The sequence below is a fragment of the Sturnus vulgaris genome, chromosome 3 (genome assembly GCF_052056855.1).
Source record: "Sturnus vulgaris isolate bStuVul1 chromosome 3, bStuVul1.hap1, whole genome shotgun sequence".
NCBI lineage: Eukaryota > Metazoa > Chordata > Aves > Passeriformes > Sturnidae > Sturnus > Sturnus vulgaris.
The window spans coordinates 5,099,384-5,243,562 of NC_142245.1; the positions used below are offsets into that span (position 1 = coordinate 5,099,384).

The following is a 144,179-nucleotide window of genomic DNA, read 5'->3' on the forward strand; positions in this document are numbered from 1 at the left end:
TTTCATTCTATTACATACTGGGGAAACAGATTCAGCATCATTTGAGAGGTCTCTTCTTCTCTCAATACCCGAATGAACTCTCATTAATCAAAAACCTACAAACACTCTCCATGAGAGAGCCAGCCCCAGTAATGCTCTCCTCAGCCTGAGACATGATGATATCCATAACACCAGCATTGTTTTATCATTTCGGTGTGACTGTTGTGGTCAAACAGCCAAAACAGAGCATTGATTTTACAGTTACTAGAAAACACAACCTAACTTCACAATAAATGAATGAAATTGTTTCTAGGGATGGAATTTCTCTGGCACTGCCACTGTTGCACACACTGCACAGACTTCAAGACAGATAATGCACCCTTCTCCAAACTTCCAGTCAGTCTGGGAGCACACACTGAAGTGCAAGCTCTGCTTACACTGAGTACACTGACAGTTGCAGTTTGATAAACAGGAGATCCTGCAGAACTCTGTTAACCACCTACCCATCGACTCATCATTGTTTTGCTCAGCTTTAGATGTTTTTCTCCTCTAAACATATCCCTACTACAGAAACACAAACAAATTTATTTCAATGCTATGTCTCAGGGTAGCCTTTTTTTTGTTTCTTTATTTTAGCAGACATAAAATTGAGATTTTTGTATAAGCAGTTTTAAGTGGAATACCTTGCTCAACAAAATTCTTAAATCTAAGGCAATGTCAGTTTGCATTAAGAAGAGAAATATTACCTTGGTCTTCAATAGCACAGTAGAAAGCAACAGCAGTTTAGAGATCAGAGCAGATCACCAGTGTAGTCCCCAGACCAGAACAGCAGGTTTGACATGATACTCAAGCAAATAGCCAGAACAGAACTGCAATTAACAGCTAACAGGCCACTTAAATTAAGAGCTTTCCTTGAGAAAACAGCCTCAGACCTTCAGAGATTCTAGGAAGTAAAATGGCAAAAGATCGAAGTGCATGGGGAATTTCCTCAATAGGCCTTTTATCTGCAGAATGTACAAACCCAGAGAAGTCTGGCCGAAATCTCGATGTAGGGGAATGTAGCTGCACAGAGGAGGGAATAACGAGAGGAAAGGAAACAAGAAATTTTGAGTAATGACCTTCTAAGCAATGGAAACATGAGTTTCTTTGCTGATGTCTCTAGAGTCAAAATTTGGCATGGTTTGACATTTGGTGCTAACCTGTGTTTTGTACCTTTGTCATGCAACGTGTCACCACAACATCTGGTAATGGAAGACAGACATGAAGGGTTTGTAGCCAGGCACAGCCCTTGGCCAGGCCATTGCCCCTCCCTTGGTGCCCCCAGACTCAGCAAAGGGATGGATACACACACTGAGAACCAAAGCCATAGCCCCTAGATAAAAACACCCAGCCGTGGCACCTACAAGCACCTCCACCCATTTCTGTTTCACTCACTGTTTCAGTGCACCACCACCACTGTGCTGATATGAGCACAGGCTTCTCACCTTCGCACAACACACGACAGTAAAACCCACTCCCACAGATGAGTGGGAAAAGTGAATGTCTCAAACTCCCTGCCCCAAGCCCTCTAACGCTGCTTCATAACTCTACAATATAAAGCATTTTTCTTTCATTCATGAATTTGACACCCACAAACTTTTTAAGTCAAACAGTTCAGAGTTAATAAAGACGTATCTTTGCTACTTTTCTCAATCTCACGTAGCTCAAAGCACTCTGAATTTGGGATATGTAGGAGCACAGCCTCAGAAATATTTGTAGGTTCTGCACTGCGACAGAAAAAGCCTGGAACCAGCCATGTGTCTTCCCCAGCCCCTACGTCCTGCTACCTCAGTAGTCATTTTGCCGGTCCTTCTGCTGCCAAGCACTGGAAGCAATTCATGCATTTCCCAAACATTCCGATACGGGGATAAGTGCGGAGCAGCAGGACTCATAGCCAGTGTATTCGGGTCACAAAACCGGGGGGGGCCACTGCCCCTTAGCCATATCCAGGAGGGCAGAGGTGCCAAATTAGTTTTACAGCTTTCCAGCACTGAGATGTGTCTGGGGCCGGGAGACTTTTTGATAGACGCATGGGAGCAACACTTGCAGCCTGCTTGAAAGGGTCATTTCCACATTTCACAGCAGTGGCCTTTGGCGGGGGGGCAGTGTCAGATCAGCAGTCTGGGGGCTGGTGTTGGCAAGGGGAGGGACCCAGGCGCCTTTCTGGCTGTTTCGGGGGGTGGGGGGCAGGACGTGCAACACAGTTCTGAGCAGCACCAAAAGCTAAACCCGTTCCTTCATTGAGGGAGGCTGGGAGCAAGAGGATTTTGGGGGATAAAATGTTAGGAGTGCAGATGTTTTAGGGCAAGATCGGGGTTGGTGCTGTTTGGGGGTGAAGCTGTTTGCAGACAAGGACGTTTGGGAGCGAGGGAGACTGAAACAAAAGCGTTGGGGAAAAGGATGTTTGGAAGCAAGGGCAAGGACCATTGAAGGTGAGGGTGTTGGAGGCTGATGGCACTTGGGAGATAAGAGCATTTGCAGAGTAAAAGCATTTCGGGGAGAGGGCATTTGGGTCAAGGGTATTTGGCAGCTGGCGCGTTCGGGCGTGAGGGTGTTTTGGGGAAAGGGGTTCTGCGCTGCTGCCAGCTCCCAGCCGCCTCCGCCGGTGCCCACGCTCGCTCTGCGCTGCGGCTCTCGGACACCGGGAGAAGGAGCCTCATCGAGCCGCCCCCGCCACCGTCCGCGCGTCTCCCCCCGCTGCCCATTTCGGGGCCTCTCGCTCCCCAGGAGCGGAGCCCCGCGATGGTGCGGGCGCGGCGCGGAGCCCCCCCGCACCCCGTGCCCGGGCGGGCAGTTCTCTGCGCCCGGCGGGGCACGGCGGCGGCGGCGGGCGGGGGGCGCGGGGGGCGGCCGCGGGGGCGGAGCCGCCAGTCAGCGCCGGGCGCCGTGACCCCGGGGCGGGGACGGGCACGGGGACAGAGACGGGCACGGGGACAGGCGGCCTCTGGCCGGCGCGGCGGCGAGCGCAGCCCGTGTCCCCCCCGCGACACAGACACGCACAGACACACACACACACACACGCATCGGGCGGGGGGAGCCGCTCGCCCCCGCCCCAGCGCCCGCCCGGGTCCGGCCGCCGCAAGCTCCGCACTTACCCGGGCCGCGGCGAGGTGTCGGCGGGCGGGCTCCGGCGAGCCGCGACTGCGGGGGGCCGGGGGGGGCCGCTTGGGTTTGGGGGGGGTTCCGTAATCCAAGAGGCTTTGGGCTGCCAAATGTAAACACTCCGCCATGATTTCTTTGTTTAGATAATTGAACCTGCCTCCCTCTCCCTCGCCGACTCTCGCTCGCTTTTATTTATTTATTTCCCCCCCTCCCGTCATCATCATCATCATCATTATGGCTTGTGTGGGGTGATTTTCTTTTCTTTTTCTTTTTTTTTTTTTTTTTTAAGGGTGGTTATTTACTAGCTGCATTTATCAACTACTGGTTTTACAAATATTTATATACATCAATATATATATAATTATCTTTAAATATATCCCAATGGGGGGGGCGGTGGGAGGCATGAAGGACAGGAAGTTGTTCCCGCAGGTTTGAGGGTTGAGGTTTTTCCTCCTCTCTTGGCTGCAGGGGCCGGCAGAGCCGGGGGCAGCGGCCGCATCACCTCCCGCAGAGCCCGGCGCTCCCAGGGAAAAGGCGGCGGTTCCAAAGGCATCGCCCGCTCCAGCGGGAAGGATGCTGTGTGCAGGGGGGACACGGGTGAAAACTTCCAGCCTTAAGTTTCCTCACTGCATTTACTCAAAATTCAAGCTCGACAGGAAAACATGCATATTGTTATTATCTATTCTTATTATTATTATGCGGGAATTCCCTGCCGGGAAATAGGGTTTTATTATAGGAGCTGTACAGGAAGTGTTAGCATGGCATGTTCCACCTGCAGCCCAACTTTGGCAGCAAGTTTCTCTATTTGGAAATACCAGTGTATTTCCTGTCAGTACTACTTGAAAAAAACCTCAATGCACTTCGTCAATGTCCATAAATCCCTTTCCATAGACCTGATCCTATCAGATCCCAGTTTCCCAAGGCTCTGGTGGAAGTGCCTAGGGATGCAGGAGGCTGCCTTGCAATGCACCAAGCCTGTCAGCTACCCAGGAAAGACCTGGTGCCCCACAATTCCCGTGGGGTATTTAAGGAATTTTAGGCACCACATCTCTCAGGAATTGTGCCAAAAACTCCAGAAATTGTCCATGGCTTGTATTTCGTTCCTTTTTGTATTAAGAAAGAGCACCACCTCCTGATGTCTCCCTACTCAATAATTTCTAGGAGGTCCTCAAATGTCACAGAATGTACAGCGTTACCTTTGCTGTTCATGTGTAGAAAGAGCAATACAGCAAGGAAAATCTGAAGTTTTGCTGTATAGGAAAACAAGGTTATTTACTTACTCTGTTACACATTAAAGAGAAAATGTACTTTGACAGCTAGCAATCATCAGATAGGTTCCCAATCCCTTTTGCCCTGAGCCTGTTGGCCATTCCCACAGCCCCATCTTTGGAAATAACGCTGACCATTTGTGCCTTATTGTACTTTAAATATTGTTCTGCCATGGGCAGAGATCCTTGTACCTTAAATATTGTGTCTGCCACAGGCAAAGGTCCCTTTTCCTTAAATATTGGGTCTGCTATGGGCAGAGGTCCTCTCTCTGCAAAGGCATCACCAGTGTGAGTATCCCCAAACCTCCTCTAAGTCTCACTAATCCCTCATAAAGCCATTGTTAGTTGTTGGGGTAAGGAGCTCTGTATGAACAGAGAGCACAGAAAAAAGATAAAAGAGTATACATATGTATTAGATTGCCAGTCTATAGGAATACAGAGTTGCATTACATTTTAGAACTGCACAGGTATTTGTAAACTATTTTACAGTAAAATACTGAGAAGTTGATTGGGTCATGGCCAGAGTGGAGCAATTGTCATGCAGGCCTTGGAGTTGCTCTCAATAGATTGGCAACCGTCAGGTCACCCCCCACAGTCTGATCTCACTTCTGTATTTCAAATACCAAAACAAATACCAAAACAAACAGTATCACTTGGTTTTCCACAGTGACCCCAGCTCTGCTGTCCTACTTTTTTCTAGTTCTTTTTTACAGAAGTTCAAGAATATTTCCCAGTTTCTGCTTTCTCTGCTTCCCTTTTTAAGGTTACACTATTTGCTTACGATGCTATTTTTATTTCCCTGCCAGGATTTCATTGCAATCTCCCCTTTGTGGATTTTTTTACTTGTGGCCATTTAAATTCATTTCAGGCTAGAACTTGGCATAAAAGTTCGCAGCTTCTCAGCCAGATTTGAATTACTATATTTAATCCATACTCAGCTCTTAGGCTTTTTTTTTTTTTTTTTTAAATGAGTGAAGATAGAAATAATTTTGTTGTGGTTCCAAATGGTGCTATCATTCTGTACTGCTTTCAGATCTTGTCTTCATTCCACTAGCTTTTCAAAAGGACATGCCAGAGCATTTGAGACGTGACTTTAGAAACATATTGCTTTACAATCCTTTAAAAATGGGTTATATCAGCATAAAACTTCGTGAAAATTAAACATTGTGGATGCACAAGGGTATTTTTATTGCACTCCTAGGTATGGCTTGCTGAACAGCAAAGCCAGTTTTCATGTGGGCTAAAAGAGGGCAAAAGTTTTTGTTACTATTTGAAAAACAGTTTTGCACAATTGTGTTTGTGTTATTAATTTTTGGGAATATTCAGGCAGTGCTGTGTTGGCTCTGCAGATATGAAGAAGAGGTAATGACGTGCAGATTTTTATGAAACAAGATTACATTGGATAGCTTAAATTTCCTTTCTCTATTTATCCATTTAAAAAACAAATGCAGTACTTAATCCAAGATACATTCCATTGTGTAAGTCCAGCTGAGTAGTTGCTTGAGAAATATTTCTACCAAGTCAAACTCTTGTTTGCTCCAGGGTTTAGTATTATTACTATTATTAAACTTTTTAATCACAGTAACCAGAAAATGGCAGAGCTACTGCCATTTTGGTAGTATTAAATAAATGTAATTAAGACAGTGGTTTTTATCACAGCACATGCACAGGTGATAGAGAGATCCTGTGATAGATCCTGCAGTCTTTCACTAACTGCTGGTTGGAGACAGTTTCACCAGTCAAACTGGACAGAATTTTCCAACCTTTTGCTTCCAGCTGTGGGAAGTTATGGAAAATCACACCAGACCTGCATGATAGTATTTCCTTTGACTTTACAGAGCTGCTAATGATTGATTTTATAATTAGCTATTGTATCACACCCCGAGGTGATGAGCAGGAGCAGAGAGGACCCTGCAGTGCTGGTGACAAATGGGATAAGTGTCAGCCCCTGTCTCGAGAGCAAGCAGGCCCAGATCCAGCAGATCCATGGCCGAGTCCATCCTGACTGCCCTGCTCACCTGTGCAGGGAGCAGGCTGCTTTGGAAAAGGCTGGCAGAGGGGCACTGGTTACTGGTCTCAGTGGGGATGGGAGTAGAAGGATCGTAGGAGAATGGGTGCAAAGAACTGCAATAACGTGATCCGTACTCAAGGATGTTTATGATGTCTATGATGGGGTATCTCGTGCTGGAAATGGGCACTGTAAAAGGCTCTTTTGCAGATAGTGTTTGAAATAATGTCACAGATTTTTAAAACCATGGAAAAAAGCTGAAAGGGAATATGCACATTTTCTTCCATTCTTCTCGTTTGGGGGTAAGTATGGTAAAGTAACTAGATTCTTTGCAAAGCTGTTTTCTGGATTAGTTTACCTTCCCTGAGATTGCATTCGAAATGTGTGTATAAAAAAGCAATGATGTGTAGACTGGGAGTGTTTTAATCAATGCAATATGACAATGTATCCCCTGGTCATAAAATGGTTACAATGTGAGAGCTCTGTAATAAGCTGCACTGTTGTACAAGGGAGTAGAGAAAAGATCTTAAAAACAGCAGTAAAAGTCTTGCCTAAAAAGATAATATCCAGATTCTAAAGATTAAATCTGTCAGTGTAAGAGCTAGCATCTACTGGACCAAAAAGAAAAGACTCAGATGCTGAGTTTCTCTTTTGCAAGCAGATCTTTCTGTTGTAAATACGGGTAAAAGCAATTACCAAAGAAAATATGAAAAATAAAGTTCTCTTTGAGTGCTTTGCATGGAGTTAACAAATTGCTATTGCACAATAGTAACACTGCATTAATTATGTCACCATTTTTCCTTCGTGATAGATTATTGTTAGTAATTCATCACTGTAACATATTAATAGTGGTATTAGTTTTTAAACAGAACAATCATATTAGTAGCATACTTGTCATATTAGTGAAAATTAACAAAATGATGAAAAATTGCTACCAAGGTTTGGGGCTCTAACACTGTAAGGAAATCACTTTTTTCCCAATCCAGCAGTTTTTCAATGAGCATAGATTTTCTTGCAAAGATAAAGAGACTGTTTTACAGTGTTCTCTGTCCAAGCCCCAGGAGCCATTTCAAAATATTTATGCCATCCTTTTAATGCCAAATGTGTATATTCTTTTATGAGTCTAATACTGTTATGTTTTGCCTTTTAAAAGCCTGAGTGCTGTCATTCACAACCCCTGGCATGAGGTTTGAGGCCATTAACTCCTTTTTTGTTGGGGATTGGGAGTCTGTACTGTCTGGTGAACTTCTGGATCACAATCCAGCTGCCTTTCTAAAGGATTAAGGAACATTGCTTTCAGGGCCACTTACTGTGAACTTGCCCATGTGCCTCCAACCAGTCCCTTTAGGGTCATTTTTGAGGGCTATTCTGTGTGTTTAGAAAGGAAGTAGCTTCAGGCCCCTCTGAGCATCCTCCTTCCCACTTATTCATCCAGACCTTGTGCATTTCTAGCATCTTTATCTCTGCCATGGGATCTCTTGCTAATATACAAAGATGATGTATAGGTTTCTCTCTAAGAGTAACAACTTGAACTGGGGAATGGGGTTAGAGAGTGGATTTCCTGCTCCTTCCCCCATGAACATCTGGTGCCTCAGAATCAAGTAAAGAGAAAACATTGACTGAATCCTGAGAATCCTGTGTGGAACTGGAGTCACTGGTTTTGCCTACTGCTTTGTGAAACCGAGAGGAAAATCTTCAACCTCTTGGGTATTTAGAAGCCAGCAAAACACAACAAACATTTTCCCCATTTATGCATCTACTTTGGGTTAGCTGTTTTATACTAAGCGGTTTCTTTGGCTTAAGTCAGCTAATTTAATGGAAGGCATTAATATATTTCATTTGATTAACAACAGAATGTCACACTGGGAAAATAAGTATTTATGGACAAGCAATAGGCCACAACAGGCCACCTTTTATTCAATAATCACTTCAGCCCAGTCAGTCAAATGCAGATGAAATGATACATTTCTTGAATTTTCAGAATGACCACAAAGCTGGCTTTATATTTTTGTCTCTCTGCAATATTACTTTCTTTGACCACTGATTCATCAGTGAAAGTATTTTGGAGATTTAGAAGCACAATCAAAACAAGAATCCCAATATCTGTCCAACAATCCTTGGTCTGTTTTTTGCTAAAGTGTCTCTAGACAAAATCCATATTGCCACAAGCTGGAACCATCCTAGGGGAGTCAGACCACTGAACAGGCCTGCACCAACCACAGAATGTGACCCACACATACAACAGGGTTAATAACAATGCCCTCATTGCAAGATTAATTAATGCTTATAAACAGCTTTTATTCTCTAAACTGCTGTTGGATTAGCCAGGCCACAGCATCTGCGTGAGCAAAAGTACGTGCAGCTGTTACACCTGGGCTGTGCTTGGCAGAAAAAAGTTCCTGAGGAAACATCTCCAGTGACACTGGGACCAGCTTTACAGTGACCCCAAGTCCATACCCAGTGACTATCTGCCCTGAAAGCCTCCCAGCTTCTCCCATGGCAGCAAGTCTGTGTAGGGTTGGAGATGCTGCTGAGCTCCCAGCTCTCAGCTGGGACTGGCTCCTGTCCCCACCTCTCCCACCTTTCCCACTCCTGTGTGTAGAACTCAGGTAGGCACAGCACAGCTCACACAGGGGCCACAGTGTCAGCCTGGGCCAGCCCAGCACTCCCTGCTCTGCAGTTCCCTTCACTGGAAACTCAGCTTTTCTCTGTGTTTTTCCTAGCAGCAGATAAACCATGGGGAGAAGAAAGTGGCATAGGTGACCTCTTCTTGGTCTGTGAGTTACAACAGAGAAGTAAAGTTGGTATTTTAGTGTCCCTCTTCTGAAATTTAATTTCCCAAGTATTTCTAAGGTCTTAAGGTGACGTGCAGATGATGGCTGCAAGCAGCTGTACACTTCCAAATGAACATTTCCCAGTGATGTTTATAAAGTTGTGCATGTTTTGTGGCACTGATTTTAATACAAAACATTAGAGTGACATCCAATCTACACGTAACATGCATTTGACTGACATGGGCATTTTTTATACATTGATGTGACATATGCCAAGCATAACAACAGCTCTGACTGACAACACAGCAAAAAAGGACTTGTGTTATCCATGCTCAAGTCAGAATATTTCCAATCCTTCCCTGTTTAGTGGTAGTAATTGTGCTACACATAAGAGAAGATATTTTTGGAGTAATACAGCATTGGAAATTGGCCCGAGTGGCAGTAAGTCCATGGCAGAAAGAGCAAGAGGTCTTTTTAGTCTCTAAGCATTTAGAAAAGATAACATAACTAGGGCTCCAGTGAATTGGAGTTGTCAAAATTCACACCTAAGAGAAAGGGGGTGTTGGGCCTGTTGCCAGGAAACAGCATCTGGTATCACATTTCTAACAGGATGCATGCATATGAATGCAAGTGGGAGCTGCAGCATGATAAATCTATCCCAGAAATTGCACCTCGTCACGTCTGCGTTGTGGCACCCGCCCATACAGACTTCCTTGCCCTCATTCCCTAACAATACAATTCAGCAGCCACAGTTACTCAGACAGGTCATCTGCAGGGCCAGTTAAAGGTTCATCTTCCATGTGGCTGGTGCCACAGACTGTATGCTGAGCCTGAAAGCAAGCCTGGCTGCTCTTTGTGTGGGTATTATATTAATTATATTATATTAATTATATTATCTTCTTGCACATTATCTAACTTGCTCCCTGGCTCGGTTCTGAGACCACATTTGGACACGATTTGTGTGGACAGGACTGCATTAAGCTTGCCTCCCACCATTTTCTAGTCCTCCAGCACCATCCCACCTTTAATGTTCTCAATGCCCCAGTGCCACTCTCCATGGTACAGCAACAAACTCTCACAGTGTTTTAGTTCCTGAGAGCACATTCACACTCACACAAGAATAATTCTGTTGTGTGGACATGGGGACGAGACACAGAGCTCAGAGGAGATCCAAGGTCAGTGTGATATTGGCCAGCTGATCCACCCTGCCCTGAGGGCAGAAGATGTATCTGGGCCTTGCTTTGTTCCAGGAAGAGAGATACAGACCTAGGAGACAGAAGACAGCAGAGGGGGGTAATACTGACAGTATTACCTGTGATCAGTTTGGTAGTAGAGGTTAGAAATATTCACTCTAACTTCTCCAAGATTGTGGAGTTTCTTTGGAGGACAGAAATCTCTGGAATATATTGAGGTAAAGACAGGCAAAATTTTCATTGGAAATTCCAGTCCCTGGGCAGTGTCCCAGTGATGGTCTGAGTATCTTGAGACATGCAAGGTCTCCGGGAATATCTAGTGTCCTCACAAAGTTGCCAGGACAGTTTTATGATGTGATACTGGAATTATAATATTCAATAATGAATGGACACTACGTTACTGAGTTTTCATAAGTTTTAGACTCACAAATATTTTGTAGCTCATCAAATTATGGAACACACTTACTCAAAAAATAAAAGCTGGATAAATAACAGGATCTTATTCTGGGGCACCCAGTCTATATCATCTCAGCACAGTTTCTACAGACGTCTTTTTTTAAACAGCATTTCTGTTCACTCAAGAATGGGTCATAATGCAGGAAATTAAGATTTGTTTTTTATTAGGTTTTTCCCATTACTTCTCAGCAATATTTGTCTTTGTTCTAAAGTTTAGGTGATTTCATACTTCTTAGATATGGAAATTTGTTAAAACTTAAACAACCTGACAACATTTAAATTGAAGCAGACAAGGAGATTTAGGAGCTGGTATTGTAAACGCCCTTTCCTGAAAAAGGAAGAATTTTCTTTTCTAAAAGACAGTGTTAGGAAAATTCTCCAGTTAGGAGAATGTCTGCTGAACAGTAAAATCTGGTCATGTAAAGTTTTAGTTGTCTAGGCAGCTGTTGGTCCAGGGTAACAGAGAGGAAAAGTTGGATAAGGGAGATACACAGTAAGTTAATATTCTCAAAAATTATTTCTCCCCTTGTGTTTAAAATGCCTTTCATTTCAGATGGCCTTTGGCACGATAACTGTTCTGTGGCTAAGTAGCTAATTTCTTTTGTAGTATGTCATTCCTGTGTCTCTGTATGACTGTTATATTTATTTTTAAGCAAGGCCTTGGCAGACCCATTAGTTTTATTTATGGTTTTATTACTAATTTTAATCACATTAACCTTGTATATTTGTAATCTCTTAAACTGTGCTTTGTAATAAAGCACTCAGCTGCTCTTGGGCAGCAGGTTTTACAGGTACATTTTCTGAAGAGACAATTCATCAGATACTATGATTATTCCCATCACATCTGAAATCAGGTTATCTGGCTTTTTCTTTAATGGGTTTATTTACATGACTGTTAGCAGAAAAGTTCTTTTCAAACTGAAGGATTTTTGAGTAGAGAATCATTGATTTGTGTTAGAATCTGTAGCTGAGTAGGACTGCTCACTGGGTTTAGGATTCAGTCCTGTAAGGACTGATTTATTTGAATGTTGTTTCTGGGTTGGTCAGTACATTCTAGGATCAGCTCTCTTACTGGAAGATTCCTAACACTGATTTGAGAATGCACTTCATATAAAAACCTGAGAGGAAATTTTAGTGTAGAATTTATCTCTTCAGTGCCATTCACAAAGCTGTTGTCACCTGCCAGTTAATTGTAAATGCTAAATATTCTCTTTATTCTTCATGTTTACTCACAAGAGACTTCTGCAGATACAGATATCAAAGATCTCATATGAGCTGAAGAAATTTTCTAAGTTTTCAATTGTAAGTGTGCAAAATAACAGGTGTATTGCATTTAGGAAAAAAAGTCCAGTGTTCAGTTTTCATAATGCATTTAATAAAATATTTAGAAGAAATTAGTAATTGATAGGTTTTTAAAACACTGCTTTCTTGGCAATTGTCAGCAACAATCCATATCACTTACTAGGAAGAAGTATGGCAACTAATTTTTAGTGCACATGACAATTGCAAATGAGACCAGAGAGTATATACAGAAGTTCTGTGTTTTTATGGTGAGTAAATAAATTTCTTTGTAGGCATGTTAAATGAAAACTATAGCAGAGTCAAGTTCATGTATCTTATTCCACATAGATGTTTTTATATGCTGTTGTGACTTTTTAAAATTGTGTCCACAACAATATTAGTTATCAAGAGCCTTTTAATTAATTAGAATTATTTAAATTAATCTTGATCATTTTCTTCTTTAAATCAGCTTTGCATGTCTGTTGCTCTAAATTTTCTGAGGTACAAGTTCTGGATGGACAAGCCATCGTTCCAGATTTTTTTTCCCAGATTTTCCCTCTGTTTTTTGTTATTTTGGCTGGTTTTGTCTGCCAGAGGGTACAGAAGAGCTTTACATTTCAGAGGGATAGAGATGCTAAGAAGCAAGACGTCCCAAAGTGGGTACGGCTGTGTGCTACGTCCCACAGTCTCCCTCAGCTCTCATATCAGTATAACTAAAAGTGTATGGGCCTGCTAAGATTTTATATCAATGTGGTGTTCATGAAAATGAGAGATGAACAAAAACATGGCATAGTGACCCCTCAAATCAACATCGTGTTTGAGGAAGTTTTATTGTGCTTTGTGTGGCTTCTCTAAAAATGTAAATTAGCTGGAGATGTGTGAAAACAGAAAAACCTGCTGGGGAGTGGGTTGCAAGAGGCCACAAATAAAAGTAAGCTTTACCATTGCAATTACCTTGATTTCTTTTGGAAAAGCAGTACATGTGAAAAAAAAAATGAGTTCTCCAAAGAAACTTCTTACACTTTGTAAACAAATATTGCCTTTGGATAATGCTCCATTTGAATTGTCAGTACGAGTTTGGGATTGAGAACTTAAGTCTCTGGTTTACTTGCAGAAACTTCTTTTTGTTTTAAATTTGTCCAATCCTTAAGTTCAGGTCACTCTTAAAGCTCGAATGTGATCTTATTTATGAAGATTAATTAATACTAAAAAAAAAAAAAAGTGCATACAAAGAGAAACTTTTTGAGTCTCTGCTGCAGAAGAGAAATACAAGAGCTAAAGACCTAGAATCTCCTGCTGAGCTGTGGCTGCCTTGATCTACCACCAGGGAAGGACCATGTACTACCAATGGAAAATACAAACTGGGAAGGGACAATCTACAACTTTGGCTTTTGCAGTCTGAATTGCAGAGTATTATTTAAAGTCTCACACACAGCTCTCAGCAAACTTCTGTCTCTTTGCACAAGATGTTATTAGATAGTTATGCCTGCACAAAAAATTGCACATCGTATGAAAATTCACTGTGGTTGTGATGCATGCCCAAATGGGCACTCACTAGACAATCAGAGTTAATTCTGTGTATAACTCCAGGTAGGGTTTGGCTTTTATGTTTGGAAAATCTAGTTACTCTAACCCCTGTGTCCTATCAGACACTTAATCAAAAGTAGTCTCATTTCCAGCCACAGACTACACGTAGTGCACCACAAACAGTCTTATGGTTGATTCTGACAAATAAATTCAGTCACTTGGAAAAAAGCATTTGGGAGGGTGAAAAACTTTCTGGATGGCAAAGAATTATTTAGGTTAGTCAGCACTACAGAGCACTGCAGAGATGTTCAATGAGACCTAATAAGCTGCACAATGGCAGCCAAATTCAGCATTGACAAATATGAAAATACGCATATTGGAAGGAACAGATTGAATTGCTCATGCACATTGCTGGCTTCTAAATTAACTGTAACAACTTGGGAAAAGGACCTGAGGGTCACTGCGGGCAGCTCAATTAAACATCTGATCAATGAGCAGTGGAGGTTAAAAAAGCAAACAAAATGTGAGAATGTAGAAAGAATGGGATGGAAAACAATGATAATATTGTAATTCTGCAATTATGCACATTGTTGGCACACTCTTCCCAAATACAATATTCATTTCATAGTCATGCTATCCTAAAATATCTAGAGGAAATAGAAGAAGCCCAAAGGTAGGCAACAGAAGGGAACAGAAACAAGGAGAAACCTCCATATTAAGAGAGATTTAAAAGATGAGAAGTGTTCAGTTGGAAGAGGAAATTAATAAGTGGGGACACGATAGAGAGATATAAAATAATTAATGGTATGGAGAAGGTCAATTGAATGCTCCTATTTACTCTTCCCCATAATATAAGAACAAAGTGACATCCATTAAATTGAAAAGAAACAAATTTAAAACTGATAAAAAGAAATACTTTTTTATACAATGCATAATTAGCCTGTTGAACTCACTGCAACAAGCTATCATTATGCCCAAGAGCTTAGTAGGATTCAAAAAGGATTATACACTTATTTGGATAATGAGAGAGCCCAGGGGTACCTTAGATAGGATAAAAATGGTTGGGGGTGGAGATGTATGAACCCTCATGCTTCAGGGCATAAACCAATCATTAGCTGTCTGGGATTAGGGAGAAACTTCCTCTATGAGCAAATTATTCAATAATTGTCCATTGTGGGTTTTCTTGCAAATTCCACTGAAGCATCTGGTCCTGGCCACTCACTGCAGAGACAGAGCACTGGACTGCTGATATGATCCAGTGTGGAATTTCCATTTCCCAAATTGCCATGTGTATTTGCCATGAGGCTGGGAAAGCCATCTCTGCACCAAAAGGGATGGTTGCCTCTGTTCTGTGACCTCCCTGTTGCCTGGCAATTACTGTGCAGTTACTTATGTATTTATTTGTGACACAGACAGGCCAGGATCAAGTTCCATCACTGGGAGAGGACAGCTTTTCCATTTGAAATGCATCACGCCCGGCTTGCACGGAGCTGTCTGACGCCAACATGTGAGAGCGTTTTATCCTTCAAAGTTCTGCAAAGCCTTTTGTGAGATTCACTGATAGTCAAAAGAGCATGTGATTCTACTGAAGTGTTATTATCTCTATTTTGTTTTTTATTTTGTTCCTTTTGATAGTTCCCTTGACAGATTTTTCTCCTTTTCGCACTAGCTCCACAAGTGGGAAATACACCCTGAAACAATGTCTTAAGGAAGCAGTGTTCCAGTCTTCTATTGTACTAGTCCTATAACAATCCAGGTTAGATTATCCAGGGAAGGAACCTAAATTTACCCATCCTGGAAAATGAGGCAGATACTCAAAGTTACTTCCTGGGAGCGCTTTGCCCCTAGCAAAGACAAGTCAACCTGCCAATTTTTCCTACTGTGTAATATATTAAAAATGAGATGCCATTGAGATACTTTTGCATCTATTATCACTTTATGGTTTGTTCTCTGCCATTTACCCTGTTTTTAATTCATTCACTGCATCTTATGATCAAGTTTTACTATTACTATCTAATTTTACTATTTTACTATTACCATCTAGGGTTTTTTTACTATCACTTTTTTTTTCTACTATTACAATCTACTATTTTACTATTACTATAGAGTTTTACTATTACTGTTATTTACTATCAGGTTTTACTGTACCATTTTACTACATAAAATGCTGCAACAAAGAGAGTGTCAGATGAAGATGGAATTTCTGCATTAAACCATGTGTGTACATGATGCAGAACCAGTGTCATCATTCTAGAATATCCCTTTCTCACATTTGGGACTTACCCACCAACCTCTGGAAATCTCATCTGCACACCTATTTCCCTATGAGTAGTGCTGATAAAATCCAATGGGGTCAAATGATCACTAAATACAATCTAAATTCCCTTGTTTAATTGTCAGGATTCATTGTAAGTTTTCATGGTACTGTGACCTGACAGTATTGAAAACAAAAGGATAAAAATGCCTCAAAGACAAACTGTGGAGCAAGGAGTCAACAGTGGAGAAAGTAAAGCAAGGTGGATTAATCTGAGAGAGTAAATTCTTAAAGTCAACAGAAAAACAACTTTAAAATACGTAATTGTTTCATTATGCTGCACAAAAATCATCCTTAAACCACACAATTATAGAACTATGTTCCACACAAGAATGATGCAAATATATTTAAATCCAGTTTATGGAAAACAGACAGAAAGAGTACTTGTAATGGTCAAATAGCTTTTATGTTTTAAACCCAACAGAGTGGTTTAAAGATTTGTAAGCTTGCTCAGAGTTTGGAAAATTTGGAACAAGGTTTTCATACAGCAAAAAAATGTTTTCCTCATATGTAATATATTAGTCTGCACTATTTGTATATGTGTTTTAATGATACATTTGCCTTAAATAATAATAGCAACCAATCTGATTTTGAAACTGTAGGAGCCCTTAGGAGATATATCCAGTGTTTATCAATTTACAAGTAGCAGATGCAATTTCAGATGGAATATAATGGAGAAAATGAATGATGAAGCTAAGTGCAAGGATCAGCACTTCCAGAAAGCCTCATGAATAATGACAAGTAAGTTGGAAGCATAGCTTTAGAAAAGTATATCCAGGGAGGCCAGCTGGACTGAGTTAGCAAATACTTTACAAGAAACTTTCTAAGTGTTTGGGTTGAATTCAGCTGTAGTTAGCAGTGACCAAGAGGAGTTGCTATCCAACAACTCTGTCTGTGGCCCAGATTAGGTGAATTTTCTGGGTTTGATCCAATTCCTGTCTCCTCAGTGTTCACACTGCAGGAATTACCATTGGAGTGATCTCGGTTAGCATCCTTGCTGGAAGTCTCACACAGATATGGACTGACTGGGCACAGGGAATGAACACTACTGGCAACCCCACATGGGCTCCTCTGGGTTGTGCGGAGCAGAGTTCCTGCCTATGCTCTATCACTTACAGATAAATGGAGGTCATCAGCCTCCAGGGATGCCACTCAGGGCCTTTTCTCAGCCTAGATTTCCCATTTACACCTGGGATTCCTGGCTCCTAAAAGCCATGGACTGTTGGAAGGCTTCGGGTATTCACAGGATCCAAGTATCAGAGAAATACAGGCAATATAAGAATAAGAAAATATTTCCTATCTGTTTCCTTGGAAAAGGCTTTGTGACACTGTTGAACAGCCTTTGTTGCAATTGCTGAAGTCAATACAGCCCTCAAAGGGGTTTCTGCTGGGAAAGCCTCAAGTCTGTGCTTGTCATGGGGCACAGATGACTCTGATATTGCAACCACCTTTACAGCAAGGATGTAAAGTAAGTGAAGGTCACTACGGTGTAGTTTCAGAACAGTTGTTTTTATAACTTCATACTTCAGATGAGTCCTCAGAGAAGTTCAGGCCCTTCTTTAATTTGCAGTTGCACCAGCCCAAGCTACCGATTCTGTGCAGTAGGAAAAATGTCTCTTGGAAGATGTTCCACCCCCTGATCACCACTCATGCAGGCCTGAGAGCTCTCGTTCGACAGCTGAGGATCAGGGCCATTGTGGTGCTGGATTTTAGATTCTTCCCTAAAAAGTACAATTAAATGTATTCAAATAGATATAGAAAGAAAATCTCATATAAGGGACCTGAAAATGCACTGTATAAGACTCTATTAAGAAAGTAGTCACATAAAGACTCATTGCTACAGCATATTTTCTTCATTATTTCTGCCTCATTGTATGTGAAACTATATTAGTATAATGAAGTGAGAAATAGTAGGATATTGGATATTATATTTCCTGCCTAGCAGTTTTAGAGAATTTAGCTCAAGGCAAGAGAAAATGCAGCCTTTTTGCCCTGAAGAATAAACAAAAACCTGTTACAGAAATTAAAAAAAAAAAAAAAAAAAGAGAAATCAGGTGGTCTCTCCACATGCATCAGCACAGTTCTTACCGTGGCTTTAGAGAGACCTGCTTAGGGTTGGGTTTGCTTTGCTTTGCTTCAGTTTAGACACGCTCAGGTTTGTTACACATTTATGTGTATCTTTCTCTTTATATAGAATGGGGACGTTTGAGATGTGGAATAACCGAGCTGCCATTTATCAAATTTGAATATCAGAGGAATGGTCCAAAGCTCCCTGCTTTAGGACTTCAGGTCCCCTAGATCCCAACTAAGAAAAAAATCTTTTCCTCTCTTTTCAACCCCCATGCTTTATTTTTCTTATTCTTTATGTAAGATAACAGATATTTCAAAAATTGCTGTTTCTTTTCCTTCTTATCTATGTTCTCTTTGGTGTGCCATTAGTCAGTCTTCAAACACAGAATTCTTCCTCCACATAAATAGTAAATTCTTCACAGTTTTGTTTGTCAGCTATTTCACTTGCTTAAGTATATAAAAAAATCTGCTATCAGGGAGAGGAGGATCCCAAAGTCACAGATACCAACATTTGCATTTAACAGTAGAAAAATACAGGTCTCCAAAATACAGCAACCAAATCACCAAATTACTGATAATTGCATAATTCAAGAAAATTACATTAAAAAAAAAAATCAAGTTACAAAATAGCAGAGGATCAATGCTGCTGGATGAATATCAGTGGACAGCAGTCCTGCATCTAGCAAAGATATCTTGCACTCTTTTACATAAGCTATTTTTAATGCATAGCCCTAGCAGACACTCTCTTCAGCAGACTTATTCACTTAATAGGTTTAGGTCAGAGAATTTCAACAGCTGGTGTTGAGAGATTTCATAACTTAGGAAGCTTAATAGCTTACCAGGTATTTGTTTAAAATGTCTCTTTTCCCTTTACCAGGCCTTAACAATTAAGCAAAAAAGTATTCTCAGAACAGTGGATCTTCTACATTCCACTTCTACAGTGGAACTTTCTACATTATTAGGAAAAAGTAAAATGTCCATAAAATGATACTCCTAAATTCTGCTGTTCTTAAATGTTAAATGCACTGACTTTCAGCTGAATCTTGGGCTTGTCCAAGTGAAGGCAGTGCACCTAGAAAAGCACACAGACCTAGGTAGCCCTTTATATAAGTAAGTATATATAATAAATGTATAGTATTCAGAAATCAGCAAGACTAGTAGCCCATGTCAGAGGTTGAAGTGAGGTGATTTTATTCCACTTCCTCTGTTATGTCTCTGGACCATGATGTCCATCCAAGCTGCTTTCCGGACCTGGACTCCTTTGAAATTGCCTGCTAATCTTTGGAAGTTTATCCTCTTTCCTTTCAAGAGGAAAGAGCCCTTTTTGCCCTTCAAAGAGAGATCCAAGAGTTGCTGGAACTCCATCTCCTCTACTTCACTTTCCTACTGCTGGATATTTTCCCCCCTTACTCTAGTTCAGACTGTTTCAGTAAGACAAGGCCAACAAGAGCTCCCATTGCATGAAACTGCAATCACTGTCATAGCTTTGGGCAACTGAAAATATATTAAAAAGGCTGATCCTGCAGCTGGAAACCACAAAGAATAAGGAGTGCTCCTATGACATTGATTTTCCACTGCCATTTATTGTAGTGAAGCAACACCAAGATACTCTCATCCAAGGACTTCCCACTTATTGCTGCATGAGGATGTGTTTGGAGAAAAGAAAATTACCCTAATGAAAAGCAGCTTCCAGCCCTGCACATCAAACTCCATTAACTGACATTTAAACAGTTGCCTATCTTTCCTACAAACTGTTACAGTTTGCTCTGTGTTACAGCACAGTTAGCAGTTACTTCACTGTTTGGATCTGTCACTTGCAGTTCCTTGGTGAATTCACAGCATGCTGTACCAAAATCCCTTTGTCTTACCCTTATAGCCCAAACTAAACTGCTTTTAACAAAATTTCCCACTACAGATGCTGGTCTATTCAATTTTTCACTTGTCACCAAAGAATAGTACTTCAGCAGTTGCCTCCAAACTCCATGCTTTGCATATATCTCAGAAAGCAAACTTATCCTAGGAATCAGGTGATCAGTTTTGCTGGAAAAAGTGTTTCAGCCTTCAGCTAAGGCTTTGTTTTCTATCAAGAGCTCTCCTGTGAACTGAGTTTTCTTTCTGATAACTTTTCAAATTGTTCTTTATGACATTTCTGTATTTTCCTCCTAACTCAATCATCCTATCTTTGTTGCAAGGATAAGGGCTGTTATATATTCTCATGTTTGCCACAGAGCAAGCACAGATTCATCTAAGATGTGACAACCAGCAGGCTTTCTTATCTACAGAGAGGGGTCATCTATTGTGCTTAAGAATGGTGCAAATGATTGTACCAGTATACTGCGAACGCTTAAATCTACATTTCTGTGTAAAATTAATTTTCTCTTTTGTCTGTAGTTGCAACTTGGAACGCCTTCCTTATATGCACTATAAAATGTTAATAGCAAAATTTAGTGTGACTTTATGACTGTGGTGTCATTTTTCTCAGCTTGATCAGCTCTTTCAAATGGCATCATTATGATCAAAGTTGTTTACAGTAATAAAGCAAGAATAGTTCCAATAAAATAGTAGGTGCCTTTACAGTTAAAGAGTAGCTGACATTTAAGAACACAGCAGCTCCTCATTCTGTAGGTGCAGAATCATACAAGTTCACAGTATAATAGAGTTAATGCATGTAATTTCAAGATTGCCCCCCTCAGGATTTGAGGCCATGGAAAGAGACAACAGGAAATACATTATGAATCTGACAGGGGGAAAAGTAGCAAAATTACATATATATTGCCTGTGGAAGGAGAAACAACTGCATTGAAGCTTTGAAGTCTCCAAAATTGTGGATGACTCTAATGCACCATTATTGTTCACCAGTAATTTATTGCCAGTTACTGACTTCTTAGAATAAAGTGGTGACATTTAAAGGTGCATTTATAAATATTTTACTAATGTTACAAGATTAATAGAAATTACGTCAAAACCAAGTTATTGTAGCTATGTTTTAATGTGTGGGAACACATGTGGGTGATGTTTCAAAAGATGTTTGAGAAATGGTAGTCTAACTACCAGCTGTAAACTTTAAAGCTCTGGCACATAGAAAATAATTTATAAAGCATGGGACTCTATAAAATCCTAAAGGAAACTTTGTAGCATTAAGAAAATAATCAGTAATGGTGCTTTAAACCACTTTTCTCCTTGTCCAGAGTCAGCTTGGATATGGTGCAGCTCTATAATCTGCTGGGAAAACAGATCAGCTGGGAGAAAAAGCTACAAGACACCTCACAGGGGGTTGAAAGCTGCTCAGGACAGTAATAGTGATACTTGCTTGGTTAACAGTGATAAGTGGCAAAGCTGGGATCAAGGTTAAACAAGTGAAACCTCACTTGGAATGTTCATACCCTTGGCAGTAATTTATTGGCAAAGGTTTTACCTGGGACAGTAACAAGTAAATCCCAGACTGATGGTTGCTCTCCTACAACAAAATGTGGTAGCAGTACTGATTCCATTTGAAGGCTGTACTTCAAGATTGCAGTTCCCTGACAGAGAACTGAGGATGTGATTGATTTACATGACAGTGTTTTAACTGAGAACACCATAAAATAATTCAAAACCAGTTTGACATCTTGGAAGACAACCTTATATTAAGAAACGTCAAGATTGTAGAGCACAGAAAGAGAAGCCCATGATATATTTTTTCAATGAATACCAGAAGTGGTAGGGATGCCTACCTATAAAACTCCTGAACAATGTGTTGCAGCACATTGTATCCTTGGAAAGGCCAATCAAGTAGCACATTATATGGTACTTGTGAAATGTTGCAAGTCTTGGAATGAGGAACAGAAATTTGAAACAGGCATATAAATCTGAGTCAGGCTGTTAGGGTTGAAGAATTTTCTTTTATCTGGATTACCCTGCTGCTCTTATTTGATGTTGAAAGGTGTTTATAACTGTTAAACTGGGAATGAAAAATATAAGCCAAGATAATGTGGTGTCACATTCACCAGGAAGAAGGCTCATTGAGGAAATCAAAGTTGTCTTTGACTCACGGAATAAGAGAAGGAGATGTGTGCCTGGACAGGAGCAGATTTCCATGTTTTAACAGGAAAAACAGCCTTGCTAAAATGATTGCCTCATGTTTTCTGGTGGTAAACTACATCCTTATTACATAATTGATTTTTTAAAATGTACAGTGCTGCCTTCTCCACTTTTAATCTTACTGATGTTGAATGACTTTCCCTGCCTCTTAAAGCAGGGAAATCACTAGAGACTCATGTCTACAGTGTACATAACATTGTGGTTACAACATACAGAGCCAGACAAACAGAATTATTTTGACCTCATCCTTCCTATGCAGAGAGGAAACGAATGCACTTCTGAACCTTTAGATGCTCATTATCAGACAGACTTAAATTATTGTCTGTAACATGGTTGGCAGTTCCACCAAAATCAAGAGAGTTGCAATGCAGGGAGGCAAATATTTGCAAAAATCTTTGCAAGATTCGGGTCATAATAGCAACCTCATAGTTAAGTTTTGTTTTAAACAAAACCAAAACCCCCATTAAATATAGAATTTTCTCTACTGAAGAAAGCATCCAGTACGATGGATTTCTCAGGCAGGACCTGATGTAGTTACACAGAGCAGTGAGAAACACACAGCTCCAAGATCCTGTTTTCCTTTCCCTTTGCCCTGCTGTGTTCTCTCTTTTTTTTTCTTCCTCCCCCTTCCCCTTCTTTTGGCTTGCACAAGGGGGAAACAAAAGAGCATAAACGGATTAATCCTTTTTGGACTGGAAGATTTTGCATTTTTATTACAGGACAAAATTCTTATGAACAACTCAAATTGGAAATATTCTTTCATAGGGAGAAAGATATTTAAAAGTTTGCCTGCCATGCCTGGTAAGGCCAGAGCTGGACTATTTGAATAAACCCTTTGAATCTTGCAGCTGCCTGAGTTCATTGTCATCCAGAGCTACAAGATGACTTGAGCTGCTCGAGGCTTTGCAAACTTATTACAAGCATAGGTGAGTTGCTGTCATCAAATTGGAGTCTCCATTAAAACTTCAAAGGAGAAGCTTGATCTAAGTTTTCCTTCCCATAACGTGTAATACTTGTTACAGAGAGATTTATTAAGCTGCTCTCGTTTTATATGTTGAATCTAGTGTAGGGTCATGGAACATATTAAGGTTTCGACCAACAGCAAAGAGATGAAATTTTCATATTTTGCTGTTCATGACCTTGGGACTACCTCAAATGGCAGCCAACTTTAATTCAATGCAATTGTGCCTAATCACATCTGTACTTTCCCTCTATTCATGTTTCAAGAGACAAAAAAAACCATGAAAAGATGACTGTGGAGTGGTTTTAGGAGGCATTTTAAAAGCCAGGCACGATGCTAGGCCAAAAATGAGAGACCCTACCATGTAAAATAGTCTTACACTCAGCTGGTAATGCTATAAATTGAGGAGAAAAAAATTCATAATTCAGTAAATTAAGTTTGAGTGCTCAGTCCTACCCTGAACTAAGTCTGTCTCAGTGCTGCACATTAAAGACCTGTAGTGTGTGCCTGAGAAATCAATGTTAAAACAGTGAGCTTTTGCACATCCCTTAGCGCTGCATTGGTATCTGCTCTAACATTACCAACCAGCTCAGCACAGCAAATCAGCTCCTTTTTCCTGATGGCACTGACCAGAACGCAGGGCACAGGAGAGAAGTGCTTACATTGCTCGCAGTGCTGTAATCTATAAAAACTAACCAACCAAGACAGAACTAACTGGATTTCTTCCCTTCTTTGGTTCTTCATGGCACCTAACGAACACTCAACAACAAAGTTATTTCTGTTTAAAGAAACTAAAACATTTGCAAGGCTTGCAAATGCCATCTAATTTACGGGGTAACCAGTTTATTTGTCTTGAGCTGCTCCATCCAGAGAAGTTCTTACTTATGGTCGCAGACGATCCTACCCTCACCTCACATGACATAGGATAATTCTCTTTTAAACTAAGGAGTTATTCTGGATTTACAATAATGTAACTATAAGCAGAGAATGAGCATGGATTTGTGTCTTACTCCAGTTTTACACGCAGTTTTCAAAGGTTTGTTTTCACATGATTTGCCAGACTGGGGGGACCAATGGTATAAATGTGGCAGGCAACAGGGAAATATTCATCCTCCTGATATTTGATAATAGCTGAGAACATTGTCCCAGTGAGGAGGTCAGTCTCCCAAAGCTTCCTGTAAAATCCATGTGGAAAGATAGGCTCCTCTGGAGAGTGTCAGAGAGCAACTGAATTAGGCTTCTGCTCTGAACTGCTCAGTGAAGCATCCTTTCACTCTGCTCATATATAGGAAGATTGCCTTCCCTCAGTACACATCAGGTGCCTAAATTTGCATGGAGGGGAGCAATCTCCCTAGAAAATCTATTTTGTGGCTGGATTTTTGTGCATAGGCTTCATGAGTAGTGGAAAAAGCTTTTTATTTGGTGAGTTTAATTTGGATTGCTGTACAACTGTATTTAAATCTTTTTGCAAAGAACAACCTTTTGCCTACTGTCCTAAAGAATTTATTTGTTTTCATGAGTTTGTCTCAACCTTCAAGTTATTGTAACAGTTTTGTGTATTTAATATACAGTGTGTGTTAATATCACGGACAGTTTTATAACAGCATTATAAGTTACACCATTCCCTCCAGCTTTTTATGGACATCTACGCTTCTGCATTAAACTACTGTAGCTTGTGGAATTTACAGTAGAAATCAAGAATGAAGCCTGATGAAAAGCCTTTTAAATTGTGGTGCAGACATCCACTGCATCCACCTTGCAAAAGGACTAAAATGAAGAGAACTCCTATGTGATAATTTCTAGCAAGAGTACAGGATTACCATCCTGCTAGACAAACCGTAAAGGAAAAATGTTTGTGGTACAGTAGGAAGGCTAACTTCATTCTTTTATTTGAAGTCGAGTTTAATTATTTATGTTTTCTGAGGAAAATAAAAGCAGAATGGTAACTATGCATTCTTAGTTTAATGGAGGGCTCATTTTAGATTCTGCAGCATTAAAATATAACCAGTATATCCTATCTAGAAAAACAAAATCAGAAGAGACCAAATAGATAGGCAGAAACACAGACAGATAGACAAATACCCTACTTCTCCAAAAATGGAGTTAAGCAGTGAGGAATTTTTTAATAACAGAGTAATCTAATTACTTATTGTACTTTGAAGATATATTAATTCTCAATTTGAGAAGTGCTATATAAATTTGAGTGTAAGCTATATGCAAGTGAAGGAAGTTCTTATTATAGTGCCAAGCAGAAAGAAAAGATACACAAAAAAAGCTAGGATGTTCTTTTTTTCGTTAGAATGCTCTGAATTCCTACTGAAAAATATAATGGATGACACAAGTTATACTTCACATTATCAGTAAATACTACCATAACCTCACCATGAGGCAGCACAGGTTGTCATATCCAGTTACTATTTTGTTAGGAAATAAATGACTTCTGGTTATCATGGGCCGATGTGACATGACAGTGTAAAATCATATCCCAGTCTATGGTGAGCAAGATGATAACATATGTCACCACTCCACTAAACCTGTGAAAATCCCTTGGAATTTCTATTTATTAAACCTCATGTTCACCACTCTGTATAGTGGCTTCTTCTATATAGGGCTTCTTCCCTGGTTACAGTGCAGCACTGCTGACTCTTAATTGCTTCTGTGGATTCTATTTCAATAGCAATCAACCTTAAACAGACCAGTGAAAACTCTCCTTAAAGAAATGCTTTGAATATTCTTCAGAAGGGCTGGTGTGCTGCTGAATTACCTCAAGGACAGCTCTTTAGCCATCTGTGTCACTGCTTGCAGGCTAGGAATTCAGTTATATTTAGCTCACAATTAAAGCACAACTGACCCATACTAAAAGTCCATTACCTGCATTTAGGCTCTATTTACCTAACAGTTCTTCTCCTCTCTATCACTCACTCTCGGTTTAGTCTTCTCTATCTTACTACAGATGTTCTTAATCATGAATTCCTTAATCAGGAATTATCATCCTAAGGAAACACTGAGTAAAATTATGATTAAAGAGTCTCAATGTACTGGGTAAAAGCAATTCCTGCAGAACTGTCTTTGCAAAGCAAAAAAAGCAAACTGAAAAATTTATCTCCAGTGTTTAAGACCTCTGAGTTCATATAAATGTCCAATCCCTTTTTTTTTTACTTTTGCCAAACTAACATCCCACAGCAACAAACTCCACACTGTTTGAGGAGTATGTCTTCTGCTTTAAATTTCCCTGAGTGTTCTTATCATATGAAAAGATCCCAACTATCCTTATCAAGGTATTATTTCATGGCTTTTTATCATATCTACCATGGAGCCCTTTGGTGAAGTTGGTGATGCCAATTTTTCCAGTCTTTCCTCCTTATCCTTTGCATTCTTGCCAGAGAGAACTGAGCTGCTTCTATTTCTGCAAACCTTCTGTTTGCAGCTGGTGACCAGGATTGCACATGGTGTTTGAAATGCAGAGGACAACCAATTTAATGACATTAAAGAGCTTTTCATATTACTCTTCTTTCCTGTACCAAAATTTTCTACTATAGCTGCATGCAAGTGGAGGAGTTTATTGCACTCTTGACAATGCTCTCTAGGTCCTTTTCCTTTGATACAATTAATTTAGAACTCACTAAGGTGTAAAAATAGATTTTAAAATCCTCAACCTTGTAAATTACATTAATTTGTATATATCAACCTGGAACTTAATCTGCCATCAGATTGATCATTCACCTAACTTGTTTATTTTCTTCTGAAGTTTCTTATTACCCTCTCCAGATTTGATTAACCTGAATAATTTTGTGTCACCTGCAAATTTTATCACCTCAATGCTCATCCCTTTTTCCAGTTCATTAAAAAAATATATTAAACTATGCCACTCTTGCTGCGGAATATCATGGACTTGATGTCAAATTTTACCATGGTGGAAACTGAGAATTCATTCCTTCCTCTTTTTTATAGCTCCTACTTGGATTGATCCATGACAAAAATTAACTGAAATCTTTTTTGACTGATACAGGAAGTTTGTTGGACATGAAATTTCTGGTTTGTTTCCAGCTTTACAACTGCTTAATATCCTCGTGTTTCCTGAAGGTTTGAAAGTTTGGACTTACATGAAGAGACAGTTTACCTTTATCCATATTTTTATGACATATTCAGTGAGTTCTAATAGATAAATGGGTACAAGGATGCCCTGATATACATGGAAAGCCAGAAAGACAATTCTTATTTACCAGTTCAGGTTCATATAGAAGTAGAGCTCTTTGAGCTCAATATGAAGAGTGGAAAAGGACAAAGGAGCCCTTTTACAAGGAGTCTCTACTTCTTTGCTGGATTATCTGCTGCATACAAAATATTGAGAGAAAAATTCTTGTGAAAGAGTGGCACACACCATTTTTTTGGTTCTAAATTCCTTGAAAATGTATATTGCATTGCCCAACGGTATCAAGATATGTGCACTGATTTTCTTTTTGGTGGTCTGATGATTTAAAATCATCTGTTCATATGAGAGGAGGGTGAGAGAGCTGGGGCTGCAGCCAGGAGAAGAGAAGGCTGATGGGGAAATCTCAATGTGCATCAATATCTGAGGAGAGGGAGTAAAGAATTAAGCAGCCAGACTTCTCTTGGTAGCACCACTGACAGCACAAAAGACAATGGAAACTAATTTTCTGTTGAAAAGTAAAATGTAAAAAAAAAGTAAGCATAAAATAGAGTGTGAACACAAGAAAACTCTTCCTGAGAGGATGGTGAAACACTAAGAATGGGCTGTCCAGAGAGGCTTTGGAGGCCCTCTGTGGAGATGAATTTAATGGGAGCAGTCCTGGGCAAGCAGCTCCTGCTGATGGTGCTGGAGCCAGGGGGTTGGACTAGATGGTTCAAGAGGTTCCTTCCAACCTGAACAATTCTGTGTATGCATATGGAATATTTAATTACCATCATTTGAAATTATTTAATAGACAGTCTAAACACAGGAATTAATTAACAAGTCAAACAGAATCCAAAATCAGACAAACCAAACAACAGATGGAACTGGTTGAATATTTGGTGAAGCTTTGAATTTCCAAACCACTAAACTAACTCAACTTGAAGACAGTCCTTTGAAACCTCTGAGATGCTTTGATAGATTTATAAAATGTATGCTGAATGCCTCTTCTTTGTGCATAGATTTAGTCCAGTCATATATGTCCAGTGATAAATGTAAACTGTCAGAATTTGAAAACATTGTCCACTGGATGCGCTTCATGAAGAAGTGAGAGAAGTGGTAAATCCAGCCTTAACTGATTTGACCTGTAACAATTCAGTTCTTTGTCTCAGTGTAGTTAAATCCCCAAGACATGATTTTGCAGACGAGAATGTGAGAAACGCCTTAATAGGAACTAATGCCTCATTATTTTTCCCAGTAAATTCATAGAATGAAGTACTAATTAAATCATTAAACCCTTGTGCTCTTTTGTACAGCCTACCTTTTTTCATAATACAAATGATGAAAATGTTTCAACAATGGGACTTGAAATACATTTTAAGGAATCTTTCTCCCGTTGTTGCACATTAGACATGTTTTGTGGTCTGTTAGTGTATAGAGTATGAAGAAGAGACTTCCCACTACTTCCAAAGCAACAGAAGGGACATCTTGAAATAGAACACAACAGAGACGGGAAATGTTTATGACTTAGAGGAGCATGTGCCACCAGCACCAACTTTAAGAGGTGTCAGATATTTCTGGTGATGAAAATCTTTGTCTAAGGTGAAATGGGCTGCATTCTGTTTCTTTTATTCCAAAGATGAGATGGATTTGAAAAACCGACCTGGCTCCTTGATGCAAGGACTCGCCACATGAGATAATCTCCAGCACATTACTATTGGCACGCAGATCTTTCACCCTTTTTTCTCCATGCATTACAGAAAATATTAAATCAGTTTGGTGTCCATAAAAACTTTTGATCCTAGGAACAGCCTAGGGTACTATCATTATCTTCAGGAGAACCATTTGTAGATCTTCAGTAGGTAGCACTAATTTAATTTCTTTGCTAGAGAAAAAGTGGCTGATTTTCTAGATCAATATTTGATTGAATATGTTTGAAATGTCAGCAGATAAAGGCCCCTTTTTCTGGCCCAAAGAGTTTTTGAACCACAGAGGTATACTGTTCTAGCTCCCCTGGGATCTGACTGCAAGGAGGTCTCAAAGATCTGTTAGAAACCTTCCCGCTGTTCCTTGTGTTCTTCCAGCAAGACTTTCTAAAGGTTGAGATGAGAAGAAAGAAGATCAAGAACCAGAATGTCTTTATATCCATTTTTTAATCTTTCCTGGTGCTCCTCTTAACTAAAAATAATCGTTTATAACACCAGTTTACAAAAAAACTCCTGTAATAGGATCATGTGAAAGAAAGAAAAAAATATTGAGGGCCAGGCCTTCAGATTTGCTTTAAGAAGATGCTCCAACAACTTTTGCAAGCCATTGACATTTGAAGGGCTTTTTCTCTTTCATGACACTAATTAAAGCCGAATATCAATGTATCATCATCTTGAAAGTGATCTATTAAAGAGATTTGCTCAAGGCTGGAAAACCAGGGCAATGGACACATGTTTTAGAACTTCAGAAGAAAAGTTGCCCAGTTATGTTAAATAACTAGAGAAAAGCATGAAAGTGAAAAGATATTCTTAAACAATGATAAGAGATGCTGTTGGAAAAGTGGCATGATGTGAGAGCCTGCGTCCATATATTCCATATGCCAAATACATGCACACACAGAATTCCCCCCCTCAGCCCCACACAGAACAGAGCTCGTGTTCGTGCTGTGCAAATGAGGAGAATTCTTTAAATCTTCAGGGCCTGGAGGTACATTTCTTAGAAAGAGACAATGAAATATTGTGGATGGAACCTTTTCATACACTGAGATAAGAAATGCATCCAAAGAGTAAACCATATTGCCTATCTTGACTGCATGTATAGCTTGATGTTACATGATTAACAGCGTATGTGCTTCTGCATAATAAAATCCATTCATCTGAACATTAAAACATGATTTTTCCTACATAATATATTACTTAGAGGTTTGATTTTATTTTAAAAAGAAGTATGTTTAACTTGCTAATAATGTACATGCACTTTGTTAATATACAAATTAGGAAGAAAGCTGTTTTGAAGATTGTGAAAGCATGTGGTAACCGATCAGTCCTGATGATAGCAGTTCTTACTCATCTGCTGCAGAGTCTAATATCAGTTTTCTGCCAGCTTTATAAATATTATATCATTTGTAGGGATTCAAAGTCTCTGCTTTAAAAATGGCTTTTCAATTACTCACTGTTTGAACAACATTGCATTCTACTTTATTTCACTGTGAAGTAAAACATATCCCTGTAAGTCAAAACTGTGTAAGATACAGCAGTAGTTGGTTTGTTTGTCATTTCAGTGACCCTGGCAAAGACTTTCAGTCTTTTAATTTCTTTTAGAAGCCACAAAAATGTACCAACATATCTGTTAATCTCTTGGGAAATAAAGGAAAAAAAATCACTGCCACTCTTGTATCTACCCCATAATTTAGAAAGGTCCCCTAGTAACTGCAGTGCCTTGCATGTAAATAAATTGTTGGTCGCTCATTACTTCATTAAAAAAAAAAAAAATTAGCAGCTTTGCCACCCACTATTTTTGCATCACACCTAAATGAATAGATTATATCAAAAACACCTCATCCAGTTGCTGTACCAGGTTCTGCTAACCGAAACCATAAGCCTCCAACAGCGAAGTCAGATACCCAATAGTCTCTGCACGGATCAAAGTAAGCCAAACAAAATCTATGTTTTGTACCTGCTCCCAATACGTCTGGGAAGCACTGTTAATGAAAAATGAGGTTGATGTACCTATTGCACACTTTTGGATTATTGTTCACTACCATCAATCTGAAACCTAATGAAACAGAGACCACCTACAGTGGAGGGATATTGTGTCCATCTGACAAACTGCATCCAATTTACGAACTGATGGGATGGCATAAGCTGCCACTGGTCATATGATTTTCAGCTTCTGATTGGTCATACATTAAGCATTAGTAATGGGGCAATGCCATTTCCACTATCATTCTCTGGCAAGAATAAAAGTATTACATAGTGCACCATAATTCTGTGATAATGATAGCATGCAGTGTGCTGGTTTCTCCCCACTGCAGACACAAAAATTGTGGGAGACTTGGCTTCTCCAGACTGTCTTTATGGAATTAACAAAGAAATATGCTTGCCATGACATATATTGAACCTTTTCAGTGCCTTTCTGGGTAACTTTATGGGCACATGTGTTATGTATGTCACAACCAAACTCTGCAGGAAGAGATAAAATAGTGCACACATCACACAATGGGTATAAGCAATGGGCAACCCAGGCTCCAACCTGCACAGTGCACAGAGGTTTTTTCAAAGAAAAATGCTGACTCTCTAAATGGAAGACGCTTTAGTTTCTGCACCTGTTTTGCTCAGTATCTTGTTAGGCTGCATCTACTTCTACTATATGTCATACTAATAGGGAGAAGCAAAACAGGGAGAAATTATGATGGATATTAGTTGATCCTCTTGTTATTGCTAGATGTGATTATTGCTTTTTCCTGCTTGGGCTCCCTCAGTGTACTCCTAACAGAGTGCGGCTTATAAAAAAGCTCTGCTGTTTAAGTTTTACTGGCATAATAACCAGCTCTCTCTTTATGGTTGTTCTGAAGTCGATTCAGTAGCCACCTGTCAGTTTGTGAAACAAATGTTAGATTTTCCTAATGACTATTAAGATTTTCTTTCCATGGATTTTTCTCCCATCGTATCTCTCTGAACTTGTCCAGCGCTGTGTTTGTGCTCGTGATTTATGCTTAGCAGGTGTTTGTTTGCTATGGGTTTCTAAATGTTGGCTTCCTACCGTAAGGGAAGAATGGGAAGGTGGGAATGGGTTTATTATATTCTGTATATTGTTCTACAACGACAAAATGGATTTCCAGCTGACACCCTATGTGCTGCCACGAATTAAGCTGCAAAACCCTATCCGTATCAGCAATATACCAAGTAATGCAAGGGAATTCACAGTTAACACAGAAACTCCATTATTAACTCACTATATCGTGCCTGGATATTGCTGTACATATTGTTTGGTACATACCAGGATCACTGCAATAGGTAAACAAAAGCAGGTGAACTTGCAATACAGTTCAGTCTTCCCTGTTAGATTTTGTGCCTCATTGTTTTAACCAGACCTTTTGTCTTTTGCTCAGTTTTGGGAACCTGAATTGTATCTTTTGCTGTTTCAGTTTTTCACTATTAAAATGTCTGTAGAGGCTATGTGACCCACTACAAAATATCCTTAGTGATCTCTTCTGCGAATGCATTAAATATTTTAAAAATGTTTTAAATTACATTATTCACATAATTATTTAGATTGGCAATGCTAAAAACAGCATTGCAATTAGCTAGATTAGTGAAACCCAATTTTTAAATTGCTTACGCCTTACTTGATACACCATACAAGCTCTTACCAGAAGCATTGCAACGTTTTTTGTAAACAGCTTTTACCCCTAATTCTCACATCCATTATTCACTTTAGAGAGGATAACTACTGCTGTGAAGTTGTGGGCTGTTCAGTGTGATTACCAGCATTGAGATTTTCAATCCTGTACATGTACAAATGCAAGAATCTTATAGAAATCTTACCTTTCCTGGTCCTGAACCTGTGCCAGCGGTGGAATCCTGGAGAAAACTTACCTTTCCTTAATCCACAAAAGCTTCTGAGGCTGCTCCTGTCACCCGTGGGATCGTTACCCAAAGCCTCCCAAATTGGCAGAAAAAAAAACTTATAGCCTTCACTGGGCATTGGATTATTCTACATTTGAATGCACCTTTTCCAGCTGGGTTCACATGTGCACAGTTCCTTTTGTCCCCAAAGACAGGTCCTACTCAGCATGTGAGTCATCTTTTAATTGTGTTGCATTTTGGTCATCTTTTCCCCCCAGGTTAGGTCTTGTTTTTATCCAGTGCTACTGTCTGAAGATGATTTGGAGTTTTCTTTTATTGTTACATTCTCATGTCCCTCGTGTTTACCTAAGTAGTCACTGGCATGAGCTCTAGTTGACTCTTAGTGTTGTGTAAAATTTTGACCTTTTCCTGGTGACTCATGATGGTATTGCTATGCCATAAAGGTGAAGGAAGTTATTGCTCAGCTTTCTGGAAAAAAAATTGAACCAGCCCAACAAAAAATACTGCAAAAATCTGCAAGTATTTTAGTACTGTGGGCTGGTTTTGATTCACCTTAAAATCATGAATCTAAAAACGTTTAAATCAGCATTTCACTTGAAAATAGAATCTTCTAAAAAGAATGACATTTTAACAACAAACTTCTTGGTGTTTGCAAGATTCTACCCAAAATTTACTTTTAAACTATAAAAACCTTTTATCTGTTCTTTGCATGAATGTAGCTACTGGTCTTTATTCTTCAGCTCTTCAGTGTGTTTGGAAATTACAATGCACACAACTTTATTTATCATATAGCTCTCCTTCGGATCAATGAGATATACACTTGAGACAAGATTGGCTGTCATTTACCAACAAAAGGTTGTTATTTTTGTTGTTAAGGGCCTGTGTGCTGTTTTGACAATAATTCTTCTGTTTCCTTTTCTCCTCTTCTTAAACTTTGTAGCACTTATGAGATAATTCAGAAAATCTTCTGAAGACTGCTGCCTATCAATATTTGTTAGCTCCATTTTGTAACTCTCATTTGAGGAAGGTGTAATTTGATTTATTTCTTTATTTGGATATTTACTACTCTATAAGAAGAGTACCCAGTGGATGGTACTGATGACCTTTTAAATATGCACATAAATAAATAGAATTTCCAGTTGTCATAAGATCCATCAGAGCCCAACAACAAAATGGATATAACAAAAATAATTTCTCCCTACAAAGTGACTGATAGTTCCAGTGACCTCACTGGAACAGGAGCTGTACAGCATTACCATGGAACCACCATGACATCACCAAACCCTTCCACCTGTATCCTTATAGGATAGGGACAGGAAATGGGCTGAAGATCATAAAACATGATTTCATAATGTGAGGGAAGGCACCTTGTAACAGTTATAAGAGAGATGCTTCAAATATCTGTTAGACAGCCTGAGAGAAAAAAATCTAGATGTAAGAAATCCCGATTACATCACTTTAATCATTAGTCTTAATTTGGTGCATCAATTTCTATGGATTTTTCCATAATTCTATTGGTTTTAAAAGGACACAGCCAAAGATATAATAAGCCTAGTTAGCATTTAAAGAATACTGACACAAACTACCTGCCAGACAGAATCATACCCGCGTGGGGCTGTAAAATCTGAGTTCTGATATTGTACCAATGGAATCCTTTTTATTTCACAAAGTCTGCAACAATTCTCTGTAGCTCTTGAGAGAGAGACTTTTTTATATAGTGTTTGAATCACCTTCCTTTTAAATGCTGCTAACTGTGAAATTAGTGTTGTCCCTCAAAGTGCATGAGAATAATTGTCAGTAATTGAACATAGTTTGGGGGCTAATTATATAGAAATTGATATTAAAAGAATACTACAGGATTGATTGAGTTTTGCAGTTCATATTTAGTTTTCAAATTACTAGAGTTGAAAGGCTGTGGTAAGAAACAATAAAAATCCATTCAAAGCTGCTAAAGCAAATTAAGGTTTACTAGTCCTTTGAAAGACAAATGATCCAAGTGATGTAATGTAGAGAGAATAGAAAATGTTCTTGAAATTTGCCATCAGTTTAAAATATCAGGTGTTTTAGGATGATGTGTGTTGAGCACATGTAATTTTTCCAACTAATTTCCGTTCAACTGATTGAGGTTTCTGTTTTGGGTTGTCTCAAAAAGGGAAAAAATGCCTTCTTCAGGTGTATCAGCTCCAGAATTTTGTTGAGGATCCATGTGAGCCAGAACATGCTGAGATGTGAGAGTAGCATAGGCTGTCATCACCTTGATCTCTGCTTTTGAATCGGAGCAGGAAACTGGTTTTGGGGAGAACTTTTTCTAGTTGAAAACCCACTTGTCCTAATCATAAAGTGTCATAAGTAAATGGGATCTTGACAAAAATAGAGAATATGAACTTATCTTTGTTCCTCATGCTGGAAGGAATCTGGCAACCCTGGGAGCAGTTGAAGCACTCCCATATTTTCCTGGGAGAGGAACTGTAAAACAATAAGAGAAAAGAAAGAGAAATCATGTACACTGTTGCATGTATAAACCCAGAGAATTTCGAATCTATAGCATATTTCACTGCAGCCAGAAATTGCTGGAAATTGCTGGGCAGTTAAGGAAAAAAAAGTCAAATAAACATTTATCTTTCCACCCAAATTTATTGGAGCAGTAATATTTTCTTTTTAAAGTAGTAGCATGGAAAGACCACTAAGGGATATTTTAAACACACAGGTAACAATGCAGAATGTTTAAGATGTGAATATCCTACTCATGAAACATTCAGAAGGCAGGCCTAAAAAAATTTCATTCAGAGTTTGTTTTTTAATTGAGCCTTATAATTATTGTGAGGAAGACAATATCCTTTTCTGATTTGTCTATTTTTGTATTAAAATGTCATTCTTTCTGGATAAAAAAATCTAGAGAAAGTTTGTAAGAATAATTGCTGATATTTTTCTCTTAAAAGAACTATAAGAGCACTATTGCAATAAAATTTTAAATAAATAGACTCTAGGTAAGTATAAAACAAATATTCTCATAAAATCATTTTTTAAAATCTGCTACATTTTGGGTTCCATGTAATTGTTTGGAAGGTGAATATCTTGCTATAAATTTTACAAGATTATTGTATCAAGTAATTTGGATATTACAAAAGCAGTGAATATATACATTGATAACAAAAAAAAAATTCTAAAATGAAATAGCAAGCTTTGGAAAATAACTGAAGTGCACATCAGTAAAAAAAAAATCAGTTTCCCTCAATTAAGACAAAATTAAAGACTAAACATTTTCAAAAAATATTCCAAAATGAAATGCTATGGGAAAAGACTGCATAACACTTGCAATCTCTAAAGGATCGTAAGTAAGGAATTCAGAAATAGTTCATGATATTAGAAAAAGCAATCGTTTTTGATGCAAATTGTGTGAAATGCCACGGTGGTAAATATATGCAGAGAAACCAACAGCCACCCAATGCTCAGATACTAAACAGGATTCATTAATGAGCAATTAAAATGTTAAGGGGATGAAGCCAAAGTGCTCCTTCTTGGAGGAGATGCCACTGGCTAAAGTTACAAGCAGTGGAAAAGGAAGTACACTTCGACAAGAGCCCACTGCAAATGCATATGATTAAAGAAATTTATCTACCAAAATGGATGTAAAAACCACAGTTAATGAGTCTGATGGATGCTTTAATGCAGAGGGGTGCATTAAATCTACATCACTTTGCTATAGGTCCCAATGAGCTTTCTGAAGCAGCTCTGCCACATAAAACCCAATTAACTCTCAGAGTTAAATACAAAGTGAACTTCTCCAGATGGCTCAATCATTTGGAGTTAATTCAGACACTTCTGCCTGGGTTAATAGTATGGTCACTGTGCTGAAACAACAAACAAACTTACAAGAGCTTTGGAGATAAGAAAGACAGGAATAAAGCAAACAACCTACAGTGGTTCCCTAGAACAGGAGGTGAAGGGATCACATTTAGACTCCCAAGCACAAGAGAGCTTTCAGTTTGGGCTATCAGCCAAGGAGCCTGGCAAGTCTAACTCTGTAAGGAATTTATTCCTTCAGCTCTTTTCAGAGGAGGATTGCAAGAATTAACACTTTTCACAATTCCATCCACATCTGATCTTTAGGAGTATCTTGTTGCAGATTTTGAAGGATATGGGCAGCATGGAATCAAGTAATTACTACTCACCTGCTGGGCAGTGAGGAAGTTCAGCTCCCACACCAGAATGTGGAATTTCTGTAGAGGAAAGAAGATTAGACTCAATAGAAATGCACTTTTTGTTCAGCCTGGAGGAATTTGGTTATACAGAAGAAAATAGTGACAGAAAGCTAGACTTGACCCTGTACAAATGGATCTAAGGGCGTGTATGGAATACTTGAACATATTCATCCATGACTTCTTATGGTTCAACACTTCCTTCAAACAATGCATAATGGCAGCAGGTTGAATGGCAGGAGGAAAATCTTCAGAATACAGAAGACACAATTTTGCAGGTACTGGAATGTTTTAAGATTAATCATGGTTTGCAATCTCAACTGTGTTGTGAACTATTTGAATATTTACTGACATGTGCTTGTAACCCTAAAAAATATTACAGAATGCTCAAATATCTTTTATTTCAGAAAGTCTCTTGTATAATGCCTAAGAAATCAGGATTACTTTAAAATAAAAATATCCTATATACAAATGATGTTGTGATAAATCCTGCTGTCCTTGATGAAAATTTATTATGTATTAACACCTTTGTTTTGAAAAATCAGTGAATTGTTGTGCTTTTTCTCTCTATCACTATCACTGCCATTTTTAAACATGTTAACCAGGATTTGAATGTTACATTCCTGACAGGAATTTTCACTGCTGGGAATGTTGCCTTTGCTGTAGCTGCCTTAGAAATATGAATCCAAGGTCAATATGAAAACAGATTTTCCTTAAAAATAATCCTTCCTTACAAACAGCTCACCCATATTATTGAGTAGTACAACATAACTCTAACATTGCACAGTTTCCTCAGAAAAATCTTTCAAGCTTTCAATAGCTTCAAGGCCATGTAGTTTGAAAAAGAAAACTTCAAAGACCAGCCCTAAATCCTGGTTCTTCTGTAGGACTGCACTCTTAGCAAAGTTCCTCCCTATTTTCTTTGTGATCTTTTGTGGTTTAATTAGAAAAATCTTTAAAAAACCTTTTTTTTTTTTTACTGTAGTAGTATAACATCTGCATTTTCAGCAGTATGCTGTTTAATCACATTGGGTTATAAAGTGAAATTCTTACTACTCAGTATAATATCTTGTAGAACCATGTGTTTGGTCTTTTAGTGTCCCTGACTCATCATCTTATATTCTTTCATCAACATTTTAATAGCTACTCTTAAAAATGTAATTTGATGGATAATTCTCTAAACCTGTTTCAGTTTTGTTGTTTCTTTAAAAAGTTATGTCCCTGCACATGTTTTCTTTCTGTGATTACTGCACCTGAAACTAATTTCAAGCACTCAAAGACAGACTTAAGCCCAAGGCCAGCATAAGTTCAGAAGCTGATAGAGCTATGCCAGGTTATAGTGTGTTCTGATCTTCAGGTAGGACAATTTTATCAGTGTCAAGTATTTCACTTTTAGCTTTAACACGTGTATTTAGAATATATATTTAATATTATAAATCTAGCATATGGTATGTAGTGTCATTTGAATGTAAGTAACTGAATCATGGTTTAACCCTGTGTTTAGTCCCTATGTGCTTTATCCATAAGTCTTGCAGTCAGCAGTTTCTGTCTCTGTTCCCTCTTAATCTAAGCCAGTAAGTCGAAAAAGGGGAATATTTATTCCTTTATTCTCAATTCACAAGTAGCTGTCACAGAAACCAGGGTACTAGACTGACTAGGAAACCCCAAAGATTATCACTGCCATATTCTTCCTTTGATAGAGTTTGTCTTGTCTTTAAAGTTTTTGGCTTGTTTTTTTTCCTCTAAGAAATAGGGGAATTTAAACTACTTCACTGCATAAAGTTTAAAAAAAAAAAAAAAAAAGCACAGACAAAAAAACCCCAAACACCAAGGGGAAAAAAAACCAAACCAAACACAAAAATGCCCTAATACCAAAGCTCTTAACTGAATAAAAATCTTCACGTTGTCTATGATTGTTAAGGAAATTCCAGATTTTCAATAACTTAAAGAAACAGAGAAAATAAGGTATAAATGCTACATATCTGAAGGGGAGTCTATACCTAAAACTTGAATACATACTGAGTTCTGATTTGGAAAATGACTATGCATTATGTGCATTATGGAAGCCATATGTGCCTACTCGGGTTTTTTAACCACATGCTGCAGAGTGGCCAAAAAATGAGAGTATTTTTTTTCCCCTCTGTCTTTAAAGAAATCCAACCCAAACCGTATGCAGATTTCTCCCAGATATTTAATGAGGCACCAGAAAACTACTATATTTCTATAAGGAAATGAATGGGGGGAGAAATCACAATATTGCCCTTCTTTTGAGGTGCTGCTGCTGAAATCCTCATGTCTTGCCATGCCCACCTTGTGCTTTCTTAAGCAAAATCTTTAAAGCACTTTGCTCCTTGAAACAGTGTGGGACTGGATATATGCTTTTGACCCACAAGTGATAATTATGAAGTCTTGTTCCAAAGGTGGAAGGACTCTGTATTGCAACTTATATTACTAGTTAATTCTTTAAAAAGTAATAATCAGAGCCATTGTCTGAACTCAATTTCATTACACATGAGCAAATCTGGAATAAAGTTACTGCAGTCAGGTTAAAGTCAATGAACTAGATCAGATTTATATTGGCTCGACTGAGATCATAAATTGGTCCTGTAATTGGACCTTTGGTTTTAAATAAAACATTTGCAATTGGCTGTTCTGCCTAGGGAACAGACAACTGTATCTTGACAGAGTTCTGAACCTATTAGAATAAGTTGGGAGAGTGACTAGATGATGAACATCAACTCCCATAAAAGAGAAAGAAGTAAAACTGCAAATAGAAAAGTGCTGAATTTGAAGTAGATTGTCCTTAAACTTCCATCTGCAGTAGCAGAGCAGGAGAAATGTGAATTTAAAGTAAAATATGTGGCGATGAGGGTGTGATATGCATGCCTTTTTTTTTGTAAAAGAAAGAAAGCTGCAAGTGAGTTTAAAAGATTGACTGGAGATTTGCAGCTGGAGTGCATTAGATGCATTTCAGCATTTTCCACTTGATTTTAATCCAAAAGGAATTTGGCTCATGTGCTTCAGTACCACATCATGATGTGAATCAAAGCACAGAGCATCAGGACAATCAGAGATTCACTTCAAAAGCACAATGCTGATCTGAACTAAAATGGCACTAAAATGAGAAGAGCTCCCAAGTACAGAGAGCTATTTGTAGGCTCTGCTGAAGATTGTTTATACCCTCAGTGGAAACTCCCTTACAAAAAGGCCCTGAGTGAATCCTCACTGTTCTTTAGAAGAAGAAGAAGAAGACATGTCAAGAAGGCCTGTGAATCAATTGCTTGAAACAAACAGATAAAATTATCTTGTCAAGATCAAACTATCCTTGCTGGGTTTTATCCAGCTAATATAAGAATGGTATATAAGACATCTTTTAGGACTGAATTTCTTCTAAAAGAAATTATTCAGAAAGGAACAAGAACATACTGAGATAATATTAACTCTCCTGCTGACCTTTAAGAGAACACATCAATTGCAGGGTAGATACTTTTAGCCCAAAGCAGCTAACCTGGCTAGGTTAAGGGCTGAAATACAGCTTTTGTTCCCTTTTACAGAACATTTTCCATGGCCAGTGCAGATAAAAACCCCAGTGTGTTGGTGGCTCCTTTAAACCCTTTCCACAGCCAGGTGTCCTCTAAGTCGACTTGCAGAAGAATCCCATGTGACTTGATAACAGAGCATCTCCAGGTCAAGGCAGGAAGTGAAGAATCCTTCAAAGAGATAAGGCTTGCTAGTGAGGGTGCTCACACAGTGATAGACTGCCTTGCTTAAGCACCTGCAGCTGCCACCTCAACTCTGGATTTGTGCTTCCAGAGCTTTTCTGGAAAAGGCAGTGTGATCTGCTTCAGTGTAGCTTTTCATGAAAGGGGTGTCTGTCTGTCTGTCTGTCTGTCCATGGCCTGAGACGTGGGCACAAATCTGGGAGTTAACTGCACACTGCAGAGACAGCCCAAAGGGAATTAGCTCTTTTATTTAAGAATAAACTGACTCTGACTGCTGCTTGAACATGTGGTTCCTTCAAGACAAAAAGGCAAGTAACTGGGTTACATTTAGAAAAATGATTTTAATGAACAGGAAAATAGCATTTAATCTTTTGGTGCATCCTGCATTTTATGAGTAAATTTCATGGGAAACTGTGTAAATGGAACATAATTATTTTTAAAATAGAATCCTTTGTTATTAGCTGCATAACTGTCGTGTGTACATAAAGCACCCCGCTGTACAGACAAAAGACTGGAAAAGTTTCCTGGAGAGTTACTGCTATTGAAAGAATAAAAATTGAAGCAGTGGGATGAACTTTTGGTTCACAGACTCAAATACTGAATGTTAAACCTGGCTGAGAGAAAATCACTTTATTCTGATAACCGGATTAGTTAGAACAAAAATAGAGAAAATTAAGAACTGAAGAGCAGAAAATTAAGGTGGAATGCAATTTAAAGAGTAAGTAGATGATGTAGGCTTTCATTTTCATCCCCCCTAGTGTCCAGCTAATTAAAATTACAATCAAAATGAAAGTCTAAACTTGTAAATATCTTTAGCTAATGATTTTGTCTTTTTAATCATCTTCACATTCAAAGACTTTATTTTATTCATTTAGAGCTTTACAATAAAATGAAATTGTTTTCCTCTAGTAAAATCCTTTTAATTTTCGTTATCTGTTTCTTTTTACATCATACATTATGTATTTTCCTCTTTTCTTTCTAATTTCTGCACAGTATTCTCTACTCTTATGGTCGGTGCTCCTCTTAGGCATTTACTTTAAACTGTTATAAAGTTAAATGGAACAAAGTGCTATAATGTAAACTTTTTGCTTAGTGCAAAATCCCTGGAGTTGCATCTTCTGGCTCACAAATTGATCTAGACAAACAATAACTTTCTTCATAAGGTACATCTACAATGGATTTGTAAGCCACTGATCACATAATACTTATTGCTCTGTCTAAATTCAAAATTTTATCTCCTTTGTCTCTAAGAAAAATAATGAATTTGCCCCAGTTTATCAACTGCTATTTGTGAATAATGGCTGGGTTTTTTCTGTGACTTGTTAGGTCCTTTTTGGTTTGCATGCTTATTTCATTGTGACATTTATAAAAGAGCATATTTAGTTTTACTTCAAAATTTGTTTTTTATTATGCAAGTTTTCTAAAGTGTGCTGAAGAAACCTTGAAACTGCTGCTTGGTGATACGGTTCTGTCTTAATGACTTCCCTCATTTTGGATAATAGGAATTTCATTTTGTTTTGCTAGACAACATTGACTTAAAATGGGCACTAGGGTTGTAACTTAGCTGTAACAACGTACTTCAACACCATACAGATACATTTATTCTGCAAACTGGCTCATTTTAACCCCAGTGTTACTTGCATGATCCACCCACACTGTAAAATTTGAGGATTCTGAGCTGAATTCTGGGTGTCAGCCTGGGTTCTGAGCTATGCTGGAGAGATGGGTTTGTATTTTGTGTATTGTAGTTAGAAAATCCCACAAACAGGCAGTGCCAACACCCAGGCGAGACACCAGAAGTTCAAAATACTCAGATTTGGTAGCTGCTGGTGGACAGAAATGCCTTGTGAATGCATCTAAAAGTGCTCAGCCTTTAGCTTTACAGAAAGGTGTTTCTCATCTGTAATGACTCTTCTGAATGCTTCAAGCCATATCTCTACAGGAGATTCATGTGGGGGTTTGCAATTTTTAACCTACCTTTTTTGACCTACCTGGGAAGATTTATACATCAGTCATCACTGTGGTATTTGAATAATCTTCAGGTAAAACCTATTAGCAGCACAAAGAACCCTAAAAACTATCATAAACTGTCTGAGGTGTTTTAGATGTTATGAAACTCCTAGCTGGAAGAAAACATTTTTATTTTTTGTCTTTGCTTTGCTTCTCTTTGACATTAGGAGGAAAGCATGTTAATATTAGACACTTTTTTTCAGGATAATGATGAGTTTTATGTCAGTGCACATATACAGATCTCTCCTGAAATACTCCCATTTTACACTGGTAAAAGCAAGGCCAGATTTTGGCCCAGCGTGTTTTGGAATCTCTAACAACACACAGCCCCTGGTTCTGAAAGGCAACTTTCATCTGGCTGCCTGGAAGATCTCCAAGAGCTTGTGCTCTGCAAGGTTTGAAAGGGATTAACTGCATACTCTTGTGCCTTTAGAATCAATATAACATATGGATTGGCCTCATCTTCCTGAGCTGCCACTGACTGCAAAGGGAGTATTTGTACAATTGGGGAAGATGTAATTGGGCTTAAAGGCTCTGTGTTTTTTATGTGCAGAGTTAATTTATGTGAATGCATTAATGTTCATACATCAGTCATTTTCCTGGGTCATCTGCCAAAAAGAGTGCCAAGACTTTGCCTATATAGACAAAGATGAACGTGTGCTTTGAGAGCCCTCTAGTCCCAAGACATTTTTTAAATAGCCAGTGCTTACTTAATCATTTTATACTGTTAATAGATCAATCACTGCTCTTGATTTGGATATGATATTAAAGTTCTTTAAATACAGAAGAATAATTGCATTCAAAATCAGCAGAACAGAGGCGTTTGCTGCTTAGACACTTCTGTGAACAGCTGCACTGCTTTGTACTGAGGTGTTATGAGGGAGGTGTCCAGATTCTCTGAGTTTGTGAGCTGTTAATGATGAAAAGTGTTTTAAAATAGCCAGAAATAAAAGTAGAGTGTAAGACAACTCTATGCAAATAGGATCACAGTATGGTTTGGGCTGGAAGGAACCTTAAATACCCTCTGGTTGCAAAATCTGTCATGAGGGGGCACAACTTCCACTATCTCAGGTTGTTCCAAGCCTTATCCAACCTGGCCTTGAACAATTCCAGGGGTGGGGCAGCCTCAGGTTCTCTGGACAACCTGTGCCTGGGCCTCATTACCCTCACAGGGAATCATTTCTTCCTAACACCTAATCTAAACCTGCTGTGTCTCACTTTGAAGCCATTCTCCCTTGTCCTATCACTCCATGGATAAGCAAAGGAAGCAGTGTCTGGAAACTGTGCCAGTAAGAGGCTGTGGCCTGGGAGGATGGTGGTAGAAGGGGAAGCCTGGTGGTTCTCACCTGTGTGCTCTTCCGCAGTCTGATCTAACATCTTGCTTCCAAAAAGGGTGGTTTGGCTTGTGGACGTGGCCACCTGATGCTTTCTTCATGTCATCTCTAGTGCTTCTGTCACAGCTTCAGCAAACCAGATCAGCTTAAAGAGAATTTTCTTAAAAACACATTAGCTTTTGGTCAGTGACCGAACAGGCCCATTGTACAAGGGCACTTGACTGGGAGCCAGAGCTGGCATAAGGGAGAAAAGGCTGCAGGGCCAGGAATGCCAGGAACAGGGGAAGGGGAGAGCACAAGGGTCCTTGACAGCAGCAGGGAGCCTTTCAGGGGGAGCAGCAGTCCAATAAAACCCTTTCCAGGTAACAACCATGGTTTGCTGCTTTAGTCACAGAAAGCTTCAGTGAGTCCCAAAAACGGCTGTTGGTGAGTCGGAGGTGTGCTTTAAAACAGTGGAAAACTGAAGCTCAAGAGAGGAAAACTCTTTAACTAGCTGAGGACAAGGCTGGAGTGTTGTTTTCTTTTTGTGTCTAGGACCTCAGTTAAGTTTCAGTGGTTTCCTCTATGTACAACTTTGTAGCTTTTAGGCACGAGGAAGCAAATTTACCTTTATTAAAACAACCTACAACTACACAATACTCAAAGTAGTATTTTGGTATATTTAGTTATGAGTTCTTACATACTGTTTTTACCTTTAAGAATGAATAAGGGCTGGAATTTTTAAACTGGGGTCTATAATGCACTTTGGAGAGGCCTGGGAAATTGTTCTCTTTTTTTTTTTTTTTTTTTTTTTTTTTTTAGGTCTGCTTAAAAGATAAAGCCATGGTAGAAAAACAGCTTGTGGGAAAATATGCTAAATCCTATTTATAACACCAGATTGTGTGACTGCTAGGTAGATGAGGAATCACCTCAGGAGAGAGGAGCTGCTCTCTGAAATAGAGATGCTTTGTATCAAAAAATAATCTAAACCTGAAAAGTTTGAGAACACTTGATCGATGGCTTTTTGCTCTTAGTAACATTGACTTTCAGTAGCTTGAAATACTATTGTAATTTTTCAATTTGCTATTCTAAAATCCAGATTTCATAAACATATTATTATCTTTCCATTATGATTACTTATTGCCTCCAAGGTCTACAATGCTTTCCTGGAACATCTAAATGGAAATGGGATTAGGATGAGATTGTGTCACTCAGGGGATTTGTGGGAAAAGGTGGGGATGTGCACAGAAAAGGTCATTTCTTAGGGGCGAGGTGAATAAAATGACACTGAGTTATGGAACAGGACAGCAATAACAGTATTAGCCATTTTGCATGGGTTTAAATAGATTGTTTTTTGTTGGAGACACTAATGCTGGAGAACAATGCACTGTTATTTTCTTGCCTTTCATAACATCCTTAAATAAATAAAAAAATCAGCTCTTAAAAAAATCCACATTATTTCAATGTGGTTCCATGTGCATTCAGACTGATGAATGCACTTTCTTTCTAACTGTTTGTGGGATAACTTAACTAACAAAATTTAGCCCAGAAATTGCTTTCAAGTGTTTGCTCTGTACACTGGTTCTTTTGCCACTGGAGTCATGATTTTATTGATGGCTTAACTGGCTGAATATGATATTTGAATGGAAAAGTAATTAATAACATACTCCATTATGATTCTTCTGGCAAACAATAATTGTAATTAAATTGGTATATGTGGCCTGTGGCTGAAAGATCAGATCAGTGCTCCTTTCCCTTGAGCAGCAGAGCTGTCCAACTTCTCACTGATCTTATTTTTCAATTTTTCTGCTTTAAAAATGCTGGTCTGTGTGCCGGATCAAAGTAACATGATGCTTCAAGTAATTTCATTTTTTTACAAAGTTTAAAGGTGTGCAGTATATACAGTGTAAGATAATGATTAATATTTTCTGGACCCCAGTAGCAGAACATTTTGTGCTTCTGATCTTATGGTATTTTTATTTAGATACATTACTCCATAAATGCACTTGGTTAAAGGGACTTGACTTTTTTTTTAATGCCAGAGACTCAGATAAGCATGGCCAAAAAAAGAAAAAAGCTCTGCCTTCAATTTTGCACTTGATGCAATTAAGAAATAATCAGTGGACCTGGTAAAGTACGGAGCTACTTCACAATTAAATAAGGTAATTTCTAGTGCAATGCATACTGCGAGAAAACAGCTCAAGAGGAGAAATGTTTTGGTCAAAATTAAATTAATAGGCAACACGAGGGATACAAATTGCTATGAAACATCGGATTAACTGCTCGTGGTGAGCCATGCTGGGTAGTGAAAGGCACAGGAACAGCTTCAGGGGAGCAAACTACAGAAGGGCTGAACACTGTGGTATTTAATACCTGATGGCACACGTGTTTAGAAAATGTTTCTTGCATTGGTAACAATCTTGCAATGTCCAAATTTTCTGGAGCAGAAAAGGGTGAGGAAAGCAACATTCTTGCACAGAACTGAATCTTTCTTTCTCAGGTACACTGATAGTTTGCTGGAAGTCTGGAAATCACCACGTATATTAAAAAAAAAGTTAAACAGTGGTGAGAATATATATTTAGTAGCACATATTCTTGAAAATCTTACTATGATGAGTTTACATGTCTAATCTTGGGACTCTTTCACCAATCTGTTGCCTCCTAGTGCATTCTATATTATATTTCCAATAGCCTCTACAACAGCATAAAGCTGAAAAGGGCTTCATGCTTTTAACTCTTCTATTTCCGTGCAATCGCTGTGAATGGATCTCCTAAGATAAGGGAATGGGATTTAGCTGCAGGTGTGAACTTTTGTGTGGTTTTCTTAATTTCTCTTTCAACCCACCTCCCGTCCCACAGATAGACTTGCTTGTGCCACAGGCCTCTTAGGCGACTGCAGTAAAGTCACAGATCTCTTTATAAAACTATATTTTCCTGCTCAAATATATCTAATTAGGCAAAAAGCAGTATTTTCTTTCTTAAACATGCCTGTTTGGGCAGAAATTGAGTCTTGCACGATGCTCAGCCTCAGTGATGTGCAAAGTTTTAATACCTTCCAAAACATATGCAAAAAACCTCAAAGTTTTAAGTTTCTCTCCTCAGGCTTTCCCACATACCGTGGCTGCCAGGTCCTGGTAGCAACTCACCCGGAAAAGAGAGGAAGGTTCTTATCCCAACGCCTGTGTGAGAGGGCAGAAGAGCTATTAGGACCCTAAAAGTGTTTTGGTAGGAAATGTTGACTCCTAGAAAATTATGCATTAATTCAGTAACCCTTTATCCTGGCTGGCATGAAAATCTCCATGGCACAGTCAGCTGACTACTGTGAGCCTTACTTAAGTTATCCTTACTTAACAGCTAGTCCTTTCGTAATCCAGTCCCCTCAGGACGTGCTAAACAGCAAGGAAACCCCTGCTCTGCTGCAGGGAAGCCGCGTTCCTACAGCACTCCGGGAAAGACGCTCCTCAAAGTAGCGGAATGTAAAAGTAACATCTCTTGATATGCGAGAACACAGGGCTGCTCCTCAGGGTTCCATGGAAGCTGCCCCTCAGGAGCTCTGGAAGCCGCCGGGCCTCTCCCTCAGGCTTTCCCGCCTTCGGGACGCGCGCGCTCCTCCTCTGAGGGCGCGCGTCCCTCAGCGACACAACCCTGCCCTCAGGTGTGCTTCTCCTCTCAGGTGTGTCCCCCCTTAGGTGTGCACCCCTCAGAGAGACAACCCTGCCCTCAGGTGTGCTTCCCCCCTCAGGTGTGTCCCCCCTTAGGTGTACAACCCTCCCCTCAGGTGTGCTCACCTCTCTATAGGTGCCTTCCCCTCAGGTGTGCGTCCCCCCTTAGGTGTGCACCCCTCAGAGAGACAACCCTCCCCTCAGGTGTGCTTCCCCCCTCAGGTGTGTCCCCCCTTAGGTGTGCACCCCTCAGAGAGACAACCCTCCCCTCAGCGACACAACCTTCCCTTCAGGTGTGCTTCCTTCAGCGTCACAACCCGCCCCTCAGGTGTACTCCTGTCCTCAAGTCTGCTCCCCTCAGCGACACAATCTTACCCTCAGGTCTCGTCCGTCTTTAGGTGTGCTTCCCTCAGCGACACAACCTTCCCCTCAGGTGTAGTTCTCCCTCACGTGTGCTCCTCTCCTCAAGTCTGCTCCTCTCAGGTGTGCTCCCCTCAGAGAGACAACCTTCCCCTCAGGGACACAACCCGCCCCTCAGGTGTGCTTCCCCCCCTCAGGTGTGCTCCCCTCAGCGACACAACCCGCCCCTCAGGTGTAGTTCTCCCTCACGTGTGCTCCTCTCCTCAAGTCTGCTCCTCTCCTCAAGTCTGCTCCTCTCCTCAAGTCTGCTCCTCTCCTCAAGTCTGCTCCCCTCAGAGATAGAACCCTCCCCTCAGGTACGCTCTCCTTTTTTCAGCTGTGCTCCCCTCAGCAACACAACCCTCCTCTCAGGTGTACTCCCCCTCAGGTGTGCTCCTGTCTTCGGGTGCTCTCCTCTCAGGTGCGTTCCTCCCCTCAGTGCCAGGTTTGTCCTCTCAGGTGCGCTCCTCCCCTCACAGCGGCTCGCGCCCGTCGCGCACCGCCCCTCACGAGCCCGCCCCTCCCTCCCTTCCCCTCAGGCGCGTGCGCCGCGCGCTGCCTGGGGCGGGGCCTCACGTTCGAACGGCGGCGGCGGCGCCGGGCGGGAAAGATGGCGGGAGCGCGGGCTCTGCTCCGGCACTGCCCGCTGCTGCTGCCGCAGGACCGCCACGGCACCGCCTACGAGGGCTTTGTCACTGCCCAGGTACCGCGGCCCGGGCGCCGTTTGGCCAGCGGACCTTACCCCGAGGCGGAGAGGGGGGTGCTTCCCAGCCTGCTGGGTCTGGGGATAGGGACCGCTTCCCGCCGTGCTGTGCCTGTCTCTGAGGGGGCAGCGCTTCCCGGCCTCCTGTCTCTGAGGGGGCAGCGCTTCCCGGCCTCCTGTCTCTGAGGGGGCAGCGCTTCCCGGTCTCCTGTCTCTGAGGGGGCAGCGCTTCCCGGTCTCCTGTCTCTGAGGGGGCAGCGCTTCCCGGTCTCCTGGCTCTGAGGGGGCAGCGCTTCCCGGTCTCCTGGCTCTGAGGGGGCAGCGCTTCCCGCCGTGCCGGGGTTCCTGGCTGAGCCACCGGGAATGCTAATTGGGCAATGCCGTTTCCCTGCCCTGAGGGATCCCGCCGCCGTCCCGCGGGTTTGCCCAGGCAATGGCTTCTTGCTGCCTGCTGGGCTCGGTTAGTTGTGCTGACAAAAGTGGTTTTAGGGCAAGGCTGAATGTGCCCTCGTACATGGCCTGTGGTAAAAATTGACTGTAAATGACTGATCGTGGGTGTTTTCATTTATTTACTTGTGAGGCTTCATCTGAAGCGGCTGCATCGTCCCTCGGGGTGTGGAAAGCGCGGTGCAGGGGGCAGGACAGTGCCTGGGGCAGGGTGAGGGGGATGCTCCCAACCCGACTTTGCCATCACTGACATTGTCTAGCTGTGGCTCCTTAAATATCACATACAGAGCTCTGAATGGGTGTATTTTAATTTAGAAATAGCGAGGGGTTTACTCTTCTAAGTAGATGGTAAAAGACACAGGCTGTGTCTACTAGCCTTGTTAAAAATGTAGTTGACATTGAGATTGAAAGGAACCTCTGGAGGTCCTCTGCCTTAATTAGTTACTTTAGACCATTTGGTTCTTGAATATCTCCAAGCACGGAGAGTGTGCAACCTCTTAGATGGCCTATTCCAGTCTGGTCCCCGTCTTAACTATTAATGAGGGGTTTTTTCATTCCATTTAGGTGATGTTTCCTGTATTTCTGTCAGTGTGTGTCACCCAGATCTGACTGTACCTTCTTAAGTCCTTCCCTGATCTGTTTTCTCCAGGCTGAACAGTCCAAGCTCCCTCAGGCTCTCCTGGCATGAGAGAAGCTTTGAGCTCTTGGTCACCTTCAGAGCTCCTCCCTGGATTAACTCCATGTCCATGCCTTGCTTGCATACCCCCAACTTCAGTGTCCTGAGCTGGGATAGGGTCTGGAATAAAAGTTTTAAGAGAAGTTATCTGCCCCCTTTGCTTCAGGGCTTCACTGACTTTCTTTATTTCAGTTTTATTTTGATCATCCCCCAAGAAAGTAGAAGGAGGACCTCAATAAGGACTGAAAATACAAGTAGGGGGGATTTAGAAGCTGCCCCATGTGGATTGCACTAACAGGAAAAAAAGTAAATTTATGTACTTGGGTGGGGATGTTTTGTTTACAGCTTGTAAAAACTGCTGTGAATCAGTGCCCAAGGTTCTTTTTAGTGCGGTTACTTTTATGCTAAGTGTCTGTTTCGACTTTTACTGGAGTTGAAGACGATCTTTCATGCACAGTAGCATGATTTGGATTAAATTATGTGGTTTGGTCTTCTCTAGATTTGGATAAGGTTTATTTTTCTCCTGAAAGGTGTTGTTTGCTTTATGAAATGTGATGTACTGAAGAGTTTTTAATGAATATTGTGAATTAAAGGTCAAGAGTATTTCAACTTCAGAATTAAAATCAACATTATTTGTGTCTGTCACTTATGCTGCTTTTTGTCCCTAAGGAAAGAGATTCTGAATAATATTCCTGAAAGACAGAAAAGACCAAGTTTCTTTCTTAGTAGCTATTCTGATGGGGAATCATTCTCACAAGTGTCTAATACTTTTCTTTTCTGACCTTCCCATTAACTAAATACTTCTTTTCAAGGGTAGAGACTTCCACATCAGGATACTGCTACCAGTGGATTTGCAACTGAAAAATGCCAGGTAAGAGACTTCTATGATAGCAATTTCTAAGTGTGATGTAACAAAGTTAATTTTGATAACAGAATAATGGATATGAAAATGAGTTATTCTTTTTTTCCAGTATCAGTGTTATTAATTAATTCTCACTGGTTTTAGTTTAGCCTTGCAACAAAATTGCACAGCATCAGTGTTAATAAATGCTGACAATGAGCATTGCCTATATCAAAATATTTTGTTGCTAATTAAATTTGAAACATGTTGTAATTAATTGGCTGTATTTACATATATGAAGCAATGTACTTGGGAAAAATTATATTTTTTGTATAATTTATATTTATAGATCGTTTTTATGTCACCATTTGGGAAATAGAAAATTTGGTGCAAAGTTGTAAATTTAAGCAATTATGTAAGCAATTTAAGCAATGATGGTTAACAGAGCTTTTTAATTTCATTTTCTGTTTGCTATTTCTATGTATTAATTGGTATGATCCAGCTTTTCTTTAAAAGTTCTGTTCTCATTTCTGTGTTTATCTCGGGGGTCTGTAGGAAGTGGGGTGAAAGGGGCTAATCCACATGCATGGATGAGCCTTTAACTTTGTACTCCAAAGTTCTGCCTAGGCCAGACTGGGAGCAGATGCAGTATTCCATAGCTTTATCACATTCTAGGTTGGGTAATTAAAACTGCATTACAGGTAACTTTGACATTTTCAGGTTATCACTTTTAAATATTAGTGTATTTTATGAAGTCACGCTCGCTTGCAAGAATGATGTTGTTGTTTTCAGCACAGAACATGCTTCTGCAGGTTGATTCTTAATTTTTAATGGGCTTTGGCACAGTGACATTTGGAAGTTTTAAGTAACTCTGACAGTGAAACTCAAAGCAGTTTTGTTTCCTTCCTTTGTTTTTTCCAAGAAAAAGCTGTTGTGTGTAGGAGGCTTTGTGCTGTCTTTTAAAAACCACGTACTGTGAGTTTAAAATTTGTACACAACTCTGTCTAGGATAGAGTGCAGCTGGCGTCTGAAGAGGATCCTGCACGGATATCGGCACATTTTAAAGCAGGTACACAAGTTTAAAACCACTTAATTAAATATTATTATTGAACAGTCTTAAATCTTGGTTTATAATGATTCTGAGAAGCTTGTAACTCATAAACCTATTCTAAAAGGGTTAAAGAGCCAAGATTTATTTTCAAATGCCTGAGGATTTACAAGTCAGTATAATGAGAAATTGATGGAATTTAGTAAGTAGTTATTTTTACTCAACTTTATTTTTTTGGAGATCAGGCTAGAACAATTTTTAATAAATGATGACATTTTACTGGAATTTTTCGTTACTCTCTCAATTAGAAACAGATTTTTTTCTTTTTTTAAATGTATTTACTTTTTTACAAGTTGTTTATAATGCAAAGGAGAGAATTCACATTAATTGTTAATAAACTCAGTTCATTCTGGGATCTAAATTGCATCTCAATATCCAAAGGAAGCTTTGGAGGGGGGATACATCAGCCTTTGAGTCCCAAAGAATACTTTGTTTCCAAGGAGGAACCTTTGCCACATGTATTGATTGAGACACTGTATCTCATGGATGTGGTTTCACATAAATGTGTGATGCCACCTGATGCCAGGGGATGTTTCATTCAGGGTAAACTTTCCTGGAAGTTCTCTTCTATAATTGAAAAATTTAAACATGTGGTATACACTTGGTCTTTTTTATGTTTGGTTTGACAATACCAGAAAAACAGTTGGGCTGAAGCACCAGAAGTTATGAGTTGCAGAAAATTAACTAATCCTCTCTTTCCTCCAGAGGCTGCACAGCTGCCCAGATCTTGTCAGCTTTATGGTGGAGCTGAAAACTGTTTTGGTGAGTGGCAGAATAAATGTGTGCGACAAGGGATGCTCTTAGAGCTTTGGGTTTCACTTTCAGTTTTTTACCGGTTACTGTTCCATAGATTTATAGCTTTTTTTTTTTTTTTTTTTTTAAGAAGAGGTGATTTTGTATATATGCTGTTCATGTAACAGCTGTATAAATATCCTTTAGGATTTTAAGTGACTGTATTCTTTGGAAGTTGGAGTGCTTTAGAAAATTTAAAATCCCAGCAAGGGATCTCAGTGTAGAGCCATCCTCTTTACAGTGATTTTCTTGGAATTCCTGTTATTGTCTAGATGGTAAAGAAGGCTTGTAATTATACAATGGGTTATACAGTCAGTGGATTGTGCTTTCATCTTTCGTTGTCTAACAATTTGACAAGAAATGCAGAAAGCTTTTTTGCTTTTTCCTAATATTTCAGAAGCTGCTCCTTATGCTTCTTTTTAAAAATTTTCATGTCTGAGGTTGAAGAGTAGCAAACCCTTTAATAAACATGAAATTGTGAATTCTTATCTATTAGTAAAACATAATTCTGTGAGTATTGTTGCTGATGAATACTTCATCCAACCTACTTTACTTTAGGGATAAAACACAGGAAGTATCCTTCAAAACCACAGCAGAAATTCTTCCTGGCATTACACTGCTGCTCTGCTATGCTTGGAGTAGACTTAAATAAGAATGTCTGTTTTGGAATATTTTACAATAGTTATTCCAATCTATTTGCCTATGGACACAAGCACTCAGAAAATGAGAATGCAGTGAAAGTATAATTCATTCAAAATATAAAAATACTGATCCTCATTTCCTGCAGAGAATGAAAACACTGAGAGTGTGGGAGAACTGGGCAGAAATGATTGTTAAACTTGTCTTATAAATTATATTTTAATTTGCATTTATTTTATTTAAAATTATTAATAATTTTATTTTAAATGTCATAAATGCATGCGTTCTCTAAGCATAATTTTAACTTAAATGCACTTTTAAAGAACATGTAGCACAGCACAACTGAAACAGGGCTTATTTTTCACAGTAATGTGGACTTTTTAATAAAAAATTCTTTTTGAGACATTACTACATTCTTGATGAGTATCTGTACCAAAACTTCCTCAAAGGGATGCTATGATGTTAAAACTGAGAAACTGATTTTGCTTTTTGATTGCTATATAAACTTTATATATATATATAAAAAATACAGAGAATGTCATAGATGTGTTGTTTTTTGTGGCAGTGGAGCCCAGGAGACAGCTGTGGGTTTAATAGAACCTTCTTTTGAAATGTTCTTTCAGTCAAGATGCTTGACTTCAAATTTATTAGCTGAAAAAGAGACACATTTGATATTTGCATCTGAAGACTCCGTTGTCAACATCTGTGGGGTTTTTTTAAATTGCAGATGTTTTCATTACCAGTATCTGAAGTAATTTACCAAACAGCTTCTTTGTCTGCTTTAGCTGGAGGCTATAACAAAACAAATGCAGTGTACAGTTAATTTTACATAAGCTTAATATTTCCGAATGAATTGCAAAAATCACACAGCTAAATAGATGCAAAAATATTGAAATTGCTCTTAATGATGTTTTTAATGTTCTTTTAAAAAGGAAATTGCTTTAAAGAACACACAAGACCTGCACATCCCACGGCCTCCAGAATACTACTCCTGTCTTGTCAGAGATCTAGAAATACTGGGCTGGAATAGGTATGATTATTTTAGTTCTTATCAAACATCATCTTCAGAGTGTCTGTTCCTCTTTTGTACTTGTGAGTTGAAAGTATCAAATGTACTTGTTCTGTTCATTTACCCTATTCAGAAACTGATTTTGCTTTGTTTTTAAATTAAAAACACCCAACAAACCTGTATCAACTGAAGGGATATTTTATGTCTCAAATAACTGAGCTGAAAGGCGATACATTACTAAGAAATAATTTCTTCTTTGACCTATAAACTACTGGTATATTAAACGTATTTAATGTTAATATTTGTAATTCTCTTTTCCCCGGTTTGTTGTAAAGCTGGTTGTGAATATTCCTATAGATGATGGTTGATCATTGCTTACCTTTATGCTTTCATACAAACATCTCATATTTTTTTAGAATTAGAATAATGATTTTTAAAGAACCTGCTCTTTACAGTACATGGATCTTAGAGGAGTTTATTACTTATTCCACAGAAAGGTCAATTTCCCCAAAAAATTCGTGAGTGGAGGGGAGAATGTGAAGAACTCTCAACCCAAAACTTTAAGTGTATATTGTGCTAAATGAAATAAAGAAGGTGTAAGAACAATTTTGAGTTTTCTCGCCTAATTTCTATATAGATAAACAACATGTGATTGAGTGGGAATTTGCTTTGAAGGCTTTTATGTAAAGATTTAAAACACCCTTGTGAAATCAGCTGAAGTTTTTGTCAGTGATTGCCATTGTTAATATATAATTGTTCCATACTCTATTTAAATTTCACATATTCAAGTCTGAGAATATTAGGTAAAAATTCTTAAACAAGTGGGAAAGAAATTTTCAATTATGCTTGCTCTCCCAAAATGGATAAAAAAACTACCAACCAAACAAAACCCCCAAAATCTTGAAGAAGGACTGGGGAAGTCAGTCACTGATCAAAGGACTGCACTGCACATAGGGAGTCACTTGGGGTTTACTCTGACTTGGAAGGAGAGCAACCTGGACAGGCAATGTGAAGTCCATTAGCAAGTCACACCTTTGGTTTCAGAGTGCTTTTAACACTAAAATGATTCTCTAAGAAAGCATCTTGACTGGGTCTGATTTGGAGTTGTGGCTGATGCTTTATTTGCATGGCAGTTAAGAGCATCCTGCAATGATCTCTCAGCTCAGCTGCCTGTGTTTGGTGCCAGCAGTGAGGAGCAATCTCTGCTCACCCCTTGAGCTCTATTTAAGGATTTTTCTTAGGAAGAACCCTTGCTTGTTGTGCACCCCAGATTTACTCATTCCTAGCAAGTTTTGGGTCATGCTGGAAGCTGACTGCACCCAATCCAACTGAAAAATTTGAAAGATTTGGGCTGGGGAGACAGAGATACTACTGCAGGAGTAAAGTTACAAGAAAGGCTCTTCTTATACCTCCCCTTCATCAAGCTGGTTGAGTCAGTGACAGTGTCCTGGAAAAGCAAATTATCAACTACAGAACACCTGTAGTACTCTTATCACCCTCATGGGGATTCATAGAGGCTGCCAGTATCTCCTAAGTCCATGTTGTCTAAAATCTCAAAGCTCTTCTACTTGATACTTTCCCATTTATTTTATACAAAGTATCTTCTCCTCTTGCCTTCTCCATTTCCAGGGAATCCTGCCTGCTCCTGTGCTCTCATCATTTGTGTGTCATGCTGGACTTCAGATATTTACCTGAGGCTTTCTGTCTTTATGCTGATTCCTTTTATTCCTCTTTTTTTTTCTGTGATAAAATGAAGGAGCCTACAGAGGAATAAAAGTCTGTATAAGTGAAATATCACCTATGTACACAATTCCTTATGTGTTTATACAAAAATTATGACTTTAAACTAAAAGAATCCATACTTTTCTTACAAGTGAAGATTGAAGTGGTCTGAACAAGATGAGTGTCAGAACAGGTAAAATTCCAGCCACATGCAGCATCCCTTTAATTTTTCTGTTTTCCTTTGCTGTGGGTCTTTGCAGCACAGTGCTGCAGGCACCAGTTGTGCTTTGGTGTGGACACTGCTGCATTTTTCTCTGCAGTATCCATGCTGAGCCTTAGCTGCTGCTTTAGGAATTCCCCAGCCCAAGAAGCAGTAGATGGAGGGGTGGTATGGAGGCAGTTTCTCATCTTTCTAAAATTCTGATACCCTTTTGAGGTAAAGTTGGAACAAAGCAGGAGTAATGATTTTTTTCCCCCAGTTAGAGGAAGAATCCTCTGAATCTCTCTAAGTATATGAAGTTAAACTGGCTCCAGTTGAATTATGCTTTTATCAAGACTTGTCTTTCTTTGAGCTGTTGTGGAGAAATACTCCCAGAAATCTGCAAGTCTCTTTAATATTGCATTAATTAGCATTAAACATGAAATAATCTCTCTTTCCCTTCTTACTACCACTGCTGCTTTTTCCATCTGTATTTTTCAGTTCCCTCCTACTGTGGCTATTTCATTTATGTAGATAATTTTCTTCTTTTCACTTCCTTCCTAGGGATGTGCAACCCTTTAGCATGCATCTACTTTTTCTTCCACAAGCCTCTACAACTCTATTGCCAGTTTCACTTGAGAGACCCATGTGACTTTTTCTAGTATGTAGTGGTTTAAAAAAAATAAATGTTGCTTGGGCCAGCAAGCAGATGCTCTCTCTGAACTCTGTTAGGCCTTTCCATCAGTCTGGGTGATAAGTTGTGCAATTATCTTGGACTGCTTTTTATCTTTATACAGGAATGACATAGTAAAAATGCCAAAATATCCACATGCCCAGTTTACTGATAAATATATGGGGAGGTTTGAACCTTTTTGGCAGTTGTTGAAGCTACTGAGCAGAATCCACCTTTATAGAACAATATATTTTACAATGGTATCCATCTTCATTGTGGTGGGAGACATGAACCAGTGACACCTTAAGCAAAGAGTCAGAAGTTTTAAAACTTATTCACATTTAGTATGTACTTTCTGCTTGCTAGGGTGCATGAATACAGGGTAAAACTGTCATGAAATGAAGGCAAATCATCATAAATAACTCATTTTTTACCTGTTTGGGTACTATTTTCTGCAGAAAATCGATTTCAGAATATGAACCAATATGCACTGAATTTCCCACAATAATAGTATTGATAATAAAAGAGAACTTCATCGAAGAGAAAAGCAAATCAAGAGCATAAAAGTCTCATAGAGTAAGAAACTGCAGAAATGGATCAAAGATTTGACAGGAAGTTTAATGTGTACATAAGTAGAGGCTGACAGGAACATGCTGTGTGTGTCAAAGGTTCTGGTGATGGAAAACTGAAACACGGTGCTCACTGACCACAGCGTGAGCCCTGACACACGTTGTAAATAACCCAGAGATATATGACTGCATTAAGCACTAGGCTGGTGTATTAACAGCAGTAAATCTGCAGCAGCAGAAATGCTTGGCATATAGGACTCCCTCTGATTAATATTTGTAACAGACTAATCAGAGGATTGCAGACCTTTCAGATTTCTTGCAGGGCTCTGAGAGTTTTCTTCTCTCTTCCAGAGTGGCCTATGTGGACACTGGGCTGACCACAGTCAAGTTAAAAGCTGAAGACTCTTGTGGTCGACAGCATCTCATCACTCTCAAGTTAAATGCAAAGGTAAATTGATGTGGGACAAAATATCGTGAGACTTCCTTGAAACAAATCGATTTTTCTTAATTCATTAGGATTTTAGAGGGTTGGTTTGTTTGCTGGTGTGTCTGTTATGCAAGGTAGTAGGTCAGTTATTTTTTTTTGAGAGTTTTCAGACTAACTGTATTTAAAATTAATATTGGATTATGGTTATCTGTAAGATGCAACTGTGCATCACAGGAAAAACACTTTGATATTGCACTCATTTTACTGGATTACAGACAAAGCCGTCTGGGAGACTTTCCTTCATTATCACTCCATCCAGAGACTGTGCATAGAACAAGAATTAGAGGATGTTGGGTTGGTTATTAACAAGTCTTGCTGTTAAAGTCAGAGATGTAAAGATTGATGAAAAACCGAAGTCAGTCAGAAAAATTATTTCTTTTTAGTCTAAATAAATGTCGCATTTTGACAGTACTTGCAAATCAAACCCATGGCATTTGCAGAAACAAAAATTTTAATTCTTCCTGGTATTTATCACTGAACTCAAATTACAACGTTTCTTCATAGAATGTCTCATTTCAAGGCATAAATCTCTCATCAGAGACTCTGAATATCCAGGCTGTGTGGAGACAATTGCATGGCAATAACTGTTGTCTTCAGAAAATCAGTCCAGGGAAAAAGGGATCTAAAAGTGTCTGGGTGCTGTTATTTGGGACTATCTGTGGTCCATCATCTCGAGTTATAATCTTGTAAGCATGAGGAGGGGGCACAGCATTGCAGGGTTAAATCCCACCTTCACAAGCATTCTGTATTCTTTTACAAACCAGGAGTTTTGTCTTACATAACAGGAACAAGCTTTACCTTTGAAGGGGAAAAAATATTGTTTGGGAATGAGTGTTGCTCAAGTGGATTTTTAAAGAGCAAAACTGTTCTACATGCAGAGAGTAATGAGTGCATAATTAATTTGCTAGTCAGTCCATTATTAAATACACTGATGGAAAAAAAAATCCATCAGGAAGTACAATTAAGGTCTATTTAATGTGCAAGGAGAGAAACCAGGTTGTGTTGTTTATAAGGGATAAATACAATGCTTTGTTTGACACTAGAAATTAGGTGCAGCCTGTTGCCCTAAGGTTTTCTTGCTCCTAGGACAACAGAAGTAAAGTATTTTAACTGTTTGAAAGTATAAAAATGCAGAAAAAATTACAGTGCAACATTCATTTTTCCCAAGCAGCTGCCATGGTCAAACACTGACACTTGTGCCTTGGCTGGTTCTGTTCAGCCTTAACTTAGCACTGTCCTGAGGGAATGGAGATTCCCATTTTCTGTCCTTATACAAACTTGTGGGGGTTTTTTGATAGTAATGAAATATCTGAATACTCCTCATAGCAGAAGAAAGTTCCATCTAACAACTAAAGATGTATGTAATAAAAAGATTAAATTATCAGACTTGTTTGTTTTAATAAATAATCATCCTCTTTCTTTTATTTTTCTTTTTTTTTTTTCATTTTGTTTCAAGTGTTTTGATGATGAAGGATCAATTGCTTGTCCTTTTTAAACCATGTCTGACATTTAAACTTGCCAGACAATTTTTGTGTGTGAAACATTGTTTTGGTGACCTGGGGATTTGATTTGCTTTCCTACACACAGACACTGCATTTGAGAAGACTTGGCTGAAGTATTTTTTGGGAAGGCATTTCTTTTGATAACATGCTTCAATAAAAATGTGTTTATTTTTGTTATGCTGTTTCTTTGATTAAGATCAGTGCAGGAGCATTTCAGACCCCAAGGCTTCAAATAGGCCACTGCAAGGATTTGCCTGTTGTGTAGTAATTAAGACACTTTGGTAATTATCTGAATGATCTGGCAAGGGATATGAAAATGTTTTCTCTAGATAAAGTTAGCTGCATGCTCAGAAAACCAATATAAATATTGTATTTAATAAATCCTTAAATTAGCCTAAAGAATAATAGGATGATTTCTGAAACACATATATGATTGTAACTGTAATAAGATGTCATGGAGTTATCAAACCTTTTATAGCTTCTTTTTTTTAGTACAGCCTTTTAAAATTTTTTTCTTATTGATATCTCTTAATTTGGAATGCAGGTTTGTTTTAATTTTGGGTCTGTATTAATTCATCTCTTTCTAAATTGTTAAGTGCTCTAGATTACTTTCAGTTTCAAAACACAAAATATTGCCAATCAGAACAAATAGTTTAGCTTAAATGAAAATTACTTCTTGACTCATGCAAGGGTTGTTTGATTTTTAAACTTTGCTTTCCAATATGTATAATTGAAGAGAAATTTTTAAAAAACATTTCATGCTTTGTTTCTTAGAGTTTCTTTAATGTTCCTTTGTGACCACTGAACACAGAAAATTGTGATTCTTCTGCCTTTACTAAATACTGATATATAAACCATTTGCATGTAGCTTTCTTCTTTAAATGATAATTAACATTCATAACTATTCCTGAAAATGCTTTACATACTTATTCCTCACAGAGCCAACTTCTCAAGATGCTTGAAGTGCTCATATTTTGCTATCAAATTTGGCAGCTGAGTATCAGTCTGACTTTAAATCACTAAGAAAAAAAAAATCCCAAACTGTATTTTCTTTCCCTCTCTCAGTATCCCACAGAACCACCAGATTGCCTTGTGGATTTTCCTGTTCCATTTGCTGTTTCCTGGATGCCACAGGTAACTACTGGACTAGGCAGCTTTTTTTAATAAAAATACATATGCAATAGAGGGGTGGTAACAAGGGGTTGGGTTTGGTTTTGAACTCCAGCTTTTCTCCCTGTGTGCATTTTATTTCTGTACCTGCTCATGAAAATGCAATAGCACTGAACTCCCTATTCCTTATCACAGCACCTTAAATATCTTTTCTTGCCATGAGATATTCCTTGCATCTTGTATGTACTGGTTGGGGTTTTTTAAAGCTCTTCATATGACTGAAAATTCTCTAGGAATTATGGTGGGAAAGTGAAAAGGAAGTGAAATATAGAAAACATTATTGTCTTCTAGAAAAGAAACACCCTCTAAAGATGACAGACATTGTAAAAACGAGTTGGTTTTTCTGTAGAGTTTTCCTCAGTTTTTTAAAGACTTTCCATAACTTAATAAAACTTTTTAGCTATAATCAACACAGGAAGTATTTACTGAAATTCTGGTTTCTTGGTTTAACTGATATTGCTACTATAAAGAACCACACTGTCTTTTGTGGGTCTCTCACATTATTTCATGTACCTTTTTTCCTGAATACAGCATGTGTGCTTTATTAAATGAATTTAAATATGACCACTCAGATACAAGTTAATTTGTAGTATATGTAGAAAATAGTTGATACCTAATTTCATTGAAATTAGGAAAATAGATTTTACATAAATAATTGCATCTGATAATTCCAATTCTCACAAGGGTTTCTACCCAGCAATAAATACTAAAGTTACATGGGGAACATGGCTGGGAAGTTGCAGCAGGATGAATTTCCACTGGGCATGTAATTTTTCTGCAGAGCTCAAGGTTCTGTGTGTCACCTCAGACCTACTAATATTGAGAGGAAATAACTGCAAGAATCAACCACTGCAAATGAAAAATGTGTTTATTTACGTAATTTTAGGTTTTGATTCTCTGATATGGTTTGGAACACTTTAAATAAATGTTTTTCCCCTTAAATTTGACTGAGTCCCTACACTTTGGCCAGGATTTCAAGTGCTGCTTTTAACCTCAAACTTAATACATACTTTCAACAGTGTTTTATTAATTTTACAGCCTTGCAATTTATGTTGCCTCAAATTAACAACATTTCAAACATCCCTGACAGTGACTGCTTCTCTGTGTTTACTGTTAGTAATTTTAAAGATGGACTCACGTTTTCATAAGATGTTCTGGAAAAATCTGACATGGAGCAGCCTTTGACAAGTTAAAAATGGGGGTGGATATACTGATACTGGCACTACAGCCAAGGAAAATCCTCTGTTAAAAATAGAACACTCTGGTGCTTAAAGACTTTTTACAGTTAGAATTACCTGGGGACTATTTGAAAACATGAACAAAAGGTGTTTGTGTGTAAGTGAAGAGCCTGTTTTGAAATCATGAGACACTAATTCCAGCTGCAGAGAGCCTGCTCTAATCCTGAACCAAATACCAGCGGACAGAAATGCTTTAGCTGTACAGCAGCCTTTGCAAATTGACCTTATGTGTGTGGGTGACATGAACCCAACACTTGTGGGGACAAATGGCTTTGGTAATTGTGTAAATTGTGTTTATTTTCCAAATGTGTGGGAATCACTGCAGCAAGCAGCCCTCACACCGAGATAAAATACGGGTTATGCTTAGATAATGCTGCAACACCACTGGTAGCAGAATTCAGCAGGTACTCAAGTGCATGAAAATTTTGGTTCCTAAAAGGGAAAAAGAACAGGCTGCATCTCTTCTCTAGTGAAATAACGTGGTGTTTTGGTCCCAATTGGTCTTAAACTTTTAATGTTATGCCTTTAAAGTATAAATTGGCAAGGCTTAACTAAATTGGTGCAATGGCACCATTAGAATATAAACTCCTATGAAAGAAAATATAAATAGATTGCAGGTAATTGATTTTTTTCTTTCCCACCCCCTGTGTGTGCTGCTGCCTATTTCAGGCTCATGGATTTTAAACTTGAGGGGTTGTTGGTTTTTTTTTTTCCTCCTTTTTTTTTTCCCCCCCTCTTCCGTATAATAATAGACATGGCTTTATGGCATCCATATTAAAAATGGGTAATTTTCCTTATGGTCCCTGTCTTCCTGCTGGGTTGATAATGTTTTGATGTATTTTTCTTTTGCTCTGATGAGAGGTCTGCTGCTGCTGCTCTGACATATTCATTTGGATGAATAATTATAACTTGCACAATGTCAAGCTGAAGATGGTGGGGTTTTGTGCGTCATGACAAGCCCAGTAGCCAGTGCAGGTGTCTCACAGCATGAGCAGCAACAGCCAGTGGATTCTGGCTCAGAGGAGACGTTTTAGAGTAGTAAGAAATCAGCACCAAGGGCAATGCTGCTGCTGCTGCTCCTGTTCTAAGTGCCAAATAAATGCAGAGTGCTTCTCAATGACAAGTGCAAGAACATCTACTTATTTCTGTTAAAGCCTTTTTCTAAAGAACCAGATAAATGTGCTGTCTCCAATTTTAGCACAGGCTGGAAGTGCAGCTCTGCAGAATCAGGGTGTCTCACGTCAGGGTAAGGTTTCCAGGCTGACCACTGCCCACCTGGCTGGCTACATGAAGGTCATGGGAGTGGAAATTAATGACTAATGAGGTCGTGCAGCAGCCGGCAAGGAAACGGGAATGCAAGGTGGAGTGCTGGCAATGAGATTGTTCTTGGGTTATTTAGATGAAAGCACAATAAAAAAGCATCATAATTGTGCTTTTTCTTGGCAAAGGAACTTCACAGGCACCAGCTGTAAATGCAGGAAATGGAGATGGTTGACAAGACACTTTCTAAAGATTTCAGGATTGTGTCTTGGCTTGATTTCTGTTAAGGAGAGGGGAAACTGTTTCCAAACAAATCTAAGGAATCATAAATTCTTTAGGTGATCCCTTTTCCATCTAATGATTCTTTGCTTTATTAAATTGTATTTTATTTATGAATTCATGAAGGGCAAGAAGGTAATGGCACCTATAGTTTAGGCTATTTCACCTTTTCTATTAGGGGTCTTGCAGTTGTTTTAATTGTGGATAAGCAAATTTTGTGTTGGGAAGAATTTTAGCCAAAAAATCTCAGAATAAAGATTGCATTTTTATCTGTTTTTGAAAAATAATTTGCAATGAATTGTTCTGTATTTACCGTAATTAGAACTTTTTTTACTACCATTTGATTGCTATTTAGTTCATCCAGGATTTGGAGCAGATGCTTGAAATTTGGCAGAACAGCCATATAGGTTACAGCACTTCTTAGAAGTTCCTGAAAGGCTTCATTGGTTTTTTGGCAGGCACAGACTCGAGATTTTCTCTTTATTCTTCCCAGCCTCTGTGGCTCTAGAAATAAGAACCAAGAGTCAAGTGACATTTTTTTTCCCATTCCTTCTTATTCCTTTGATTGGAGGGAATGGTGTATGGGCAGTAAAGGTGGACTTGGGAGAATGTTTGAATTGAAGGAGATGAGAGTGCAGAGGATAGAAATGGAAATAAAATGGTTAAGAAATCCCATTATACTTTCCTGGTAAAAGAGAAGGTGTGTTCCCCTCAGAGACAGGGAGGTCCAGAGTATCTGATTTTCTCTGGACAAAGTCAGGGGTGTAAATGGACTGGGATCCAGGGAGTCTGATGATAGAGAGGTGACATTGGGGTCCCAGTTTCTGGGACCCATCACAGCCAGTGTGTTTATGGAGGATGGAGGAACCAGTTGGGCTTTGTGAGTGCTTTTACAGCCAGGGTGAGCAGCATTGGCAGTCTGAATGGTAAACGTCTTATTTTCCAAAGGATTTCGACATATTTCACACAAATTCTAATTCATTTGTACAAGGGGAACCACGAAACAGAGTTTGTGCTGTTTGACATTATTAACAATGGTCTTGGTGTAATTTAGACCAAAGAAGTGTTCTCAGGCTGTTCTAAAAGTGCTGGGCAGTCACCAAAAATTTGTTGGTTAATCAAATAAAAAGGAATCTTGGCGTTTTCATGGTTTGCATGACAAGCAGGTGATGTATTTAAATAGCTATAGATGCATTTATGTATATAGCAGGAGACAGCTGGCAACATCACTGAAGCATGCAAATAAGATCAAATGAACAGTGTAGGAAAAAAAGGGATTTAACTACCTTTTTAAGGAACATCATTGAAAAATTACAATTAGTATTAAAATTAATTGGATTTTAAAACTTATCTGTGGGTTATAATCCCTTGATGTTTCTTTTTTCTAGTGAAAACCTTTGAATTCCCAGAAGATAAAGATAAAAATGATTATTAGAGGATTTATCTGTATGTGATATAGAAAAATGTAAAAAATCAAAATGGAAAGCAACTGTTGCAAGTACCAGAAAATTATGCTATTAATTTAAGTGTCATCAGAGCACAAAAGATCACATTTCAGGACTGTGTGAAAATTATTAAAATACTGGAAATAATAGTACTTAAGATGAAGATACTATACTCTAAGATGTGGTTAAGTGACTGACACTATTATATCACTTCAGGTATTATAAAAGTAACAAAATGCTTTTAAAGATAATAAGCGTTACATTTTGAGATTGGCAGAATTCACACTTCTCTGCTTAGGTGCTTTCCTACTTTAATATAATTTAACAACAGCAGGAAAAAATGTAGCATTTCATTTCCAAGCTACGCAGTTTCTTCCTAAAATACACACGCACAAAATATAAAAAGTTATTACGTAGAAAAATTCTATTTCTTCATCTGAGAACACTCCAATAATTTGCTGCTCTTTGTCCAGGTGAGAAAGGAAAAATAGAATCACTACAGATTAAAGGAAATCATCCCTTCTGTATTTTGTTTAAGTCATAGAAAAATACCTGTCTGAGAACAGAAGGTTTAATTTTCTTTTTCTTTTGAATCTCGAGATATCTGAAATGTGTCCCTCTCTGGGTATCTGCACCTGCAAAGGGTTCACTTGACCAGCAAGTGTTTTCTCCTCTTGCAGAAGTATTTTCCTGGGGAAATGGTGACTTCTTTTTCCCCACTGAAGATTTCAGATTTCCTTTGCATTGCTGTCCTGTATATTGTCCTGTCTAATGAAAGATATTTCTGTGTCCTTGTAACCCACTCTCAAGTATTGAAATCCCTCAAGTGTAATCCTCTGCCCATTAGATGGTTTCTCCTTATTTACAGGATTTGAAAGCTGATCTTAAGCACCTGTTTTTATACTGCCTAATTTTGAGATGATGATGAGGTTTTTAGGTGATATTCCATGTTTTGTGCTATCACAATACACTGGGACACACACATGGATTTCAACATTCCTTGAATGAATAAATTAGATTTTAAATATTCTCTCGGGCTGCTGGTGGAAACTCAATGAAATCTGTTTGAATTTCTTGTTTTCTTAGAACTCCTTAATAGACATTTACAATCAGTTCCTGGCAGCCTTAGAGTCCCTGAAGGAATTCTGGGATGCCCTTGATGAAATCGATGGGAAGACATGGGTGCTTGAGCCAGAAAATCCCACACGGAGTGCTACAACCAGAAGAATTGCAATAGGTAGGAAAAGATTTAAAGGGATACAGTGGATCTAAGAAGTAAAACTCAGGGAGCTGTTTTGTTTTGCTTGTCTCATCAGATGGTGCTTCTTTGAGTTTGGGAAAGGAAAGGCAGCACTTAAAAACCAAGACAGAACTCCTCTTTTGCATATTAAAAAAATTACTTTCCATAACAGAATGCTGATCCTGTTTGGGAAATTCATTACAACTTTCTGGTGTCAGATAAATGAAAATTTCTGCAGGAAAACTTTGTGTACTGGTAAATTATGCACATGGAACTGTCAACAGCTGAGCACTTGCATGGTAACCCTAGAAAAATCAGTATTTGTTAAAAATCAGCTTAGGGAAGCCGTTGTGCCTATCACAAATTCCAGATCTTTAAACTTTGGATTCATCCTATCCTGGAGTGGAAGGAATATTAGAGTGCAGTCCAAGGGGAAAAAGGAGGTTAAAGGAGGCAAGGGGAAATGACAAAGAAATAAAAGAGAGGAAGTGAGGCTTCCCTGTTAACCACCTGAAACCGTGCCTCAGTTTATATGCTGATGTCTGACATTTTAAGGTCTTAATATACATAGGATAAGGAATTTTATAATTATATGTGTAAGATAAGGAGTTGTAATTGCAACTGTCAGAGGCTGGAAACGTTGGGGGGGTGTTATCTTTGCCAAAGAAGTGCTGAACTCCACATCACCATTAGCAAACTGTAGAAAGGTGAGAATACAGTGGACACACGCTGTCCCTGACAGCTGTAGAGGGAGGGAAGAAGGAGCTGGAGGGGAGGGAAGGACAGGAGAAGTTCAGCAAGGGGCTGGAATGACGTGGGTCACACACCACTTCGTGTGCAGTCAGGGGGGCTTTGTCCTGCTCCTGCTGCCCTTTGCCACAGGCCAGGGAAAAGGGAAGAAAAGCCCCAAAAAGTGCCTTGGAGCAGCTGAGCAGAGGAAGGACGGGGCTTTGAGCCCTTTGTTGTCGGGCACAGAGAACCTTCAGCTGCCACTGAACTTGGATTTCCTTCATGCCCAGCTCTTCCAGGATGGAAAGCCTAACACAGCTTTAATTACAGAAAAGGTTGGGTTTCACCAGGGCTTGTTCAGAAGAGACTCTGCTGTGATGTTTTGGAGCTGGAGCCAGAGCACCACGGAGCTGCTTCCCTCTGAGGAACAGAGCCCTTCCAGGGATGGTGGGGTGTCTTGTAAAGCCAAATATTTGCTGTTTCAAAAATACAGCTGTGTTGTTGTCTTGGTCCTGCAATTTGCTGGGGAGGGGACTGACTGCTTCTGCTTAATATTGGGTTTGGGCATCTCTTTTTAACTATGAAAGATAAAGATGAATTACTAAGTTCCATGTCTTTACCTTTAAAGTTTCACCAAGATTTTGGATGGATTTTTGTCATCTAGCTTGGGTTGATAACGTTTATTTCTGAATAAGTGTAAAGGTTAAGCGAAGTCTAAAAACAAAACAAGCCTGGCAGTTTTTTTAATCAGCTGCAATTTTTAATTATAGCTTGTGGAAATGTAAATATTTGATATATACTGATATTTTGTACAATCATTTGGATACTTCCCAACTTTGTTATTATTTGTCCTAATGAAACCCAACCTGAGTTAACCAATTTAAAACTACTTTGAAAAATGGCTCCTTTTTCAAATCCTTGAGTGCAAAGCTTCCCCGTGGCCTTGCTTTGTCCTTGCAGGGAACAATGTCTCAGTGAACGTAGAGGTAGATCCTCGCCATCCAAACATGCTTCCAGAGTGTTATTTCCTTGGAGCAGATCATGGTAAGGCAGCAAATTCCACTTGTTTCTCCTCTGGACTCAGATCTCTGAGCCAATCCCTACCTGAAGGGAGGTTCCCTGGGGTGATGCCATTATTCCTGTCTCTTGTTTGCAGAAGTGAACCCTCTGAGAGCTAAACTCAACAGCAACATGCACTTGTGGTGAGTGTCTCTGGCAAAGCAGGCCAGAAACCCAAATAGTGTTTGTCATTCCTTGTGTGGATTTTTCTCTCCCTCTCTCCCACCTGCAGGGATCCAGAAATCAGTTTGCTACGAAACTTGAGAGAGCTCCTAGAAATTGATTTTCCATCTCGTGCCGTGTTGGAAAAAAGCGTATGTTGGTTTTGGTTAACAATCAGTCATTATTGCTGAATAAGTCACATTTAAATGGTCACTTTCTCAGAGCCAGGGACAATCAGGGACTTTTGAGAGGTAATTGGATTAATACATAGTCACAAGGACTTCTGAACTTCAAGCAACAGTTGTCAGAGCTTGTTAACCTTTGATTAGAGGAGCACCCTTCCCTATGGCCTTCATAGCAGTGAGGCCATTAATAACAGGCTCCACTATTAAAAGGAAAAGAGGGAGTTCCAGAGTGGCTAATGAGATGTGGAAAATCCAAACATTCTGTTGTGGATGCTGATGACTTCAGTTCTAATTAGGTGGAGCTGCTTAGAGGGGAGAAGAGGCCACCCAAATACTGGTGCATTTCAAACAAACTGGGAATTAATTTTTGACAATGCCTTAACACTATTACAAGGTTTGCTTTCACTCACGAAGCTTCTAAATTAAGAACTGACTGAGGGTTTGTGTCTAATGTCAAATCATAGTGACAAATCATAGTGGTTAATAAACAGAAAGTGCCCAAAAGTATGAAAATGCTTGTTAAAGGAGATGCAAGTCAGTAAGGGGATGAAACATAACCCAGTCAAGTCTTGCACACCTGGAATCCAGTAGTCACTCTACGCCATTGTGACATAAATGTGTCTTAGAGGCAAAAAATAGTAATTCCAGCCAACAAAAACTAAAACTAAAATCCCAGGTGAAGCTGTTTGTGTGTCAGCAGCCCAGCCCTTCCTCTCAGCTGTGCTGCTGTGTTGCAGGACTTTGCCAAGGACTGTGGGATCTGCTACGCCTACCGGCTGGAGGGCAGCGCGCCCGACCAAGTGTGTGACGATCCTCGCTGTGGGCAGCCCTTCCACCAGGCCTGTCTCTATGAGGTAAAGTGACCAATGGCACAAACTGCCCAGTAGCTGGCACCTTCTGGACAACAAGCACTGCCCACTTAATGTTCCTTATGGGCTTTTGCTTAATGCAGAATTTATGGCAGTCACTTGTCCTGTCACCCCCAGTTCCTACGTGAGCTCTCTGGGAAAGGGAACCACTGTCTGACTTTGGATTCATCCTTGTCAGGTGTTCATCAGCTGAACTTGGTCATTAATAGATGTTTCTCAAATTGGAGATGAAACTAATGTGACTTTTAATCCACTTCTTGTGTTGCAGTGGCTACAAGGCCTTCCTACCAGCAGACAGAGTTTTAATGTCATCTTTGGTGAATGTCCCTATTGTAATAAGGTAAGGAAAGCTAAGGAGTAGGGAATGAACTAGAGTGGAAAAGGCAAATGTGTGTGTTTAACTGAAGGCTTTCTGACACAGTATAAAGACAGCCCCACACTAGTGCCCAGTAATTAAACACAACACTCCATTGTATTTAATGATACTTTTTTAATGCTGTAACAAAAGGTTCAGTTAAAAACAACAAAAAGAATCCCAACATTTGTAACAGAAACCAGCACGAATAATTCAGAGAATCCATAACTATCAAGTGCAGATGAGAACTTGCCTGTACAAGGCAATACTGACAGGATTATTTTAAAATTTCTTTTTCAAGCCCCTGACACTGAAATCTTCAATGAAGAAACTCTAGGGAAAAACTGCATGGTGGGAGCACCACTGCACTTCCACTGAAGACACGGGAACAGCAACATCAAAGCAAATACAAGGACAGGACAATGAGCAGCAGAAGCATCAGAACAGCTGCAGTGTAGGGGTAGGTTTCATCAGCAAATGCCAGCCTAAACACAGCAGAGAGAGAGGGTTGAGTAGTGTCAGCACCAGCTGGGAATGCTGCTGCAGGAACTGGAGTTACAAGGTGATTGTGTTTCTTCCAGGATTCTGAGAGTATTCTGTAGGGGTCAAATAGTGGCAGCTCTCTTGCAGTGTCCTCCTGCAGGGGAAAAAAAGCTGTGATTATACAGCTAATATGAAGTGAGATGTGAATCAAAAAAACAGAGATGCCATTGAGGTATTTAGTTATCCTAGAGAAAACATTACAATTCTTACAGAGTCTTACCTCTGGAATTTGCACTTGTATGGATATTGTATGGTGAGTGTGTGACATAAGGCAGGGTTAAACACCTAAAGAGACATATCTATATCTACTATTGAAGTCTACAGCTGAAATTCTTCTCTATCTTTGACTTGTTTCCCAAAACGTTTACTATATTCAGTCTTTCCTGTGTTCCTGCTAATAAAGGCTTATCCTGGAAACTCAAGACATGATTTTAAGTGTGAATGTGCTGGTTTGATTTAGGTTAATTTTTTGCATTTCACAGTGAAGCTGAACTTATGCTCACCACAAGGAACATGAACTGGTAAAGTGGGGTTTGTTCTGGCTGGCCAGGAGTGCCTGGGCTGTTCTACATCTCCAGCAGCAATGCTGTCCTTGGCCCACCTCCATCTCTGAAAGGGATCCCCAAACACCACAACTTAGCTGAGACTTGACTCTCTTTCCACTGTCCCTTTGCACCAGGAACTACTTTGGTTTCCTAGAGAGATTTCTATTACCAAGCTCCTGAATTATGTGAGAGAAATGGAGAGGAATTCTGCAAAATGAAGCTAAGAAAATCCTGCCTTTTTTCCTTCTCCATTTTCTCATTTGAATGGCTTAAATGGTATCCAACACCCATTCAGTGAGTACCACAGAATGATTCTACATAGAAATAGCATGTTTAATCCTATTGCAATAGCAGCTTTTCCATTAGAAAAACTAAATCCAAACACAAATATAATCTAACCATCAGCCCAGTGATTGGTCCCTTCTCTGCAAAAACTTGACATTTGAGGACTAGGAAGTAGCACTGGAATGCTTTCCTATTCTAAAGTTGTGTGTGACTTGTCAGACTCCATCTCCCCTGCTGGCAGCCAAAACATGTCCCAGGATGGTTCTGCTCACCACTGTCCTGCCTGGTGCTCTCAGGTACAGCTGTGCTTTTGCTGCTTCCCTCTCCCAGCTTGTACCGGAGTCTCCAGGCAGTGATGATCAGACTGCTTGAAGCAAAGAATGTTGGATTAATCATAAAGCTACCTTTAAAGCTGTGCTCATTAGAAACTGTCCTCATTTAACCAAGTTATTTGTTTATATGAAAGAAAACCAAGGTGCAATCTCCTCACTAAAATACACGAGAGCTCCAGAGAACAGGAGCACAGGGTGATCACTGAGGTGGATGTGGTGCTGTATTATTTGTACTAAAACCGATTCATTTTTTCTTTTTTTTTCCTGTTGTACAGTTGAAGAGTAAGACTTAAACTATTCATTCAGCCCTTTTATGCTTTATACTAAATTAACAGTAATATTCAAGGTGAGTTTGTTAACTGCTAAAATCCTCTGATGTAAAACTCAGAATTTAAGGACTTAAGTAACCAGCACTATGAAGTTTTCCACTACACAGAGAAGGAAACTACTGAACTAAGTTTCTACCAAGCAAACACCAGGGTCCACAAAGGGAGAGAGAAGAGTTGGGAAGTTACAGTCTGCATCCACATGCAGGGCTTTGCTCTGCAGCTACACCAACTGCACTGGTAGCTGGCCAATAATACATTCAGGCAATTACCCACAAACCTTTAGTGTTCGTGGCAAACAGAGTTTGCATACACACAGCTGAGGTTTCAAGGGGTTTTTAGAACTCTTGTTTTTAGAAAAGTTGCTCTTTCCTTCTCAAGGCACTGAGACTGTTCTGTGGTAACACCAAACCCCTCACCTCACCTGTTTTGGGTGCTCAGGTTCCTGCTGTGTAGTGTAAAATCTAAGTGGCTTCTCTTCCACCTGGAGCTGCTGCCGTGTTCCCCGGGTGTGGGGCCTGCTCAGGCAGCTGGAGTGGTCCCCGTGCCTTGTGTCCTCCTTCTGCTGCACTGCTTTTGAGGAAGGCCTGGGCAAGGGAGCCCGCTGAGGTACAGACAGCAACTCTGTGTGCTGAAAGGAACTCAGTAAGTTCACAGTTACCCCAGGTCCTGATCCAGCACTTGGAGGTGCCAGCTTTGGGGCAGGTCAGGCCCTTGGCTCTTTTCCAGCCCTGTTCCTCCTCACGCACCCCAAGAGACAGACACGGAGCTAATGAACAAGGGAGATTTGGGTGCTGAATCCTCACCTGCTGCAGCTCTGCTGGGGGAGGCTTCCTGCTCCGTGTATTTGGCTTTTCTTTTCCCAGGAGCTGTGTGCCTGTCACCCCCACACACGCTTTGTTTTGACAGGCAGGTTCTTCACCTTCCAGCTTTTTTCCCTTCTGCTGAGCTGGTTTTGGTGGAGACTTTGGGAGGCGAGCCTGGGGTGCACAGTAAGCATTATGTACAGTGAAAAAAAGCTCAGATTTCACACAGAAACAAAATCATCATATATACACACCTTAAACAACTGCATCACCTTCCAAACAGGACTTAGAGCATCCAAAAGTGAAAAATAAGTGGGTTTACACCTAAAAATGACCGTATTTCATTCTAATGACATTACAGGTTGGTATTAATGAAATTATTTTTTAGTCTGCTTTCTACAAGATCAAGTGACTTGGCCTTCCGCCTGCTTTCACCCCACTTTCCTCTTGCCCCAACATCAGCACTTTCACTGTAGGGGGTAAAAGCTGAAAATATTTATCTAGGGTCAAGAGATCTGGTAAACAAACTAAGGATCACTAAGCAGTGGGAAGAGATGCACTGGGAAAAGATGCACTGGGAAGAGCCTGCCTGTCATCCAGCACTGTCGGGGCTGCAGCACCAAGTGTACCAGGCCACTGAAATATTGCATTTTCTGAAAATAGCAATAAATTTCGAGAGTTCAGTTACCTGCCCTCTCTACTTGTATTTAAGTAGTCCTTAAATCCTTTGAATAACCCTAAAATTGCCTTTCTGCAGCTGTTTTGGAGCAAATATTTAGAGGAAACTGGCTGAAGGAACAGGCTGCAGTAATACCCAGGTGATCCTGGTGTTCTCACTGTTCCAAGAAGTGAGACACTCGGCATTACAGATTCCCCTGAGAAAGTGCTGACAGGTGCCAAGATTTAGTAACACCCAGGCATTCCCTCTCATCCTGTTCCTGGCCATCAAACCCAATCCCACAGAATCCTGCAGCACAGGAATGGTGATAACTGACACTCCTCAGCCAGGGATTTTCCAGGGGGGTGTGACTTGTGAATATCCAGCGCTGCAGCAGCTCCTGCAGCCTGCAAGGCTGAAATCATCTTTTATGCCACACACTGTTGAGTCTTCGACCAGGCTTAAGAAGGAAATAGATTTACTATTTAGTGTCTGACTCTGAGAAATCAAAGACTCCTGTGAAACAGAGATCCAGCAGGATCAGCTGGAGATCAGTTAACAGCTACTTGATGCTCTGAGTCACTTCACAAAACAGTGCAAACTTAAAAAAACTTCTCGAATGAGTGAGGGCACAGTACTCACCATTACAGCCACACAAGTCCTGTCACCAAAACAGCTTTTGGGTTTGTTAAAATGAAAAAAAAGGGGGCAAAACCAGAAAAGTCAATAAAAGTGCTAAGCTAAGTATCTGTAATTACCAAGATCAAAACCCAGTGCCTTTTCATTAAACATGAACTTTTGTTCTGCCTTCCACAATACGTAAATAGTGCTGACAATTGGTTTGTGAGGCACTTGCTACAATAAAATCTAATTGTATCATGAGAGAAAGGTGACAATCAGGAGATCATGAAAAAATTACATATTCTCACTGGTGGTTAATTAGCCATGCAAAACCCCCTCAAACAGATATTCTCTTCTATTAGGAATGATTACTATGCAGGCCTACAGATGTCAATACCACAGTCATTCAAATACTTCTTTCCCTACTAATTGAAGGTTGTAAAGCTCTGGTGCCAAGGTTTTGCTTCCAAAGAGCTAATTTATGACTAGAAGGATATTTTATGTCTTCAGTTGCAGCAGCTACAAAACTCAGCAAATCAGAACCATCTGTGCACTGATACTTGAATCACCATTCATCTCGCAGCCTATCAGTCACATTAGTTTGCATCCTGCATTCTTGGCTCACGTACACTTGTGATGGTCCAAAGTTCACCAGGAATATTAAAAATGGATGGGACCCTGACCCTGCCTTATTGCACATGCCCCAGAGCCCTGCACAGGGCTGCTGCATATGGGCACTTCCACAGGAACAACAGGACTGGCATTTCCCAGCAAAACTGCTAATTACCTCCCTCTCTGCTTAGGGAAGCTGGGCTTCATGAACTTAGAGCACTGGAGGAAAATAGCACAGGAGAGCTGTCACTTGGAAAATCCTGTGCCAGTGCACACCAACAGCACAGCTAAAGCCACAGGAACATCTCCTCCACACTGCAGGAGGATAAAGGCAAATGACAAAGAACAGCCTGAAAGCAAGAAAATGAATTAAATGCTGTCACTAATAAAGGTAGCTTTGCTTTTAATCTGGGACGAAGGAAAAACCTGGCATCCAGGCTTGTCTTCAAGATGTTAGTGAACAAAGTCCTTGACTTCCCCATTATCCTGAAAGTAAATCATTCTCCACAGACCTACTGCTTTGAAGTGAGAGCCTGTGGGTCAAAAGGACTCATGGCAGTTCTTCCTCCTTGAGGGTTGACATTCCACTTTTTAGCAAAGCCAGGGGAAACAGGAATTAACAAACATGGTGCATTTAAGGCAGAAGAACTGCTGTGTCAGTATCATTTTGAGAGCTTTAACTATTTCTCCTGTCCAAGAGGAGCTGTCAGAGATAATCCCAGAGCTGTCTCACTCACTCTGGGTGCCTTAGCAGCGCGGTGATTCCGTGTGCTCGCTGCTGCTGCCGTGGAAAATTCCAGAGGGCCGTCGTAACGCATCCCACTTGACTCCAGGCCATCCAGCAGGATTTTCTTCAGCACTTGATACTTTGGCTTCTCAGCATAAGCTAAGCCAGAAACAGAGGCCAGAAACTTGGCTATTTCACCTGTAGAGCAGATTTGACTGTGAATTTCACTGAGTGTAACCCCAGAAGTTCAGAGAGGATCTCATTCCAACACGGATGCCAATCCTCTGCTGCCAAACGAGACAACACAATTTTAGCTGAAGGCACACTCAAAACACAGAACTGACAATGTCTTGTCTTTTTGGGAGGAGAAAAGGAAAAGACAGACTTGGATAAACAAGCCAGACTTGAAGTGCTCCATCTCGTTATGTTCATGCACTAATTCCCACAGCACTGACAGCTATCCAAGGATAAAAATTAAAATATTTTATCAAGGAGTATTGATAGTTCAGTGTAAAAGAGGAAAGTCTTTGATAGATCACAATATCCCTTTAAATATTAATTACTCTGAACAGTATTATTTTAATCTGCATAAAAACTATACTCGGAATGCTTTGGAAAAACACAATTTTTTTAAAACTTCAAACACTACTATTGTTTTTCTGATTGCATCCCAAAACAGTCCAACAGCAGCAACATTTTTCCATCAAGTAGTTCAGAAAACAGGGAAACCACTGAATGGGCAGAAATAATGCTAGTAGGAAAAACATATGGGGGGTTCAAACTTTTCTTTCAGTTGAAGACCCAAGTGTATCCTAAAACTGGAGTGCTACACCAGATATTAGCATCTGGTCAAATCCCAGCAGGAAAGATTTATTAAATATGTATACACATCATGAATAAATTTCCCCTAATACACACTGCATTCCAATAATTCCAATACAAAAGTGCTAGGAAAATAAGGGAATAAATCAAAAATAGACACTGACCTTTGGTGTTTTCCCTGAGTTACTTTTGTGTTTCAGGGAAGGAAGAAACAAGACAAGACAAACTGTGCATCCATTTGCTTTTTCAAACTCTGAGCACTGAGCAATAAACCTTTGGTAGACAGTTGCTTACTATTTCCATACTAACAGCTACTTCTGTTTCCAAGATAGTCACTGCTTCCCAACACCTTGGATTACATATGGCCAGGATCCCTGATGTCACTCCATGGGATACATCATAGACTGAGCAAGATTCCTTTTTACCCAAAGACTTTGTTCAATTTGTGTTACTTTCCCTTCTCTTCTGCTCCCCCCACAGTCAGACACTGAACTGTGTTTAGGAAGAGGCTGAAGAGCCTTAGGGTACAGGTGCAAGTTCACTTACTGCAGTTGCTTCCAGGAGAATCCCACCTCAGCACTGAATCTGGGAGCTCATCCATAAGTCTGAAACACAGAGTGCAACAGTTTAATGTGCTTTTGGAGCAGGTGATTCCTCATTTGGGATTCAGGAAGACAGCAAGTCTCAGTTCCAAAGGGAGTGGACCTCCAGGATAGCTAATGGTTCACAGGACTGCTTTTGAACCCAGATCTCCCCTCACCAGATCCAGTTTTAACTATTTGCATGCTGCTGGTTTCACCAAGACCAGGCTGACACTTAAAACTGCACTTTAAGCTTTTCTTTGCACAAATTTTAAGCTTCCTAGAAGGAAAAACAAAAACCCTTTGAGCAAAATGGCTCATTCTGATTTCAGATTGATGATTCCCATTCCTATTTTGGAATTTAAGCAGCAGTTCTGCTCTGCCTTCCTACTCCCTATCATCAGGCCCTCTCTGCCATGGAGCACGTGGTTGGTAAAGTCAGACTCAGGCACTACAAGGCCACAAGGGGACAGGGAGGTCACATCACCCAAAGTCCCACATGCTTCATAAACAGTAGGGCCACAGGTGTAATTCCTGTCCATCCAGAAACAGGAACAGCAAAGAAGCTTGGCATCAATTCCTAAAAACAGGAATAACACCAGCCCTCATCTTGGGCAGTCCAGCACTCACAGGAACCTGAAAATTAAGACAGGTGAGAGGGATAACCTGGGCAAGATACCTAATTCCAGGAATGCAAACACTAAAGTAAGAAGATATTTCTGATAAGTGCAATCTGTGGAATTTTCTGTGCATTTCCTTGAAGCCTCCTTCTGTTCAGAATGCTGGAAACACGAGCCATGCAAGGGTTAACAGCAAGGGAAGAATCATTGGAGCAGCTTGATTGATTAAATTGATTTCCCATTGAATTGTCTAAGTGTTACCTCGCAGGGGGCTGTGTAATGATCAGAACTTCTAAAGGAGAAATATTAAACACAGCAGAGGGTGTCAACATTCCCAGCTGCACTCAGCCCTGTGCACAGGCTGCAGGAGCTGCTGCCCACGGAATCTGCACATGGATTTTGGGGATCAGCCCCCCCCAGCAGGTACCTCTGCTGTGACCTGCCCTACTTCCAAGTTTGCTGCCTCCTGCTATTGTGATGTTACAGTTCTGTGTAACTCCTCTGCTCTGGAGCCTGCTACAGGTACCAGGTGCAATTAACTCCCTCCAGTCCTAGCTGGGAGGGCAGAGGAAGAAAACACTGACCCACTGTTGCTCCAGTGAGCTCCAAGTCATGCTGGGAAAAAGGAAAGATTTTCACCAAGCTCCTTAGTGTTTTGGTATTTAATTGTTTGTAATGGCAGTAGGCTTATGTAACATTAAAAACCTACAGAAAAACATCTGAAAAACAGTATCATATAGAAAGTTAAATAAATTGAGTGCACATGTGGAAAAACCTCCAAGAGATGTTTGTACTACGGTCTCTACAAAGCACCCGTGAAGTTTAATGGAACCACACAACAACCTTTTGTATGTGCACTAAGGCTTGTGCTAATTTACAAATGTTTTCTTGGGGAAAAAAAAAGAGTATTGGAAAAACACACAGCAGACAAAATGCCTGTGTACTGTGCACTGGAATCCATCCTCTCCTCACAGCAGCACAGACATAAACATGCAAAGGAGGGTAGACATGCACATAAAGTTCCCATTTTAACTGCTTCCAACATCTCTCTTAATTAAGGAAAATTGTTTTAGCTTTCTCCTAAGGTGCTGTTCTACACATGGAAAGCTGTGTTTCCCAGAGCTGGGAAGCAGTGAGGATGCTGCAGGGCTCCAGGCTGGTGTATCCATGTGTGTGTGGGGGGGGGGGGTTGTCCTTACTTTGTTTTTGCAGTCTGGACAGCTACAGGGTCCTTGAGGTTCTGCTCCCAGGGCAGCTTCCCACACAACCACTGCAGCATGCAGTAGCCAAGGATTTCAAGGTCACCTCGTCTGGATGGGGCTAAAATGTGGGGAAGGGGGAGGGGGGAAAGAGGAAAAAAAAATACAATTAAGAATAGGAACTTCTTCTTAGGAAATAGAAAAGACTTTGATTGAACTGGTGCTGATGAAATATGAAATGGGCAAAGTGTTTTGTTTGTTCAGCTGTATTAGACCTGAACCGCCCCGGCATTTGGCCACAGGCCACAGACAGGCAGTGACTTGTTCCTGCTCAAGTGAGGGTCAGCTTCCTCACCTCCTCCAACTCCATCCTTCCTCAGTCTGGCCTGTCACATGGACTTGATCCCCATGGCCTCTGACATGATCCAGACAGCCCATAACTGAGTACCAACACTTTCTCAAAGAGCCAAGCAGTAAAACAAAGAAATAAATGTCTGCTGCTAAATTGCTAACACATGTTCCAGGAAGTCCATGGGGTCCACATTGGTCATGCAGGGACTCTGTGAGAGCAGACTAAACACTGATGGCCTTTCCTGTTCTCCCGCGGAGCCGTTTGAACTCGGATGCTGGGACAAAAGTGCCATCTAGTGTGCACTGACTCGCCTGAGCCGCTCCCGGCTCCAGCAGCGTCTGCGGAGCTCTGCACGACCCAAACCACACTCGCTGCTCAGCACAGTGCTGCCTGAACTTCCCACTGCTGCTTCCAAAAGGGAAGTTATTTCAGGAACAGCTTACTCTCTGCACACCCCAGGCAGACACAAATACAGGAGACAAAATTAAATCAAAAATTAACCCCATGCCTGAGCATCATCTACGCAGAAAAACTGAAGTTCATCTACTGGGTTTTCCTAGAGAAAGAGGGAGGGGGAAAGTGCAATACCAACAGGATTGCTAGTGCTTGCTGCTGCCCAGAGGAAACCAAACTTGCTAAAACTGAACAAGCAGGAGCACTGCAGGATTTCTTTGACTTGCAGCCTACGGTTTGCACGTCAAAACCACACGGAATCTGCAAAACCAGAAACTGCCCGCCGTGATTAAAGACAGACAGATGTAGAAGTTAAATTTATGCTTTTCCAAAACGAATTTGTGCTTTCCAAGAAGGAAAGAGGAGTTCAGACTTGTTTGGCACTTTTTATCCAGTGTAAAGACCGGTAGCTGAGCACTGTGCTGTTAATCCAGCTGTAAACAGATATCATATTTTATGGGCCTTCATTAAATAAATTCCAGAAAAGTCACTCGACGAACTTATCTTTTAATTTAAGAAGTCATCTGCTAAAAGCCACGGTGCCAACACATCATAACGGCTCCTTGTTCCTGTGCACACATTACTGTAAAAGCAGCAGATTAGTTTTTATACATTCCCTATCCTAACTGCTCTTAGGCTCGGGATTATTAAAGGCCCCTGGATCCAACACGGCTGTGCTGTCCCTCGGGCGTCGTTTATTTTCTGCCCTGGATTCAGCAACGTCCTAATGCAAGACTTGGCTCCCATATTAAAATAAAAACACAATCTCTACCACTTGCTGTTCTGTAGTGATTTCTCTGGCCATAAATCTCCCGGTAACTGTGGAACAATTCCATTCACACACGTGTTCACAACTCCTTTTTCCATTATGGCAATTCCAGATTAGATCCATATAAGCCAGCGTTTTTGACTGCAGATCCTCTAATTTTCACAATGTCTTTCTGGCACCTGTTTGTGTGGGAGAGGCTACAGAAAAGAGGCTTTTGATGAAAATTGTCAGAATTCCAATGGACAGCTTTTTTCCACAGGGGGGGGATTCATTGATGTGCATCTATAAATAACAGCAAACCAATCAGATTTCAGAAGCTACCCCCAGACAAGTCGTTTTCTGACAAAACAGTCCTAGAGATTAAAGTTTCTTCACAGTTTGGCCATGACTAACGACCTTCCCTCTCACCTGCAGCTCCTGGGACAAAGCCATGACAAACCAAGAGCCTTGGCTGACACCTGCCCAAAGCCACAGCAGGCACGGGGACACCAAAAAGGTACGTGGAGCCAAAGCACCCCTGCCCAGCAGTGACAGGAAATATTTCACAGGAGACAGTAACCCCCCTATCCCTTCACCTCCCAGGCCACCACAAGTGCTGCTCAACACAGACATTTACACGGGGCTTTTGTAGAACCACATGAAAACGTCAGCATTTGATTCTTTGGCTGTACTTGCTTATTTCTCTCTGCTCCATATAAGCTAAATCCCTCAAGCTTTTAAATCATTTAGATTCTTGTTAAAAAGTAATTGATTAATCTTTAACGAGTTAGTATTATCTATAGACAATGGAATTATTAGATTTTCACATCAAATAGAGCACTAATAGATAAATTTCAAAGATATGTTTACTTGCAAAAATAAATCTGCTCACACATTTGAAGATTACAGGAATTCTTGATAAACATCAGCGGAGAGAAATCAATCTGCCTTCACTTTAAATATGACAGCCAGGTGAAAATAAAACAATTCTGCTTGATAACTTGTCACAGTTACAAGAGTGTACACTCCAACCAGCACTTATTTAAATCAAATTCTTACTTCTCTGCTAAAAAACTTGCTGGGTTTTTTTTTCTTTTTTAATAGATGTTTGATTTCTGCTTTTCTACTCACAGGATTTTTCTTACTATTATTTTAGTCTCATACGAAGTAGCATTTAATAGGAACATATTGGTGGTATTTTATTTCACAATGCCTTTACAGTTTAAATTTTAATTTGGAGATTTAAGGTCTGATTCTGTTCTTAGTCCTACCAAGATAAATCAGGAACAACTCCAGTGAAGTTGATGAGCTCACAACCACATCAATGAAATCAGTTTTAAATATGCCACAAACATACTCAACACGCAGGCACAGGCTCCAATAACTCAGAATAACTGAAGCAATTCACCTTAGAAGAAAATAGATGATAGATCTCTGTACACTGAATTTGGCAGCTATCTCCACTCTAATTTATATTCAGATGATTATTTCCAAATAGATCAATGATATCACAACAGCCACAATATGCTCTCAAAACTCCACTGCTCCCAAGAACTCCCCTGAAACAGAAGTAAAACTGGGAGCTTTCTCTATGGCCTCTGTTTAGCTGCTTTTCTTCAGCCTTTTGTAAAGATCTAAAAAAGTGACAGAAGAAATAATGTCTTATTTTTAGTTAGCACTGTTACATGGTAACTTCACTATTAGTGATTTTTTGGATTAGAAGCTTTTCATACAAGGATCATTTTGGTTGCTCACATTGCATGATGTGCAGTGGCACCCCCAGTTCTCACTGGCATTACAGGACGGGAATTTATGGTAATTCACAAGCACACAGAACTCACACACCACAGTCAGTAATGCAAAAGCCCATAAAGGAAAGGAGGGTTAACATGACCATGGTGAAATACAATTATGATAAAAATACATAGATATAGATATATATATACAAAGTGATATAAATTAAGGCCGATTAAAAACCAGACAAATACAAGACTTGCCAAAAATGAGTGCCTCTATTATAGGGGCAGGAGAAATGAAAAGACAAAAAAAACCCCAGAAAACAGTTAATGAAGTATTCCTTCCCCAAAGTCCTGGTCCAAAGTTTGAGAAGCTCCCTGCAGCAGGACAATGACCAGTGGAATAGTGGGTGGCTCCATGGGAGAGATTAGAGAAGGACATTAAATTATTGATACATTTTAGTGCTTGGAGGCCATTGCACAGAGTTATCCAGCCTCAGACAGGGCAAATGCCAGCCAGGAGCCACCTCTGCCCTCCTCATGGCCAGCCAGGAGCCACCCCTGCTCTCATGGCCAGCCCTGCACCTCCTGCTTGGCACATTTCTCAAGTATTCCCTGACAATAACCTCCACCACGGATTGCTGAAAAAAAAATAAAAAAATAAAAATCCATGGCACCATCTCTTCCAGAGAGCCCAGGCTTAAACTGGGATCCTACAGACACACACTTGATGGGTTAATAGGCTCACAGGCATGGAATACACAGCAGAGCTGCCAGGGGGAATCATCAGGATTGGTGGAATGGGATGTGCTGAAAGAAAGAGGTTCCTGCTCGGCTGGGGAGAGGTTGATGTAGTGGGAAGGCTGGAAGGTGCAGAGGAATGTCACCACGAGGTCTGGGTGGGAGTAAAATGGTGGTGGCAGGACATGCCAGTACCTGGTCGGAAGCAAAAGGTTCCAAGCTTGCAGTAAGGACATGTGGCAGGAGAGTGGGGACAGGAAGTTTTACTCTTCTTTCACATCTGTGTGGCAGAAAAAAAGAATCACAAAGGTAAGGCCTGACAAGTAGGGGTGGGCAAGCAGCTGAGATTCACTGGTGTAGAGAACAACAGCCAAAATTAAACAGCCCATTTCCAGGCACAGTCCTCAGATGTGACAAAGTTGTAAATGCTTCTCATCTTATTTTTGCTGCTTCTGAACATTCCTGGCAGCTTCCAGAGGTGGCTGTAGAAGCCTATCCAATCTTTTCCTTGCTAGTGACTCTTCTTTCACTTACAGCCACCTCCTGCTCCCTCCTCTGCTGGGCACACATTTTTAATCCAACTCTCAGGAACTAAACCATCTTTTTATTTATTTCCCACTGCAAAGTTCCACCCATTTTTTGCCAGACTGGTTATATTTTCCTTTTATTATTTAGGATTTACAGTTTGTCCTGTACACAGTCTTTGGGAAACACATATCAAACTGCAGCAGATCAATAATTCATTTGACCGACAAAAAAAAAAAAAAGAAAAAAAAATCCCACAGGCTCCCTCTGAATCCTAACTATGCATGGACAGATGCCAAATCAACCTCTTGATCCAGAGCTCTGTTCTCTGGAAGCAGGCTCCCAAAGAATGTGTTTCCAGGCATAGGTGTTTATATTCCTGCACATCCTTCCTCACAAAACGAACCCTGCACATATTTTAGTCAGCAGAACAGGAAAAATGGCCAAGCACTGAGCTGCGTTTTTAACACCACAGAGCAGCTCTGCTGGAGCACTGGGGAAAACCAGCACAAGGGCTGCAGGGCTTTCCCTGCCATCAGCCCAAGGCTGGCACTGCCCTGCACAAACCCAGTGGCCCAGTGTTCTGATGGAGCTCAAGCTGCAGCAGCCCCATGTGAGGGGCACAGAGAAGCCGGTCCCCAGCCCCCAGTGCCAGGAGCAGCAGCTTTTACTACTGCAGATGCAGAGATCAGTCCTGCACAGACTTCAGTGGGGACTCGACTGATGCCACAGATGGCAACACCGCTCAGAGTTACTGTAAAGGGTTGGGAGAAGGGAGAGGACTGAGCCTGGAATCGATGGCAAACACAAATATATGCTGGAGGGAATTCAGCATAGACACTTCATACTCTTATGTTCATCAATGATAGCAAATTAAAACTGGGCTTACGCACTCAATGCACAGGACTGGAGTATTTAAAAGGACCTCAATATGTTAAGTGCAGTAAATCTCCAGAGAAATTAGGTATTGACTGCATGCCTCAGTGAGGAGAAAATCTACAAAAATCCATAGGAGGCATTGATCCAAATATTACTTTTTAACACTAACTATGTAACAACTTTTTAAATGTACACTGAGTACAGATATAATTCTCCTTAATTATCAATCAACAAGCCAAAATGCAATACTGTTTATACAGGCTGGTCTTTAAAAATGAATACAGTGAGTACATGCTAAAACCAACAATGCAGTTGTGCCCTGAGAAATCAGCATCAGAATAAAAAGGGTTTCAATTTCAAACACCCACATCTTGGTTGGGATGGGATCCTGCCACAAATCCAGGGTTGGATCCTGTGGCAGAGGCCAGGCTGGGCCCTACTAGGTTCCAGGAGAACTCCAAACACAGCTCAAGGATGCAGCTGCCATGGGAACAGCACATCCCACTCGGCCTTACCAGAGGCTGTCAGGAGAACTCAGAGCAATGCCAGCACCCCAAAGTGTTTCCCTGCAGTGACCACCGGTAGGAACCTTTCTGGATCTCAGTGGATTGCACAACTCTACACCTGGTGAGCTCCACAGAGATCCTGGGCAATAATTAAACTCTCCATTCAACCACAGAAACTCCAGCCTTGACTTAAATTACTGGGAAGGGAATGCATTTGACTGGCTCTGTGAAAGAAGGGTATCAATTCCCAGCATTGGAAAATCTTCAAATTCCTAATTTTGTTAAAGCTTCAGCATGTCCCTCAACATCTGCATGTATTCAGCAGCTGCTTCATGAACAAGTCAAAATGTTCTCATTTGTCCAGCTCAAAGCAGCCACTGATGCTGTTCAGGGGGACTGAGATATTTATGTTGCTACATACATAAAGGAAATGCCCTCCGGGAAGGATCTCATTTATATAAAATAGCATTTAAAAATTAGAACAATATTCCTGGAGCATTGAAATAACAAAGTATTCCACTCTGAAAAGCTGGGTGACAGAATGAAGGCTTTAAAGAGTTTTCAGAACACCCCACCTCACTCTGTACAGGAGACTGTGCCAAGACTCCACCACGAGTGGGGAATCCAGGAGACTGCTGAGCAAAGAAGCTGCTGGAAGTCTTTCAGCATCCTGAGACATCTCTGTGCCTCTCAGCCTCACACTAAGAGAGCAGGGAAACCCACTGCTGTGTTCTGCCAGCTGAACCCCTGCAATCTCCAACAGAAGCCACTGCAGATTTTCCCTGGGATGTTGAGAGCTCTGCTGCAAATGGGAAACTCTGGTAGTTTTACCTTAATGGATTCAGGCTGTTTGTCATGCTACCAATTTAAGTACCACACAGCCATTCACCCCCTGCCCCTCCCTGAAGGGACAGAAAGGAGAATCAGGGAAAAAAAATAAAATCCGTGGGTTAACAACAGTTTAATAGTTGAAATAAAACTTTAAAAATAATAATAATGAAAAGGAAGGTGAGGAAAGGAACAAACCCCCTGACAGAAAAGTGATGCACAACAGAGCTGCTCAGCACCACCTGAGCAGCAATCAGCCCCTCCTGGCTGACCCCCCCAGTTTATCCAGTGTCCCTGTTAGTCCAGGGTATGGAATATCCCTCTGGCCAGCTCTGCTGTCCTGGCCACGCTCCCTCCCAGCTCCTTGAGCAGCTCCTCACTGCCAGAGCACCAGGAACTCAGCAGTCCTTGATTTAGGGTGAGCTCAACAACAGCTACAACATCCCTGTGGCTCTCAGTGTCATTCTCATCCTAAATCCAAACCACAGCACTGCACAGCTACTGGGATGAAAATTAACTGTCCCAGACAAAAGCAGGAGACCATCACAAAGTCAGAGCTGGGACTCTATGTGAAGAGTTTGGATGCTCTGCAAATACCCAATCCCACATCACGTTCTGCAGTCTCTTCCAGCAGGAGCACCAAAAAAGCCGTGGATTTTCTGTTTGCAGCTATCAAGCAAACACCTTTCAAGTGTAAGAGGGGGATAAGCTCCTTCAAACTATCTTTCTGAATATTTTGTTTTGTGGAGTCCTCTGGTTTTAACCAATACCATCACGACTTTAACACTTCGAGGTTATCTAAGACACAGATTGCAAAACCTGCCTCATGCTTCCTCTCCACACTTTGGCACACAAGTCTCTAAAATTTCCCTGCACTTCCAAATAAATGGAATTATCTGTCCTATATTCACATACCCATCCACAAACACCACCAAACTGGTTGCTGTAACTATCCAACAGCCAAATCCCCAATATTCCAGCTTCTACCTGCTCTTCAAAGAGCATCCACACCAAATACCAGTGCACAGCCACATCACACACACACTACCAGGCAAAGCAGGCAGAATCAGATCTCCAGAAAACACCCTGCATGCTTGGGAAGGCCAGAAGAGTCCAAAACAGATGCTCTCCTCACCACAAAATATTTTCTAGCAGGTGAAATGGTGCAGTTGTCTTAGCAGGAAGTACTTGCCAGTCTTATTTCATTTTTCCTAATGACCAGAGTTAAACGACTGCAGGTTTTAACAGCTCCAGCAAATTATCAAGACCCTCTACATTACATGGTCAATGGTCCTTTTAATAGAAAAAGCAATAATATACAGTTGTTTGTGCCAACTAAAACTCGTTAGAAAGTATTAGTTTAAGGTAACAGTTCAGCAGCTATTAACAAGCACAAATTCCTGCAGCTATCACTCGTGACACTGATGCTCACCAAGCTGGCAGCAGCAAACCATCCCTCCTGCTTGAGGTGATCTTGGGGGTGAAGGAGGGGAAAGGGGAAAGAAAAGTTAACAAAAACACTCTTTTGTAGCAAGAGTCAAAGTTTTTCAATAATCACCATTTTTTTCACTAGCATAACATTAGAATTGACTTTTTGTCTTGCTGACATAGCAACTAAGAAAGTTGTGTTGCATTGACCATATTGATTGTGAACAATGCAGCCATCAGTGGGACTTTACACCATATATTTTCAATATTGACCTCCCAGTCCCTTTTCCATGGCTCTATGGGTCTGCTATTGGATTTGGACTGCAGTGTAATAAACAGCTAAGGTTTAATTAATGGTAAATGAATACAAGACATAGGTTATGACTTTAACTAATTAGGGAATTGTTGAATTAAGTCTGCCTTGGAATGCAAGGCAGTACAATCAATATCCAATAAAAGGACTATGTATGTAATTTACCTGCAAATGTGTTTCCAATACCATCAAAGTGAGTTTAAATAAGTAAGATATATGAAAGGCTACTGGAAAAAGATTTCAAAAAGTTAACACTTTATGGCTTCAAAAAAGGTTTTTCTCCTTGCAGAAGGAATGTCATCTTGAAATACCCTCCCATAACACAGATGGTGACACTCAGACACAGCTCTCCCTAAAGGACAGATTCCAAAGCCTTTTCCTTGACAATGCAGCATTAGCAAATCCTGCCTCTGCAGGGTACAGCAAGCACAAACCAGTCCTCCCAACGTGAACCAATTCAGTTTGATGTTGAGCTCTTCTCGGGGTTGTCCTGGGCTGCTCCAGTGCTGGGTGTGCAGAGCCTCTCGGGGCTCCCCCTGCTGCCCCTTCCCTGGGGAAGCATTCCCAGGCACACGTGGAGGTCACCACACGAGGGGCTGAGCAATCCCCACCTCTGCTTCTCCTGTGCACAGCAGCTCTCACAGCCTGATTGCTCACTCTATAATCACTCATCTGAAATAAAAAAAAAGAAACCTACCTACTCCCTTGTGGGCATCTATGCTGGTAAACTCTATTGTCCCATTATGGCCCTTCCTAGGATTTTCCTGATACTGTTTGTGGTTCCCATTGGGACAATATCTGTAGGAAAGTCCATAATCTGCAAGATAAACCTGGAAGACATGAACAGACAAATGAATAATGCTTTTGTCCTTTGAAAGTATAACCTTTATAATTAAGTCTTAAGAAACTGATAGGTTAAGGACAGCCTTAGATCTAAATTTTATTAAACCAAATGGTGCCTCAGGATAAAATATGTACAACTGGGGGCTATAACAGCTGCCCTCCCCATTTAAATCCTTCCACTACTACACTCTTATCTTATTTCAGAGTCGAGCAGGATTTCAGTCATTTTATTTTGTTCCTGAGCTCTCTGCTCTCCAGGTGGGCATCCAGACATCATAAACTGCAATATGCCTTTTATGCAGCCTCACGTTGCTTATGGGACCCCCTCCTCCCCTGACTTAAGCAGGCACACACACTTCCCCCTGTTTGGATTTTCCAGCAGCTGAGACTCTTCAAATTCAACTCTACTGTGCAGCTTCAAAGCCAGAGGAAGAGGCAGCTGGACTGGACATGGGGCTCCAGTGCCCCAGGGCACTGACCCAACTGAAATCCCACCCTTTGGAATGCCACTGTCACTAAACTCAACTATTCAAAGTGTAGGCTAAAACAAAGCAAAGTCATCCCAGTAAACCACTCCTGAATTTAGAATGCATTTAAAAAAACACAGAAACAAACGGTGGTCTCTCAGTTACTCTGAAGCAAATACATGGAGTTAAAGCAATGTAAGAGAAAAAAAAATTTGGCCCAAATTGTCCATGCTGCAATACTGCCACATTCACCATTCCATCCATGGATTTTTGGGGCAAAAGCTGAAAATTATCTGAAGGCACAGAGATCACTTCTACTAAATCCTATTATATGATAAAGAAAAACATCTTATCCGAACCTTAGTTTAGTTTTGTCTTTAGCTAAAAAACAGTTTATCCTAAAAAAAGTCTAAAATAAACTTTTCTGGCACTCACTTGCCATTTAATTATGTCACTCCTGATAAAGGCAAAAACAAACAAACAAAAAAAGCCTCAAGAAAACTTAACACGTTACTTTGTAGCACATTCTGTTGAACTACTGATTCCTGCTTGTGCTCCAGGCAGCCTCAAATCCTGGGATTGCTGGTCTCTTGGTTTTACTGTTTCTGCTGCAGGATCTGAGCTTATCTGGAGCGTGTAAGCCAGGCTGCAGTGCTCACTTCCTGCAGGGGGGTGGCTTTTAAGATTATTGATGATGTTTCTCACCTGACAGCCCAGCCAAACTGGGATACAAGATTAAAGACCAGAGGCATGGATGGCTACAAAATCTGGGACAGGGCATCAGCATGGTTGGGCAGACAGATTTGATTTTTTTCCTGCATCCATTCTGTAGTGTATTCCTGATGCTCTGGTGCTGCCCTAACTGAGCCCACAGTTAGAGAACTCGCTCAAACTACCCTAAATACCAAGTTTTGGGAGCTTTCTGCATCCTTTGTGGGCTGGGAAAGAGAGAGGAGCCTAGAAGGTGCATTCTTCCCAGACTCAGTAGTGTGATTTGGATTTTGCTTGACTACAGGGTTTCTGACACGGACAGGAAGATAAAATAGCATTAAAAATTAAGGCTATGCTTTTCATTAAAATAAAATTTCAACTCTTGGGAAAGAAAATACACCCACAGTACCTCTGGCAGCTCTCTGGTTTGGGCTGGGCATGCCAGCTTATGTCAGATGTCCCATGTGACAACCCAGCCTTAGTGGGTTATACACTATACCAGCAACAGTCCAGCCACGTCTATTTGCTAGTTAAACTTGGAAGTATGTAAAAAAAAAACCCCACACTTGTCCTATCACAGTAACTATGTCCTTTCTTCTTTTTAAGGCAGCTCCATTATTGCAGTACATTTTTAACCAATGGAAATGCTAAAAATACCTTCAAGTAGCCATATCAGCAGAGCAGTTTTCAATTTATGCTGAAAACCTGCTAGAAGTGGGAAGTAATCAAGTTATCCTGCACTGACTGATCATGGAAAGATCTGGAAATAAAGAAGCAACTGCTTCCTAAAGCCACTCACATGCAGGGTGATGCTGACATCTGATCACAGCAGTTCTCCTCAAAAGTTGGCCATGAGGGTCCCAGTTCAGCTTGTTTCTAGCTGGGCCATTTATCACTTCCATAATTTTCACATCAAATTTTTTCCACAAATATGGCAACCTCTCAAGGCAAAGCTTCTTGGCCACCAACAAAAATCAATCTCCTTCAGCTTGTACAAAACCAGCAAGGCACTGTTACAACCTTGCCACAACCATTATCAGAACGACTGTGTTATTTTAAATTACCATTAATTTCATTTTATCAATTCTCATTATAACCCTTTCATCATTAAAAAGATATACAGTTCTTTATAGCTAGTTGTCACTTTTTGATAATGTAATACTGTATGCCCTTCCAAATTTTCTCAGAACATGGTAGAGGTAGCTCATTTAGAGTTTATAGTTGTTGTGCATTTTTTAAGGGTAGAGGGAAGGGGAAAAGCAGACAAGTATTAAAGACTACTGAGAAAAATAAAGGCAGTTTTAGTATGGGCTTCAATACCATAAATTTTTTTTTTTTTATTTGCATGCTTTTTTGGGAACAAAAAGCAAACAAAACAGAGTAGAGCAATCAAGACAAACAAGACTGGAGTAAGAAAAGGTACCATGGATGATGAAGGTGCAGCAGGGACATAAGCCCAGAACAGCAGGGTTTAACTGTGGTAGACTGTACACTCCTTCCCACTCACTTATTTTAATTCTTTTTTCATTCAGGTTTTTCTTCTTGACACATCCCAGTCTGCACCAGGCTCTGCAGTGCTTAGCATGGTCTGTTGTTAATAGATTTTTGTTACAAACCATGAGCCAGATTTCTAAAGCCTTCACCTTAATTTCATGCACACGTAAACGTGCCCATCTTGGTCAAGTGAATTATCACAAATAATTATTTGTAGCTGGCTGCTTGTGCTCACAGTTTCAGCCATCCTCTGCCCTCTTTGTGCATGACCCACTCTCAGTTCTTGGTGTCTGAAGTGCTAAATATCTGCTAAACATAGACAATTCTTACAACTTGTACATGTGATGATATTTAACTGCACTGAGCTGAGTAGTTATTAGCCTGGCCCTTTGGATTCTCATGGTATTCCCTTTATCTTGAAGGACAGAGCAGGAGATTTATTGCTGGAAAGATGACAGTACATTGATTTTCTCTGTGTGTTTCCGTTCCCAGGTTTACATCATGCCTGTGAACAATTAAGTAGATACCTACTAATAAGAGGCAGATTGGTTGCTAATGGCCAGAGTGGTGTCAGGTTCAGTTAGACACTGGACTACCAAAAGGGGAAAGGCAGACTGAGGTCCATTTTGGGACAGGAAGTGTGAACTTTGTGATTAGGACAGAGAGCATCTTTTATAAACAAAAGCCAAGGAAGGAGGAAAGCAGGTTACCAATGGAGAGAGGGGAAGGGGCACAGGGCATCACTGCCCTAAAGGAGAACAGAAAGGATTTGAATTTTTCCCAATTCACCTGCACTTCAGCAAGTCTGTCCCAGTGGGCTAAAAAGCAGGAATCACAACAATTCACCTCACAATGAAAAACAGCTTGAAGTCAGAATTGCTTTCATGCAACTTTTCCCCATAAGATCAATGCATGATTTCTGTATCTTCTGAAACAATTGTGTATTATTCTGTCTCTGATAATCAAGTCAGAGGTCTATAATACAACTGTTTTGTCTAAGAAACACTTCAAATAAGGACTGAGGTGTAAACACAACTAAAATTTACAGCTTTTAAACTCCAACAGACTCGAGTCTGCAACACTGCAACATGTCTGCCCATAAAATCCACGGGGAAAAACAAAAAAAGAAAACAACTGCAATGTGATTGTCTGCAAGAGGTGCTCCCCCAAACCTTATTCATTTAAAATGCAGGTTTTAAGCTCTTGTCTGCTGACCACTTAATAGTATCACCTTTTAAATTTAAATGAATGGATTTAAATTTCTTTCAGAGTCTCTATCAACGCTGCTTGTTCTGCTTTCCCATACACACAGGACCAAGCACCAAATTATCTTTTAACTCTCCACAGCCCTGAGACTGTGCTTCACCTGTAATTTATAGGTCTGATGACTTGAAGTTTCCTTTGAGGGCTCTGTGAGATTCATGGGCCGTGCACTCCCCTCAGTCCATCACTGCTGCTCTGTCAGTGCCTGTGCAGGTCCGTGCTCACAACCATTGACTGCAGCATTGATCCTGTGACCTGTGGCTCAGGGAATGGCCTCGCTGCCTCCTGCCGAGCACATCTGCAGCTCTTTGAGGCCACTCCATTGGGAGCCTCTCCCCATTTCTAACCATCACTTGGAGGTCACACAGTGACAGAACCTTGACTTTATTTGTTTCTCTGCTGTGCCACACAAAGTAGGGGACAGCAGTATGGATTTCACATGCCCTTTCAGAAAGGAGACTCTTATTTATTGGCTATGGTGGAAATTCACCAGCTTAATTTACAGAAGAGAGAGACCAGCAGTAGGAAATCTAACACAGGAAAATTGCATTTTTTCTGTAATTTAGTAATTCTTGGTGTGTATTCTTACATGCAAATTTGTCACTGACTTTCTGCAAAAAAAAAAAGTTTAGTATAAAGGTACATCTGCTTTTTGAACAGCGATTTATCTCTTTACCACAACCGAATATGGAATTATATTTTGAATAGAGATATATATTACTTTTAAGAGATGAGTTTTGGTTTATTTTAAAAACAATAAGGTTGGTTTTTTTTTTTTGTTCTAGAATACTTACAATTTATTTTCTCTTACAGTCCTCGACCCTAAAGAGAAAAAACCTACTGGCACAAAATTCTTGAAAAACCTCACCACAGAAATCAGGCAGTTTTATTATGCCAACTCCAACAGGAGCTACAGAAGCCCCTGGGTTGGAGTTTGCCATAGGCTAGATGCTCTCACTCCCTATTTATGAGATGAGGTTGGTCATTTTACCTTTTAAAAAACAAAGTACCAACCAAGACCTAGGCAATGGAGTTACTCACTGTGTTGGCAGAGAGAGAAAGGTGGCACAAACACTTCACACATACAGGAATGGAAGCTTAATTCATACCATAGAAATGCAAGCAAATATTAGAAATTCTCCCCATTAGCACTTCTGAACTAGAATGGGAACTTTTTAAAATGTTTTCTAGAATAATTTCAGTTGAAATTTCGATGAAACAAAATTCTACAGCAAACCTCCCAGCAGTGACGTACACTTTGTACATGTTGAGTTAGAGCTACTCAAACTGGAGCATCTACTGATTTATTTTATTTAATAAACCCTAAAACCTCTGTCCAGTAACTCACAAGTACCTTATTTTTAACCTGCCAATGAATTTACTATCATTAAAGCAAATTACAAGTACAGCACCATCTTCATACAAATAACACATGAAACAAATCACAAAATCATCCAGCAATCTGCCCAATTCCAAGTCAGCTCCAAGTCTTAACATTTTATGATTACTGTAAGTGGACACTTCCCAAGTGATTGCAATGTGAAAAACAGCAGCACTTCTTGCTGCCATAAAAAATACACAATAGCCAAGACAAAAGAAAAGTCATTTGAGTTATGCTAATGGTTGCAGATCGTTGTGGCTCTAAAGAGCCTCCTCCTCTGGATTCAGCAGAACACCCACCATAAACTGTGATTATGCACTGGCTGCTCCCACTGTATAAACCCAGGGTTGTCTTAAACAGCCATGCTGCTTTTCAAATGATGTCTTTCAGAAAAGCTGACAAGTTAAATTTGACTTAGCCATTTAACTTGAAGCTTTTAAATAGAGCAAATATACTCAAAAGGTTCACCACAAATGGCAGTGAGCTGCTTTGCAAAATCTGTTTCTTTATCACGGCAGCAGAGAAACCAAAATTGAAAGAAGTATTGCTTACAGCTAATTATATTTAAGTGAAGTTGGAGACGTCCTTTTTTCATAAACTATTTTTTCCAATTAAAAAAGCATATTTAGATTTTATTACCTGAAGAATAAAAAAAGGGCATCAGAAGAACATGTGGAATATGACAGGACCAAAAGATTTATTTTAAAACATTTCAATCAGAGACTTCCATTTCAAGGCTGGCTTTGGACTGTCAGAGAACAGCAACTTTAATCCTACTTACCTGTTCTCTCCACTATAATGAGCAGGACAGGAGAGTTAGGGCATGGAAACAACTCATGGCAATATTAGAAATCTAGAACTTCCAAGAATAAAAGTACAATGGGCCACATTCTTAATCTCTTCTAGTATCCTTTAATTGGTATAACCTAGAGCAGTAATTAGGTCTTATAATTTATCCTCTTTATTAATTTACCCATCCACAGAAGTATCCCAGTCAGCAGAACAGAGGGAACAAAGCACAGCTTTGTCCTGCTTCTTTCTCAGCCCTCAAGCTCCACAGAGCCACTCAGACCTGTTGTGAGGGGATGTGAATGTTCATACATAAACTCTTTTTAATATGTGAGTTGTGAAAGTAAAACATGTGCAAAACTTAAAACTTTTCAATGGTTATAAAAACAGAAAAGTAAAAGTGTAGATAAGTAAACACACTCACCTCATGTGGATTGCTGTAGCCCAGAAGGAGATTTGCTGCTTTAATGTCCCCATGGACATACTCATTTTCATGTATGTATTCCAAAGTATCCAACTAAGAGAGTTTAGAACAGAGAACATCATCATCATCTTCTCCACTCTGCCCCTAACCCTGCCACCAAGTATTTCTCACTCAGACAGGGGAACCAAGGGCTACACAGACTGAGCTGACAAATTGGGCTTGGACTAATGATGGCAAAGCATAAACAAGCCATACTTTGCACGAGCTATTCCTGTGTAACTAGCTGAGCACCAGCTTCTAAATTCCAGAGCAAGAATGAAACCAGTACTTGATAAACACCAGAGGAGTTGCTGAGAACACCAAGCTCTTAGAAAGATCATATTCCATCAGTTCTAAAGGTTTGGCAGAAGTGTGATCCTACCAGTTATTACATGACCAGCATCTCATGTCACAGCCTCCCTGAACCAGCTCCTCCAGCGGCACTGAGGCACAGTAGCTCTAATTATTATTAAAAAAATACATTTGCTCTTGGCAACTCAAAGGACAACCCAATCCTAACTTTTGGGCAGAACAAACAGCATTACAGGTTTATCAATTATGTGACTATGAAAGCCCTTCAATTAAAAAAAAATATATATATATATTTTTAGGTTAAAGGGATGCTTTAGATGCATCCAGTCTCAGAGTTCTCTAACTTAAGACCATTGCCTCTACTCCATTTTCTATCTACCTCTGCTCAGCAATAGCAGTATTTCACAGTATTTCACAACACAAATCATGTTACAAAGGTGCCCATATGTAACTTCCTGTTGGAATGTGCCAGTCTAGACCCATTTGAAAGCAAAACTGGTATTTGCAGACAGGCCAAATCCTGGCCTGTATGATCAGTGTGTTCAGCAAACACACTGAAAATTTGGCATTCAGGCATGCAATTGTGAACTTTGACAAATATGAATGTCTAATACAATACCCTTCAGACACTGAAAAAAAATCAATACATGTTGAAACATGAGAATAGGCTTACACATCTCAGTCTAGACACACATGTTGAAGTGGATGGTCTGTGTTTTAACCTATTACAAAAAGGAATTGGTTTGACCAAATTTCAGTCTGTAGAGGAGTCTTGATTTTCTACTGAATTTCTACTTTTTTCCCTAAAAAACTCCAGAGAAATAAGAACATATATAGCATTTGCACATTTAATTCAAAACTCAGCAGCCACCTAAAACAACTGTATTAGCAAGAAAATTCTCTAGTTGAACTCAGCAAATTTGAGACACAGCAATTTCCTCTCTCTCTTTGCATACCATTCGTGCCCCAAGTTGCAGGACAATCTCCTTCTTAAACTTGCTTCCACAATCTTCAAAGATTCTTTGAAGGTCTTGCCCCAGTCTCTCCATGACCATGAACCTGTAGCTATCAGGGAATATGGAAAAGGGAGGAATCCTTTAAGACATGACTGCAAGTTTGTGTCAGACTGAAAGGACTAAATCTCCGTTTTTGAAAATGGGTTGTCAGTCAAACTGAGGTTTAATTACCATTTATCTCATTACCTTTTTCCCTTGTACTCAGCCAGGCCTGATCCCCAAAATACTGGAATTCCTAAACATCTTATTTTTTTGAGATTCATCCATTTTCTTACTGTAATAAGAACAACATAACATTGGGTTAAAGGCAGGTGAGAACTCCAGGTTTGGGGTGTTTTCTCTGTCCTTGGGCTGGCCTGACTCAAGAGTCCATTCTTTGGTGTGCACATAACAAATGTGGCCCTGTTCTGGCTGGTTGGCTTCTGTTCTCCATTCTGACCAGAAAGAACAAGGACAACACCCAAGTAACAAAACCTACAGCAATCCAGAATTACCACAGCATCAGCTGGCACTGGTTCAAGGTACATGAAATGAGCTGGCTTTCAAGCACTATAACAACAGTTCTTAACAGAAGCAGTTAAACCCAAACTTGTCCTTACAGCTACCTGAGTCAGAGCTGGGACATTACTTTACTTACTATGCTCTTGTTTTGCAGCCCTCTGGTAGAACTTCAGCTCAGAAAACAAGGGGCCATTTTCAAGATATTCCTGTTGAGAAACAAATAAACTTGGTATCATAAAAGGCATTAAAAAGACAACAGTTTATTAAGAAAAGCATATAATAAATACCAAGGAATGAAACCCTTTTTTTCTCCCATGCCCCAAACTCCATGTCACCTGAAATTTAATTTTATTAAGTAGCTAAAAATAAAAGTTGTTTGGCAATGCATTTTCATAACCAACACCGATTCTTTCAGATATTATTTAAGATACTATTTTCAGAAATATTGGAGATCAGGTGTGTGTGAGATCATAGTATAATTTTCCTCACTAAAGTGTTGAGGGGCTGTAATCAAGGAAAAAAAAAATAAAAAAAATCAAGGAAATACTGTGTATCATGGAAATGGCAAACGTATCCCCAAGCAGGGAAAGGATATAAAAAACCCAAGCACCAAAACCCACAAGCATGCAATAGAGACCCAATGCTGAAAATGAGGATAGATAATTAAGAGAAAGAACTGCATGCCAGTTAATAATTTAGAAATGAGATCTACACTTTACCACTTTAATGACATGCACTGCATCATCTTCTACAGGAACCTGAGTTTGAGGGGATGCTGCAAAGGAACAAAGAGATGGAGATCAAGCTGTATGCAACAAAATGTAATTGCAAATAAAGACTCTGCTAACACTGAGTCAGGCAACCAAAAATACACAACAAAAGATAGTCTGAATTCCTGCTTTTAAGGGTCAGAGCTTTGCCAAGTTCAAAGAAATATAAAACAAAACCAACACACGGAGAGAAGTTTTAATCAACAAGCAGAGAAGCAATTTTAAGCCACGTTTTCAGAAGTCTCCCCTGGATGTTAATTAAGCAGTAAGCAGGATGTCCTCAGTGCACGTTTGCACCACAATGAGCTATTCCATTAGGACACAGGCTGTTTAAGTCATTCCAGCCAACTGGAAAACCACTGTATTTGGTTGCTGTCAATCTACTGTCGTGACAAAGACACCACTTAAAAGTTCTGACCTACATTACGCCTCTAGACAGGATTGTCTGCTTTCCTCTATCACAAATTAATTTGGTCCTAGAACCTTGATTTCTATTCTGGCATTATTTAGACACTGGCCTAAGTTAGGGATAGCACAGCCACCACCTGCCTAAAGGGGAGCTGAGGGATTGTGCCTCTCAGTGCAAGTAGAGATTTCAAAACAATAATTGACCACATGTGCCAATTACAGCCCAGGAGACAGAACCTCTGTGCACAGACAATGCAATCCTATTTTCTTCTGACCCTGAGAGAACTATCAGCTCTCTCTGATACTACTGAAGCTACATGGAGCTACACTGGGATTAAAATTTAATGAGACTAAATCATCTTTTAGAATCATCACTGAAAAAGGGTAAAAAGAATACAGTTCCTAGGAAATAAGTGTCCCTTTCAAACTTCTGATAATGATCAAATACCAACAACAGTCCAGGTGTGAAACACTTCAACCATGAGCACACACAAAAATAGACCCCTTTCATCCGCATAATAAAAATCAAGTAAACTTGGATCTAATCAAACCATCCAAGCTTACTTTTTTTGATGGTCAGGGCATAAAAATACTTTTACAATGAACAGACTCCCTCAGCTGCCATCTTCCTTCAATTCTATTCAGCATCTGGGTCGAATCTGGCAGTGCCCACACCCCAAACACCCCAGGTTCCCCACTGACACTTCCCCATGTGAGTGCTGCTGTGCTAGTAACACATTAAAGCAAAATTCCAGTATTAAAACAGTAGCTCTGGAAGGTGTGAATGATCCATAGACTTGCACAAGTAACAGTCACATTCAGTACATACATGAAATCTACTAGAAGGGAAATTTTGGTATACTTTGTTCTTACCATACCGTTGTACTGAAGTGGGAATTAAGGCACAGATGTTTATGTCTCATATTTTTCTCTGCCACATATAGAATATGTGTTAATAGCAGACATTAGTAAAAGGAGCACATCCCACATGTTTTCACTGCATTCAACAACATCACATTACCCAAACAGAATTTGATGTGCTCCCTTGACTGGCACAGATCAGAAAAGAACCTCTGGATAAGAAAATGTAGTTCAATATCAAGTTACTTAACAGAGGTTTGATAGGTGTAGGCAGGGATCAAATTTACATGTATTTGAAAGAGACTGATCTAACTTCCCTCTAGACTTCTTGACATTTTATAAAGAGAGGCCTCATTCATGGTAGTCTGGAACAGAGTAACAGCTGTCAGGGTAATGAAGAAGAGCAATTAACAGGAGGCAGCCCAGCAAAAGGGCTTCACCCCCATGGTTCTTACACTGTGCTGCCTTGGACACTTCTGGGGACACACGGAAAGCATATCCTGAAGGAAAATAAACCCAACATAACTGGCAATGGTTACAAAATGAACAGGGAGAAAAGTCAAAGCCTCAACAAGATACTGACACAGGTACCCCACAAAAGGAGTTACATTTAAGTGCACAAAAGGAGAAAAGGCATTATTTTTACTGCACATACATGGAACAAGGCCCAACAGTCCCCATGAATAACACTAAACTTCTTACACAGACAATACTGGGACAATCAGTCTCATCCATACAGATAAGCAGAAGTTGTATGGGTACTTTTTATTACATCACTTTAATTACCCACTCAGATCTCAACCAGCAATACTCCAGTCACAGCTCAGAAAAAAGACAGACTATTTTTTTGTCCATAAATAAACATAAATGGTTTTTTAAAAATTGTCTCATTACTATGTATAGTTATTTAACAGACTGGAAAGGCTCCCAAGGTTTAACAAACAGTCTGATTACATACCTCATAGACCACCACCACATACTCTCCTGCGAGTTTAGCTCATAGTTAATTACTGCATACTCGTAATTAGCCATGTGCTAGCCTCGTTCTGTGTGGTAGCACATGGCTATTTATAATATTACAATCAGTTAAATGCTAGACTGCAGGACAGTGAGCAGAGGCTCTGCAGGAGAGCAGTGCTGATAGGCAGGAGGTCTCTGATGGCAGATAAGTACTCACAGAGGGTACCAGGAGCACTATAAGCACTATATGGTGAGATTATGTTTGCAAAAAAACCCTTAAAATAGCATAACAAGTGTACAAGTTCCCAGCTTATGCTGCTTCTATCGACCAGAGATGCACAACCCCTGACATTTGAGGAGGGGGGTGTTGATGCAGGCACACAACCCAAACCACTGTGTAACTGGGAGCACTGGTGCAGCATGTAGGGGTGAAAGAGGCTGTGGCTGTTTTCACCTCATGGCAAGAGGACTCTCACAAAACATTTGCAGAGGGCAAAGGGCACAGCTCTGCTTTCCCTTCCTCCCCTCCATCCCAGTCACAGCTACCACACCAGTGAGGAGCACACAGCTTTAGAGTGCCCTCTGAAATAAAGCAGTGCAGTAAGATTCACATCCTAGCAATCATTTCCAACTGCTGTGCCTACACAAAAATCTCACCTGGAATTAGCCCACGTCCAGGATTCCCTAACAGCACAGCAGTTAAAGCCAGACCATCCACTTCAACCATGTATTTCATCCTTTTTGTTGCTGAGTGCCACATCCTTAATTAATGGCACTCTCTAAATGTTAACGAGCTATGGTAACAAAAGGGTGTTTGTGGCTGAACTGCCATTTCCTACAACCACACAGCACAATTGCAGCCTGACAGAGGAACGTGCCAGCTCCCTTTGCCAGTTCAAACGTGCTTGCTGTAGTTTTAGCAGTTAATTTGTGGCAGCCACATTTGGAATATGGTGAAATATTTTCAATGGCTCTCACAGAACCACTTTTGTTGACAAAGTTTACACAGTGGAAAAGAAAACAGCATTGATTTGTCAGTTTGGAAAAACAGCCCTGCTCCTGTCCACAGCTGGTGTCTTTGCCACTGCTGGATATTTTGAGGATATATTTGTTTTGGAAACATGAATGAAAGTATTTTCAGAAGCTCTTTAGTTGCTACTATTTTATTTTTGCTTTGTTCTATTCATTAGCTAATCCTGAGGAGTGATATATCAGCTTAGTTTTTGCAGAAATCCAAACTAATCTCAAAAATATCACATTTTTGAAGTTACAGGCCACCTATTAAAAAAAGCTGGAAAAGTTCTGACCCTGCTAAGTCAAGCCAAGAGCTGTTAAATTCAATGGGTGAAAGCAGGGAAGGAGTGCTGCTCAGAGCATCTAATGATAAAAAAGGATCCAAATTGCAATAGAATTACTAAAAACAAAATGTACACAATAAAAAGCAGCATTTGCTATTAAACACAACTTTCTCTATTTCTTACACAGGGAAGCTGCTAAGGCAAATATTTAAAGGCAAACAAAGCACATTGCCTCCCCCTCCCTGACACTGCAATATCCAATATTTCCCAAAAACTGACACATTCAGTGTTTGAAGGGTGTTTGCACCCCACTTTAAATGCAGCCTAAGGAAGATCCATCTGTGTTACTTTACAGATGTAGCATCATTTCCTGGACAGACTTTTTGCTGAGCTGTGTTTTTGACCAGGTTTCATCCTAGATTCCTTTTTCAGGTAGCTTTAAGACAGTAGTGGGCTTTTATACAGATTATAGATATATAACCCCCCATAAGACCCATCTCCCACAAGACCAAACTAAACTGATTTTAGGACAAAATAGTGTCCAACTGCTCAACTGTTTTGCAGTAACTCCAAATGCCTCCAAGTCAAGAGGATTCAGTACTGGTAGGAAATTTCACTAAATTTCTTACTTGTGTTTCTGTGAAACCTTAATCTTGACTCACCAGAGTTTTTGTATTCCACAGCAATGGAAGCCAATTGTTTGACTTTCAAAGTTAATTACTCCAAGCTGGAATACGGATGACACATCCTTTAACCCCAGGCAGAAAAGCTTTGCATGGCCTGCTCTTACAGCACTCTCAGATGGGAGCCCAGGCCTCTAATATTTAAAACTTGATGCACAAACTGTTTTCTGGCAAGATCCTGCTGCAGCCCATCTGCTGGTCTGACATGGTGCCCACACAGAAGATACAATGCCAGTTTCAGCAGGGTACAGGTGCCAAAGGCAACTGAAGGAGTGCCCTCCATGAGGCAACTGGTACCTGAGCTGTCCTCCAAAGCTCCTCCCACATCCCCCACTGAAAAGTAAATTATAAATAAATTCAATCAATCAGAACTGCTCTCCTGACCTCCCAGCATTACTCAGCATATGGAACAGGAATCCCCAACACGTGATGTGGAAGAACACTACAGTGTAACAGTAATGATCTCTGCAGGCTTTAGACCACTGTGCAAAAACTAATTACATTTTTCAAGTTACGATTTCCAGCTTACAGAGGACCAAAAAAGAAAAAGAAAGGGGGAATATTCCAGAGGAGGTACTCACCAGTAAGAACTAGTAAAGGTAATGAGTATTTTCTCTTTGTCAGAAGGTGAAGGTCAGTCAGCCCTAAGTAACTTCTGAGTAGCAAAATCCGGCTAAATTTATGATTTATTTTGCCTAAAACAGGGTGCTTGCAGTATCTCTACTCGTACACTTTAATATTAGTGACTAGACAAAAAGACCCTTCCTCAAGTGGTGTTTGTCTACTAACAAATTTATTTTGACACTAAGGTTCACATCTGTAGGTACAATGCATTTTAACATCTTGAAGTTGAGAAAAATCCATCCCTGAGTTACCTGCTCATGGCGTTGCTATTAAGATTCTTCTTTCCACGGGGCTAATAAAAATCACGTCAAATTTATCTTTTGGTATAATTTTACTGCATTTTTAATTAATTTGCTGTGTTAATTTAGGCAATTGCTGAAGGACTTCGTTTCTCTAGAAGCAATTGCTAAAGCAGCTTCCCAAGCAAACCAAGGAATGAACAATAGGACCGAGTGTGCTTCCATCCACACTTCTCTTCCTTGACACAGGTACACCCCTGCTCACAACTACACAAATTATCCATGGAGATTAGTCTGAAACAGAAAAAAACCCCTCTTTTACACCCCAGGCTGCTTCCCAAAGCACCAGCAGTTAGACTGCACTATGACCCAAACTAAAAAGAAGTGATCACACCAGACCTCCTCCTTATCTCCACCAGTAGCAGGGCTCACCGTACTGCTAGTATGAACAGACAATATGCACCCATGTAATCACTGTTTGCTGCTCAGGAAGAAATTCTTTCCCTCTTCCTTGAAAATGTGAGGAAAAAAATCTCAAAAGGAAAGGATAGTGCACTGGTGATACTGATCTCCAAGCAGGGTACAATTCAATGATGACTTTATCAATACTTATTTTCCTGAGCTTCATAAAATTAAAACACATTTACAATGTAGTAAATTCTATCATAAAAGACACCACCTAATAAATATTTTAACATAAATTATAAAAAATATTTCTATTTTTCAGAACCATTCTTTTCCATGAGCAAGAAGCCTGCAAGTAGATAGTGCTGAATGCAGCAGGCTTCACTGTGACAGAGGAATCTTAACAAAACATTGTGTGACCTTTCTGCATTTAAATTTTCAGTCCAAATTGTGCATTAATAGAGTGCTTGCAGCAGGACTAGAGAATGATTTATATAAAGATTGGTGTTAATTACTGGCTGTGATTAGAGAGATAAATGAGAGAATGTAAGGCTCCTCAGCTCATGGTTCATTTTCCACTGCTCTCCACAGGGCTACAAACCAGTTGTGAGACCACCAATGTCACAGCCTTCTGCAGGTGTTCTTCCTTCTGCTCCCCCTATCAAAGGGAGAACAGCTCTACCTGAGAGCAAATCAGCACCAGCAACACAAACATTTGGAATGGACTGGAAAGAGTAAGACTGATCAGAAAACAAGGGAAAGCATTTGTGAGGCAGGGCAGAACTTGGAGATCCTGCTAACTTTCATGCACACAATTAGAAGTTCCAAAGCCCCACGTTTGCATCCTAGGACTCAGGGACAGTAAATGGCTTTCAGCAGCTTTAATTTAGTGAACAGAACCTTCTTCCACAAAATGCACCCCCATAGATTTTGCAGAGATCCTCTAAAATTTCTCAAGAACGTTTTTATAGATTAATGGAGTATGGAATACCCTTAATGGGAAATTAAGCTGTAACAACCACATCAAAATCTTTACACTGCTCCTGTAAAAATACTTATTAAAAGATATAGCTGACAAAGTTAACCTTTACTTTCATAAAAGGGCTGTGCTCTTCATACCTGGCAGGCAAATGAAGCTCCTGCCTCCCCCCTCTCTACAGCTCCTTCAGGGTGAGCTTCTCTCTGAAAGTTAGTGCTCCTCTCACACCTTGCTCTAGGTGTTCTAAAAACAGGTCTGGACAGCGCAGAGAAAAGGGGGTGTCTCCAAGCATCTATATCTTAATCACTAAAATTTGTCATCTACTTCATTCCCCCTGGTTCTCAAAGCTGAATTTTGGAGCATCAAGGTCCCAGAAAGCTGCTGAATGGTATACTTTAATATAAACACATCAGAGATCAAGAGATGTACCAAAAAAAAAAAAAAAAGAGAAAGCTTCAGTGTCAATACTTAGGGATAAATGTCCATTTTCTCTTCAATTGATGAGCTACAAGGGGAACTGAGCCTTCAGTTCAGTGCTGCAGGTAGCATTCGCTGCTCCTCCTGAAAGAAGGGATTAAACGAACACAAATACCATTACAAAAGTGGCAGCTGCATTTTCTCAGCCATGCTGTCACTTTCAAAAACCACAGAATAGTAATACCAAGAGTCCCTGGTTGCATTCTCATTCTAATCCACTGACTGCTCTCCACCTCAGTTCAGTGGGAGCCAAACTGCAACAAACACCTCAATATAAGAAATCACCTTGGTGGGCTCTGTGATCAGGCAGAAAACTCAAATCTGCATGGAGCTGTCTGAATCCCACACACACACTAAGCCACTCTCAAGGTCCAGTGTGATTTGGCTGCAGCAGGAAATGACAGAGCTAGACTCTGAGTGATTCAGGAGCACAGCATCACTGGTCTTACACATGGAGAGTTACACCCACTACAAACTTGCTTTCACACTGCATCCCCAGCTCCCTTACACCCCTCTGTCTGTGGGAGGCTTCTGCAGGTTCCCATCTTCCTTTATCTTGGAATGGCCATTCCCAGGGATACCTGTAATTCTCAGCTCATGCTAAGGTCTGTTTTCTCATGCTAACATCTCTCATGTGCCCAACACACAGCATCTCTCAAATGTAACCAACTAATGCTTCAAAGGTGGTCATAACAAGGTACTAAAATGTACCAAAATGAAAAAAGAAGGTAAATACTCTAACAAGTGCCCTACCCTTTGATGCCTCTGCATCTCTGTTAGCTGAAACCCCCGTCATTCCCACTGGTTCTGTCAGCAGAGCAGTGAAGAACAGTGTGAACTATAGAAATGCCAGAAGAAACCAAATCAGAAACTTCACCACAGGAATCTCTTGGATGTACTGCTGCTGTATGTGTACCTGATTTCTGCATAAAAAGAAGCTGGTTTGTGTATAGGAGTGACTTGCTCATTAAGCTTTAGGCCTTAATATTCCAAATAGAGTTAATATTACTATAACTTTAAAAGATCATATTATGTTTCAGGGACAATGCAGTAAACTGCTTCTAGGTGATTCTTCATACAAGCTCAACTTAGTTCCAAACAGACAGCGTGGACTACTTTTTATATGTTACCATGAAAATAAGAAAAACCAAACCACCCAAGCTCATAATATTGCCTTGAACACAGGATTTGCTCTTTCACAGCGACCAGCAACAATAACATACATCACACCCTCTGCAGTGACCCAGAATGCTTTACAAACTCCTTTCAGAGCTATTCATTCCTCACAGAGCACAAACTGACTGAAATGCAGCAGCTTCTTCTGAAGGAAACACAGAAACATATCTAGGCCAGAGCAAATACAGAACACCATTTCCACCTCTGCTGAAAAGATGGGAATTCAGAGGCAGCACCCAGCTAAGCATTGTCACTGTTTCATTTCCTAGATGACAACTAATTTACTCTTGGCCAGAAAGTAACACTTCCTATAACCAGAAACTGAAAGAGAGCCACAGAGCATTAGGCTGGCATAAGGCCAAAACCTGCTTTTACTTTGAAAAGCATCACCTGACAGTGCATTTTGGTACTCTTTGACACTGGCCCCTTGGTTGCCCCACTTAAGCTCCATGGAAAAGCACATTAGTACCCAGCAAAATGAGTTAGACTGGCCATGGAGAAGATGCTGCACCATGAGCAGGAATGGAACAGGAACAGCAGCTCAGAAAACCACGCTTGAACAAGGATCACCAACAGCATGTAAACCACGCTTTTTAAAGTTACTGCTTTTTCCAGTTCAGGAAGCTACAGTGCAATTTGCAAGTCACCCTCTTAATTATCAGCAGAATTTTACCTAAATAGATCAGGCCAAATCCTCCCTGGCCGATCTGACTGCCCAGCCTCCAGGTTTTTCCTTCGGTGTCTTTCAGGATCATGTCTTTAGGGAGCGGGACTGGCAGCTTTCCTTTGCCGGGACCTTTGGGCGGCATCGTACCTTGAGTGAGGGGGAAAACGAAAGAGAAAGTTTGTCGAAAAATTGCTGCCAGAAGGTTCAGTATCCCTCGATGAGCACGGAGCAGGGACGGGGGGCGATGCCCCTCAGGCCGCTCCCCTCACCAACCTCCACAGAGCCCCCTCGGCCTCCTCCCGCCGCCGGCCGCAAACTTCCCAGCCGGGCACTTCCGCAGCAGCAGGAGGAGGAGGAGGAACGAGTAGCGGGACGCCGTCTTCCCGCGGAGAAACCCGGGGTGGGGAATGCCAGAGCGGGGATCGGGGCAGGGCCGGGACAGCCCCGGCCAGGGTGAGGGAGTCTCGCGGCCGCCGCCGCCTCACGGCCCTCAGGGCGGCGGGGCGCGCGCCATTTCCCGCCTCCCCTCAGCTCCGCCCTGAGGCGCCGCCACCTCCCCTCAGGGGCACGGAGCGGGGAGATGGCGCTCGGAAAATCGCTGTGTCCCGGGCGCTTCGGCTCCTCGCTCCGGGGCCAGGGAGACAGGAGATGGAGGAGCACGGAGATTACGGAGATGGAAGAGGGAGATCGTGAGGGACGGAGGACGAAGAGGGGGAGATGGAGCAGGGAGGTCGTGAGGGACGGAGAACGAAGAGGGGGAGATGGAGCAGGGAGGTCGTGAGGGACGGAGAACGAAGAGGGAGATCGTGAGGGACGGAGAACGAGGAAGGAGGTCGTGAGGGACGGAGAACGAGGAGATGGAGATCGTGAGGGACGAAGAACGAAGAGGGAGATGGAGATCGTGAGGGACGAAGAACGAAGAGGGAGATGGTGAGGGACGGAGAACGAAGAGGGAGATCGTGAGGGACGGAGAACGAAGAGGGAGATCGTGAGGGACGGAGGAGCGGGGGAGATGGAGATCGTGAGGGACGGAGGACGAAGAGGGGGATGAAGATCGTGAGGGACGGAGAACGAAGAGATGGAGATCGTGAGGGACGAAGAACGAAGAGGGAGATGGAGATCGTGAGGGACGAAGAACGAAGAGGGTGATCGTGAGGGACGGAGGAGCGGGGGAGATGGAGATCGTGAGGGACGAAGGACGAAGAGGGGGAGATGGAGCAGGGAGATCGTGAGGGACGGAGGACGAAGAGGGAGATTGTGAGGGACGGAGGACGAAGAGGGAGATGGAGATCGTGAGGGACGAAGAGGGACGAAGAGGGAGATGGAGCAGGGAGATAGTAAGGGACGGAGGACGAAGATGGAGATCGTGAGGGATGGAGGAGCAGGGGTGATCATGAGGGACGGAGGAGCAGGGAGAGATGGCGGCTGCGTAGCTGCCTCAGCCCCCGGTGTTCCCGCTCTCCCGCGTCTGAGGCTGCGCTTTTAAAAATTATTTCGTGCATTGAGAAGTAGGACATCAGACGGTCTCCTGTGTGACGTAAAAAAAAAAAAATCTCAGCTGACAGGATTTGGGGTGCAGCGAAGTCCCAAAACTGTCATGGTGCCAGACCTCACTCAGGCCACTGGGGTTTTCCCCCAGGATTTTCCTGGCAGATGTCAAGGGTAACAATTTCCACCCAGAAACACAGGTACTCACCCCAGAACAGCGCACTGCAACAGGTAATGGTCACCTTAGGCTGCTTCCAGACAGGGACAGAGGAGAGATGCAGCTGAGCCAGGAGTCGATCAGCCCCATCACCTTGTAAATTGGCAGTAAAGGACACTGTGAGGTGAGTTTTAATTCCCCAAGATCCCAGGGCATAGCTTTGATCACAAGCCACCATTTTGTGCAAGTTTTATCAGTAGGGTCTGTTCACCCACGTGCACACCACCTAGGCATACCACCACACCACAGCTACAAGTCCTTCTCCAGAAAAGAGGGTATAAAACTAACAAGTTTAAGCCTATTTTTTTAAAAGGACTTATGTCTCTTTTAAAAGAACAATCAAAATCCAAAACATCAGCAACCACATCATTACAAGTAAACTTCAAAGTAGCAACACAGATTACGACTGCAAAGCCTGTATTGCTGTCAGTAAATTAAGCTTTTATGTAACAACCCTTTTAGCTTCATCAGTCTTGCAGGCTCTGTGGTTTTATTATTACTGAAAACAGCAGAAAGCTCAGCCACCAAGGGAACAAATTCAAAATTTCCATAAAGCATTTTGTAGAGTTTTTCCCTCTTTACAGCAATTGTCAAAACAGGCTGTAGAATGGTGGTGTTGGGGTTGTTTGGTTTCTTTTAAAAAGCAACCACAGATGCCCAGTTCAGCATCAAAGAAACCATCACCATTATCAGTGTTTAACTGTCACCATTATCTGGAAAGGATCTTTCCAGAAGAAAATTACCTCAAAATAGTTGCCTGGGAATCAGAGGACAAGCCTCTGTTTAAGGAGAAAACTTTTTTGCTCAGCTGTTGCAAAGAGGTATCCAGGTGATTAAAGTGAAACGAAAGCATTATCAAAGGGCTTCCTGCTTCCAAGCTCTTTCTCTGCCCACAAAGTTTCACCAGAATAAGAAAGTGAAACATAAAGAAAAACAACAAAACAAACAGGTTAAGTATGAATAATTCATGCAGTTCTGAGGAATAGTGAACCACCCTTAATAGCTTAGAGCTCTATCACAACTCGTACAATTTAACGTTAACATGTGGTATAAGAGGGTTTAAGATATTTATCCTACAAATCGTAAGAAATACTGATTTGTTTGGTTGTTTTGTTTACTGTTTATTTTTTTTTAATCAGAGACTAGATGGAAAGCTAAAGCTTTCATCAGTCATTAAAAGTTAAAACCCTCAAAGACAGCCACTCAGGAATGTAATAGTCATATGACTCATATTAAAAAAAAAAACCAAAACACTAAAAGGAAAAGTTTCTGCACATACCAGGCCACTCCTGAAGAATGAGTTTATACTTTAAATGCAGATCTTTATTAATAAACAGCCATAACTAGTAGGCCCACAAAAAGGTGTGTGTTACCAGCAAAATTTGTATGGCTTCATTTCAGAGACTTTAAAAAACAAAATTAACACATACATACTTCTAAAAATTAAAAGAGACCAAAGGCTTTGCCTAAGAAAATCTCTAAGCAGATTAGAACTTGATTCTAGAGCCTTTGGCCTTGTTAATAGCACATTCACGTGTTTTGTGGGTGGGCCTAGGAAATCTTCTTTTCTTGTTGGGCTGAACTGGAGATGGGGCTTTTTTTTTCTTTTCAACTGCTTATCATCAACCAATTAGCAACCCTCCCAAAAAACTGATCTTCATTTAGGCAGGTTAAATAAAGCCGAGTGCCCTCTTCACATTTGCTACAAATTAGCAGTTTGGGGAGGTGATAAAGGGGATGAATGCCCAGAACAATTACAGGTGTGGGGGTGGTTTTTTGGTTTGGGTTTATTCAGGAAAGCCTCATTATGATGGAAGAAATTTCTCTTCGAGATGATACAGCTACCACTACTGCCAAATTCAAAAATCCTACCAGGAGAAATGTGAGTATGCTAATAAGAGTAAAAATGTACTAATCTTACCAGCAGATGTTCTGGAGAGTAACAATCAGCTGTTCTGGTTTATCATGGGCTGCATTTAAAGAGTATGGTGAGGTTCTTGGGGAGTCAATGCTTTCTTTAAGTGTTTAATAAGGTAGCAAACCTGTCCTGAGGCTGTATTTGCTTCTGTCTTTGTCTTAAAGCAAAACACATTACATTAACACATGCCCTGTACATTAAACATTTGGTCCATCTTCCATTTATTTTAATCTTTTTCTTCTCCTTGTTCAAACCTAAGCTGGAATATAAAAGATTGCAGTCAGTTATATGAAATCTTACAGTGTCACATGCACAGAGCCCCTTAAATTTCCTACAGCAGGTGAGCACTTGTAGCTTCTCTCACCATTGCGTTTTGATGCTTTTGTGGTATTTAACACTGACATTTTAGCACTCCCACATTCAATTCCCCTGCTTTGCTCCAGATCTCACTGATGCTTAAAATATCATGGCTAAATTTACTCCAGAGATGTAACATCTCTGTATTAAGAGCATTGACAACAAGGCATCAAGTTTCAGACTGCTTCCCAGTTTGTGCTGAGGAAATCTATTTGTGTCCCTGCATCTGTGCAGATCCCGTGCTCCTGCCGTGCTCACTCCATTGTTGCCATGCTCCCTGCCAGCTCCTCAGAACTTTGGGAGTAATTACTTCTTGCAGTATCCAGGGAGCTCCAACATCCAGGGGCCGTGTTGCTCAGCTCAGTCATTGTCTGGGTGCACTGACACCCATTTCAGAGCCTCCTGACTCTATTTTGTGTGGCTGGCCCCGTGATTGAGATCACATAATTACAATAATTAGGAAGCTCACCTCAGGATATTATTAGAGCAACCCACCCAAACCTAAGTCCATATGGTTTGAAATAGCTAATGAGTCAGTTAATGTGCTATGTCCAGGAGTAATGGACACTCAATATGGATGGCATGGGGACATCATTTACCAAACTCATGACTGATTAAGGCTTTTCATGTAGACAGTTCCTGTATTTTGCATCTCACAGCAAGTTCAACCTATTAGAGGTGTTTACGTGTTAAGCAGATCAGAGGAAAGCAGCAGAGACTTGTAAAAGCAGGTAAGAAGTTAGTGCTCTCTTTAAAGAAAATACAAAAGATTGGATATCTGGCAACTTCCATTTGAAATAAACAAATTATTTGAGAAGTGCTGTTAAAGTACAGTGGCAGTGGCAATAGGTGGCATTTGCTTTAGTCACCTAAATGAATGAATGACTCCCACACTTCCAGAGGGGACACTTTAGCCTCTAGAACTCACCTTCCTTTAGCACTCGCCTTGCTACCAAACTCATGGAATTGTGCAGCCACTTCTATACCCTGAACTAACCAGAATAGGAAATTAATACGAGGAAGGCAAACTCCCTGGCAATAAAAGTACCAAAAGTCCTGAAAAAGGTTTGAAGGAATGTCTGGCTTTTGAATGAGCTACAGAAAGTGCCCAGTCAGGGTCAGGATTCTTCTCACTGAGGAATTATTTTAATTTTAAAATGCTGCTTTCTCATCATTTTCATGGCTGTTGGGATGAGATGTTACTCCCTGTTCCTGTCACTATAACTGCAAAGATGGTCAGACCCTGGGCATGTTCCTCATCTCTTGGATGTCAGAGGTTTTATTGCTCATGCCTTTAGAAAGCAATTATTGCTGAGCACTGAAGAAAAAGTGTTTTCTTATCCATTTTTATTTTCTTTCAGAAATGTGGGAAGAGGTAATGTAAGTTTATTGGTGTTGTGGGAATGGGTTGTATTTGCAGGGAGAGCAGACTCTCTAGTGCTCAGAGCAGAGAAGGGGATCAGGAAGATTCCTCTTAAGGGAGTAATTCCTGGGATCCTAATCCTGGTTGGGCCACTGCCTGACCTTATAGGAATAATTCCATATTTTTTTCGTTGTATCCATGTGGAGCAGTCTGGATGGCTTGGTTTAAGGCACAGAGATTCTCAATGTGTGCATATATGCCATGGCTGTTACCTGATGAGAAGATGCATATAAATCACTCCAGTCTTTCCATTTCTGGGATTATCCACATGAAGTTGTTCAAGAAGGGAAACTCATCTGTCATGGCATTCATTATTCACATATCAATGCTACTTTTTATGTATAAACTTAATTATGTTGATGGGATATATTAAATATGACTCATTTTACTGCAAGATTGATTTTTTTTTTCCCCTGACCTCAGAATAAATATTGATCTTCATGATCTTTAAATGTAGTGCAAAGGTTGTTATATTAATGACATATTAATAGAACGTAGCCCTGACCATGCAATATTAATATATTTGCATTGTTATTTCTCAGATCCCATCCAGAAAAAAATAGGTAGGGTGCCAATGCCTTCTTTCCCAGGAGAAATCAGGGGGCCATTGACTTTCCTGAGTGTTGAGATTCCTTTCTACTTGTTGTGTTTTGGGGCTTTTTCAATTACAAAATGAAAACGGGTGATGAAGTGGCAAACAGACTGTATAATAGGTGCAATAAAACAGCGATGGGATGTGTTTCCAGCACTCCAGGAAAGAGAGGCACTGTCCCAACCTGACTGTGCTCCACTTCCCACTGCCATACAGTCAATTCCTTGTGCAGAATTGTCAGTTCTGGGAGGAGGAATGGGTTAATTTGGTGGTTTGTGGCTCTGATTTCAATAATCCGGTTAGTCATTTACTTAACAGCTGATTTTTAAAAACAAAATGAGGTTTTACCCTACTTGTGTGACTACTATTTATTTTCCCTTCTTCTCTTTTGTGTTTATAATGACTCTTGAAAATCCAAGCTTGGAACTGCTATTCTAATGGTTGGCTGAACCAAGACAGGCCTGTTGGATTTTAATACTCCTCATAGAATCATTGTATGTGAATTTTCTATAAATTCTGATTTATAAGGAGCAGGAATAAGAGGTGGCACATTGAAATAATGTTTAAATAGTACTGTACATTTTCTATAGGTCCTGAGAAAACAGTGCCCTGTTCAGTTCAGTATTACCGAATTCATGAGCAACAAAACCAAAAGAGAAGTGTCCTTAAACAATTTGCTGAAGAATATAAAGTTGTGAGGTACTAGGGTATTGGTGTTAGAGAAATAAAACACAACTTCAGTATACAAAATATAAATCTGTGCCTCTGGAAACTGCTGGTTTGGAGAAAAAAAGAGAAGAAGCACAGAAGGACCACGGGCTGGTAATGTGAATTTAGAAGTGTAGAAAAGTCAGGTCCGATTCTAGGTTGTATCAGATCAAGTGTTCTGTTAGGAAATTCAGAATACATATTTGGTAGTCTTTCATTGAGATTTCAGCTTTGCAGTCCTTGAGTGTGAAACCATGAAAGTTACCTCAAACAATGTAGAGGACAATGATCATATTCAGTTTTTCTGTGGGAAACAGAGCTGGATTATGACTGAGTTGGGTGGAAGAGGAACCCATCTGCTGGGAAGCAGTTCTTGTAAGAAATAGATTTGATAAGGAGTTGTGAAGAAATTTCTTGCCAGAGGCAGAGTAAGCAAAATGATGGTTTTTTTCAGATGTTAGGTGTGCTGAGGGATAGAACACACTCCTTTGCATAAACAGTAAATAGTGGGGAATTAATTATCTTGATAGTTGAATTAGGAGCTGGGCAGAGGACAGAAACCGGATATTTGTTTTGTACCTTTAGAAATGCCATGAAAGGTTATAATGAGGCTGAATTTATTATAATGTGAATTATTTTATGATATGCAGGGCTATATTTTGCTATCAATCTGTCTGTCTCTGCTTCATGATGAAGACCTATTGCTTCCATATACTTTCATCCTTTGCACAGAAAAAAAAGGGAGGTAAGAACTTATGAGTTTGGAGATAATTTTGTCTTTTCCTCATAAGATTTTCTAGGAAAAGGAGAGATTTCAGTTTATTTAAACACTGTTATTTGGTGCTTCCAAAGCATAGAGACACAATAATGGTTTTGCACTATGCAAGTAGATTAAGACAATGGCATTTAACAAATGTTTCAGGAGCATCCTGGGCTGTTTGTCTCAGAAGTTTTCGAGGAAAAAATCAAACTTATTCACTTGTTGACTTAATCTTTTGATGAAAATGCAGCTTTCTGCACTTTTCTGTGACTTCAGAAATTAGTAACTGCATTTATCTATTAGGGATATCAAAAGAAACAGTTAATGTCTGTTCCTGCATTTGGTACTGTTAATTTGCTTGTTTGTGTGTCTGTCTGCTCTTTGCTTGTCTGCTTCTGTGTGTGATATTTTATTGGAGCACATGATTTGAAGAAGCTGACTGCCTGCTGTGATATTTATCCTATATAAATTCTACATTAAATGACAAATTTTAGCCCCATCAGAGACAGAAGACTAAGTCCATCCATTGAAATCCTATTTGTATTATTACTTTCTAATGAATTCTGTACTACAGCAGGTGTCAAATCATATCTGTTGTTTTGCAATCGAGTATGAATAGAAGATGTATTGCTATTGCAAATGAATCTAATATGAATCTAATGAGCAGTAATGAGCAACTGCTTTGTCATTATTGAGGCAACCACTGTGATGCTAATAAACTCTCGTTTCTGCGACTTAGAAAAAAGCACTGACCAGGATTTCTATCATGGCCTTAAGGTCCCAAAAGCCTGAGGTAAAAGAGAAGAGTGGAACCCCTAAACTGAGCATAATTTAGTAATTTTCTGTGTGGCAGGCTTCTTATTTTCTCTTATTAAATGAAACCCGGTTTAGGTCTTTCAAGCTTTCTTACATTTGAAAGGAAAAAACGATGAAGGATGAGTGTCTATTAAAGAAACATAAAGTTAAGGAGATGGGTATTCTGCCTTAATTTTCTTTAACATAAGTACACTAATTCCATACTTGTACACTTGGCAATGCTTTTGTAATGCTAAGGCAACTGTGTGCAAAAGTTTTAAAAGCAGTCACTTTATAAGTAACAGGCCATTAAATCAATATGGAGCTGTAGTACATTTTTGGGGAACTATCTCAACTCTATTTTAATTGGAACATCATTTTTTATTTTTTAGAATTTGTTTTCATTGTGTGTGGATCATAGGACTGCTGAATAAACAGAAATACCTTTGATGCAATAGAATCAATAGCTTATTCCATAACTGAAATGTGAACGAGTTCTGACTCCTGTGTGGCTCTATGTCTTCCAAGAATAAATAATACATAGAATGATACATAAAGCTGTGTGGGAGGGACAGCTGGGTCCATGGTGTTTACAAGTGGAGCACAGGAAAACCAGGCAGCACTGCTGTTCTAAAAGCCGAGTATGATCCTTCCGTCAAAAAATAATGTTTCTGTGTATAGAGTCTTCCTGGAGCCATCTCCCTGTGCAGTAAAAATGCACTGGAGAGATTCATTTCAGTGCTTCATTTGGAGGCCTGAACTGTTCTGTGCAGGGTGCAGCTGTTTGGTTTACTACAGTACACTCCAGACTTGCTTTAACTGCTGGATGGAGACTGCATTGCCAATATTTAAGGTATTATATAGACCCAGCAGTGAAACTGTGAATTCCTGAGCAAGCCAGGGGGTGGGCACTAGGACAAGTTGCAGCAGTCATCTCTCAAAGTTGCAAATAGGGTGTCAGAGGTTGTAGGAAAGCTATAAAGTGTTCCTTCCATGCTGGGGCACTCAAAGAACTTGTGCCCCTCCTGAGCAGGAGCTTGCAATAGTTCTGATTTACTGACATTCCAGTTCCATCTTGATGCCTAAGGAGGGAGGGGAGAAGGGAGCTGGGCTTTCTATCAGCTGCTCTGCCAATGCTCTGCTGTTACCTGTGTGTGCCGTGAGGTTCAGCCTCTCTTCCCATCCTCAGTAATATATGGATCAGATTTGCTCAAGTTTTAGGTAAATCATAGGATTATTTTTCAGCCCTGCTTGATGTGCAGAGTTGAAAAAGACAATTCAACTGTACAGATCAGTGTCCTAGAACCCACGAACCAGGAAGTGCCTTTCTAGATGTATTCACTCCAAAATTCACATGGCTTCATTCAGTCCAAATAGAGTTACTTCTACACTCCACAGCTTGTCTGTACCATAAACCAAAGCATGATAAGGGGAGACAAATCAGGAGCTTGATTTTGAAAGAATAACCCAAATACTGCTGGAGATGCATCCCTGGTTCAGAAGGAAGCAAGAACAGGTCCAGATCCAAGAATTACTATTAAACCACCATCTCCAGACAGGAGAGTCTGTGAGTTGCACATGATGATAAAAAGACTGTGGTTATAAAGATTTTGGATGAAATATCTGATTTCTTTGTGCATTAGGGAATTTTTTATATTATAATTATTTCTCTATTGGGGATTTGATTCCTTAGATGATACATAAATTTTTGTGACACAGCACATCTAATGAAGGCTTTTACATTGCTCATGGAATTAATTGTATCATATATACAAGTAACAGTTCAAAGGAGTAAATTAATACTGTGTAAAAGTTAAAGGCTATTTATATTTCACTTTGGTAGCTACAATTTCACAAAATCATGTAAGTTAGGCCAAAAAAAAATCTCTTGAGGTCATCTGGTCCAACACCAATACACAAAGCAGGACCAGTTCTGAAGCTTTATTAGTCTTCAAAGCTCAATCAGATTGCTCAAGACCAGAGCTTTCCTGTCATTTGAAGGCTGTAACAGTTTGTTATTGAATGTCTGGCAGTTTTATAACAATTTACATTTTTCCTGATTGCTTTCATCTGCACTAATAACAGATGTATGTTACGGTGGCATCCACAGGTCTTTGTTAGGGCTGGACCTTTCCTGGAGCAAACGTGGCAGAAACAGGGAGGTGAAAGTGTCAGCTTTTTGAATTGTGGTTTATGATCACTTGGCAGGGATGTTTCATGATAGGAGAAGCTGTCTTTCTGTTACTTTTTTGTGCAGGACCTCATAGACAATTTCTGCGTTCTGGGTTCATGACTTATCTGTATGTGCTAATGAATGGACTACAAAATTTAGTGCCAGAGGCAGTAAGTGTTGAGGGGCTGTTTGTCTGACAGTCTTTTTTTTTTTTTTTTTTCTTGTGCTAATAAATTTTGCTCCAATGGAAAAGCAAAGCAGTTATTAACTGTGAAGCAACCTTGTCATGGAATTGCTGAGTGGGAGAAGGTTGGGCTGAATGTTTCCTTAGACACTGCCACGTGTTTGAGGGTCAGTAAGAAGCTGTGGTGGCTGTTCTGTGGCTCTCTGGCTGTAATTCTGGCAGCTCTGGACATTTCTTTGAGGTCTCCCACACATTCTGAAGTGCTGGAATGAAGTAGACATGTTTGATGTATGAGGTCGAAGGGGACTTGTGTAGTCAAATACTCAGAGTCCAAAGTGACAGCACCATTCCCAAAGATGAGAAGATTGGATGAGAATGGAGAGAGTTGGCAGCAAGGGAGGAAAGGAGAGCTCGTTGTAGTTTGTACAGACTATGCACAAATCACAAGAGGCATCATCAGGAGTGTGTGGATTACACAGCTCTCTCCTGGGCAGGGGCTGACATAGGGAGCAGATGTTCAGGGCTCTGGGTTGTTCACCTTGCAGCCAGGGTCACAGAACAGCCTCTGGGGGGTACCCATGGTGGGTTGGGTAGGAAGGGAATGCTGCTGACATTGGGAACAAACAAATTTGGGAAGCAGGTGTTGTTTAGACCATCTTGGAATTCTTCAGTGGTGCAGGCAATTTTCCAGCAGTGCTACCAGTGGTGAACAGACTCTGGTGCTGACTGCACTATATGCAACTGTGTCAAGCTCCATGTAGAAAATTTCACCAAGAGGATAAAAGCAACTCCAAAATAAAGCACTGTAACTGAAATAACTAGAAATTCAGCTGAGATGATTATGATTTTTCTGCTTGTCTGAGATGAGTCTGCCTCGTGTAAGTGTCTGTCCCTGACATTGTCATTACATCACTACAATGACCTGCTGCAATTGAGTGGTTCATCAGATCGAGGCTTTATGGAAAGTAGATTGCCATGGGAAGGCATTTGAGGAAATCCCTTAAGGATATAAATATCACTTGCAGGAATCCAGAGGCATGTCTTTAGGAAAAGAAAAAAGATTTCCTTCCAAGAATCCGAGTCGTCATATGCTACTACTTTTTACATAAATAATGAAACAGCTGTTTAGCGTAACCATTGAAAGCTTGTACTAACTTTGTTCATGCACACCAAACCCCAGACAGTCTCCAGAGACATCCTTCCCCTTGATTATGGCTCTCTTCTCTGTTCTGCTGCTTCCTCTGAGTAAATGTCAACAACAAATTAATCAAGGGGTCATTAAGCTCTAATAATCTATCCCAGTCTGTCCCCTTGTTCACACAGAACAGAATCACAGAATCATTTAGGTTGAAAAAGACCCTTAAGATCATCAAGTCTAACCATTTCCCCAGCACTGCCAAGTCCACCACTAAATTCCTGTCCCTGAGCTCCACATTTACAGGGTCTTTCAAATCCTTCCAGGGATGGTGAATCCACCACTTCTCTGGGCAGCCTGTTCAGTGCTTGTCAGTCCTTTCAGTGATGAAATTTTCCCCAATATCCAATTGGAACCTCCCCTGGTGCAGCCTAGGTCTCATCCAGTCTGGATTGAGAAGTACAGTCTGGCACTTTTTCTGTGTTAAAAAGCTGACCCTACTCTTTCAGAGTGAAGGGCACCTGAATCCAAATGAGAGGGACAATATGCATAAAGAAAATGGACTTGCATTCCCTATTCTAATAGGTGGCAGAAAATCTATAAAGAAGCTCTTTGTAAATGTGTTCCCAAGGAAAGTAAAGAAGCAATAATGCAGCCAAGGTAAATGTTACCCACACAGCAGAGGAGCTGAACATCAGAGTGGGGCTGTGTGTACTGTGCAGTATGTCAGGAACATATGGATGAGGAGTGCCACAGCCAAAAAAAAGGCCATTCCAGGTGAATTTCAAGTCCTAGGATTGGGACAGAGGAGGCAAATCTATACCTCAGCATTCCAATACTGAGATGACTTTAAAATGTCTTGAAACCATTTTGGTTTGCTTTGTGTACTGACTGTGAAATATGAAGTATGGAAGATTTGCAGGGATCTTGTGAAATGAATGTCTTTCTTACAGGCTATGAAAGTAATCTTTCAAGTCAATGCCTGCTAGCTCTTCCATCCTTCCAAGAGTTTTGACAGGCTACCAGTTTGGCCCCATTAAGGAGGTTGGGTGTGAAAATTAGAGGGTTTTATAGCTTGTGAGTATTAGGATGGATGATCACACTGGCTGTCACAACCTTCACATCCCTTTGGAATTTCTAGACCTTTCAACTGTACACACTGTATTGTTAATGAGAAATATGCATTGTTTTTTTGCTTCACAGCACTTGTGCTCTGTAGATTAACATAATTTTGTAATCCAAAAAGAAATCAGTTCAGTCTGTACTGCTGCCCTGCAGAAGGTATTTGTTCCCTACAATTAGATGAATTGGAATTGCTTAATTTTCACTTTCTTTCTAAGTTCTCAAGGTTTCCCTCAAGCTATCAATGATCTTGTCATTCTGTGACTCTCATGTGCTTTGTTCCTTGACTCTATAGTGGAGTTTCACTGTGGCTTTTAAATCTCTTTTTTAATAGCTAAATGCACAAGGGAGCGAGGTTCATTTCTAGTTCTTGCAAGGTATTTATTGTCCCCAGTTATTCAGGCTTATTTTTTGGCAAAAGGAAGAGTAAGGTAATTCCAAAGCACTCTTGTATTTGTTGACTCCTCAATAGTGTGATGCTTTTGTATTTGTCTAATGCAAGGCTTTAATTTCATCAGTGTTCTTGTGCATCCTTCCTGATTAAAGAAGAGTGAGTGCCTGGTAACTGCCCAGATCACCTTTGATCTCTTTTGAGAACGGCCTCTCTGGAGGGTCTTTGCAGCACCGAGCAAAAACTTGGTGTCAGCCCACGGCAGAAAAGTTGCCTTGCCCTGTGGAAACCCTCGTGCTCCCGTGGCTTTGCTCATCTCCTTTAGCAAGCAGCTGCTGTCAGTGCCTTAACGGAGCTGTGCCTGGGATTGCTGATGAGCTCCACCAGGGATGCACTGCAGCTCTCCGAGGAATTGGCTTCCTCAGCTGAGCTGTGTCCTCTGGAGCCACGCTGCCCTCCGTGACACAGCGGTTGTGTGGCGCTGTGGTGCAGCACTCCGAGGCAGAACGGTGGGAAAGTCATTATCATTTCCAGTTGGGAAAGGCAGAACTCAAGCCTCTGAGTGTTAAAAGATTTATGTTCTTTCCATCAGCCAGCCCAGGATGTTTTGTACAAGGCCATTTGGGAAAGTGCAAGGGTAACTTGATTTTTTTAAGTTTTGTTGTGGTAGCAAGGAGAGATCTTTTTCCTGATGGAAAAAGAAGAATTACTGGCATAATAACAGCTTTTTTTTAAAAAAAAAACAAAACTTTTAAGGGAAGGAGGAGTTTTATGGATTAGACAAGAGGTCATTTCTAAATAGAGAAAGCATAAAAGCTACCTTTCAACTGAGCTCTGCAGTTGGGGACAAAACAGCTTAATGAGACTATTGCAAGCAATAATCACGGGGATAAAGGCATAGGCTGAGCCTTTGGAGAAGGTTCTGGTGACAGTCATCCACCTCCTGATTCCTGCAGTGAAATCGGGGAATGGAAGGCAAAGGACATCCAAGTGTAGTAAGTGGAAAAAGGGTAATAGACATTTTACATCTCAGGCTTAAATACATTGTAAAAAGAGAAGTAAAAGAGAATCAGGAAAGAACCTGCCTACTTATATCCTTTTGGGCAGGAATGTTGCCAACTTCTGTACCTTCAAGGAACTTTGTTTTCAGTGCCTTGGGATGATGTTTCATTTATTTTCCTGAGGGCTCCCCAAGATGTATTTTTAAGGTGCAATGGATAAACAAAACCTTATTTGCAGTTACTCTTTCCAGCTTTAAAGTGAAAACATTGTAATAAATGCAGAATGCATGCAAAACATCTGTTAGAATGTGGCATTATTTCCTCTTTATAGCTCAGAGTGGGCTTTCATTAATTGGTTGTAAAATGAAAATATCAAAAAGCTTGTTCAAAATGCACAGTCAAACCCATAAATGCTTAAAGAAAGGGCTGTGTTTATAAGTGTCATTTTCTTGATGATATTTGAATGAGTCAAGGAACACAAGTAGATGAAACAGAAATGTAGGCAAAGTATTGAAAAGTCCAAGCTCAGTGTATTATTATTCTGTTGCTCTTCAGAGTTTTCTTCTTCTGTTAAAGCACACAACAGGCTTTCAAGTTTGGGGGTTTTTTTATTTTATTTTTAAAAAATAATTCCTGTGTTATAATGTGCAATGGACTGGTATGGGATGGACTGTCCCAAGTGACACACGATGCTCATACATGAAGTCATTTGAAGGTTTTGCAGCTTTGCAAAAGTAGCAAAAGCTTTGTAGTTCATGCATCACACTACTGAGGTGCAAGTCTTTTGTCTGCAGCAGGCTGAAGATGATGGATGATCAGAAAAAGGAGGGGAAAATCCTGGTAAAGGACTTTTGCAAGGGGGAGCACTTAAAAGGAGAGAACAAGCACGTGCTTCTCCTCGTGTGATCACAGTATTGAAGTTACTCCCAGGGTCTGAGTGTGATTCAAACACATCTCAGGTCTCTGCTTCGTTGAGGTACCAGGGACAATCACTGATGACTAATGAATGAATAATTTGGCAGTGTGAGGTAGCAAAGGGAACCAAACAAACTCACCTTTATCAGTATTTAGATTTTCATGGAACTTGCATCTGTTTCACAGGTGCCTATCCAAGGTATATAATAACCATGCATAAGAATTTGGTTTTTTTTCACAGAACATCTGCATGTGTGGGGTTTTGTTGTTGTATTTGGGTTTTTGTTTTGTTTAAGTTAAACAAAAAAGAACAAAACAAAACAGAAACCTGTCTTAAAGTGCATTTGCTTTGTGTTTTTGAAATAGTCAGTGCTGTCGGTAGCTCAAGAAAGTAGCAACCTATCAGATGATTTCTAGATGACAACAAAAGTGTTTAAAACATAATTAAATATTATATTTTTATATCTTAATTCATGGGAGTGTATCTTCTGTGACAGATATGTAATATTCCAACCCACTACCAAAACAACTTTTTAGACAGTTTATTTTTTTAAATCTAGTGAAAATTCTTTCAACTATTTTGCTTTCTTTTCTCCTTTTTACGCCTTGTAAATTGTTGTAGAAGGATTATAATTATTAATGATTTGTCATTTTTCTATAATTCTGAAAAAACCCGTAGAGTAAATTATAACATATAGAAAAGAATATCTAGAATAATTTGAATTTAGTTAAAGTTTGTGTAACATCTAAAGAATCTGTTCAGTCTAGTATTATGAAAGCTTAGTTTATTAAACAAAAGGAAGCTTTCCTGCACAACTTACTCTTGTGAAAGGTTTCAAAGATTCTTCCAAGCATTTATGCCAACAAGACCTTTTTATTATATCTGCACATGATAGGCAGTCACCCACAAGTGCAGGTTTGAAAATCAGAATTTTTAACTTCTAATCCTAACAGAAGCATGGGCTGAAGGTATCCACAGCTTCTTGCCGTGTTCAAATGTCGTCTTATATGTTTTAGTCTAAAGATCTTCTGTGACCATGCCATAAAACTTACTGCCTATTTTATGGACTTCCAGAATTTGAGGAAAAATATTGTGCTTTTTGTTGAGTCCTGTCACCTTCATGGACATGGAGCATCCCAGTCTCTTTGCAGATGAACAGAATTTCTTGGAGGGGGAACACAGCTCCATTGCCAGTTCTGCCTTCTAGACAGAATAAACTCTTAAGACTCCTGAGTTTTGGGTAATTGCTCACAGAAGAAAAGATAGGATTTTGTGTGTTTTTCCTCAGCCTGGCTTGCCACAATGAAGTATTTAAACTTTTGCATTGATTACTTTCACTCCCTGCTTTTAGCACAGAAACACTGGGGTTTGTGCCCACATAAGCAGCCATGTTTGCTGCCAAGGAGCTGAAATTGCTGCCAGTCCCTTGTGGGGCAGAAATATCTGTCTTCACTTTCCATGTGCACATGGAGTCGTGCTCTTCCAGGGTCCCACAGTAAAGCAGTATCAAAGACCAAAACAGATGTGCATGGACAGCCATAAATGTATGGACCTTCCCTTCCCTGTGTGGCTTTCTGAAGCATTTTCACCCTCTGCTTCCCTTGCTTTTCCCTTCCCATTGCACTCCCCTCTTCTTGGAAAAGCCCCATCTTGCCTCTCAGTTATTCTTTTTTAGACCCCTCCACACTCTCACTTCATTGCAGGAAATCCGTGCAGTTCCATCTCATGCTGAGCATTAGTTCTTCTGTAAGCTGTGGTGCTGCTTTGTTGTGCTGTGAGATCCAGCTGGGGACAGATGTGCTGCTTCTCCTGTGCTCCCAAATGTCCCCTGTGGTTGGAGTAGAGCTGCAGGGACACAGGATTCAGTGCAGGCTTAGGAGCCTCAGAGCAGCAGCAGGAGCAGAGTGACAGCACTGGCACGTGTTGGCTCTCACCAGGTGTAACACTGCAGCATGAAGGCTTTACATGTAAAGACAGCAGTAATATGCCTAAGTTTAGGGTTTTTCTGAACTTAGAAAGCAAAACACAAATAAAAACTCAGCTGAACAAAAGCTGAGTGTATTAAAGCAGTGTGTTAGTTCCAGGTTCTATAAAAAAGAAGCTGCTTTGGAATAAATCTGACCTGACAGTGACCTTCAGAATAGACTGATCTTCCCAAAGGAGCTTCCTAATTTGTACCTATAATGAACACATCATCTATATAACCCATTCCTGTATTTGAACTACACCATGTTTGTTCCATTATATGATGAAATACAGATGTTTTTCCAGACACACCAGGAAGCTATTTCTAAATCATCTTTTGCCCCTCTGCTGAGTAAATAAAGTGATTCCAGGCTTTCAAGATTTAAAACAGGTTCCTCTCTAAACAGTTGTTGAGGGTTGCTTTATAGTGCCTGTAACCGCAGAGAGAGTCCTGCTATTTCACAGGATCCTTGCCCGGCACATGTAGAAAATTACAGAGTTAATAGCTAACAGTAACCATTTTCTCCCACAGCTTTCAGAAGCTTTATTCTGTTCTGGAGTGTGCACAGTCCTCATGCTGACAAAGAAACTGAAGCCTGTCCCTTTCTAACCATATGGTCCTTATGTTCTTTCTAGCAAGGCAAAACACTCCTCTTACATATGCTGGTTTCCCACGGTGGCTTTCACGGGGGCAGCCTTGAAAATCTCAGGGAATGGAGCCACAACACCTCTAAAAAAGAAAACTGGGACTAACTTCACCTGTGGGTGGTTACCTAGAGTAACAAATTTCTGTGGTTAGCAGAGACTTCTAGCTTTGTGAGCTCTTCTGTCCTTACAGAAATGTGTTGGTGACTTCTCCAGCTGACTGCTGATCATCCCATTATCATTATTTTTTATTCCTTCACTTCTGTCAGAGACTGCCTGAGCCACCCCATTGCAATGAAGGGAAGCCTAAAGACAGCTTTTTGTTGTCCCATTCCACTTCTCAGGAATATCTTGGTATATCTTGGTGAAATTTGAAATGCAAATTAGTTTACCTGAAGTGTTTAGGCCAGATCTCCTAAACTGCTGCAAAGGGCAATAGTTCCTTTCCAAAGTACCAAAACTCTCTTCTCTCCCTCTTGCTCTGGGAGCAGAAGGAGCAGTAGGGTGAATTTTCCTGACCTGAATTTGTGCTTATTCTGTACCATTCCTCTATGTCTCTCCATTCTGAGATAGAGCTATGGCTCTCAGTTTTCATGGCTCTGGTGATCTTCCTTCTGGCATTCCAAAATCCTTTGGCCTTATGTGGATGATAGTGATGAAAGGTGAGAAGAGTTAAGTCACTAAACTTAAAAAAGACAAAAAGTAAAAGTAGCAAATTTGTGACTTGATAAGCTTGCATTTTGCATGATTTTTATGTGATACATCAGGGAAATAATTTAATGAAATACTAAAAATCTAATTAGATCAAATCCAAAAGGTTAGAGAATGATTTTTCAAAGATTTTTTCCTAAATCAGTGACAGAAAAAGTCACACAATAAAGTGATACCTCATCAGGGTTTCTCGGACTAAATTTTTTACAAGAACAATCTCAAATAACCCATTTTTGGCACCAGCCAAAGTTTCCTTTTGCAAAGTAGCACAGTAAGAATTTTCTCTTTTCACCTGAACTTCTAAGTTAATTTGCCCTGACTATACTGAGGTTAGAGATCTTTTAAACCATATTTATTATTGAGTAAATTACTACCCAGAACATTTTACTGATTAATACACAATAAAACATACATTGATGTCCTATTCTACATATATAGGATTGCACAAGGTCTTTATTTTTAAAGGGTTTTTTTTTTTGTGATAGCATTGTCCCCACAAAAATTACAGGCATGGTAAAGTGGAAAAGAAGGAGTCCAAGATGCTGGACTGTAAATGCCTCTTCCAAACTGCCAATTCCAAAGCTCTCAGTAAAAACAAACAGATCCCAGTGCATGGATCATGAACAAAGGCTGCCTTTTATATAAAATACAAGACTTTCTGAGCATTAAAGCTCGAGTTTGCTGTCTCCTGTGAGGCTGACACCACATGCCCTGAGCTGAGGCAGCCCCTCACCGAATCGTTACGGGGAATAACGAAGCGTATGGTCATCAGCTCCTACCATATTTTCCTCACAACACCATCAGCAAGCAGATGCTTTATGTAATCAGAGATTCCTACTTACTAACAGAGAAATCACAAATATGACACATTGTCCAACATTTGGGATTTTTTTTCTTTTTTTTTTATAGGATAGCTACAGGAATTTTAACTATGTCCTATAAAACTAATGAGTCTGTCTTCTGTAACTTTCCTAAAAACATTGAAGTCTCCCCAGTCACCATTTCCAGGCCTTTTCTCCTGTCTCATTAAGCCAAGAATTCCTATGTGCAACTTGCTTTAAAAAAAACCATTTTAACTGTATTTACCTCACATTTAGGTCTTTGATTATTCCATCACTCATAATATCAACCCAGCTGGTTTCAGAATTCCTTTGGAGGACCAAATGCACACTGCCACTGGGCACAGGGTAGGTTAATATCAGACATCCTCTTGTGCTCTCCAGCTCATTTGGAAGTTGGCCAGTGAGGTGGGAACCATTGATTTCTGAATACTGATATTCTATAGTCTGTTAGGATCAGGAAGTTGGACACTTCCCTGTACAGGGTGACAAATGTTGAATGTTACAAACATTTAAACATTGTATAGAGCTGTGGCTTGATCTGCTAAGGATATGCAAGAATAGAAAAAAAAATCGTTTATCAGAATTTTATCACTTAGAAAAAGCTGCTTTTTCAAGCATATCTTGAAAAGCCCAGCAAACGTGACCCTCAGCATATGACTCTAACATTCCCTGGGGTCCCCACGAGACACACCAAATTTCAAGGCAATTTGAGCAAGTATGTGGATTTTAGAGCACTTAAAGTGTCGACCTTTAAACAGAAATAGGTACTCAACCTTGGAGAGCCTGCACTCCCTGATAATTAACAGGAGGATTTTGGTTTTAAATTGTATTGGGGGAATGTAAAAGCTCTTTGTTGATATTATTAAAATTGAATTCTTGAGTTGTGTCAGATTTAGATTTTGCTCTTCCAGGTCCTAATGAGTAACACTGCTTAGAATATATCAGAGTAGAGCTCTCCTTAAGGAACTTTACCTCCTGTATTCTGGAACTGTCAGAAAATGCTGAGATGCACTTCATGGTGTATCACCAGAAATCATTTGCATTTCCTGCAGGAAACGTTTCCAACGTGTTTTTGTTGCTTTGTTCTCCCACACCCCACAGCTGGTCAGATGTTGCTGTGTGTTATGGTGGCACCAAGGAGTTCCAGTACAGGTCAGGCCCTTACAATGGTAATATTGCAAAAGAACCTCAACCCTAAACCACTAAAAACAAAACTATAAGTGCAGATAAAAATAAAAAGATACAGTGACAGGAAAAACAGAAACTGCAAAAGAATAGAAGCAGAGGTAGAAGAATTCAGCTCTTTTCTTCATACCTGTGTACCTCAGCATCTTTCCATGGACCCCAGTGCTCTGGAGTCAGAAGAGTTTGCTTATTCAATTGATATTTTAGCAGTAATCATATTTCCTTCCCTTAGTACCATCTACCAAAATCTTGCACATTTTTCAGTCCAGTTTCAAGCCTTCCTGAGAACTGGGGCAAGGTGTTTAGCAATGCTTCTTTTATCCTGCTCGATCTCACAAATCAGAGGTGGCCAGCTGGATTCTGTGGTCTTTTCAAGCGTGTGCTGGTCGTAGTCCAAACTGCAAGAAAACTTTAAAACAGTAGGATGGATGTTTTCTCCAGTTCTGGAGACAGACTCACAGTTGGTGTAAGCAGCCATAAAACTTATTTTCTGTCACCTCTGTTTTTTCGTTGCCAATTGTTCTGCAAACCCCCCTTCTCGAGGAGAGTGCAATGTGCCTGTGTTTCAGATGCTCATGTGAAACCACCCTTTGCATGAATAAACCCAAGTTCTTCCTCTGCAATAGATCTCCTGCTTTTGTACACTTCTGTTGGGCACAGCCCAGCCCTTTCTCACTCCTGCATTTGTCATTCCAGCACTGGTTTATTTTTTCTTGCCTGTCATTAATACAAATATGGATGAGTGTGGGCCCACCTCAGAACCTTCTGGCTCCCCAGTAGGTAGCAATATGCCAGGTTGAAATGTGTCAAGTATCTGTCATTCCTCTTTGCTTGCAGACCTTCAAGCAATATCTTTCACTACCTCTGGCAGAGTGTTTCCTACAAGCTATCCTGAAAAATTAATATCTAGTTTCTTGGACAGGGGGACTGTGACATAGATGTATTAAATAATTCTATCGAGTGCTTTTAGTGTGCCTTCATTGTGATGGTGTTAATACAACAATCACGGATATACTCTGGGCTGTTTTGGCTTTTTATACTTTTTTTAGAACCTTTGTTGCTTGTTATTCATCATTTTTGTATTTCATCATAAATTCCCGTGTCTTTAATGGTTATTGAAGATGAAAATATGGATTCAGAGTTGCATAGTTAATGCCTCAAGTCTCTGTGTGAGTCTATGTGATGATCCGTGTGCACTCATGTAAAAAAATCAAATTTCTAATTTGATTTTATCCCTCTCATCCTACTCAATTCAGATAGTATTTTACCATCAGAAACAGGAACAAGCCAGTAGACAGAAAGTGTCTACCTTGTTTTCTCCAGTGAGAGTTCACTGTTCCAGAACAAGAGCAGCAGGTTTTCATTCATAAAAGGAAGTAAATACAAAATGAACAAGATACATTTACATTATTTAATTGAAATTATAGACATTAAACCCACAAATAATTGAAGTATAGTTAATGTTTTAAAATAGTTTATATTATAAATAATTTAACTGAATTCACAGGCAGATTTCTGTGTTAAAACTGCCAAGCCTCAGTAACTCAAGTATTTTTTCATAGTTGTTCTGTGCCTGTCTTAGAAGATTTCCTTAGCTTGAAAAGAGCTGTGGAAGGAAAACCCTTCAGCCTGTTGGCTTGACATTGGAGACACAAATTTGAATATCACATCAGACAAGCTAACTTCTTACTGGTCTGTCACCCCTGGCAAGTTCTTTGTCTTCTAAAATGTAGGTGTTTTGGGATGTGGAAAATTACCTTGTCTGTACTTTTCATGGCCATGTGGTATTAAAAGACAGTAAAAGTAGACAACTAACAAGGGAACATCTTTACAAGAGGGCAAAGAAGCATTTGGACCTGTGGGAGATGACTCTTTCCCCCTCTCTCTTTTTTTCTCGCGCACACACACAGCCACACGCACAACCCAAGACGTGAGTGATCAATGCTCCTGCTGGATCCTGCCAGGCTCCTGCCGCAGTCACAGGCGAGTTCTAACAAAGCAGCCTCCTCTGTGGCCTCCTGCAGCAGCTCCTCAGGACAGGGCGAGCACCTCCTCCCAAAACCACGGCTTGTGTGTGTCCTAACTGAGCAGCATTAAAGGGGAAATGGGAATCAGAGCTGCCAGCTACAGCAACTCTGCTAGCAGCTCACCAATAAGGCCCAGTACAGACCCGCAGAGCCTCTGGATAAATTGTATTTTCCAAGGGTTAATTAAGCTGTCTTGAGCTTCTGCATGAAGGGGAACAAACTGGCACTTGCAGCGTTTTCTGAAACCTGCTGTCGACATTACAGTCCCTGCTGCTTTTAGCTGTATCGATCCGATGCCTGACCTGTGAAATCCTTGATGGCTGCTAACACTGGAAGCTTACTGGAGCTTTCCAAGGGAGCTTCAGGACAGCTTGTGTAGTCAAGTACAATTACCTGTCCCTCCAGGAGAGCCAATTAGTTCACAAAGAGCTGGAGCAGAACAAATGTTTTGTGTGTGATTTAGAATCTTAAAAAAAAAAAAAAAAGCTTTATTCTGTCTCATTCTTTTGTTTTTAATTTTATGATTATTGCTCCGTTCATGACAATCCACACTGCGTTTCCTCACATGTCTCATCAAGGACTACTTGGGCATGAGAAAACAGATTTATAGTTATTATTTTTCTAACAGACAAAAGCCTTATGTGCAATGCAAAAGCCTTGGCCATTTTAAATACCATGGACCTAAAAGTAGAATGCTCACATACTGGATATTTTCAGAGCCTTAGATTAATGTGTTTAAAACACACAGCATATGTAGATATTTGTGCTGTAATTTTTGTAGCACATCTATACATGTATGTATATATAGTTATACAAAAATCTCACTTTAAATTCTCGGGCTTGATTTTTCTGAAAGTGAAAAGGCAGCAAGTGTTGGACCAAAAAAATCAACAAAAAACCAGACCATAAGGAGTGGAAATTAAAGAGATCACTACCTATATTATAACCCAGTTAATGAAATATTTATAACTTTTAAAGTAAAAATAAAATACACGAAAAAAACCAAACTAAAATTTCATCTCTGCTATTCCAAACAACCTTACCACTTGACTCAAATTGTACAGAGCTAACAGAGCAGCATTGGCTCAGGAACAAACCTCTTCAATTAATTTGAACTAATAATTCAAATAAATAAGGACCCAATAATTTAGGTGGTCAGTTACAGTGGACTGATTCCAAAACCTGCAATGTTCTTCGTATAAATCAGAATGTAGCAAAGGTGGTTGCCATAGGGAAATGTTGGTGAGATAGGGAAATGGTGGTGAGAGATGTCCTGAGGTCAGTGATGATGAGTTTCATAGGTATTGCTCAGCTCCTGACCTGTTGCTGAAAATGAAATCCTTGGGGGTTTGATTTTTTGGGAGGGTTGGTTGTTTTTAATCTTCCTTGAGAAGAGTAGTAGGGAATGATTCTCATTGGCTTCCAGTGTAGAGCTCAAGGTTCAATGACATACCCATTACATTTGGATTCCTTCCAATCCTAAGAACTCTTGGTGCTGCTGTTCTGCTGGAGAAATGGAAGGAAGGGGAGTGAGATGAGACCTTTTCATTTCAAGGTCACTGCTTTGATGGGGTCTGGGTTAGCAGTGACCAGGAGTTATTACTGCATGATGACTGCTTTGGTTTGCAGTGTGAAATGAGAGGATGGGTTTGTAGCCCAATTCCCGGCTGAGGAATGTTTGTAGTGCAAATCCCCTGCTCCAGCTGACACTAATGGACACTCTGCTTAGCTCTGAGAGCATAGACCAGGCATGGAATGGGCACTGCAAGGGATTTATAGCCTAGTTCTTTGTGCTTGTCCTTCCAAAGGAGGCTTGAAACACTGCAGTTCAGCAGTGGGGAGACATAACTTGCTGTTTCCTTTATTCTACAATGTGTCTTGTAGGGGATTTAGATTTCCATGCTGTCAACTTGGCAGTTTTCACATGTAGGAGAAATATCCCAAGTAGCTGATCCACTGAGCAGATAACTGTAATTTTTTTTCCAGAGTAAACAGTAAAAAATCCTTACCTTTTCTATCCAGAGTAAATTGTCGTGTTGGTTGAGATGGAGCATCTTAAAGAAGTGTCTCACGTTGAGGAGCACTGTTTCTTCTCAATTTGAATATGGAAATTGGTTTGACCAAGTGACATTGCATAGAATCTGGGGGCTGAGATTTATAAATGTGACTGGTAGGGACATTCACTGAGTTCTAGAGATCTCCAAGAAGTCGACTGGCAATGGTAGAGCAAGATGAACTTGCAAAGGATGTGCTGATGTGTACTACAAGTGGGTTTTGATTGAACTGGCAGTTCCCACAACCACATTGAGCCTGATCAAATGGCTGGGGAAGGAAGGAATCACGTGAACAAATTTCATTTGGCTTCTACTGGATTGCCAACAAATGCCAGTTCCTCTCTGCATTAGGGCTTGTACAGTAACAGTACTGAGCTATGAAATAATCAATTATTTATTTGGGAAGCTTAGCAAGTCTGAGTGGCATTTCTGTAACATGAAGCTTCACAATTAAGAAATAAAACAATTTCTTCTGTCAGTGGCCTGTAGCCTTGCTTGCTGAGCTGCATGCTGGGCAGCCAGAAGAGGAATTGTGAGGGCACAATGCCATATATTTGCTTTGTTGGTGTAATTACTTGGCAACAGTGTCAATATTATCTACCTCAGATGAAAAAGGATATTACTGTGAAAATCTTGACAATAACATTTAATGAAGCCTTACTCAGTTATTTGCTAAGGAGGCATCATAAATTCTATTGCAGTAAACCTACAGGATAATTCCTTTACTTGCATTTCTCCCTCTCTTCCTTGGTACTTAATAGAAAAGCTCCATGATGTGGTGGGCAGAAGTGCTGCAGCATTCCTTGCAGTGCAGTGATTTTTGTCCTTTGGGTCAGGGTTAAGCACAGGACAGCAGCACTTTCAAACTGACTTATTGAGTAGGAGAAGTTGCAAAGAAGATGATCTTGTGAAGTGTCAGCAAAAGTGAAGTGTTAATTATTATTATTATTATTATTATTATTATTATTATTATTATTATTATTAATTATTATTTATTATTTCTGGGTGTGGGAGGGAAATGTTTCATGCGTTGGTGGTACCAAGGGAACAATTTTCCAAAGTAACAATTAGGGTCCAGTCCTGGGGAGGTTAATTTGTGCCTCTTGAAGATTCTGATTCGCATCTGCCTTAGGACAGGACACTTTGTTAAGGAACAATAAGAAGCAATTGATACCATAAAAAGTTTGCACATTTTCACTGGTTAGGTTTTGCTCCCTGATGCCTTCCTGCAGAGCAGTCTCAGATGTCTGGTCCCTGAATACCAAGGCATCCTACCCAGCCTGGCTGTATGCAGGAAGGGAGAAGTGCTGGCATTGTTCCTGGGGAAGCATCAAAAGCATGTCCAGAAATGATCTCTGTGGCTCTGAGCTGCAAAAATTTGCCTGTGCCTCACTGTGCTCCAGGGCAGTGGCTAAAGCAGACTGATTTTATTCAGGAGCACAGAGTGCTGAGCCTGAGTCCTCTTCCTCTCTGTTGGGAGAGTCACTCAATAAGATCCTGAATTCCTGTGATATTGAGTACTTGCTTGTCTGCAGCGTGGAACTGAAGGATTCTGGTACTGAGAGGTGCAAAAAGTCAAAATGGAGTTGGTTGTCTGATAAATGCCTTGTGGTGTGTGCTCATTCCCACACCAAGTCATGGGAAATCAGCAGGCAGCCTAGCCTGGAGGCTGAGCACTTCATCTTTTGGAGTTGTTCTTTTCTTTCTCTTTCCCCCAGATCTGATTTCTACCTGCAGGTCATACTTTCTTTTTCTAAAGTTAAAGCACTTAAGTCAGCTTTTTATTCTTTTACTACCAGAAAGATATGAAAAAACCCCAGCCAAACCCAAACTCCTCTTTTTGTCTAATTGCAGCAGCAACTTTCATTTGAATATTTCAGCTGACTGAGGAAATTTGACATGGTGCTGGATAGGTCTCATATAAAAAAGTGTCTGTGAGGCATGTTCAGTGAGCCACTAGAAGGGGTATTTGGAGGATGTACACTTGGTGCAGTCTTAAATTAAATTTGTAAAGCCTGTGCTAAGCTTGAGTGGTGAGCTAAGCCAGAAAGAAAACTCACACTTAAGGTATAAAATGTAATATAAGGCAAAATACTTTTTAATTAAACATTTTTGCTCATCCCTCTGCATTAAAAGAGTTTAGGCTTTTCAAGTACAGAGAATGCTTCGTTCCACCCATCCACAGCAATCATGTGCTTCATGGCCAGAGAGGTGGTCACATTAAACAAAATTTTAAAAAAATCCTGTAGCCTGCAGTGTCCCTACCCATGACTGCAGCTCTGCAGTGGTCTTCGTACAAAAAAGGATTTGGGCAGATTATAACTATTCTTCAAATGTCTCTGAAATATCTCTATCCACAAAACACTTGGGCTTTAATTGTTTGCAATGCCTGCCTTAAAATGAACCTTCTGAAAACGAGTTTGGATTTTCCTTTTTGATGCAAGCAAGATTTTTATGTTCTAAAAATAAAATTAAAAAAAAAAAGCTACAGCTTTGTCAGAAATGCTGTGTTCCACTTTATGAACCCTGAAGTAATGGCTCTGCACAAGTGTGTGCAGAAGTCTGTTAGTGACTGTGAAGACATTTGGTACCGATTGACTGGGAACTAAAGCATCATTTTCCCTCTCATACCAGCATCAAGATAATATTCACTTTGAACCTCTGATTTGATTGATACATCTCAGCAGCAGGACACTTAGACTTTTATGTCAGAAAATGAAAATGAAATATTTTATGTCACTGAGCACAACAGCCTGGCATGCAGTAGTTAAAATCCAATGAAGTTCCAATCAATCCTGTAGTTACTAAAATACCTAGAATGTTGTGATTTTGTTCTGAGAGGGCTTCCAGGAAAATGTCATAAAGTTAAAATGGTGACTAGTCAGTATTTGTTCTTTTAAAGCTCTAAAACTTCCCAGCTTGCAAAGCTGTTAAATATAGACAAGCAGTTGCATAAAAAGCAGCTTGGAATACAGAATATCCAGCTCACTCTTTCTTCAAACTGACAACTCTGTATTTTGCAAGTATATTTGACCTACTGATATTTAGGCAGAAATATTTTGCCCCTTGCTCAACCAGGGCATTTAGTTTTAAAAAGTCTTTCCTAAAAATTCTATTAATCCAGAAAATATTTAACTTGAATATATCCTCTCAGTGTTGGGGGTAATCTTGGATAATTTTTTTTAAAGAAAAAAAAATTTAAAGGTTATTTCAACTTTTTATATGAACTGCCTGTCTTGACAAGTTCTTAACTTCATTATATTGTGCCTCATTAGTACTTTAAAACCTGCTGAAGCTAAACTGCATCTTACTTGCCTATTAGTTCAACCTTAGGCCCATCAGTAGAGCATTACCCAATGTCTTGGGAACAATTAAGGCATGCCTTCCCTACCAAACAGTTTCTAAGTGGACAAAACATATTTAACTGTAGAGTTTGTGGCACACAGAATGGAAATGCAGTGAAAGCTACTGGGAATATGCATTAATCCTAATGCTGAACAAGTTCCTAATAACTCACTTGAAACTCCTGGGGATATAGTATCAAGTATGTACTCTCTAAATGCTCCTAATGAAACATTTACAGTCCATGGTGATAAAAGGGAAATAGAGGAGTCTGTGGCCAGTTAAAGGGCTTCTTGAACAACACCCAGAATGCAAACGTAAGATGTATGTGATTATTGATCTTTTCAGCAAAAAGACTTTATGAATAATATTCATACCATACCATTAGAAGCTAAAGTAGCCTGGGAATGAAGCATCAGCAGGAGAGCAATTGATGGATTTAGACAGGTCAGACAATGTCATTCTAAAAGCAGCTAATCAATATGGACAAATGTGTCAGAAAGGTGATTTGAAAAATGACTTTATAATAAGGGAAGGAAAAAAAGCCAGGTTCCTTAGGTCCCAATTTTTCCTCCCTCAGAATTGGGTATTATTGAAACGAGGTTGTTAACTGTTTCACATTTCCACAAGCAGCAGAAAGAAATGAAACGGAAAACCCACAAGGACAAAGCTACAGCTTCATCCACTGACAAGGAGTAAATAGGCTGGCACCGAGGGGATTTTGCCCGGTGTAGCTACTGGGTGTCCCTGCTGCCCAGTTTCACAACTGGGCCGTGTACAATGCCATCTTGATCTCATTTTGAGTCCCCTTTAGGTGGGTAAACTAAGCACCAGCATCTGTGTAGCATTTTGTGGGAAAGGGTTGTTCCAGCACTCCTGAGGAGGCAGAACCTTTCTGAGCTGGATTCTTTTTGGTCTGATGGCTTTGCCTTGCTGGCTTGGGTAGCTTTGTTCTCGTTCAAGTGGTGCAAAGTGATCAGAGAGATCCCACCTGCTTTCCAGTCGGACCTCAGGAGTTGACTGCCATCCACTGGATGTTGTTCAGCTTTTGTCTGTCAGATTAAAAAGTGCACATCCCATTGAGGTGTGATGTCCTGTGGTTCACCATGGCCTATCAGCGCTGCTCATCAGGGCCTGTTTAATTCTAGGCTCACTTGGCTAAACTCTGCTGGCACCTGTTCTCTCCTAACCACAAAGAACATCCAGTCACTGATGCTGAGGAATCCAGCTTAATGTTAAGTTACCATTTCTACTTCTGACAAAAACTTCCTGTGTGACCTACTGGACACATAACCAAATCTGTCCTTTGCTGCAATTTCCCTATCAATAAAATAAGATGAATAGTTCTTCAGCACTTGAGATGTTCATACTTATGAAATCCTCTCAGATATTACAATGGAGGAATAAAATAAGAGGTTTATAAGTGCTTAGAGAATTGTTATTATTTCTGCTTTTGTCAAAAATATGGCTACCTTCAATTTATTTGAATCTCAAAATATAGGAAAAATAGATCATTGAAAAGCAATGGATGTAAAAGTTTGGAACCAATTTGTTTTTCCTTTTAGTCTCTGCTGTCTCAGAAAGCAATGTTAACTACATTAGTCCCCCTGAAATTCTTCTTTATCATCTTTCCCTGGGTTACTCCCCTCACTTTGATCCAGTGGTTAAATGTGTCAGCTGAGACATGATGTGCTCTTCCCCAGAATGGCTTTTTTTTTTTTTTTTTTTTGAGGCTCATCTGTGACATGTCACCTGAGCAGGAATTTTGGTTTCGACATCCTGAAACTATTGTTCCACATCTGAGCTGACTCTCACCGTTTCCCTTGAAGAGGAAATACTAACTTGGGTGTCATCAGTAACTTCTTGACAAAGTTTTTTATTACCCTTTGCAAACATTTTCATGTCAGGAGCGTGGATGAATGTGATCAGGATGAATGTGGTCCCTTCCATGCCTGCAGAAAGGAGGGCTCTTGGGAAAGGTTGTCCATTGCCACCTACTGGACCTTCCAGGGAGGAATGAATGGAGTCATTGTAGCACGGGAACATCTGGAAGCAATTGCAGGCAGGAGAGGAATAATGAGGAACAATGCAGCCGGATCCAGTGTGCTTTGGCTTGTGTAGGTACCAGGTCAAGAAATGGCAAATACATTGCAGTGTGGAAAATAATGCAGGGCTGAGAAGTCCAGTTGGGGATTATTGACTAACCAGGACTTTTATAGAGTGTGCTGATGAAGAAAAGGATTTTGGGGGTTGTGGTAGGACAGTAAATAAAACTCAGCCAAGACCTAATGTGTGTGGATGCTGATGCCATTGTTCTTAAAGGAGTGGAGATTTGCTCAAAGCTTTCCTTTTGCTGCTAGTTACATGTTTATTATGGCTGCTACTTACTTGTTTACTCAGTGCTGAGTCTTGGTTTATGGACAAAAACATTTACCGGTGGTGAGATGCAGCTTTTGCATGGCCTTGATTTCACCCTGGAGAATAGACCTTCAGCTCTGGATCTGGGCTGGAGCTAAACCTCGGGGACAGTCCCAGAGCTCATAACTGAAACTTGATCCTTCCCCTCCTCCTTCTCCCCGAGGACAGAGCTCAAGAGGTTTGGCATCAAGGTTCCTGTTTCTCCTGTTGTTGTTGGTAATTATTTAAATAACACCAAATCCCCCCAATGTGAATTATGAGATTGTCAGTTGTTGGTTGCATTAGTTCTGTGATCAAGTTCAGAGGAAAAGCCTTTAGGAATATCAATTTTTCCTTGCCTCTGTAGTCCTGCCTCTTTGGCATGGGTGCTCGCAGCAATTCCCACTAGGAGCTGTAGGTATTGAATGGGGTTTTTTCCCTCCCTGAGCACCACTTCAGCAGCACAAGGTCAGTGCTGCTTTCCCTCTGGTTTTCCCACCTCAGGAGAATCACATTACTTAACACCAGTCCCCAGTGTTTAGAACTACCAAGTCCCCAGTCCTGAAGCTCATCTTTGCTACTGAGAACAAAACCATCTTCTCCCCATAACCCACTGACCTCCCGTCACCATCTGCAAAACCAGACCTGGAGTCTGTTTACAAATCATAGTGGTATTCCCAGGAACACAGTGTTGTAAAACAACAGTTTGTCTTGAATGCATTTTGATTTTCAAACCAGTTTTATCTTGAAAGCAATCCTGTAAGCCTTATCAAGCAAAGCCCTGGTTCCACTGTAGCCGTTTGCTGAATTAAACAGCGCTAAACATTTAACATTCTAAATGAATTAGGCTGGGAGATGTGAAGAAAGCTGAGCTTTAAGATGAAATGTAGGACAAACTCCAAAGGATGTTTTGCCCGTTTCATTCAGCATTAGTATCTTGCCTATAGGCCTTCCTTTGAAATAATCTGTGAACATGGTTCCCATATAATTAGCTGAGCTGTAAGTTAGGTGTTTAAAAATATTTTTTCAGGTGCTTTTTTGTATTCACGATAGCTTCTCAACACCAAAAATCAATCTCAATCAAAGCTGCTACTGAGTTTATCATAAATTATCATGAAAAGGTTTTCTACTGAGTAGATGGTTAATTACTATCTAATTTGAATAATTTTGCATATTAATGAGAAATGAATGAAAATCATTTTTAGATTTTTAACTTCAGCTGAGAAACCCATGGAGATAATGGCCCCCTTTTAAGATGCATGTGATCCTCTTACTAAAGGAGACTGAGAATTTTTTTCATTTACCAACTTGTTTTAAATTGATTAATGGATTAGTGTTTTTGTCATTAATAAACTATATCCAAATGAAAGACAAGTTCATTATTTGACTGTGTGGCCTTATATCTGCTGCCAGGAAGAAAAAAAGTGACTGACTGAAAACTGATTAAGGCTTTGCTTAGGGAGGATGCAGCCTCACACAATCCTTTGTAAATGCCAGAAAGGCAGAAAACAGTGGAGTTGTGCAGGGCCAGTAGGAGGTAGGTAGCAATTCCTGTGCTTTGCTATTTAAAACATGGAAGGGTATCCCCTTTCTTCTCCTCAGCCCCACACCTGACAGTGGGTGGGTGAGAACCCTGCCCCTGGAAAATGAGGGTGCAGCCTCAGCCTTTGCACTCCCAGTGGGCTCCTGTGAAAGCAGGAAGGACCAGAGGAGCCTTGCTGGAAGCTCATCCTGCATTCCTCTGCCTTCACTGCATTCCTCTTCCTTGCACGCCAGTTTACAGGGAATTTAGCCAAATAACAACTGCCCTGTTGCCTCACTGAATCAAAGCAGCTCGGCATCTGCAGGGAGAGAAAAGAGAGTCAAAATATAAATTCACACAGCAATGGCAGCATAAGTCCATTGAAGGGGCACTGTAAATGACAGCACACCTGGCCAACCTCCTGTATTTCCTGTTGTCCTGTACTGCACCGAGGCCCTTAGGAAGGTGACAGTCTCTTTGCAGAGTACCTGGAACAACCCTGATCCACAGTTGTGTGGTTCTCTGCATGCTGCAGCTGTACAAATAGTAAATAGGCATAAAATACACACACCACTGTATAAAACCACACACTTGTTCAGAGATGTCTAGTTAATATTGCATCTATTAGGATTGGGGTTTCTGGGATTCTTCCCTGCTGATTTTCAACCATGCCATGTTTATAATATGAGCAAAAGGAACTTGCAATTGAATTGAAGGGTTGTACATTAAAAACGAGTATACAGTGTGCTCGTAGAATAAATAATTCATTGCCAGAAGATAGCAGTGAAGTCTAAGGACTGGCATTTATATAAATATAACAAGACTATCCAGATTTCTAATGGCAAATATTTAAAGACAGGAGGAAAAAATTTCGTAGGGAAATAAACCATCCTCCTTCAAAGCATATGCCAGACATTACCTAACGTGGGCTGAGGAGAAAATATGCATGCTCACCCCAGGAGGGGTCTGACTGCTGCTCTGCCTGCAGCAATTGGTCATATTCACCTTTGTCAATAAATAATTGAGAAATATTTAATACACCAGAACCCTTGATCTGCCCAGTCATATACATTTTTTCATTTTTCTTCACGTTGGTAAATGGAAAAGAAAAATTACAGAATCACAGAATCAACCAGGTTAGAAAAGACCTCTGAGATCAACAAGTCCAACCTTTGACTGATCACCACCTTGTCAACCATTGTTGTCGTTGTTTCTTGACCACAAGAATTGTATGCCTGTATTTCTGTGCATTCTGTAACAAATCCTGGGATTCTGTAGGCTGTGATCCTTGCTCCTGATTGCAAGGCAAGTGGTGCTAAGTTTGAAGGGACACTGAACTTTTCCAGGAAGAAGTTTGTTAAAAAAGAATATTGTGATTGCTGCATTTGCACAAAATAAGAGGTTGAAATTCTTCGAGTGGAAGAGGGTATTTAGCACACTTTTTTCATTCTGGATAGTGATAAACATACAGCTAAATCTTTGGAAGGTACAGATTAATGTGAAATGTAACCTAAAAAACTGTAGGGAGGGGATTGATGATTTTGGTGTCAGTTCTGATCCCTTCAATGATCCTCTCTTTAACTCCAACTTCATTTTTGAAGCACTTTTAACTGCTGCTTCCAGCATCTAAAATGTTTTGGGAATTGGCATTTTTCTGTGTTTCAAAGACTTCCTCACTTCCATTCCCCTCCGTTGTGTCTTCCTTTTACTTTGGGAAGAAGTACCATGTGCATGGCTCAACCAGAAATTGGTTGGGTTTGTCTTGGAAGAACCCTAAGGGTAAGCTGTGGACCTTAGGCTGTACCACAAATAAAAGTGTCATGTCAGTGTGTCAGAGCACTTGAAAAGTCATGATGGGAACTATGTACTGGAAGCAGCTGCTTAATTAACACAATTTCTTTAGTATGACAGTGTTTTCTCAGGACCTGGAATGAGATACCTGTGGAACACAGATGTTGAAATGACCAGTGTGAGAATTCTGTAATGATCTCTGTGCTTCTCTTGCTCACTAGTGGGGAATGGCGAAGTCCACCCAAACAAAATGCTTTCTTTTGTTTAGAACGTTATAGCAATCTGTGCTAGTGCTGATAAAAGAGATCTTAACATTTGTAACTCTTCAGAATGTGTGAAACCTCCTACATTTTCTCAGTATAAAGTGAACAAGCACGTGACTGGTATTATTTTCCAGCACTAAGCCATACATTACAGATACTTGTATTAATATATCTCTCAAAAACCCAGTTTTCATTCAGTACTCTGATTTCAAGTTTCTGATTTCAAAAGAGATTCTGCCTAAATTCTGCCTGCCTGCTTGAGTCAGTAGTTTTATCCCTAGGAGCACTTTGTCCACAAAAATAGCCTCTATTTGCAGAGGATCTGCAGGTGTGGTTTGCAAATCATACCCTTGGACTGGATCCATAGGTCATAAGAAATAATGAAGCTGTGAGGTTGGAGGATGTGCTGGCACCTTGAAGTCACCATGCACAGGTCCCCAGGACCTGCCACTGATGCTGAAGTGTCTCATGAACAATTATTTTCAGATTTTCTGGCTTCTTACATTGTAGAGGAGGCTCTACAGGTTTTACATTTTCTGGTGAGTAAAGTATTTGCCATCATCAGAAGCATCAGCAGAAGGTCAGAGTGACTGCATGAGATTGTGTGCATATTTTTGCAGCTTTCATTAGCAAAATTATTTTAATTAGTGAAGACCAAAGTAATTGAAGGAGAAGGTCATTTTATTTGTTTGGGATCAATGCCTCCATCACCAGCCTGGTAGAATAGATTTTTCCAGTTGTGAGGACTAATTCTAAGCTAGTGTAAATCAAGAGTAACTCTGCTGAGGTAAAACACTTAAGTCTTAGACCATGCTTTAATGGTGAAGAGTAAAGCTGGGTGCCTTTTTATATCTGATCCTTTTCATCTGATCCTTTTGTCTCTCAAATAGTATTTGGACTAATTTAGATTTACAGGACCATCTGCAGAAGTATTTTAAGTACATAATGTTGAGAGATTCTGTCCATTATATCCTAAATATTAGATAAGCGCAGGGAGGGCACTGACCTTATTCCAGGTGTAATTGCCCACCCTGTGGCCACAAGCTGGCAGATCATCCTAACAAGTTGTAATAAGGGAGAAAGGTATTGCAGGTTCCTTCGTGCTACACCTGAAAGTAAATGTTTGCTCATATATTTTTCAAATACCTAGTTATTTTTCCAGGAAGACCACACATAGGCAGAGTGAGAGGAGTAAAGGCAGCCAAAAGTTAAGAGCTCTGTTGGCATGACATTTTCTTGAATTTTGTGATGTTTTCACATGTGTACATAGTTCCTTGCACAAATTTCCAGTGCACCTTTTTCTGAACTTCTCTCTTGAGTGGCACAGCTCTAATTTCAGAATCAGCCAGAGGAAAGGTGATATTCCTAGAAGTCTATGAGAACTTTAAGATACAAATGCTTCAAACACGATTTGAAATGATCAAGGGCAGGGACCACTCATGAAAATGACCACGTGCCAAGAAGCCAGGCATTTAAAATACAAACACTCCAAATAATTGCTGGGCTTGTTCTGTATCATATGAATTCGTAGAGTAAAGACCAAACTGTGGCACAGCTCCACTGTCACTTATATTGAGTGTAAATTTATAGTAGTTGCAGTAAAGTCAATAGCATTTCTTTGGACTTACAGAGGTTACTGAATGTCAAATTCTGCTTTCAGGCTGAGAACAAAATAGTTTTAAAGATATACCGAGAGCATGATCCTAATTTGCTTCAGCAGCCTTTGGCCTCTGTATCACATAGAAAGCCAGGAAATTAGAGAAACTTCAAGTTTGAGGTCTTTTTAAAGACTGGATGTTTTTTCAGAGGCCATGTGAGGAAGCAGAATGTGTACCAGTTAGGCACTGGCCTGGTTTTGAAGGCCTGGTGGACTTGCATGCCCTCATCTGGAACGAGGAGCGTTCCCTTGCTCGCCTGGAACTGGGTGATCTTCATTTCCTTGAGTAGAACTGCCAACCTCAGGGCAGGCAAAGCCCTCCCTCAGCTCCCTGCTGTGCCCTCGAGTGCACAGGCTTGACATACTTTAAAATGATAAAAACTTCCTGAACTCCAAACACGACTGAGCCCAGGGCGAGCTGTTGAGAAGCCATGGAGATGTTCCGCCTCATTTCAACAATTAGTGGATTATCCTTATGCCATTTGATTATCTTTGTTATAGCCTTGTGCACTTTACTGAAGCCTAATTCCTGCTGATTTCAATGGGTAAGAAGTGCTTTTTGTTTTAATGGTAACTCTGGAATCTGGAATTAACTATGCCAAATGAGGTTGCATATGGAGGTCCGAGTTAATTTCTGTTTAATAGAAATAAATACAGGTGACTCTCCCTCAGGAAAACAGGGTCTGCAGGGTCATTTGGCTTGCTGAGCCGTGTGGATGTTTCTGTGCCAAGCCTAAATGGTGAGCACAATTAGAGAAGTTTCAGAAGGGCATTTGGAATTTGTATGTGTGCAGATCAGATAGCCTAAACCAAAATGTCTTGAGAAATGACAGTCATAGAAGGGAATGGAGAGTGTGGGAGGATGTCCCTGTGCCTCTTCAAGTCGAAGTGTTGTGTCACAGCTGTGCTCTTATGGCCAAAAAGGGGCTGCTGTTTAAACCATACCCCCGAGGGGTGTGTTATGGGATGAGCCTGCTGGGTAATCCCTACAGCTTTGACATTCCCTGTGGCACAGGTTAAATGCACTGTGGGCATGTGTGCACCTCCAGCTGTTCCCTCTGCAGCAATGTCAAGCAGAGAAGACCCTGTCTTCTGTCCCCTGCTGCCAGGACAGATGGGTGGACACTGCCAGAGCTCATTAGCTGGGCTGTCCTGCAGGAGACAAGTGGGCAGCAACGAGGTCCCTGTGGCAACTTCCACATTAGAGCATTCCTTGGACAGCTGTGGCAAAACCAAGGTGCCCCACACTTTCTCCTGTACATGCACAAAGAATGGGGGTGTGTTTACACTTACCTACAGAACAGATCCCAGAGCTGGAGCTGCAGAGCTTTGGGCTTTTAACCCCAGCCTAACACAAGAAGTCCCAGCCAAAAGAGCAGCCATTATTAAAGAGACTCAAGATAGTCACATGCTCCTGAAATGAGGCTGCTTTTTGTGCAAGTTCAGTGACCAATAACATGACTTTGGTGGATGAATTATGTCTTGACACTGGTCCAGGTAAAGCAGTGCAGATGACAGATAGTTTGGCAAGAGGGTACAGTTAGCATATGAAAGGATATCTATAACATATGGGCATCAGTATATATTTGTGGATTAATACATAGCTATTCTCCTGAAAAATAGGTTTTAAAATTGTCCTTTCTGCTTAAAATGTCAATGAAGATTTAATTATAAACCCAAACATACCTAATACATATGTAAGAGAGATCCTGGGAAAAAAATGTTAGAGGACACAGAAAGAAATTAAAGCCAAAACTTGTCAGTGTAATCATTAACTACAATGGATCAGTGCCAGTTTACACCACCTGAGAATCTGGCCAATAATATCTATTTAGCACACACTGTCCTACATCTCTTGTGGTATTTATTTTTAGTCATTAGGATACCTCTGGCAAAATAAGCTCCTGCTTTATTCCAGGGGCAAGTCTTAAATGAACTTTAATTCTTAATGTCCTTTTTTCAGTTTTCTTCTATTTGTGTATGTAGAATAATTCAGCTATACACAGTACTCTTGAAACTCTGTATTTTCATGGGTTATAGATTTTCTTATATATTTATAGTCTAATTATATAACTAGTTTTGTAAACTTGTACTTCTTAGGTAAGATATTCCAGAAATCAAAATAGTCAACATTAAACACCACAAGTACAGCTGCAGTTTTAAATATTTTATAATCCAATCAAATTGTTTGAGTAGTAATGCATTTAAATGTTGTTATGGAATCCCCTCTAGACTTTTTAAAATGGTTACTCTGTTCTTGGCTTTGCTATTTATGAAATTCATATGGGATGACATTTTTAATAATAGAGCATTTGACTTACAGAGCAGCAATTCCTGGAGTGTCTCAGTATAATCTATAATTTTCTGACTGAACTTTCAGAGGGACACAAACACATATCACACTTTTATTAATGAACATATACATCTGTTGATGTTGCCATAATTGAAATGACCTTAAGTGAGAAGACCTACATAAGTCATTTAGCATTTTTTATGATGCTCGTGTGAAGATGCTGTACAGATGCAGCTTTGGGATGCCAAAGCAGGAGTACAAAAGCTGTGCTAAAATGATATGGGGAGGTTTCATTTGGAAAAAGGCACAAAGCAAAGCACAGCCCACGTATAATTAGGCAACATCCAGTACTATAGAGTTGGGCAGAAGAAAGCTATGGGGGAGTCTAAATTACCTCTCCTCCCTGGAGAGAATGGCACTGTCAGGTCAGGGCTGTGCTAAATGCTGGGTAACAGGAGGGTATTTGATTGCAGTTGTTTTTGCTGTACAGAGGTTGTGGATAAACTGAGGACATCATTTCTGAGAGGCAAAAGTTCCTTGACCTCCTCAAGCACAAGTGTGTGTCAGAAGGGCATTTATAAAGCAACAGCCAGGGCTTTGGAAAGGAAAAAACCAACCAAACAAAATGGCAAGCACCCGTTCCTTTGCAGTTCATCTCAGGCTCTCTTCCACTCAAAGGCATGGGCAGAAGCCAAACAATTGCATCAAACCGGGGCAAAAAGTTGTGACAAGACTGATGAGAGTCAGGACTCTGTGTCCCCACCAGCAGTGCCCCGTAATCCAGGCACTCTGTGCTGGTGGCAGGAGTGAAGGAGGATCAGGCAAGGAGCCTCAATCTCCCCTGCTCTGTGCCTGTAAAACCTGGGGTTTCAGAGGTGCTGACAGCAGCTTCCCCTTCCCTGGAGGTTG

General features: G+C 40.4%; 3 protein-coding genes across 13 annotated transcripts in view; 1 reads left to right on the forward strand and 2 right to left on the reverse strand.

Moving 5' to 3' along the window:
- The window catches only part of LOC148224150 (uncharacterized), a 444,317-nt gene extending 441,161 nt beyond the window's left edge, over positions 1–3,156 (reverse strand). For all 8 annotated transcript variants that reach the window (XR_015802075.1, XR_015802071.1, XR_015802073.1 and 5 more), the window contains exon 1: positions 3,114–3,156. The gene's annotated coding sequence lies outside the window, so the exon portion shown is untranslated. The remainder of the gene's footprint in view (positions 1–3,113) is intronic.
- Positions 3,157–48,631: 45,475 nt separating this feature from the next.
- FANCL (FA complementation group L) lies at positions 48,632–70,395 on the forward strand. The gene is made up of 14 exons (XM_014895114.2): positions 48,632–48,768; positions 50,704–50,762; positions 51,741–51,801; positions 52,546–52,602; positions 54,204–54,301; positions 57,795–57,891; positions 60,498–60,566; positions 65,911–66,061; positions 67,754–67,837; positions 67,950–67,995; positions 68,085–68,166; positions 68,937–69,053; positions 69,337–69,408; positions 69,725–70,395. The coding sequence occupies exons 1-14, from the start codon at positions 48,676–48,678 to the stop codon at positions 69,758–69,760; spliced, it is 1,122 nt and encodes a 373-aa protein (XP_014750600.2). The 5' UTR covers positions 48,632–48,675; the 3' UTR covers positions 69,761–70,395.
- Positions 69,539–105,939, reverse strand: VRK2 (VRK serine/threonine kinase 2). Of its 4 annotated transcripts, none has more exons than XM_088160763.1 (15): positions 105,670–105,919; positions 105,403–105,543; positions 96,569–96,624; positions 95,986–96,055; positions 95,535–95,622; positions 95,289–95,397; positions 93,982–94,074; positions 87,307–87,439; positions 78,101–78,221; positions 76,247–76,305; positions 74,889–75,076; positions 72,261–72,434; positions 71,879–72,085; positions 71,069–71,160; positions 69,923–70,060 (listed from the first exon to the last, which is right to left on the reverse strand). In XM_088160763.1, the coding sequence occupies exons 2-14, from the start codon at positions 105,536–105,538 to the stop codon at positions 71,089–71,091; spliced, it is 1,506 nt and encodes a 501-aa protein (XP_088016889.1). In that variant the 5' UTR covers positions 105,539–105,543; positions 105,670–105,919; the 3' UTR covers positions 69,923–70,060; positions 71,069–71,088. The 4 variants fall into 4 exon arrangements, with proteins under 4 accessions (XP_014750596.2, XP_088016888.1, XP_088016889.1 ...); XM_014895112.2 differs by having other exon boundaries at positions 71,069–71,163; XM_014895110.2 differs by lacking the exon at positions 71,069–71,160 and having other exon boundaries at positions 69,539–70,060; positions 105,670–105,939.
- Between the last annotated feature and the right edge of the window lie 38,240 nt (positions 105,940–144,179).

Coding starts and splice junctions, on each gene's coding strand:
- VRK2 (XM_014895110.2), bottom strand. CDS start 105,538: ATGCCGCCCAAAGGTCCCGGCAAAGGAAAGCTGCCAGTCCCGCTCCCT. Junction 95,398..95,534: donor GCTGAGTACAAGGGAAAAAG/GTAATGAGATAA, acceptor ATTCCCTGATAG/CTACAGGTTCATGGTCATGG. Junction 76,306..78,100: donor GTCCAGACTGCAAAAACAAA/GTAAGGACAACC, acceptor TCTGTGTTTCAG/ACTTATGGATGAGCTCCCAG.
- FANCL (XM_014895114.2), top strand. CDS start 48,676: ATGGCGGGAGCGCGGGCTCTGCTCCGGCACTGCCCGCTGCTGCTGCCG. Junction 67,838..67,949: donor TTTCCTTGGAGCAGATCATG/GTAAGGCAGCAA, acceptor TCTTGTTTGCAG/AAGTGAACCCTCTGAGAGCT. Junction 67,996..68,084: donor AACAGCAACATGCACTTGTG/GTGAGTGTCTCT, acceptor TCCCACCTGCAG/GGATCCAGAAATCAGTTTGC.